Source organism: Tenrec ecaudatus, chromosome 10, assembly GCF_050624435.1.
Source record: "Tenrec ecaudatus isolate mTenEca1 chromosome 10, mTenEca1.hap1, whole genome shotgun sequence".
Taxonomy (NCBI): domain Eukaryota; kingdom Metazoa; phylum Chordata; class Mammalia; order Afrosoricida; family Tenrecidae; genus Tenrec; species Tenrec ecaudatus.
Window position 1 is genome coordinate 123,127,353 of NC_134539.1, and position 133,194 is coordinate 123,260,546.

At 41.3% G+C, this 133,194-nt stretch overlaps 1 protein-coding gene and 1 non-coding gene across 4 annotated transcripts; one reads left to right on the plus strand and one right to left on the minus strand.

Moving 5' to 3' along the window:
• Nucleotides 1-50,745: 50,745 nt before the first annotated feature.
• GDPD1 (glycerophosphodiester phosphodiesterase domain containing 1) lies at nt 50,746-109,123 on the minus strand. Of its 3 annotated transcripts, none has more exons than XM_075561512.1 (10): nt 108,877-109,123; nt 93,148-93,190; nt 81,243-81,378; nt 78,357-78,402; nt 73,176-73,294; nt 70,698-70,787; nt 59,426-59,559; nt 57,941-58,000; nt 56,124-56,175; nt 50,746-55,840 (listed from the first exon to the last, which is right to left on the minus strand). In XM_075561512.1, the coding sequence occupies exons 1-10, from the start codon at nt 108,992-108,994 to the stop codon at nt 55,715-55,717; spliced, it is 924 nt and encodes a 307-aa protein (XP_075417627.1). In that variant the 5' UTR covers nt 108,995-109,123; the 3' UTR covers nt 50,746-55,714. The 3 variants fall into 3 exon arrangements, with proteins under 3 accessions (XP_075417627.1, XP_075417628.1, XP_075417626.1); XM_075561511.1 differs by having other exon boundaries at nt 53,418-55,840; nt 108,853-109,121; XM_075561513.1 differs by lacking the exons at nt 93,148-93,190; nt 108,877-109,123 and adding an exon at nt 89,964-90,071.
• Nucleotides 109,124-120,970: 11,847 nt separating this feature from the next.
• LOC142460398 (U6 spliceosomal RNA) lies at nt 120,971-121,077 on the plus strand. The gene has a single exon (XR_012786610.1). It is a non-coding gene; the product is annotated as a U6 spliceosomal RNA (small nuclear RNA).
• Nucleotides 121,078-133,194: the final 12,117 nt, after the last annotated feature.

A 133,194-nucleotide genomic window follows, 5' to 3' on the forward strand; every position in this document is an offset into this window, starting at 1 on the left:
GCACCTAGACTTGGGAGTGCAAGTGAAAGTGGCTGAAATCTTCACCCCTAACTTCACTCAACTGACTTTAAAATTTTATTTGATCAACTAAATTGTATCCATTAACATATCTGGGTGGATGTGGATGCAGGCCCAATGTTAGTTCAAAGCAAATACATCATCAGTATCACAGTACAGGTATACGAGCCTTTGATTCGCAGCTTCCTGTGTGAAGTAGCACCATGTCATTGTTTATGACTGACAACTTTGGAGCATCTGAAACAAGAGGAAAGCCTGCTGAACAAACAAAAACCATGAACAAGGTTTAGATATCATCTAAAACGCAAAAATTCCTTTGGATTATCAAGAGCTTAATGTCTAGCCTTTATGTGCCTCTTGGGGAAATTTCCTTGTCTCCTTAGGCCTTGATTTCCACGATTCAAAACAAGGAGGATTGAATTAGGACCATATCTAAGATCCCTTCCAGCTGACAGTATAAATAGGGCCAGGAAGCGAAACTGGTTATAATGTAGCAGCAACCTTCTGCTGGGGACTATTTGGGCTGCCAGAGCACCTCTCCCTGGGAGTAGATGCTGCCTTGGTTTAACACCCTAGGATATTGGTATGTTATGTAACAGATCAGTGGCTACTGTTTCTGTCTAAATAAAAGATAGTGTTAGCTGAAAGGGACGGACCTGGAACATCGGTTCCAAGGGAGATCTGAGGACCCCTGCAGGCCTGCCGTGTCCGTGCAAGGGATGGGAAGAGCCAGCAAACAATAGACCCAGCCAGCCTCCCAACAGGAGATATGAAGCTTGTTTATGCCTTCGCCCCAGTCAAAAGAGTCTAGCACTGTGCGTAATTAAGCAGGAGGGTAGAAGTGAAATGAATCAAAGTTACTACCGAACTTCTACTGAAATCGGTCGCTGGAAAATTTGTACACAGTGGAAGGTCAGCAAAAAAGAGGAAGCTCATCAAGATGGATTGACACAGTGGCTGCAACAATGAGCTCACACATCACAATTATGGGTGTTTCGTTGTGTTGTACTCAGGGTCACTATGAGTCAGAACAACAACAGCAGCACCTGAACCTAAACACTTTTTAAAAAATTATTTAAAAACATTTTATTGGGGGCTCATACAACTCTTATCACAATCCATCCATCTATCCATTGTGTCAAGCACATTTGTACATTTGTTGTCATCGTCATTCTCAAACATTTGCTTTCTGCTTGAGCCCTTTGTTGTTTTTTTTTAATTTTAACAATTTATTAGGGGCTCATACAATTCTTATCACAGTTCATACATATACATACATCAATTGTATAGAGCACATCTGTACAGTCCCTGCCCTAATCATTTTTTTCTCCTCTTTTCTTTTTTTACATTTTATTAGGGACCCATACAACTCTTATCACCATCCATACATATACATACAACAATTGTATAAAGCACATCCATACATTCCCTGCCCCAATCATTCTCAAAGCATTTGCTCTCCACGAACCTAAACACTTTTAATCACCATTAAAAAAAAAAAAAAGCTCAAATTCAGTGTCAATGTTAGGCTTCTGGAGTCGTGAGACCTCAGTTCTTGGCTTTGCACAGTGAAAGGACTCACACTGAAGCCGGTTTTGTAATCCAAGTGGTTGTTATGAAGGACAGGACACGTTTCGGGTTTTATAGGCTCAAAGGGGTTCACTAAACCAGGTGAAAGAGCACCCATGCATGCAGATCTTGAGTGGATCCTGGAGGCCAGAAGCCCAAGAACCCTAGAAACTGAGAGCATGTGGGCCAAGAGGCTGTGGGCCCTGAGCACACCCAGAGTGGGCACATGTGTGCCCACACGGGGGGAGGGAGACCCTGCCCTCTACTTCCTTCAGATCAGGAGCAGGGTAAGAGAGTGTCCCAGCGAGTGCTCCCTGCCTTTATTCTAGCCCACCCCCTGGCTGGGGGAAGACATGATTGATGGTATAAGTTGACCCCATTGGCTGAATTAGGTCCACTGGAGTGATGTCATGAGCCTGGGCTTAGTTTGGTCCACCCAGGTATACCTCCCACCTGGCTGGGGGTTTGAGTATGAGCATGCTCAGTTTGGGGTTTTCACAGGTGTCTAATGGTTGCCTGATTTCTTTCCAGCCTCCTCTAGGGAGTCTTTGCAGGCATGGGAGGGACAACCCCCAGTGCCTAAGAAGCTAGCCACCTAACATCAAATTGATTCTGTCTTATAGTGACCTTCTCAGGCAGAGTAGAACTGCCCTGGTGCATGTCAGAGACTGTAATTGTAGGGACCTAAGACCCATCAGTAGACAATTGGACATCCCCTTACAGAAGGGTCGAGGTGAGGAGACGAGCCAGGCAGAGCGCAGTGTAGCAACAATGAAACATACCATTTTCCTCTAGTTCCTGAATGCTTGCCCTCACCCCCCCCACCCCACTATCATGATCCCAATTCTACCTTACAAATCCGGCTAGACCAAAAGATGCACACTGGTACAGATAGGAACTGAAAACACAGGGAATCCAGGGCAGATGATCCCTTGAGGACCAGTGCTGAGAGTGGCGACACCGGGAGGGTGGAGGGAGGGTGAGGTAGAAAGGGGGAATTGATTACAAGGATCTATATATAATCTCCTCCCTAGGGGACAGACAACAGAAAAGTGGGTGAAGGGAGATGCCGGACAATGTAAGATATGACAAAACAATAATTTATAAATTATCAAGGGTTCATGAGGGAGGGGGGAAGGGAGAGGGGAGGAAAAAATGAGCTGATCCCAAGGGCTCAAGTAGAAAGCACATGTTTTGAGAATGATGATGGCAACAAATGTACAAACGTGCTTGACACAATGTATGTATGGATGGATTGTAATTAGAGTTGTACGAGCCCAATAAAATGATTTCTAAAAAATCAAGAGCCTTGGAAACCCTTCGTAAGGCTGCTTTGTGTCTGAATCAGAAAAAAAATTAAAAGGCAGCACATCCAAGCATTGTATGGAGATGCTAAGATGTGAAAGAAAATTCCATCGGGACATATATTAACTGGAAAATTCCTTGTTTAACACTTGATAATCTTAGAGGCTGCTGTCTGTCTGTTGGAAGGGAAGGAGGTCTGTTTGCTGGCCTGAGTTACTAAGAAGTAACTACCAGTACCTGGCGGGTTATGTATCTGTTGTGAAATCCTGGTGATGGGAAACTCAAGGAGAAAAAAAAAATATATATATATATATATATATTTTTTTTTTTAGAGCTGTAACAGCAAGACTGTGTCTCGGGAATAACCAGGTGACACTCTTGGAAAACCTGAAAGAGTATAAGCCGACAACCCAGAGGAACTAGCATTCCAGACCTTGTCCCTGAATGTCAGGTGGGCGTAGCATTGGTACTTGATCTGCATGAGCAGTCACAACATGAGAAGAGGCAGGGATTTCTAGTGCAGACAAGGTCTTTAGTAAAGGAGAAAGGGGTCCTGGGACGGGTGTGTTCGGGAATGAGGAAGTACGTGGGGTGAGGCAGTGCTTTGGGTTGCTTTTCCAATGATTAAAATCCCCTTGTAGGATTTTCCTTTCAGAGTGGTATAAGCTTTTATGGCTAGGTTATAAGCCTGTACTGAATCTATATTAAATTTCAAGTTATTTTATGTAATCATGTCATGCAACCTTAGATAATCACAAGCTATCAGCAAGCAGACAATTTGTTTTGGTTTGTTTTTTCTTAAATTATACTTCATTTTTAATGACTGATCTGTGGTCATTTTTAAAAATCATTTAATTGGGTTTTTTTAAAATCATTTTATTGGGGGCTCGTACAACTCATCACAGTCCATACATACATCCGTTGTGTCGAGCACATTTGTACGTTTGTTGCCATCATCATTCTCAAAACATTTGCTTTCTACTTGAGCCCTTAGTATCGGCTCCTCATTTTCCCCCCTCCCTCTCCGCTACCCCCTCCCTCCAGAACTCTTGATAATTTATAAATTGTTATTATTTTGTCATATTTTACACTGTCCAACGTCTCCCTTCACCACTTTTCTGTTGCCCATCTCCCAGGGAGGATGTTATAGGTAGATCCTTAAATTGGGGACTCTTACAACTCTTGTTACAAACCACACATCAATTGTATCCCAACATATTCGGACATGTATTCCATCATTCTTTTCTAGACATTTACTTTTCCATTGAGCCCTTGGGATCAACTCCTTTTTTCCCTCTCCCTGCCCCCTGATCTGTGGTCATTTTGGATTTAAAATATAAATTGTGATTAAATATGATTGAACATTGAGAAGTCTAATATATACCTTCATGGGAGGATTCAATCCATCAGAAGTTTTCCCAAAAAAAATGTTTTAATAAAAAAAGTCACATCTTCCTGGGAGATGGACGGCAAAGAAGGGGGGGAAGGGAGACTCCGGATAGGGCAAGATATGACAAAATAACAATCTGTGGATTATCAAGGGCTCATGAGGGAGTGGGGAGTGGGGAGGGAGGGGAGAAAAAAAGAGGACCTGATGCAGAGGGCTTAAGTGGAGAGCAAATGCTTTGAGAGTGATTAGGGCAAATACAATTGATGTATGCATATGTGTGGATTGTGATAAGAGTTGTATGAGCCCCTAATAAAATGTTTTTTTTAAAAAAAGTCACATCTATCTCCCACCGGCAGCTGGTGGTACTGCTGACTTTGTGGTTACCACCATACCACCAGGGCTCTGGTTACCACCGAAACCAGACTCATTTCCACTGTGGTGATTCTGACTTGCAGTGACCCCGTAGAGCAGGGTAGAACTGTCAGGTTTCTGGAGTCGGTGAGACCTTAGTTCTTGGCTTCGCACAATGAAAGAATTCACGCTCCAGCCCGTTTGTAGTCCAAGTGGGTTTTTATGAAGGTCAGGACAAGTTTCCGGTTTTAGAGTCTCAAAGGGGTTCACAACTGGACTCGGACAACTACTGGAAAAGAGCACCCATGTGTGTGGATTTGGGGCTATGTTCCTGGGAGGCCAGAAGCCCAAGAACCCTATAGGCCAGAAGCACGTGGGCCCAGACCCTCTCCCTCCCCTGCTGCTGGGAGCCAAGTAAGAGAGAGTCCCAGGCAGGCTCCCTGCCTTTATTCTAGCCCACCCCTATGGTTGATGGTATTGGTTGACCCCATTGGCTGAGTTAGGCTCACCTGGGTGATGTCATGAGTCTGAGCCTAGTCTGGCCCACTCAGGTGTACCTCCCACTTGGCTCAGGTGCTTGCGTATGAGCATGCTCAGTTTGGGTCTTCACAGGTGTCTAATTTGCCTGATTTCTTTCCAACCTCCTCTGTGGGGGCCTTTGCAGGCATGGGAGGGACAACTCCCTGTCCCTAAGCTAGCTACCGAACAGAACTGCCCTGTGAGTTTCAGAGACTCGCTCGTTAGGAATAGAGTCCTGTCTTTTTCCAAGGAGCAGCTGGTGGTTTTGGACCACAGCCTCCTAGGGAGCAACCTACCACCACTCCACATTGTCTCTTTAATAACCACTAAGCACAGATTGACTCAGAGACCCTGTATGGTTTAAGCAGTTAAACACTGGGCTACTAATTGAAAGGTTGGAAGTTCAAACCTACCCACCAGCACCACTGAAGTAAGGCCTGGTGATCCGTTTCCGTAGATGACAGCCAAGAAATCCCTAAGGAACAATCGATCTCTGTAGCACACAAGTCACTGAGTTGAACTGAATAACCACAGGTTTGGTTTTGCCTTCGGGCTAGAAAGAAAAGAGGAGGAGATGAAAACAGATCTGCTCAGATTTAGCTGGAAGGTTTGTTTTGGCTTTTTGATTGTTTTGTTGTTGTTGTTTTTTACATTTTATTAGGGGCTCATACAACTCTTATCACAATCCATACATATATCAATTGTACATTCTTTGCCCTAATCATTTTCAAAGCATTTGCTCTCCACTTAAGCCCTTTGCATCAGGTCCTCTTTTTTCCCCCCTCCCTTCCCTCTCCCCACTCCCTCATGAGCCCTTGATAATTTATAGATTGTTATTTTGTCATATCTTGTCGTATCCGGATTGTTTGTTTTTGATGCCTTTTCCAGTAAACCTTTGAGAGTTCCCAGCATCACGCAGGTTATCAGCCCAGCTCTGAAGGTGGTGCAGTGCCCCTCCCAGATCCACCCCACCCAACGGTTTCATAGCCATTCTGTGCCAGCATCCTTGCTGTCCAAGCCCATGTTTCCACTGTTGCTATGTTGCATGTGAACAAGATCACTTTTATGTGCTCATCTTAACCATTCATCGCACTTGACATGATGACCTACAGCTCCTTCCCCTCTCCCCCACACCAGTCCACCAGCACCTCCTGTCAGCTCCACTGCAAACATCTAGCTTTGCTCTGACCCTTCCAGCTCCTCAGGCACACTTTCACCCCAGGTTCAGTTCCCCACCACTGAAACAAAATGAATCTTGCCGTAAACCAAATCACAGGGCGTTTTTGGTTTCCCAAAGCATGTAAAAGGAGGTGGGGCGGGGGCAAATGGGGCACTACTAGTGGTGATGGGCACAGTGGCTACCGCAAGGGACTCCGGCATAGGAACAATTGTAAGGATGGCACTGGACTGGCGATGTTTTGTGCTATTGGACGTAGGTCGCTATGGGTGGGTACCGACTCAGTGGCTGGCACCTAGCAGCAACAGCAGCAGTGAGTGCAACGATGAAGCTGATTGTGGCGATGAAGGCACCCCTCTTCTTGATGTGATTGAGCTATTGTGTGATATGTGAATGATATACCAATAAAACGGTTGAGGGGAAAGTTCCACTATCCGGGAATCTATTAAATGTGTGAACTGCATTTTAAGAGTTTGAAATATTATGAGAATTACCAACAGGTTACACAGACGCACAAAGTGAATAAATGCCGTTGGGAAAATGGTGCTCAACACATTACCACAAGCTTCCGATTTGTAAAAACAAACCCATAAGAAAGTTTGTGAAGCACAATCATGCTAAGGGAATACAGGAGCCATCGCTGTCCTGCTAACCGCCTTGGTCTCTGCCACCGGCATCCCTTGCCTAAAGTAACCATCAGCCCGAGGGATCTTCCTGCTGCCAATCCTTTCCCTCCAGGGCAGCTGGAAGGTCCTTCTGTGAAACAAACCCTTTGCCAGGACCCATCAAAGCTCTCCACTCAGGGGCAAACGTCTAGTCTTCCCCATCCCTCCTGCTCCTCTGCACACTCAGCTCGAGCCAACCTGGTCTTCTTTCTGCTTCTCACGACACCAGGCAACTGTCCCTGCGGGGGATATGATCATGCCTGACTGCTAACCGACATAATTCAGGTTCCGGTCCACCCAGAGGCACCTCGGGAGAAGGGTCGAGTGATCTGCCTCGGAAAACTCAGAGCACAGGCTACTGTGGCATACGTGGGGGTGCCCAGTGAGGCAGGCCCTGGCTGGCTGGCTTGCTCTCGCATCCAGTGCCCGGCACTCAGCACATATTTGTGTAGCAGTGGACTGAATGGTCCAGCCTGCTTGCTGCCTCACCCCTTTGCCTCTGCAGTCCCTTTGTCTCTCCTCTCCTCTTTGTGGCTGCTGTTGTGTCCCTTCCATTCTGACTCCTAGCGACCTTCGGGGGCAGGGTGGACCTGACCCATGGGATCGCCTAGGCTGTACGCTTTATGAAGAAGCCCTGCTAGTGGTTGCATGTGGAGCTGCTAGCCGTGGTCAGCAGTTCGGCCAGCTGCGCAGGAGAACGAGGAAGCAGTTGACTCCCATCAAGAGCTACAGTCTCAGAAACCCACGGGCAGTTCTCTCCTGCCCTCCCTAGAGGGTCACTATGAGTCGGCGTCAACCAGATGGCAGTGAGCTTGGGTTTCTGTTCGTGGAAACTTTATGAAAGCAGATTGACAGGCCTTTTCTTGAGTGCAGCAGGGGGTGGATTTGAACTGTGGACCTTTCAGTCAGCAGCCCAGCACTTAATCCCTGTGCCACCAGGCCTTCTCCCTCTTCTTTGCCTGACTTAGACCTAAGATCCGCTCAAATGCCCTTGCCTTAAAGGCAATTATTCCTTTTTCTCTTCTAGTACCTTCCCTAGCACTTTATTCACCGTTCCATTGCCTCACTGAGCAGCCCACTCAGTATTATCAATTATCCGTCCTCCCTGCCTGGAACCTTATCAGATCAGCTTTGGACCTTCCACTCCTGGCACATTGTGGGCCCTCCTGAGAGGCTGACATCAGAGAGGAGTCCGGTGGGGATTCGAGCAGGCATGGATGAGGTCTGTTCTCAGTCCAACAGAGAGCAAGCAGTCTGACTTTGAAGTGCGGCAGCGCTGAATTGGAAACTACTCGAATGAAAGCCCACATTCTGCCGCAGTGCAATGGAAGCTTCCTGCGGGCTAGCCACCACCAGCTCTCCCACGGCCATGCCACTGGGAGATACTGCAGCTCTGCCTTGGTGGGGACGGGGTGTTGCTCCCCTCGTCCCTCCCTCCCTCCCCATCACGCAAGTCAAGTCTCATGAGATTACATCACAGAGGACAGCCCTGTGCCATCTTCCCACTGCCTGATCACAGCAACATACTTTGTTTCTTTATGTACAATACAGTCTTTCTCTAATCCCTGGCCAAGTCACGAAAATGGCTGATTTTGTGTCTTTCAGAATGCTAATGGGGAAGGATTGTACGTTGGCTCTCCTGGACTTACTTCACCAGATGGCTGTTACCCTCGCTGAAGCACACATTGTGTACGGAACTTTCCCCAGTCTATCTCCGTCGATTTCATCCTCAAAGAAATCTGTAGGATACTTTTTTTTTTTTAATCTCCATTTTTAAGAGGAGCTGGGGCTATGGGATTTGAACCCTGATCTAACTGGTTTCAAAGTCCTTTCTCCTTCTTCTTCTTCTTCCATACCATCAGAGAACAAAAATACTTCCTTCCTGTTCCCCTCAAATATTGCAGTTACAAGAAAACTCCCCCAGACGCCAAGCCATTCCATAAAGCGAAAGCCCACAGGAGCTAGCAGTGCTGGCCGCAACAGAGTGAGGGCACGGCAACTCCCACTCGGGCACAGCGGCGGTGACAATTGCACTGTTGGTGCTTCCTGTTTGCTAGGAGCTGGAGTAAGCATTTTGCATGCATTGTTTAATTTAATCTTTTTTTGGAAGTCATTTTATTGGGGGCTCGTACAACTCCTATCACAATCCATCCATCCATCCATTGTGTCAAGCACATTTGTACATTTGTTGCCATCATCGTTCTCAAAACATGTGCTGTCTACTTGAGCCCTTGGTATCAGCTCCTCATTTCCCCCCTCCCTCCCGCCCCCATTTAATTTAATCTCTATGGCAACCCTAGGAGGAGTATACCACAGGTCTAGATCCCTTGACCGCACTTCCAAATTCCAAAATGTGAACATAAAAAGTAAGCATGCTTATTTGATAGCAAACCATCATTAACGTTGAGAGGCTGATGGATGGCACTTAGTGGTCCCAGCTCACCAGCCACTCTGTGAAGGCAGAGACATGGCAGTCTGTTTCCATGAAAACTGACAGCCTTGGAAACCCTGTGGGGCAGTTCTGTCTTGTCCTATGAGTTGGAATCAATTCAATGGCAATGGGTTTTAGTGTGTTCATCCGCTTCTTATATGAAAGAGCTTGAACTCCACTGAGGGTGGCATGTAATATAGGGTATATGTGTGAAAGATTCTGAAACCTCATCTCCCTGACCCAGTGGTTCAAATCTGACTTGGAAGAAGTACAGCCAGAGCACTCCTGAGAAGCAGGACAGGGAGACTTCCTCTCACACACGTCGGCGGTGTTGTTCAGAAGAACTACCCCTTGGAGAAGCACTCGTGCTTGGTAAAGTAGAGGATCGTGAAAAAGAAGCCTCACCCCGGGACACAGTGGGAACAACAAAAAAGAAAAGCCTGTGGAAATGGCACAGAAAAGCCTGTGGAAATGGCACAGGACCAGGCGCTGCTGGTACACAGCATCACTCTGAGTCCCAGCCAACTAAATAGCACAGAACAACAATAACAACACAGGGTTTCAAATAAGGGACAGTGGATTGTATCATTATCCCTATTTTACAGAAAAGGGAATAGGCTGAGAGAGGCTAAATAATTTCCCCTATGACACACACTAGTAAATGGTGGAGCTTAGATTAGAAATGTCTCAAGCCATATATATGACAGACTAAGCCCGAATTTTCTCTAAGGCAAAGAATATGAAATGACAATCCTTCGTGGAGGAGGATAAAGAAACAAAGGTATGAAAAGTAATATTGAACCTATGTAAATGTCAATTAAAATTAACATAAGATGCTATTTTTATCCTATCAGATTGACAAGTATCAAAAATTCCAACAGCACCAGGTTAGAAAATCTGTATAGAAATAGTCAATCATATGTTGATTCAGTCGGGTAAATGTTTATGGTAGTAATCACTATCAAAATCAGAAATGAGGGGGAGTGGGGAGGGAGGGGGAAAAAAAAGAGGACCTGATGCAAGGGGCTTAAGTGGAGAGCAAATGCCTTGAGAATGATTGGGGCAGGGAATGTATGGATGTGCTTTATACAATTGATGTATGTATATGTATGGATTGTGGTAAGAGTTGTATGAGTCCCTAATAAAATGTAAAAGAAGAAAAGAGAAAAAAATGATTAGGGCAAAGACTGTACAGATGTGCTTTATACAATTGATGTATGTATATGTATGAACTGTGAAAAGAATTGTATGAGCCCCAATAAATTGTTAAAATTTAAAAAATAATAATAAATAAAAAATCAGAAATGAATATAACCAAAAAATTCCACTTTTTAAGTATTTATTCTTTAGATATATCCACAAAGATGCACATAAAAAGATATCGCAGCATTTTTAGCATTAACTGAGACTGACTCCCTAAGAAATCATTGAGTCCCAGACATTTTATAACCCTCTAAAACCGCTAGCTTCAGAGTTGGTGGTTCCAACCCCCCAGTCGCTCTGTGGGAGAAAGGGGAGGCAGTCTGCTTTCACAGATATTTACAGCCTCTGAAACCCCAGGGAGAAGCTCTGCTCCACTCTAGAGTGTGCAGGCAAGTCTGAATGAACTCAAAAGAGTGGGTTAAGAAAGAAAGCTCAAAGGTGAACATTGCATTACCTATGGGCCATTAACCAGTTTGGGATCATACTTAGCTATTTTTTTTCAGAATTTCTTTTAAACATATGACTTTTAAAAACTCAATTTTTATCCTATAGTATGAACCAATGTTGTCATCCTGATGGCTTCTTCATTAATGGATTCAATAAAGGTCTAATTGAATACATTACCCTATACAAATGAATATTATACCATCACTCAATGAAGGTAAGAACAGAATAGTGCTTGGGCACTTAGTAGGTCTCAGTTCACTTCTTGCTGCATATTATTTATTATACCCAGACACACAAAGACCCTTCATAAAGCTTGTGTAATTATCCTATCATCTTTTACTTCTACCTTTTCAGGAAATTCATGAGGCCCTCTCATATTTGATCAGTGGCTTACAATAACAAATATATCATTACCTCCATGGATCTGCAGGCAGCTCAGGCAGAAGGCCGCAGGTTAGGTTGAGATATGCCCCTCCTATCTTCTCATTATTAGAGACCACTGAAATGGAGGAAATATACATTGTCACGTCCACATACAATCCTTGGCCAAATCACATCTCATGGCCAAGCCTAGAGTCAGTGGGGACGCGGAGTGTGCTCACTGTTGATTGAGAGTCTCCAAAGCCACCTGGCAGAGCGCCCATGTGAAGCCCTACCATAGGTTGTCTGTGGTTGTCAGGTGCTGCTGAGTGGGTTCTGACCCAAAGCAACCCTCTGGACACGGAGCGAAACACTCCCTCGTTCTGTGCCATCCTCATAATTGTTATATTTGAATCCATTATTGCAAATACTGTTCACACGGTGTCCATCTCTTTGAGGGTCTTCCGCTTCCTTCACTGGTCCCCTGCCGAGCACAATATCCTCGTCCATGGATCCGTCCATCCTGCCAACATGTCCGAAGTCTATGAGATGAAGTGCCACCATCCTCGCTGTAAGGAGCATTCGGGCTGTACTTCTTTCGAGACAGATGTGTTTGTTTCCTGGCGTCCAGGGTACTTTCAGTGTCTTCATTAACACTAGAATTCAAACGCATCAGTCCTTCGATGTCCAACTTTCACATGCGTATGAAGCAACTGGAAATTCCATAGCTCGGGTCAAGCCCACCTTAGACCTCAAAGTAACATGCTTGCTTTTCAACACTTTAAAGAGGTCCAGAGCAGCAGATTTGTTGTTTGACTGCTGCTTCCATGACCACAGCTTTTCTCCGTTTATCGTCATATTGCTTATTGGTCCCTTGTGAGGATTTTTGTCCTCTTTACATTGAGTTGCAATCCATACTGAAGGCTATAGAGTGAGACTTGCATCAGCAAGGCCTTCAAGTCCTCCTGGCTTTCAGCCGAGCAAAAATGCGTCACCTGCATATCGAATGAATAAGCCTTCCTCCTACCCCGATGCTCCGTTCTTCTCAGATTATTGCTCAGCATACAGATTGACTATGGTGGATGGATATGACACTGATGTGTGCCTTTCCTGGTTTCACACTATGCAGCATTCCCTTGCACTATTTGAACATCTGTCTCTTCGTCTATGTCCAGGTTCTACGTGAACACAATGAAGTGTTCTGGAATATTCATTCTTCTCAATGCTGTCCATCATTTGTTATGACCCAGACAGCTGAATGCCTCCACATAGTCAACAGAGCACAAGGAAATATCTTTCTGGCATTCTCTGCTTTGAGCCACGATCCATCGGATGTCAGCAAAGAAACCCCTTCTTCCACATTCTCTGCTGAATCTGACATGGATTTCTGGCAATTCACTGTCGATGCACTGCGGGAGCTATTGGTGAATGATCTCCAGCAAAACTTCGCTTGCATGTGCTATCAATGACATTGTTTGATAACTTCTGCATTCTGTGGAGTCACTTCTCTTGGGATTAACACAAAAAAGGATCTCTTCCAGTTAATTGCCAAGGTAGCTGTCTTCCAAATTTCTTGGCATTATGAGGCGTGGTGAGCAACAATCTAATGTATGTTAGTGCTCCATAAATATATGTTGAGTCAACTCATGAAGAGGGACCAACTCCGAGATCCAAAAGGAGAAAAGGATGGAACAGAACAATGATGGAGATGCTATGATTTGGTTCTAGATTAGAGCTACTTTTAAATGTGCCCACTGCTCCTCTGACAGCTTATTGTACTTTGGTGGCTAGTGTGTTGCCCGAAGCTGGAAGCTATGCAACTTCAAGGACCAGTTGGGTCACCCATAGAAGACAGATTGAAGTGGAGCTTCAGGACTAAAACAGATTAGGAAAAAGACCTAGTGAATTACTTCTTTAAAAAACATTTTTTAAAGGCCAGTTAAAACGTTCTTAGTAGCGATAGAACATTGTCTGTAGCGGCAGAAGATGAGCTTCTCATGTTGGAAGATCCTTGAAATATGAGCGAATGTGAAAAGTTAATTTTCAAAAAGTTTTTTTGAAAAATTAAATCAAAAGAGTAAAAATCAAAATCCATACTTTATTTCTCAATGTAAGACCCATCAAGTTATTATAAAGTTCAAGACACTTCTGAAAATAATGATACCAGTCATTTCGTCCATCCTTCACGGGTTGCAGATCCTACAGATTTGCAGATTTAACCATGTCAATGAAGCTTTTTTTTTCACATTGGTCACTAAAGAAAATTGGGTGCCCTTTAGGTGTTTGCTTGTTTTTTAATATTAAGTCTGAAGAGGCCAAATCAGGACTTTAAGGTGGATGCATAGTGATTTACCATGGTGACTCTCACAGAATTGCCCTTGTTGATGAGAGAATCGAGTAGGAGCATTGTCATACTGAGAAAGAACTCACTTTCCTAGGCCGACATTTTTCCTGCTAAAATGTTGGTTAATTCTCTTAAGCACTCACTCACATTCTTTGTCCTCTAAAAAGCTAAGAATCAAAATATCTTGAGATTCTATGAATACTGTCACTCTACCCTTTGCTCTTAACCAGTCTGCTTTTGTTTAGACTGGACCATATCTACCTCATGGTAGACTGTGGCAGATGGTTTGATTGTGCTTTGTCTTCAGAATCATACTGATAAAGTCATACTCATTTTCTATTGCAATAGTTGCAAGAAATGCTTCAGGATTTTGATCCCACTTGTTTAAAATTTCCACTGAAAGCTCTGCCCTTGTTTGTGGTTTTGGCAGCCAATGTGCTGAAAGTTTTCTCAACTTTAAGTTTTCAGTCAGAATTGTTTAAGCTGAAACAGTTCAGATGCTTAGTGTATTGACAATTGCTTCTGTTGTTAGTTGTTGGTCCTCTTCAATTAGAGCATAAACAAGATTCATTTTGTCCCTTGCAAATTGATGCAAATGGTCTGCTGACAAATCCACCGTATTTTCAAACACATTAGATGCATGCTAAAGCTAGACAATGCTTAAAACAGACTGGAGAAGAATTGATGCATTTTAACTATGCTGTTGATTATAGCATGGATTGCCAAAAGAACTGATAAATCTGTCTTGAAATAAAGTACAGTCAGAATAGTATTTAAAAGAGAGATCTTGACCCAGGAACTTTGGACATGTTATCAAGTGGAACCAGTCCCTGGAGAAGGATGTTGTACTTAGGAGAGTAAGTAAGAGACCAGCAAAACAGAAGACACTCACTGAGATGGATTGACTCAGAGGTTGCAAAAATAGACTCAAACAGTGCTAAATGATTGTGAGGCTGGCACACGGTTCTGGGAGTGTCGCCATAAGAACCTACTGACTATGGCTGCCCCTGCAAAGGACTGGGTGATTATGAGTAATGCATAAGAGGAAGCCTTACAATACCATTCACTATTGTGTGTGTATTACCTATTCAAAAATTAGTTTTTCTAAGAAAGAAAATACAAATTGAAACACAAGACTGAATATAGAGTGTAAACTCTGAAACCTTCCCATTACACTGTCTTTTGGTTAAAACAAATCAGAATAATTAGTTTTGTTCTGAAGTCACCCTGATACCTTCCCCTGATTACCTCTGATTTTCAGCTGTCTTGCTTTGGGGTTTAAATAAAGGAATTCTTCTACTAGTAAGGCTTTCTGTAGAGAATCCTGTACTTGAAACCTCTGACTTAGGACATGTTAGAGCTCCAAGGACCTGCACTTGTGACCCTTCGTTTGTTTTTGTTTTGCACATCTTATTTTTAGTCATATGCTGCAACATGTGATTTGCTGATGTTATTCGCAGATCTTAACTCACGGATGTTTAATTTTGTGATTCACTGTTCAAAACACTGCCAGACGTATGAAGATTCTGATCAGAAAAGACAATATAATGGAAACAAATGAGGTATTCGACTGAGGTCAGAACCAACTTGGAACAGAGTCAATGGAACAGAACCCCCGAGGCCATCCTATCCAGCTGCCGTTGAGTTGACTTTGACTAGAGGCAACTACACGTGCAGCCAAGTAGAACTGTACTCCACAGGGTTGTGTCATGGTTGTTTTGTGTGTGTGTGTGTGTGTGTGTGTGTGTGTTTAATTGTCAGGTCTACCTTGTAAGGCACTGCTGGGTGGATTTGAACCTACAATCTTTTGTTAGTAGTGGAGTTCCTTATCCATTTGTCGCACCCAGGGACTCCCACAACGTCAGAGGAAGTTCTCCCCAGGGAGTAACAACAGAGAGAATCAAAATGTGATGACAGCTGTTGAACATGTACACAAAAGACTGAAAAATCAGCAAAGGGGCAGCTGGAGATATTTTTTGTTGTTTTTTTGTTAGTTGCTATGCAGTCGGCTTCTACTCGCAGAAGGAAACACTGCCCGGTCCTTATGTTGGAGGTCACTGATGCAGCCACGGTGTCAACCCATCTTGGTGAAGGTCTCCCTCCTCTTTGTTGCCCTTCTTCTTTACCACACATGATGTTCTTTTCAGGGACTAGCCTCCCCGAACAGCATGCCCAAAGCACGTGAGACCAAGTCTCCCCATCTGGCGTTTAAGGAGCAGTCTGGCTGTACTTCTCCCAAGACAGATTGGTAGCTATTTTGGGCAGTCATTGGTACTTTCAGTAGTCTCCGCCAGCACCACAATGCAAATACATTGACTCTTCTTCAGCCTCCTCGTGTAGTGTCCTGTTTTCACATGCATGTGAGGTGATTGCAAATACCATGGCTTGCATCAGGCGCACCCTAGGCCTTAGCTGGAGTCCTGGTGGTGTAGTGATTGATCCCCATGGTCGGTGGTTCAAAACCACCAGCAGCTTCTAGGGCAGCAGTTCTCAACCTGTGGGTTGCGACCCCTTTGGGGGGGGTCGAACAACCTTTTCACAGGGGTCGCCTAAGACCATCGGAAAACACATATTTCCGATGGTCTTAGGAACCAAGACACCGCTCCTCTATCCTGCTCCAGGCAGTCCGCCCACATGCAGATACGCCCACATATGAGTACCTGGCATGGTGACATCATCATGTCAAGCCCACCACATACACCCCATACAAATATAGGTGTATGTGACAGGGTTGGAGCCTTTATGTACTCATGTGGACCAGTCACACATGTGTCGAGAGCAGCTACTCTGTTAAAATGCAGCTACTGTGTTGAAGCAGCAGTATTGGAGGTAAAAGGACACTTCATGAATTATAATTACATATTGTTACATTGTGGTTCATCACTATGCTTTCATTATGTTCAATTTGTAACCATAAAAATACATCCTGCCTATCAGATATTTACATGACAATTCATAACAGTAGCAAAATTATAGTTACAAAGTAGCAAAGAAAATAATGTTATGGATGAGGGTCACCACAACATGAGGACCTGTATGAAAGCATCACGGCCTGAGGAAGGTTGAGAACCACTGCTCTAGGGGAAAAGACTGGGCTTTCTATTCCTGTGAAGAGTTAACAGCCTCAGAGACTCACAGGCAGTAGCTATGAGTCAGCATTGGCTTGATGTCAGTGAAGTGTTTAACTCCAGGCAACAAACTCAAACCCACTGCCTCCTGGAAGAATCTAACTCACAGAGTGGAAAGGCCCCGTGGCCTCTCCCAGCCTGGAGAGCAGACGGCCACATCTCCTCGTTCAAGTGCCAACCTGTGGGTTAGTAGCCAACCTTTTAACCACTGCACCATCCGTGCTGCTATCACAGAGATTAGGACCTGCTTTTCAGGCCAGAGCAATTCTATATTGCTATTGTATCCTAGTCTCCGAGTGAATCCACTGTGTTGTCTATTGGCCCAAGAATAACCCCATTCATTACTAATTGTCCCAGTGGACAATGGAAATCCACATCTGGAGGTGGCGGTGGCACCTCACTCAGTGGGCATGACGTACATGGCTCCTGGCAACGCTATGTGCCCATCTAACGGCGTCACAGGTTGTTTTACAGTATTTCGGTTCCACCGATTTAACCCCGATGAAATGGACACGGACTTAATCAAATTTCCTCAAAGAAACCACAAATTGAAGATAATCGTGAGAACTAAAGCGCAGCAAACAAAGGAACAAAAACAAAGGTGGCGTTGACACTTCGACCTTTCATGTAAGCTATTTGGCAGTCGCATTACTGACTACTTGAAACATGGTTTGGATTTTCACACACACACACACACACACACACACACACACGCGCGCGTCAGAAAATCCTACAGCCCCCTGGTCTGAAACAGCTTCCTCTGAAGAGCAGAATTTGTCAGCTATCCTCCAGGATGGGAGGCAGAAGGTTCCCAGCCAGAGCCTGGGCTATTTCGGTCTGACTGGGTGGCTCTGGCCCAACACAGAGTGTGAATGGATCTAGCTATCATAACTTGATCCTCCAGTATCATCCAACTAATTTCCTATTGTAGCCTTGATTTCCAAGCGAATGCATGGCTCTAGTTTGGCTCTCCCTGTTGTTTCCTTTAGGAGCCCTGAGGCATTGTGGGATAGGGGTTGGACTGCTAGCTGCTAATAGGAAGGTCTGTGGTTCAAATTCGGCAGGCGCTCTGTGGGAGAAAGATGAGCCCGTTGGCTCTCATAACGCTGTACAGCCTCAGAAACCTGATATAGCTTAGCTATGATTCTGAGTCAATTCCTTGGCAGTGGGCTCTGGGTTTGTTTTCTTTACAGGTAGAGCATATGCCATCTAGTGTGAATGTCTGGCTATTACATAATGGTGTTGATTCCATGGGCTTGAATGGGGCTTCATCCCCATGATGCAGTTCTTTGTTCGGTTTTGAATTGATTACATTTTTCAAGTTGGGCCACCATCTGCACCCTCCTTTTCTGCTCTCCCCCTCTCCCCTGCTCCCTAAAGTTCCGGTCTGATCTTTTGCATGGTCAATTCGATCCCATATGGCTAGACCTTAAATGCGCACAGGGTTCAGGGCAGACATTCTTTACGAACTAAGCGCAACTGTGATTTATTATTATTGATAATTTCTTATTTATAAACTCTGGTTTATGGGAGAAAGGATGGCATAAAAGGCCTGAACAGAAGATTTTGAAGAATAATCTTACCTGGCAGGGGAGACCAAATCCCAGGGAGAACCTTCTCAGTGTTTCTCCAGCTGAGAGCCCATTCCTGCGTGTGACAGCCAAGCAACTCCCGGACTTGTCAAGGTGATGGTCAGACCTGGGCTACAGCAGTACTCCGTTTCCTCAGAGGACTTCATCTCAGCCATCACTGCTGGTGATCTCGCCAATTATTTCATCCTGAGGCGCAATACAGATATTTGTTTCTAGACCAAGGAGTTTCTACTTCTGAATCACTGTTTCTTAGAATGACAGGGAAAGCACTAATTCTTTAGCGCACCTAATATCATCCTAAATAAAGCCTCCTGAACGGCGAAGGCCATCCATCCGGCCCAGTGGAGCTGGTAAGTGCAGGCTCAGCAGCTGGAATATCCACCCGCTGTTTCCGAGAGAGCTGAGCCGTTCTGCACCTGTACAGATGGACAGCCTCAGGAACACCCGGGGATAGTTCAACTCTGGCCTCTCAGGGTCACTAGGATCGCAACCAACTCAATGGCAGTATCAAGGAGCGTGATGTCAGAGCAAATTATGTCAGCCTTGCTCAACAGCATTTTTCTTCTGTGACTTCAGGATCATTCACCACTTTGTAAGGTGATTGTTTTCTTGGCCTGCCAGACATGGAGGCCCGGCCTCCCAACAAAAGCTCAGCAGACAACATGGTAATGAAGGAAGATAAACTGGCAGGCCAAGCCAAATGTCCAAAGGCTCCAACAGCCTCTGCTGTGCCCACTGACCTGCTACAGTAGCAGCCTACTGCCGCCGCCAGGTCCTGGGCCACTCACAGGGGCTCTGCATTGCGTTTCCCGGGTGGTAAATCCTGGAGGGAGGGAGCAGAAAGCCTTCACTTTCTCCTGTGGATGGGCTGGTGGGTTTGAATTTAGCAGGTCCTGTGTTTGCCAGACTGCCGCCAGATCTCCTCTACATTAGCAGAGCTCCAAACAACTGGAACTGTCCCTCCTGCTGCATTCTCTCCCCTTCCATGGGGTTCTTTCGTCTGCGGATAAAGTAGAAGCAGACCCATTTCCTTTCGCCATCTCACAATATCCTCCAGCGATCCCAGCAGCTCGCCTGATCGGGCTTTTGAACATTCCACCTCTAGTGGTTTCTGGGGATGAGCCACAGCCTGTGCAGCAAAGGCACTGTGGGCCCACGAGCTGGAAAGACATTAGCCCAATGGGGATTACTGTTCCCCCTCTGGGAGGGACATTAGAACCCCACCCCCACCCCACCCCAGGCAGCTTGTGAAACCAACTAATGCCCCTGCCCCAACCTTAATCCCTGTGGTCCACTAGGTGGACCCTGGGCATACAGGTGTTTGCAAAGCGAGGCCACTGATGGAGACCACAGAATTGGAACCTTCTGCTCCAAGGGAGGATGGGAAGCTCTCTTCTGAGCTGTGGATCATCCCCACCCTTTTCATTTTACCACCAACCCGGAGACAATTTTGCAAAAAGCTGCAAATGTTAAAAAATGTGTTAATGATACAATAATATCATGCTTCACAGATTGCAAGACATTTACCATATATTCCTCTGCCCTCCCTTTTTTTCTCGTCTTAAAATAACCCAGTGAGGTAAGCAGGGCAGGTATTATTATCTAGGTTTTTGGGGTTTTTTCTCTTGTTCTTGTAAGGAAATGGATAGCCTGAGCTAAATGAGGACCCAGGCTTCTCCTTTTTAATTCTTTTTATTTTTAATCCCTTCACTTCTTTTAATTACTTCAGACATGTCTACAGTGACAACGAATAACCTTAGCAGTCATGGGCAGGGAGAAAGTATTACACAGGGGTTTAGAGCAAAGATTTAAAACACCAAAAACAAACAAAAAAATAAATAAAATGAAAAATCAGCTATAACACTTAGGTGTATGTCTGCACAACTGGAAGGATGTAATCGATGTCGCTGAACTGTACATGTAGAAATGATTTCATTGATGTATGCTCTGCTGCATATATTCTCATCAAGAACATCACAATTAAATACATTATTATTTTTAAAACCAGCTATAAGACGTGGTTTGGATTTTAGTTTCGCCTTTTCTTTGGGTTGTTTTCCTCATGTCGTGTTGAAGTACAGCACCAGCTGCAGGGAGTGTGATGAGGCTCAGCAAGGTAGGATGGCCGACATTCTCACTGCGTGAGCATGCCACGTGGGGCTGCCTGCTGGAACAGAAACCACCCCGAACAATGATCGAAGTGGACGGCTCTTCATTCTGTTAAGTTGTTAACCTCTGCCTCGCTGACCTGACACCGCTTCTTAAAGCAAAGGCCTGGGTTGGTCTGTGAAAATAGCATTTCTCTTTGCCTTCAAAGCAGAAATCAGAATTCTAGCAAATTTGTCACTTTTACGACTTCTGTGAGGATTTTGCCAAGAATAGCACCGATCCTTTTTAATTGATGGTCTTTAGTATTTGAGCAATTTCAGATTGATAGAGAAATTGAGCAGATAAGACAGAGTTCCACATGATCCTACACACAGTTTCTATTATTGATATGTAAATATGGTACATTTGTTACACTAATGAATGCGAATTGATACATTATAATTAACTAAAGCCCATACTTTGTTCAGATTCCGTGTGTGTGTGTGTGTGAGATGACAATATTTATTCATACATAGTGAGCCAAAACATTCTCAGGGTCAAATAATTATAAACACTGGAGGATTTCTATGTGATGCTCAAACTGAATTTCATAGGTAGATGGAGAGAAATAGACAAACATTTGTTGATTATCTACTTGCTTCTTTTTTTTTCTTTTTTGTTCTACTTGCTTCTTGACTGTTAGGGTGTAAGCAGTCACTCAGGGAGACCTAATTCTTTTTTTCCCCCAAACCATTTAATTAGGAGCTAATCCAGACATTATACCATTCCATAGTTCAATCGCACCAAGCACCATTGTACAACTGCTACCAAAATCAGTGTCAAAACGTTTTCTTTCTCTTGAATTCTTTTATGTCAATTCCTGCTTCCCCTACCCCATGTCCCCCCTTGAATCCCCAGGCTCCCTTAGTCTAGTTGTTTCTATAGATTGACCTATACTGGGTTTCATATACCGAAAACCAGAAAAACGCATAACAAAGTCAAGGAGGCTACCAACAAATGACAAAATGCAACAGAGACAAACCCTAATATGAAAGAAACACAGAGAGAAAATAATAGAAACCAGATCAAGCCCAAAGTATATCAGAAGCAATATCAAGGTGTTAATCTTTCAAGTCAGATTTATCATTTTAATCTCCTATAATTGTCTCTCCAATACTCTCTGTTTGATAACCAATGTATTAGTCTGGGTACTTTAGAGAAACAAATCCACAGAAAGTCATTTATAAGAGAGAGTTTTATATAAAGGGTAAGTGCACATCAAGAAAACATCCCAACCCAGTGCTGCCCAAGCCCACAAGTCCAACATTAACCCATATGTCCGACACCAATCCACAAAGTCCTCCTCCATCTCACAAAACACACACTATAACACTGACTGCAGGAGGAAAGCCAAAACAGTAAATGTGTAAGCATCTCAGTGCTGGCAGGGGTCTCCACACGGCTGCGCCAGCACCCAGGGCTGCATCGGGGTAGGTCCATGTGGCTTCTCCTCAGGGATGTCTTGCAGGAAGTCAGCCTTGGAAGCTGAAGCAGGGAACTGGCTAAGGCAGCTGCACCCTGGTGCGACCATCAGAAAGCAAGAGACCTGAGAACTAGAAAGTTGAGGCTCGCTGAGCCATTTATCCCTCCACCCTTCAATTAACCCCACTTGTGTTTAATGGCCAGGTTGGCACAATAAACTAACTATCTGAACCAGGTTATTCCCATCCCTCAATTATGGTTAGAGGGAAATCACCGGAGTCTTATTGCCTGTGTAAATCTCACAAATGTATTTTGGCTTCTACCGTCATCCAAAGCACACCAGAATCTCAGTTTAAATTCTGATACTATTCCTCCCTTTGGATTTGGATTGTTTAATTTACAATCTCTGGATCATGGATGTTGGTGTGCTTCTTCCATGTGGACTTAGGTGGCGTCTCACTTAGATGGCTGCTTGTTTGGGCACAAGCCTGTAATACCCTAGATTCTGTTCTATCTGATAGCCTGCCACCATCTAATCTCTTCACTACGCTTTGCTGCAGAACCCACACCTTCTGTGTTTCCATCATGGGAGCGAGTATTGAGCAGGGTCATGTGGTAAGAACTAATTATTCTTTGATTGGAGCTAGGATTAAGTGCAAGTCCAAAATTCATTCCTGAATCTAGGTGTTTGTTTGTTTGTTTGTTTGTTTGTTTTCAATATGCCTCTGGTTTACCTTAGAGACGTCCTTGCTAATTTATGGTAGAGAATCTTATCAACCATCTCCTTGAAGCCTAAGGACCTTCTGTTTAAAGTGCCACTGATGAGCCAGCCCATGGTACTAATTTTAAAACACTATTGAGAGAGGGAGATTGAACAAGTATAGGCTAAGTACATATTGCAATACATAGGTTATTTACATGTATAGAATAGATCCTAATATAACTGGATGCTATTTGTACAAACGAGAGTTGATAGTCAGGCAAAACTTACAGTAATATGCACTAACAATGTTAGACTCTGGTGTGCCAGAATAATATATATCTTAATACAGCAAACAGGGCACGGGATTGTAAGTAAATGTTCTTCTGTCTACCAACAGTTCCATCCTCTCAGCATAGCTGTCTCTGCTTCTTCACACACCGTGTAATTTCAGTCTTAAATTCTTAGGTTACAGGTGTGTTTGAGGTCTAGTTCATCTCATGGATTTCCTCATCAGATCCCTCCGCTATGGCCTTTGGGGTGCGTTGTGCTTCTTGAAGATCCAGGGTCAATGTCCCAGTGTTATAAGGCACGTGGTCTGGGTCCTCAGGGCATGTGCAGAAACTTGCACCGACGCTGCTTATTAGGAACATATTACCAGGCATCCCCACAACCCCCTTAGGGTCCTTCAAAGTATTGCTAGTCATTTCCCCCCACTAGGATGTTAGAGCTCCCCCTTTTTCTACCAACAGTCATGCTCTTGTCTTCTGCTCCATTTCCCTCTCCTGACTTGACTTTCCAAACATCAGCATCTTCATCACTCCCATTGGAATGTCAACCAGTCCAGAGGGAGGCTCAGCCTCCCCTCCCCCTCTCTCAAAAATCTGATCCCAGCTGAAGTTTTTACTAAGCTATATAACATTCTTCTACGCTACTTCTACTCCAGGATTCCATCCAGGATGCCACGTGACAGTGACATTTAATAGAGTCGTGTCTCCTTGGGCTACTCATCACTGTGCAGATTCTCAGAATGTCCACGTTGTGATTGATCACTTTGCAAGTTCTGAGGACGCCATAGTCCAGAACGCAGGCCTACCGCCAAGAGCAGGTAGGTCTTGTCCAGACTGCCACAATCAAGCAACTGTCGCAATAAAGCAAGTCACACGACATGTTTGGTTTCTCGCTGCAGGGAAAAGTTCTGTGTACACTATACTGTGGTTTATTGAGTGTTCAATAACATTAGGAAAACACTTGAAATATTTTGCGGATTACCGAAGTGTGACACAAAGACATGAAGCAAGCACGTGGGGAGGGAGAACGGCATCCCTGGACTTGCTGGGTGCAGGCTGGCCCCAGCCGTGCATTGTAAAACACGCAGCATGTGCAGAGGGCGGCAGACAAGCAGGCATGCTCTGTGCGATGCCCTCTCTCAGAATCCGTGCGTGTTCTCCTCACAGCAGATGGAAGGGCTGGCTGTGGGGGAGAACGTCGCAGATGCAAAGTAGCTTATTGCATCCTATGCACAGGGCCTTCCAGCAGCATGACGTATGACTGTTCATGTTGACCCGCAACGCCAGGCTGAAGCCCTGTTTGCTCGGAGTCCGCCCTGTGAGGTTGCCCAGCTCCCCCTTTGCAAACTGTGCCCTTGGGGAGGAAGTCACCCAGCAGTGGAGGGTTATGCCCCACCCACCCATCTGATGCTTTTGTTTGTACAGCGTCTGCTGCCTCCGCCCCGATCCATGAAGACAATTTTTTGGGGTAGTGGACATGGCCCTACGAGAGCCAGAGTGGAAGGATTAGGACGGTCTAGGGAGGCCTCTGGTGGTCAGAGGAAGGCATAGCACGGCAGTTACAGGCAGTCTTCAGTCCCGGTGCTCAACGGGGGGCAATTCCACACCGACAGCACCACCCGCCCTGCCTGACCCCCGTCCCCATCCCAGGAGACACTTGACAGTCTCTGGAGACATTTCTTTGGGGGGAATGTTACCGGCGTCTGTTAAGTAGAGGCCAGTGAAACTGCTAAACATGCTGCACTATACAGAAGCACCCCCCACCCCCGTGTCACTTGAGTCAACGATGCTGAGGCTGAGAAATTCTATAGTCAACTGATGAATGAAAGTGACAGCTAACCTCAGAAGAACACTGGTGCAAGGAGGTGAGGGGAAGTCCTCGTCTTGTGAAAAAAAAAGTAAGACACACTCCTAAATAAAATGTACAGCTGAGTAATTCATAGAGAAGACCGAAGAAATGGTGAAACAGATTCTGGAAGCATATGTTCTGTTTGGGCCAGCCTTGTGCACGTGGCTTTGAGTGATGAGAGCCCAGGACCAGTGTTTCAGGAAGTGGGTTATGTGCGAAAATTGTGCTTCAGATATTTTTTTAATTAATAACAATTATGTGTAGGTTTGGGCGGGGGGTAGGGTGGGGACGAGAATCTCCTCCAGACCTACTGAAACCAGACTTCACAAGTGGATCTCAGTATCTATATGTACATACTCTGGTTGTGATAATCAATACATGTAACTACTTCAGAGTATGCTGTTTTCACTGAATATTATATCTGACATATAGTTCATACTCCTGAAAGTTTGTTACCTTTAAATGTCTATATGATATGACATAATGCAGAAGAATCATACTGCACAGTGTTCTTCTGTTGAACAATTATATACTGTTTCCAAATATTCTGTTCTCTACGATTGCGGTATACTGTTGTTCTTTGGTTTAATATATTTCCTATGTCACAGTGGCTTTGTGGGAGGAGAATCAAGATCAATAGACCAAGACTGATTTCTATCAGGTGGAGGCCGGGCACCCACCTTTTAATCAATTCTGACACCAATCATCCCTCCCATGGCACTCTGCTTCTCGGCCACGCAGAACTCATAGACAATACTCGTGATTAGGGGACTTACTAGGTTATGATTCAGGTTCAGGAATGCTCAGGACGCAGTCCTTTGACCCGGACAGCCTTTTCTCAGCCATGCCTGCAGGTAGTCAGCTCCTCAGTCTGACTTCCGTCTTGTTTTGGCAAGTGTTACAAAGTCCTTTGGCTCTGCTGATGAGTGACCAGAGGCAGCCCACGCCACCAGCAAGCCTGAAGGTCTGGAAGCCACTCTGACTCTTGGTTCTGCTGCCCTCGGCTGCCATCATGTCTCCACTGCTGATTGTCACCATAATTTATTATTTTTGTTTCCTAGTTTCATTTTTCTGCCTCTTCCATCAAGAAGGATCCCAGAGTGGGGATACTGGATCTGAAGGACGTACTCCAATCGTGGCTGGTCTTTCTTGATGGTCCTGAGGTCCCCGTTTCCAACCCTGCAACAGCTTATTTTAAGCCTAGCAAGATGACAAAACTGATTGGTCCCCACATTCACCGACCACAACCTAGGATATTGTTACAGGTTGAACTGAGCCTCCCCCAGTCCCCAAAATGTGTTATCAGTCCTAACCTCTATGCCTGTTATTACAATCCTATTTGGGGATGAGTTTTCTATGGATGAGACAGATTTAGTGTAGGGTGCATTTTTTAATTAATCTCTTTTAAGAAAGACATAAAAAGAGATTAAGCAAGCAAGTTGAGAGAGCGAGCTGGGGGTGGACAGAGGTCAAGACACAAGGGGATCTCCTAGGAACAGAAAGGGCTGCACAGGGACCTTGCTCCAGAGCCAGCAGAGAAAGAACGCCTTCCCAGAGCTAGTGTTCTGAATTCAGACTTATAACTACCTCAACTGTGAAAAATTAATTTCTGTTCATGAAAGCCATCTATCTGTGTTATTTCTGTCCTAGCAGCTCTAGGCAGATGCCTCTCTAGGAAGCAGATTTCTGAGCCAACGGGTATGAACAGTATATGGCAACACAGAAGAACAGATGGCGATCAGAATTTATAAAGTAAACAACCTGGCGATAAAATTCCATCCGTCTATTACTACCTGTGGGACTTGGAGCAATTTAGTTCAGCAACCTGAGCCTGGGGCATCACAGTGACCAGTAAATGAAATGGTGGATGGCAGGGGCCTGGCACGAATCCTACCAAACAGCCATTGTGGTTCATCTTTTATTCTTTCTAAGACATTACTCATTGTCAACTTTCTGAAAGAATATACCAGTTTACAATGTTGCAGGCAAGGCAAAAGCTGGCCATTTTTACTGCACACCCAACAACAGTGGGGTTCCCCCCCCCAACAGTTTCATTGGCATATAATTCACGTATCATACAATGCAAAGGTTCAATCACACCAAGAAGAGCTTACCATCATCGCCACAATCCATATTTGGATATTTCCTTCATTCTTGTACTCATCATTATTAACTCCCCGTTTCCCCTGCCTCTCCAGCCACACCCCAAGAACAACTAATCCAGTTACTGTCTATAGATTTACCCATCTATAGGTAAACGGATTGCATGCACAGAAAAACATTTTAAGAAACAAACAAAAGATAACAAGAACAACAAAATAAAACAAAATTAAAAAGCAGAAATTATTAAAAACTAGAGCAGAGGGAGAGTGGAGGGTGAGTGGGTTGGAAAGGGGGAACTGATTACAAGGATCCACATGTGACCTCTTCCCTGGGAGAGGGACAGCAGAGAAGGGGGGAAGGGAGACTCCGGATAGGGCAAGATATGACAAAATAACAAGGTATAAATTACCAAGGGCACATGAGGGAGGGGGGAATGGAGAGGGAGGGGGAAAAAAAAAAGAGGACCTGATGCAAGGGGCTTAAGTGGAGAGCAAATGCCTTGAGAATGATTGGGGCAGGGAATGTATGGATGTGCTTTATACAATTGATGTATGTATATGTATGGATTGTGGTAAGAGTTGTATGAGTCCCTAATAAAATGTAAAAGAAGAAAAAAAAAACTAGAGCAGAATTAATGAATCATAGGGGAGATCAAATGATAGGGTGCTAAATTTTAGCCTAATTGCATCTGCAACCATCCATTTTCTGATGTGTTCTGCATGTGAGCAAGGCTGTTCACATCCCTGGTCCATGGTCAGGAGATTCACCCACGTCTAATCCACATGTATAGCCCTTCACTTTTTTTTTTTTAGCTGTAAGAGCTTTAAAATGGGTCAAAAGGGAGACCAAATGTAAAACACTACAGTAAAATTAATAGCCTCTATTTATCGTTTTCCATTTCATAGCCATGAGCACTTAATGGATAAAGGTTGGGGCCTGGATTGAATCTTTGTCACCTTGGGTTTGTTAACCCCCACTTCCTTTCCCTGTCTCCCCTCTCCCATGCCCTGCCCTCCCCAAACTGGCAGTCCCCTTGTTTTGCCCTCCAGATTGTTTATCCCGCCTACCTTTCTAGATAGACATGCAGAGACAATAATAAGCACAAAAACAAGGCAGAGCAAAACAAACCAATAAAATAAAACCCAAAAATAAAACAATAACAAGAAAGAAAAAGACATAAAAAGAAAAACCCATAAATAGTTCCAGGTATCTTTGTGGACCTTTAAGCATGTTTTCTGTTCGAGTCTGATAGGGCGTCATGCCCTGGCCCCAAAGTCCGTTTTTGGTATTCCCCAGGGACTTCATTACTTTGCTCCTCTTGCTGTTTTGTTGCACTCTCTCAGTGTTCCTCCCCCCAACCTCGCCACCCCACAACCCTGTTGTGGTGGAGTCACATTGGTCACAATTCCCACAAAACACTGTGCCTGCAGTGTTGTCCCTCGAAGCAATATGGGTCAGTGAGGGACGCCATGTCTCGTGGTGGGGCTGGCCCTATGGTCCTCTCTGTGGACTGGCTGTTCTGAGCAGGGATATTGTCCTCAAGGCTTGGTGGGCCAGGATGTGCTCCACTCTGTTTCTCCCCCTTCATTTGCTCCTGTGCTCTGACAAGACATGTCCCTCTTCCTGAGCTGTAGCTTCAGTGCCGTCCTCTGGAGTGCATTCTTCTTCAGGGGTGGGGGTTGGGGGGTGCTGTCCACATAGTTGGGGTTGGGGCTAGCCCCGCAGACCTCTCTATTGGTTCCCTGTTGCGTGCCAGTATGTTGCATTCATGTCTTGGCGCACCAGGTTGAAGCAAAGACATGATTTTACTGGCTTCCTAACAGTTCCCCTTGGGAGTGTATTTCAACTAAATTCACTGGCACCGAGTCAATGCTGACTCATAGCGACCCTCTGTGGCTTTCCGAGACTGTAACTGCTTGTGGGAGTAGAGAGCCCAGTCTTCTCCCACGGAGCTGCTGGTGATTTCCAACTGCTGACCACCTGATCCCAGCCCCATGTCTCTATCTCGAACACCTCTATCGAACCACATGAATTATTCTCCAAGGACCAAATCACAGGATCAACATAAAGGAACAGTTTGACGACTTAATTCAGCTAGTTAAAAAGCTCTTCAGAAATTGTACCAACTATCTAGTGTTTGAGTGCCTTTCTAAGGACACACGTGGGTCAGTCCAGAGCATGACGACCAGGGTTCCAGCTCATACACGCAGTGTTGACTCCCAGCAACAGGTGTGTACGCCCGTCCCGGCCATCACCAAGTGGCTGCAGACAAGTTCTCTCAGGAGGATGCATTTCTTCGTCTCTGCAGGACGCTTCAAAACAATTCCCATCGAGATAGTGACCTCCGACGGGAGCTGCTGAGTCAGTCAGATTCCAGACAGAGAAGTCGGCTCTGGAGTTTATGGTGACTTGTAATCCTAAAGGTTCACCTTGATATTCTTCCACAGACAAAGGATGATCATGGGGACTTGTTATGAAGAAATTTTAAGAAAATTCAACATTGCATTGGTGAGGAAAAGGCTAGGCAAGTTGATCTGAGGAATTTTTCCCCCCAATACGTCGATGCACTTGCTACTTTTGTTTTAAAAGAAATCATTTTATTGGGGGCTCGTACAACTCTTATCACAATCCATGCACACATCCATTGTGTCAAGCACACTTGTACATTTGTTGCCATCATCATTCTCAAAACATTTGCTTTCTACTTGAGCCCTTGGTATCAGCTCTCATTTTCCCCTCCCTCCCTGTACCCTCCTCCCTCATGAACTCTTGATAATTTATAATTATTATTATTTTGTCACTGTCTGACATCTCCCTTCACACACTTTTCTGTTGTCTGTCCCCCAGGGAGGGGCTTATATGTAGATCCTTGTGAACAGTTCCCCCATTCTACCCCACCATCTCTCCACCCTCCCGGTATTGCTATTCTCACCATTGATTTTGAGCGGTTCATCTGTCCTAGATTCCCTGTGTTTCTAGTTCCTATCTGTACCAGTGTACATCTTCTGGTCTAGCCAGATTGTAAGGTATAATTGGGATCACGATAGTGGGGGCCGGGCAGGAAGCATTTAGGAACTAGCAATGTTTCATCATTGCTATACTGCACCCTGACTGGCTTGTTTCCTCCCCAAAACCCTTCTGTAAGGGGATGTCCAGTTGCCTGCAGATAGGCTTTGGGTCCCCACTCTGCACTCCCTGTCCTTCACAATGATATGCTTTTTTGTTCTTTGGTGCCTGATACCTGGTGTGCTTCCTCCATGTGGGCTTTTTTGCTTCTCAGCTAGATGGCCACTTGTTTATCCTCAAGGCTTTAAGACCTCAGACGCTATAACTTTTGATAGCTGGGCACCATCAGTTTTCTTCACCATATTTGCTTATGTACCCGCTTTGTCTTCAACAATCATGTCGGGAAGGTGAGCATCATGTTTAACAGAACAAAGTATTCTTGCATAGAGGGAATACTTGAGTAGAGACCCAATGTCCATCTGCTACCTTAATACTAAACCTATAAATATATGCACATAGATTTATCCATCATCATATATAAGTATGTTTACATATGTACAGGGCTGTATTTAGACCTCTTTAAATGCCCTTTGCCTCCTAGTTCTTCCCTCTTTTTCCTTTTCCTTTCCTCCTGTCCCACTATCATGCTCAGCCTTCATTTGGGTTTCAGTAATTCGTCTCAGTCACATTACCCTTGATCAAACCCTACCAGGCCTCCTACACCCTCCTCACTTGATTTTGGATCACTTGTTGTTCCCTTGTCCCTGGGTTGGTCAACACCACTTCCTTTCCTCTGCCTCCACCTCTCCCATGTCCCCCCAGAACCATCAGTCCTGTTGTTTCTCCTACAGATTGTTTCTCCAGTCTATTTTATCTAGTTAAACCTGCAGAGATAATAATATGCACAAAAAAACAAGACAGAACAAAACAAAGCAACAAAAGAAGCAAAACATCAACAAAAATCAATGACAAAAAAAGAGAGAAAAGCCTGTAAATAGTTCAAGGACTGTTTGTTGACCTTTAGGGATGTTTTTCTGGTGGAATCTGATGGGGTGCCACATGCTGGCCCAAAAGTATTTTTGGTATTCCCTGGAGACTACCTTGCTCTGTTCTCCTTGCTGTTCTGTTGCACACGCTTAGTGTTTTGCCTCATTGTGGTGGGGTCAGATCAGGAGCAAGCACGTGCTCATTCTTGAAAGATAACAAGGGTTGTCCTAGGAGAGTTTTGTTGGGAAATATTACTGCAGCCCTCGGCTTGCCCCTTTCCTTTTGTTCCCCAAACTCAAAGATCATTTAACAGGATCTCTATTTGCATAAGCTGAGCATCCTCAAGCTGCTGTTTTGATGTGGTTTCAGTTGAAGAGCAGAGTCTTCAGGAAAGGGTTTGAGGTGGAAATCCCACCTTCAGGCATGTGCAGACCTGTCGTTGTGAGGTGCCATCCAGTTAGCTCCCCCGTCGCGATCCCGTGCTCGACGGAAGGAAGACACACTGCTCAGCCCTGTGTCATAGGTCTGAGAACCTTCCATGGACCTAGAAGAGGGAAATGTTGGGAAACAACAGCTTCCCAGTTTTAGATTTTACTTTGATAAATGTTTTTCTGATTTTATAAGAATACTTGTTAACTCACCAGTACTTACATGCACCAGTATTTAGGTCTTCATTTATTATCGGATTTATTCTCATTGGTTAATTTACATTTAGTTGTTCATTGTACCATATGCTTATAAATATTTGTGCATTTTAATTTTTCTTCAGTTACTTTTTAAGGCGTTTTGCTTTTTTTCTAGAGCCCCAGGGAGATAGTGGTCACAAGTTGGCCTGCGATCCACAAGGTCGGCAGTTTGAAACCACCAGCTGCTCTGTGGGAGAAAGACAGGGCTTTCTACCCCCACCAATAGTTACCAACTCAGAAACCCGCAGGGGCAGTTCTCTCCTGTCTTATAGGGGCGCTATGAGTCGGCAATGGACTCCATGGTAGTGAGGTGGCTTGAGGCCAGTTTTCTACAGACTTGTAAAGTTGATATAAAAGTGCATTAGCCTATCTTGTATTCTATTTATTTCACCCTTTCTCAAGATTATTCTTTGTTACTTGTAATTTTTATTGCTATATTCAAATTTAGGGTTTCTTTTCTTTGATTTTTAAAAAAATGTACTTCTTTAAAATCTGGTGCAGGTTCTAATTGTTTTTATCTAATCTTTATAAAATTGTTGAGTAAGTCATTTCTTATTTATTGTGATGTAGACTTTATAAAATATTAATTTATTCAATCTCTTAAGAATCGTATGAGGTAAGTAACTATTATCTAAACTATCTACACCTTACACAAAAAGAAACATGCCCAGAGAGACTCAGTAACTTGCTCATGTGGAATCTGAAACCAGTAGTCTGACTCCAGAAAGCGATTCTTGATTAAACGCAATGATGCAATCTAAAACTAGGTGTGGCACATAGTAAGCTTTATATAAGTAGTTCTACATATATATGGGTGTTTGTAGATGTATATAATGAAAATACCCTGAGATAATGATCTAGCCCAGGGCGCATTTCAGGGATATATATATATTTTTTGATGTTACATGCTCAGTCTTGGGTCTTGCTCCAGTCTTGATTATTGAACTTGTACTTAAAACCTGGCAGGGCAAGCCCAGACCCAGATGTACTCTTCCTTTGAAATACGGGCTTGGCTATTCTGACCTGCTCATCCCTCTATTTTTACCCCAACTTGTGAAAATTTTTCAATCACACAGAAAAGCTGGAAGAATTTGTACCATAAATACTTAAATAAACTTTAAAGTCACTTTTTTTTAAAGTCACTTTTTAAGTATTCCTTTTTTAAGGTGATCTTTTGAGAGTTTGGTAAAAATTGATGCCTACTAGAAGTTTGATAATTTCCATATCTTTACATTGATTAATAGTCTCCTTCAGAAACAGGATTTGTTTCCACACTTATTTTTAATGCTTCTTAGTAAAATGTGATTGTTTTGTCACCCAAATGTCTTGTTAATAATATTAATCAGTGGTATTTTGTGTGTGTGTGTGTGTGTGTGTGAGAGAGAGAGAGAGAGAGAGAGAGAGAGAGAGAGAGATGGCGAGACTTCATTTCACATCATTTGGACACGACATCAGGAGAGGGCAGTCCGTGGAACAGGACCTCAGGCGTGGCAAAGTAAAGGGGGCACAGAAAGGAGTAAGACCCTCAACAAGACAGGTCCACACAGCGGCTGCGTCAGTGGGCTCAAGGAAACAACAGCGGTGTGGGAGGTGCAGGCCTGGGGGGGGGGGGGTTCATTCTGTGGTTCACGGGGTGCTATGAGTCAGAGCAGCTCAACAGCACTGCACAGCAACATTTTTCTTTTGGTTGCTTCGGTGACAAGGTGCAGAGGAATCTCCTAAAACCGATTATTGTCAAGCAATATACAATCCAGCTGGAGGGATATGCTGGCCTCTGAGAGGAAGCATTAGTACTTTCCTTCATCACATCTATGGAGTGTCTGAGTCTCTATGTAGCACAGGCGGGCAATGCTCAGTTGCTAACTACAAGGCTGGTGACTCTGGTCCACCCCAGGCTCCTTGGAAGAAAGGATTGATGATCTGTTTCTGAAAATTCAGATGCACACGAGGGCACCAGGAGTCAAAACCAGCTCTTTGTAACTGTTGTCAGAAAGCACACATGGCATGCCAGGCTCTGAAGACACCTGGATGACTATTTCAACTCTGTTGTCCTTATGGAGCTGGCAGGCTCCTGGGAAAGGTAAGTGCATGGTCCAAGAGGACACATCGGGCGATACAGTGCCATGCGGAAGGCAGATAGGGTGCCACCAAGGAAGTAGTATTTGGCAACAAACCCAGATAAACAGAAGCTCACCACGGAGAGAAAAGGGGAACTGTATTCCGTGGAACATGGGAAGCTGGGCATTCCCAGGTAAAGGGCTGAGGGCGCTCAAATGGAGATGACTTGGGAAGTGTCAAATAGCACGAGTTGTCGTGAGAAGAGTGCATTTGTGTATGCAGTGGGAATTGGGGGTACCTGGAGGGTGAAGAATGAGAAGTTAGTCTGGAAAAGTAGGCAGAGGTATAATGTGTTCAGGAGCTTGAATTTTTTAAAAAAAATCATTTTACTGGGGCTCCTACAACATTTATCACAATCCATACACACATCCACTGTGTCAGCACATTTGTACATTTTGTTGCCCTCATCATTCTCAAAACATTTGCTTTCGACATCAGCTCATTTCCACCTCCCTCCCCCCTACCCCTCCCTCATGAACCCTTGATAATTTATAAATTATTATTTTGTCATGTCTTACACTGTCTGACGTCTCCCTTCACCCACTTTTCTGTTGTCTATCCCCCAGGAAGGGCGTTATTTGTAGATCCTTGTGATCGGTTCCCCCTTTCTACCCCACTTTCCCCTTCCCCTTCCGGTATCACTACTCTCATTATTGGTCCTGAGGGGTTTATCTGTCCTGGAGTCCCTGTGTTTCCGGTTCTTATCTATACCAGTGTACATCCTCTGGTCTAGCCAGATTTGTAAGGTAGAATTGGGACTATGATAGTGGGGGGAAGGAAGCATTAAAGAACCTAAGGAAAGCTGTATTTTTCACCTTTGCTACACTGCACACTGACTGGCTTGTTTCCTCCCCAAGACCCTTCTGTAAGGGGATGTCCAGTTGCTTACAGATGGGCTTTGGGTCTCCACTCTGCACTCCCCCCTTATTAACAATGATATGACTTTTTTTTTTGTTCTTTGATGCCTGATAACTGATCCCATTGACCCCTCGTGAACATACAGGCTGGTGTGCTTCTTCCATGTGAGCTTTGTTGCTTCTGAGCTAGATGGCCACTGGTTTATTTTCAAGGTTTTAAGACTCCAGATGCTATATCTTTTGATAGCCAGGCACCATCAGCTTTCTTCACATTTGTTTATTCACCCATTTGTCTTCAGAGATCATGTCAGGAAGGTGAGGATCATGGTATGCCAGTTTACTAGAACAAAGTATTCTTGCATTGAGGGAGTACTTGAGTGGAGGCCCAATGTCCATCTGCTACCTTAATACTAAACCTATAAATATATGCACATAAATCTATTTTCCCATCGTCATATAAAAATATATTTACATATGTGCATGACTGTATTTCAGCGATTCTCAACCTGTGGGTTGCGACCCCTTTGGGGGTCGAATGACCCTTTCACAGGGGTTGCCCTATTCATAACAGTAGCAAAATTACAGTAATGAAGTAGCAACAAAAATAATTTTGTGGTTGGGGGGTCACCACAACACGAAGAACTGTATGAAAGAGTCACAGCATTAGGAAGGTTGAGAACCACTGCTGTATTTGGACCTCTATAAATGTCTTCTGCCTCCTAGTCCTTTCCTCTATTTCCTTTTACTTTCCTCTTGTCCCACTATCATGTTCACTCTTCATTTGTTTCAGTAATTCCTCTTGATTACATTACCCTTGATCAAGCCCTACCAGGCTTCCTACACCTTCTGTTGATTTGGATCACTTGTCCCCTTGTCTCTGGGTTTTTTAACACCACTTCCTTACCCCACCACTCCCTCTCCCATGTCCCCCCAAAACTGTCAGTCCTGTTGTTTTCTCCTCCAGATTGTTTACAGGAGCTTGAATTTTATCATAAAAGTAACAGGGTGCATAAAGTAACGGTGTGCGAAGAGGTTCTGAGGCAACCCTTCTGGTTAGAATTAGTTTTAGTTGAAGACCTCTCTGCACAGGATGGCTTGGAAAGAGAAGACAGAGGCAGGGAGGCTGGGAAGCTGTGGTAGGGAGCAGTATGAACTTTGACTTGCAGGCAATGAGCGTGATGAGCCCAACCAAGTAATAAAGCAGCCCTGTCCGATGGTGACAGATGATGGGCAGACAGTCATAATGGTAGGCGTCAGGGAGGCGCGTGATCACCGTAGGCATAGGGGAAGATCGTCCATCTCTGGGAGTCAGACACAAGAGTCCCAGTCATCACTGTGAACAAGTTGTGTGGCACTTTGAGCCTCCATTCCCGGAGTCATAATAAGATAATGGGGCCAATAATATCTGGTGAGGCGTAAAGGAGAAAAGTCTACTCAAATGCCAAATGCATACTATTTTTTTTAACAATTTATTGGGGCTCATACAATTCTTTTCACAGTTCATACATATACATACATCAATTGTATAAAGCACATCTGTACAGTCTTTGCCCTAATCATTTTTTTCTCTTTTCTTCTTTTACATTTTATTAGGGACTCATACAACTCTTACCACAATCCATACATATACATACATCAATTGTATAAAGCACATCCATACATTCCCTGCCCCAATCATTCTCAAGGCATTTGCTCTCCACTTAAGCCCCTTGCATCAGGTCCTCTTTTTTTTTCCCCTCCCTCCCCAGTCCCCCCTCCCTCATATGCCCTTGGTAATTTATACATCGTTATTTTTGTCATATCTTGCCCTATCCGGAGTCTCCCTTCCCCCCTTCTCTGCTGTCCCTCTCCCAGGGAAGAGGTCACATGTGGATCCTTGTAAGCAGTTCCCCCTTTCCAACCCACTCACCCTCCACTCTCCCAGCATCGTCCCTCACACCCTTGGTCCTGAAGGTATCATCCACCCTGGATTCCCGCATACTATTTTTTAAAAGGTCAAACTAGTTGACATTTAGGTTTGTAGGAGCCCGGCGGTGTCGTTGGCATGTGATTCTCATGGTTGGTAGTTCAAAGTCTACAGCAGCTCTGCGGGAGAAAGACTGGGCTTTCTACTCCAGTCGACAGTTACAGTCTTGGCAACCCACAGGGCCTTGATGGCAATGAGTTTGGATCTTTTGTAAACAGATCATCAGGGTTTTCCTCAGCAGTACGTACGGGTGGTTTGAACTGCCAACCTTCTGGTAGCTGAGCACTGAATTGCTTATACCACCTAAAGCCAAAACCAAACTCACGGTGACCCTACAGGACAGAGTATAACTGCCCTTGTGGGTTTCCAAAGCTGTACGTTTTTACAGGTGCGAGAAGCCTCATCTTTCTCCTGTAGAGCAGCTGTGGTTTTGAATTGCTGACCTTGCAGTCAGCCCACAGTGAAACCCAGGATGCCACCACAGAGTAGCTTAATAAATGCTGTTTCTGACCAGGATACGTCCTACCGTGAGTAAGTTCAGAGTTGGGACTCGTACACTTTCATTTACCACTGCTTTTGTGCTCCTGTGCTTCTCAAAACCTTTCCCCCATTTCTGTTTTCACATCATGCCCTTGCCCTTGCATTGAGACCCAGCTTAAGACAGATTTCTTTGTGTTGTGTTTTCCTTGTCTTCTCCTTGTGTTTGACCTTTCAGACCAACAAGAGCCACCTGGGGGTGGAGGAACAACATCTTCCACTCTATCCGTTTCCCTTGATCACGTCTTTAAGATTTGCTTGGCTAATTCTTTCTGCCTGGCCGCAAGGTCAAAGCCACTTAGCTTAAGGAGATAATAGCTTGTTTATTTTCCTCTTCCAGTTTCTGAGAAAATAATACCAAAGGATCCAACAATCTTGGGAAAGTGAAAAACCTGAAGCAAACCCTCACTCTGCCCACATCTTAGCTTTGGGCCCAGAAGGCAACCAACTAGTATCTGGATCAACAAAATCTCAGGGCCTACCATTCAACTCCAAGATCGACATCATTGCCCCAAACCCATTTTGCAATCTAGTAAATTAATCATAGTGCCAGTTGTCATCAAAGAGGAGTAGCCCCGGAAGACTCAATATTGTGAAAATGTCAATACTACCTAAAGCAATATACAAATTCAATGCAATCCCCCATCTATATTCCAGCATCATTCTTCAAAGAAATGGAAAAACTGATTACCAACTTCATATGGAGAGGGAAGCAGCCCAGGATAGAAAAAGAACTCCTCAAGAACAACAACAACAAAGCAGGAGGAAAGGGAAAAAGAGGAGCTGGTACAAAGGGCTCAAGTAGAAAGAAAATGTTTTGGAAATGATGAAGGTAACATATGTACAAATGTGCTTGATACAATTTATGTATGGATTGTTATAAGAGCTGTAAGAACCCCTATAGAATGATTTATAAAGGAAAAAAGAACAAAGTATGTGGTCTTGCACTACCTAACCTCAAAAATTACTGCTCAGCTGCAGTTATCAAAACAGCCTGGCAGGTAAACAAGCGGCCATCTAGCACAGAAGCAACAAAGCCCACATGGAAGAAGCACACCAGCCTGTGTGATCACGAGGTGCCGAAGGGATCAGTTATCAGGCATCAAAGAAAAAAAAATCATTGTGTGCTCACCTCCATGATTCGATCACTGACAAGTGGGTGCCTAAGCAAATGTGGTGAAGAAAGATGATGGTGCCCAGCTATCAAAAATATAGCGTCTGGGGTCTTGAAGGTAAATAAGCAGACATCTAGTTCAGAAGCAACAAAGCCCACATGGAGGAAGCACACCAGCCCTCGTGCAGGGAATACACAGGCTATCAGAAATAACAAAGGAAATATACTCTGTGGGAGACAAAATATATGAGTGGGACATTTTAAAAATAAGACGCTTTTGTACAACGAAAGACTTCATTTAAAAAGAGACCTCAGAGAGGACATGATGCAAAGGGCTTAAGTGGAAAGCAAATGCTTTGAAAATGATGAGGGCAATGAATGGACAGATGTGCTTTACACAATTAATGTATGTATGTATTGTGATAAGAGTTGTATGAGCCCCTAATAAAATGTTACAAAAAATAAAAGGTCAATCCTAAAAAAAAAAATTTAATTAAATTAATAAAAATAAAGAGACCATAGACTGGGATAAGACTTTTAGTATGATATGACAGACCGAATTTTACAAGCTTACAATAAGAAAACAAACTGCCCTCTGAGAAGGTGGGCAAAGGACCTGTACAGACACGATTCCCAAGGGAAAACACTTGAATGGCTAATAAACACGTGAAGAAATGCTCCCGGCCATCAGCCATCCAGGAAATGCAAGCCCAAACAACCATGAGGTGCCTTTGTGCTTCTTCTTGAGGAGTTCTTTGTCTAGCCTGGGCTTCTTTCCTCTCCATATGGAGTTGGTAAAACAACCATGAGATACCACTAACACCCGTAACTGCAGACCTTTCCCTGCCAACATGGCTCACGTTTCCTTCACGCTGGGGTGCCACAGCTCTTGGCCTCTCAATCACTCCTTACTTTGAGAAACTGAAGCAACAACACTTGACATTTCTGCTCAACTTCAAAATTAGGGCCCCTAAGTATCTAGTGGTCGCTCCGTGGTCCCTGTGCTTATACCTCAAATGTCAGGATGAAGAGGGGAACCCTGGTGGCTTTGTGGTTCCTCATTGGGTGGCTAACCTCAAGGTCAGCAGTTTGAAGCCCCTAGCCTCCCTGGAAGAAAGATGGAGCTCTGTATTCCCATAAAGAGTTACATGACTTGGAAACCCACAGGGGCAGTTCTACCCTGTCCTATAGTTTGGTTTTTTGGAGGTTGGAGGAGTGGAATAGCAGATTAACTTTTTAAAATAAGGTTAACTTTTGTACCCAGAAGCTCATTATGAACATTTTTGTTCTTCTCTGCAGCATCCAAAGGAAAATAGAATTTATATATGCTCTACTTGTTGCAGCCTGGACAGCACTTGCTTTATACCTAACAAAAGCCCAACAAGAGTACATTGGAACTTTTATGCTAGGGTTTAAGATCTTTTCAAGATTGTTACCTAAATAGTCTCAGAAGATAACTATCGAGAACACTAAAAAATATTAATACCAAATGCAGTACTGGCTAAGAATTAAACGTTCCTTTCGCCGGGCATCAAAAAGGGAGAGAGCACCGAGATCAGGCAGATCGCCAGCTCCTCTCCCAGGTCAGACGTATCCTTTAGTACATACATCGTGCACAGCCATGAGAAGGTCTTGATTTAGATACACATTCTCCAACTGATGGATCATCAGCCTTGGGAAATCCTTGGAAACCCGAGTCGCTGTCTTCATGTCCACTTTGCAGGGCACTACTGTAATATGAAAGTAAATGAATATACAAATTTCTAATGCATTAGAATTTCCCCATGAGTCCCTAGAGAGTAGACTTCATATTTGTCATTCTTCAGTGCCTGGATCACAGAAGGCACTTAATTTTCATTACTATATTACAAATTAATATACATCAGACTAACAATTACATAGTATTCTATGCATTAATTATATAGTTAATTGTATACATTATATGCTTATAAACTATATCATTATCTCATATAATGAACTATACTACTAATAAAATCATTGCCATCAATTCCAGCTCATAGTGGCCCTATAGGAGAGAGTAGAACTCCCTCGTTCGGTTTCCAAGACGATAAATCTCTAAGGAATCAGACTGAGACTCCCACTTCTTGCTCCTGCAGATGCTGCTAGATTTGAACACTCAATCTTTCTGTTAGCAGCTGAGCATTTAACCATTGTACCAAGAGGGCTCCTAATAGTAATATAATTAAATAATATAACTAAGAGCTTAATAAAGCTTATTATAATTAATAATATGATATAGTTAATGTCAGTTATTGTATAGCAACTTTTGGTATAATTTGTAAATTAACAATATGGTAACAACTGAATATCAGATGCCAGGTTGGAAACTGTCCTTGGACCATTAAGCTCTTATTTCATGCCTTTCTCTCTAAAACATAACTTTCTTAAGAATAGGCCCAACCACATGGTTTTGCACAGTTTATATGTATTTATTAAACCAAAGACAATTGGATATGTACATTGAGAAAAGAAGTAAAATTCATTCCAAGACTGGTGGTCTTGATTCCTTTCATATTAAAAGGTGATTTAACTAACCATATCAATTGGATCTTGTGCTTAAAATTTCCCCAAGAATTGGCAAAGAGCCAGCCACGCCATTTCTCTCAAGTTTCCTGTAAATAAGGGCACACATTTTTGAGGCAGATTGCCAGAATTTAGTTAGAAGAAACAGTTTTTCTCAGCAAAAAAGTGATAAATTCTAATAGAGAGCAAAGTCACAGTAGCGTGCGTATCACTAACTCAAGGTTCCAAATAATTCAACTCACCAGCCTGTAAAACGGCAAAGATATCAGGTAGCGTGGTCAGATTAATACACTAAGACGAGAGCAGCCTTGAGAGAAAAGCAGCTCCTGTGTATTCTTCTGAAGAGTAAATGCACCCCCCCTCCAAACTCCTGGAGTGACACCACGGATAGATTTCCCAAGTTTTGGTTTTGTGGGGTTTTCCCCTCTAGCCAAAGCTCTAGCAGAACAATGCCTGGGAAAGCGGTACGAGTCCTTTTCCACCATGGCCATGGGCCTGCTCACTCTCCTCAAGGCAATTCCAGCGGGAAATCATTAGACATCCACTTGGTGATCTTGATTTTGACCTTTCTGAGTTCTTTTTGTTTCCTGATCTTTAAAAAATATCTGGACCTCTATAGAAGGGCTACAAGGAAGGGACGATTCAACCAGGGTGCAGTATAGCACCGATGAATCACACATCATTCCTCTAGTTCCTGAATGCTTCCTCGCCCCGACTACCATGACTCAGTTCTACCTTACAAATCCCACAAGACCGGAGTACACACATTGGCACAGGTAAGAGCTCTGGACACATTCAGACAGATAAACCCTCAGGAACAGTAGTGGGAGTAGTGATATGAGGGTAAGGAAGTGGTGGGGGCAGGAGGTGGAGAAAGAGGGAACCCATCACAAGGTTGGATATATAGCCCACCCCCACCAGGGTATGAATAACAGAAATGTGGATGAAGGAAGACACGGACAGTGTAAGACATGCAATAACAATAAAAATCATTGATCAAGGATTCACGAGGGTGGAAGGGTGGGGAAGGGAGTGGAAAAAGAGTTGATACCAAGGGCTCAAGTAGAAGGAAAATGTTTTGGAAATGTTGATGACAACATATGCACAAGTATGCTTAATACAATTGGATGGATTGTCATAGATTTTGAAGAGCCCCCTAATACAATGGTTAATAAATGAAAATCTGTAAAGGGCACCCGTTTTTCTTCCATTAATAATGTACAAAAGATTGCATTGATGTGGATCTTCAGTGGTTTCCAGAAAGCAAAGAAATCAGCTCACTGTCAAAGCGTTGCTCTCCGTGGATTTCTGGACTGTAACCCTCCATGGGAGGAGAAGCTCTCATCTCCCGTGGGGAGGGTGGGGTTTCCAACTGCTGACCTTTAGGCCTCTACACCACCATAGGCATTAGCTAAATGAAAGGAGTCTGCTTACTCAATCTTGATGGAACTGACGTTAAGAAATAAAGTTTTTATTTTTTCTTTTTTCCTTTAATTCCATTTCCATGAACTTTCTGAAACCCTGCTTGTGAGTTAAAAGTATTTTAATAATTTTATTGAAATCATTCATATACCATTCAATTCTAGAATATTTTATTTGTATGTAATCAAATGAGTCAATCTTTTCCTACATGTATTTTGTACTATATTCTTAAAAAGACTTTTGAAGTATAAAATAACATTAAATTCAACCTTTTTTTCCCATTTTCTTTTTTTTTAATTAAATACTTTTCAACCTTTTTTTTCTAAAGGAGTTCTGTGGTTTTACTTTTTTTTTTTGACACCTTGAACTTTGTTCCATTTGAAATTTGTTTCAGATTAAGGAGTATAGCAGGAAGCATCATTTTTATGTTCCAAGTGATTATCAGATGTCAGAATAACATACACACACACACACACACACATGCAAAAAACTACACAGTATATCTTTTTATGCAAAAAACTACACAGTATGTCTTTTTTCTATTTGGAAATAATATATTTATGATTAACTAAATTCACACTTTTTTAAGAACCTACAAGTTTTATTTATTTCTCAATAAATCATAAGCTTTTAGCATTAGAAAATCAGTTTATGAGTATTGTGGAAGATTAGAAAACAGAATTTTACAGCACCACACAAAAATTATCTTTGTGAATATCCTTTGAGTTATTTTTCTGTGGGTATTTATAAAGATATATGCACTTTTGTATCTGAGAGGAATTACTAAGAGGTGAACAATGGGTAAACATAATAGTGAGGTAGGAGGAAAAGAGGAAAGAAAAAATATATGTGTATTTTTTTATTTATTTTTATTTTATTTAATTTTAACAATTTATTAGGGGCTCATACAATTCTTATCACAGTTCATACATATACATACATCAGTTGTATAAAGCACATCTGTACAGTCTTTGCCCTAATCATTTTTTTCTCCTCTTTTCTTTTTTTACATTTTATTAGGGACCCATACAACTCTTATCACCATCCATACATATACATACATCAATTGTATAAAGCACATCCATACATTCCCTGCCCCAATCATTCTCAAAGCATTTGCTCTCCACTTAAGCCCCTTGCATCAGGTCTTTTTTTTTTCCCCTCCCTCCCCTTTCCCCCTTCCCTCATGTGTCCTTGGTAATTTATACCTCGTTATTTTGTCATATCTTGCCCTATCCGGAGTCTCCCTTCCCCCCTTCTCTGCTGTCCCTCTCCCAGGGAAGAGGTCACATGTGGATCCTTGTAATCAGTTCCCCCTTTCCAACCCACTCACCCTCCACTCTCCCAGCATCGCCCCTCACACCCTTGGTCCTGAAGGTATCATCCACCCTGGATTCCCTGTACCTCCAGCCCTCATATGCACCAGTGTACAGCCTCTGTCCTATCCAGCCCTGCAAGGTAGAATTCGGATCATGGTAGTTGGGGGGAGGAAGCATACAGGATCTGGGGGAAAGCTGTGTTCTTCATCGGTACTACCTCACACCCTAATTAACCCATCTCCTCTCCTAAACCCCTCTATGAGGGGATCTCCATTGGCCGACACTTGGGTCTTGGGTCTCCATGTACTATATTCTTAAAAAGACTTTTGAAGTATAAAATAACATTAAATTGAACCTTTTTTTCCCGTTTTCTTTTTTTTTAAATAAATAGTTTTCAACCTTTTTTTTCTAAAGGAGTTCTGTGGTTTTACTTTTTTTTTTTTGACACCTTGATCTTTGTTCCATTTGAAATTTGTTTCAGATTAAGGAGTATAGCAGGAAGCATCATTTTTATGTTCCAAGTGATTATCAGATGTCAAAATAACATACACACACACACATACACATGCAAAAAACTACACAGTATATCTTTTTATGCAAAAAACTACACAGTATATCTTTTTTCTATTTGGAAATAATATATTTATGATTAACTAAATTCACACTTTTTTAAGAACCTACAAGTTTTATTTATTTCTCAATAAATCATAAGCTTTTAGCATTAGAAAATCAGTTTATGAGTATTGTGGAAGATTAGAAAACAGAGAATTTTACAGCACCACACAAAAATTATCTTTGTGAATATCCTTTGAGTTATTTTTCTGTGGGTATTTATAAAGATATATGCACTTTTGTATCTGAGAGGAATTACTAAGAGGTGAACAATGGGTAAACATAATAGTGAGGTAGGAGGAAAAAAGAGGAAAGAAAAAAAATATATGTGTATTTTTATATATGTATATATATGCAAATGCAACAAGGAAACAGATGGACTTTGGGCCTCTACTTAAATCTTACCTCAGTTGAAGAACAGTTTGTTCTAATAATGTAGCATTGTATGAGACTCATCTTCCTGACACAATTGGTGAAGACAAAATGGATGCACAAGCAAATATGGTGAAAAAGCTGATGGTGCCTGGCTATTAAAAGATACAGCGTCTGGGGTCTTAAAGGCTTGTAGTTAGACAAGCAGTCATCTAGCAGGGAAGCAACAACACCCACATGGAAGAAGCACACCAGCCTGTGTGATTATAAGGTGCTGATGAAAAGAGGTATCAGAAGTTCAAAAACAAGCAACCAAAGCAATGTGAATGTAGTAGACCCAAATCCAAACTGAAGATAATTGGACAGTCCCTCTCAGAAAGGCCACACAGAAGAAATGATAAATCGTGGGTGAGGTATGGCATTGATGAACCTCATAACTATCCTTTAGTTCTTTAATACTTCCTCCCCTTACTATTATGTTTTTATTTACTTTACCTCATTAATCATGGTAGATTTGCATAAGCTCATTTGTGTATTTAATATCATTTGGCACATGAAAGTCAAGATAGGAACAGTAACAGGAGTAACGGGGCCTTAAGGGTACGGGAAGGGAGATGGGGAGGGACCGGAGAGCACTGATGACTGCGTAATCCCATTCATGCAGATCGAGCAACAGAATTGTATGTGAATGGATATACTGGACTGTGTGAGATATGGCAAACAAAAACAAACCGTTAAAGAAAACAAAGGGAATGAGGGTTCTTGAGTGGTATAGTGTGAGAGAAAGGGGATAAGGGGAGCTAGTATCAAGGAGTTCAAGAAGAAAGAAAATGTTTTGAAACTGTGGTCGCAATTGTACTACATTGCTTGATGCGACTGAACCATGGAATGTTATATCTGCAAGCACTCCCAATAAAATCATTAAAGATAAGTATCTAAAAATAGATATGTGTACTTTTACCAAAATGAGACCATGTACATGTTGCTTTGTAACCCACTCCAATATCATGATCTCAACTTAATCATATTAATAACCTTGTATTCTCTTTAATGCCTACATTCAAATTGCACCAACTATATTCAAAATGGCCTTTACTTTGATGAACCGGCATATCTAAATCAAGATTCAATCCAGATCCATAAACAGGTGTTAATCTAGCACAGTCCTTTCACAATATTTGATGATGTGCAAACATTTGGACATTAGAGCAGTAGGAGATCTTCCTCCCACCCCTGGGATTTTACTCTTAAAGAGTGAATTGTGAAGTTCCCACTTAGATTTGAATCGCCATCTGCCAGAAATATCACAGAAGATATTTCTGCCAACCGCGGCAGACTCTCAGATGGTACCCTAAACCAAATGCCTTTCACACCAGGAAATGAAATATGGACAATATAAATAGAATGTGCAAAAAGGACCAGAGAACAAGGAGGATGTGACCTCAAGAGAATGACCTGTAGTGGGAGGAAGGGAGTGATGCTCCAGAAGGAAGTAGGGAAGTAATGAGAGGACAGGATCTCTGTGGATAGGGGAATTGTTTCAGGAACTAGTGAAAACCAAAAAACTCAGTGCTATCGAGTTGCAACCCAGTTGCCCGAGAGCGAGCAGCCACAAGGAAACCTGAGAATGTTGGAACCTGCGCAAGCTGCCAGAGAAGGAAAGCACAAACATTTTCCAGGAGAAAAGAACTGGCTGCATCCTGTCAGTGGCAGAAAACTCGTGAGACCTGGAAAAAACAGAGCAACACAATTGCATTCCAGCTCTCAGAGGTTCCCTCAGAGGAAACAGCAGGCTTTCCAAGAGGAGTCCCTGAGCTTCGCCAACAACACACATTCACACAAGACAGTAATGTCCCTGAACTAGACTCTCCTACAGAGTGTGAGAGATGGTACAGTTGTTTTGCCAGAGAGCCGTTCGGATTCAGATCGTTGGTTCATGAGAACGTTTTCACATTTAAATCAGTTCAGTAAGGCTGTATTATGAAAATTCTTAACCCACTGGTGTAGCCCCCTTTTGTGTTCTCACTAGAGAGGGGCAGTCTCAATTGTTGCAATGTCATCCTGGATAAAAATGGAATCATTTGCTGATACTTCAAAATATCTTCCACACACAACAGACCATTGCGACAGTGGGGAAGCAAAACCAGAAGAATGGGGCATCATTTTTTTCTCTACCTATGGCTATAGACTTAGGGCTTACAAACATTTACCCTGAATTTGAGATGTCCTCAGGTGTTGAAGACTAGAAGATGTTACTGGGAAAGTGGCATAAAACAGACACTAAAAGCACCTTCATTAAATGCAGTACCATCATTCCCCCAGTTAGTCTCGGAAACCTGCAGGGGCAGATCAACCTGCCCCATGGAGGTTACATGAGTCAGAACTGACTTGATAGCAGTGAGTTTTAAGGTCAGGGTAACATTACTATTTTATCAGGCTTTGCCAGGTTAGTTATGCACAAAACACAGGGAACATAAGCAGCAGGCTCAGGTGGCTGTCCAGAGCTGGAAAGCATCGCTTTACGTGTGGTAGTAAGCTCTCCATCACTGCAGGCAGAGAGGAAATGCCCTTTATCGGGCACACAGTTTACCTGGATAAGGCTGGAACGCGTGATCAATGAAGTCTCTTCACACTGTAGAATCCTAAAAATCCAAATATTCCTCTTTTCCAATTTCTATGTTCAGGTGAAGTAAACATTTCTCTCCCCAAATTATAAAGGCCTTCTTAGCTCAAATGATTTGAGTGAAGTTATTTTAAAAACTAGTTTACTTAGTTATTTTTAAAAATAGCTTACTTAGAAAAGGACAGCTTTTTTTTTTCCCCCTGAGAGAAATGTTACTATTCCCAGTAGTTCCCATCTGGGGCAAGAGGTTTGTTTCTTCTGAGATGACAGCATTATAGCTTTATTCCCCCCCCCCAATCATTTTATTGGGAGCTCATACACCTCTTATCACAATTGATACATCCATCCATTGTGTCAAGCACATTTGTACATTTGTTGCCATCATCATTCTCCACACAGCAGTTCGGCTTTTGACAGACTACATTCCGTGCTGCCATTAGAGCTCAATAGGATCAAGTATATCCTGCTACATTTTGCAAAACTTCCCAAATGGTTTCTCATTACAAAATCACATGACGTTAAAATGATGACTGTAGACACATTCTCAAGAAAAAAGGAAATGAATCAGCTATTAAGAGGCTGTGAAATAATGCGTAAAGGGTTCTATGGTTCTGGAATGTCTTGCTTAATTACAGAGAAACAACAGCTTTGTCACTGGCAAACTTTAACATACAATCTCAAAGATCACAGAAGACAGAAAAGATGAAACCCCTTTTTTCTCTTTTAACTCGTCTTTCCAATATGATTAAAATGGTTAAAATGAAGAAGTGAAAAAATAGAAAAAAATCAAACCTTGTGTAATGAGTGGGAAAGGCTTAGCATTGATACACAGTATATTGAACTTTTAGATACTTTGTGAAGCCTTACTTGGAAGACAAAGGAAGGCAATCTGATTTCTTTTTATCACACTCCGTATTTAAGCAGGTATGTGGTACAAGTGTCTTGCACACGACTAACATATAGGTTGGTACTCCCATTAAAATTAGAGCCAAGAAAATTCAGTTTCAATTTTACTAGGAATCAGGGCTGAGCACAATGGCAATGAATGTACAAATGTGCTTTACAAAATTGATGGATGGATGGTGATGAGAGTTGTCTGAGCCCCTAATTAAAAAAAAAAAAGAAAGAAAGAAGTGCAGGGATAAGGATTATGAGAAAGAGCCAGCCTGTGAACAGCAGTGCTGCAGTAGGAAAGTTGTTTTGAACTTGGTCTCCAAAGACCTGGGTTGGACTGCTTACAACCGGGGCAATCTGGTGTGTGTTGAGCTTTAGTGCCCTCATCTATAAATCCGAGATTCTATCCCTTGCTTCCCAGGGCAATGAGAACAATTAAGTAAGAGGCTGGTTATGACCGTGCCTGGCATACAAAAGGTACTATATGAACACAATTTCCTTCCTCCATCCAAAACAGAGGCAGAGCCTGCTAGCTGTTTTTGTAGAGTTTAAAGCAGGCATACTGGTATTCTGTATCAGTGACTTGAATAGGAATTGTTCGTATTCCCTCCCTCTTTAAAGAATGGCTGCTGGGGGGAGCAGCTGTGATTGGTGTGCACATGGGGATGCCCGCCTCATCACGCAAATTTGGACCTGGCCACTGTCATGACCTTCTCCCAATACGTCCAACAGAAGGGTCAAAGTTGGATGTGTACCTGGGCTGCTGGGAGTTCCCCCACCAGGACACTCTAGGACAGAAGATTTGAGCTTTATGCCATCTTCCCATACTCACCCGACTGGGTACCCCTGTACACACTGCCCCTATTTCAGCCTAAGACTTCTTTGTGGATGAAAGGCAGGAGAAAAGCAGGTTGGGTAGACGGCAGTAAGCTGGACTGGATGTCTCACCTGCCTTTGTGTTTTTTTGCATGAAGATGGTGGGCTGAGGACTTCCTCAAGGGCAGTCCCCTGATGTTGACGCATTGCACCCATTTGTCTTCAGCGGTTGTATCAGGGAGTTGAACACACTTTTCCCCTTTGTGGAGACTGACCTAGCAGACGCCACTGCCATCCACACCACCCCAAGGGAACTTGAGAACTGATTGCCCTGGAAACCTCTACTCCCTGGGTTTTTATACCCTATAGTCTAACCTTATTGATGGCCACCTCGTTGCACTTGGAATAAAATGCACATTATTACCCTGATCTTTGCAAGATGCCCCATGTGATCTAACCCCTGTCTAGCTCTCTCTAGATCTTATGCTGCAGCCTAGCTTACTTTGCTCCAAACATACTGACTCCCTCAGTGCTCCTTTCCCACCTGTGCACCTGCAGTGTGCTCTGCTCAAACACTCTTCCCTCTGGTTCCAAGTGCAGGAGCAAATGTCACCTCCTCCACAGGCCCAGCCACTGGACCTGCAGCTTCTGCATCACAACATAATTTACCAGCTAAATGAGGTGCTTTTTATTTATTGTTCAGTGCCTCCCCCCATGCCAAGGCAGGAATGATGTCTGTTCCCACTGTACCCATGCCCAGTGCTTGGCACATGGGGTACATTACAAATATTTGTTAAATGACTCAGTGATTAGTTGGCGAGTGAATAAAAAGAAGCAGGGAAAAGCTGCAGTTTGGCTAGCTTCTCAGATGAGTCAGGGAGCCAGCTGGAAACACACACACTCGATTGGTGTGCATGGTTCCTAAGAAGTTACCTACTGCACTGTGGGGAAATTTATGGTTAGTAAAAGGTTAGTACAAGCAGAGTGCTCCTTCCCAGGAAGGCTGAATTGGAGAAGGGCTGTGAGCTCTTACTGGAAGCACTCAGCCGTGACTTACCGGAGGAACCTGAGGGAACGGATACCAGCCTTCCTCACTTCTCTATCTACTGCCAAAAACTCATTGCCGTTGAGTTAACGCCAACTCTCAATGACCCGATAGGACAGGGAAGAACTTCCCCTGAGGGCTTTCAAGAATGTAAATCTTTATGGGAGTAGAAAGCCTCAGCTTTCTCTCGAGTGGCTGCTAGTTTCAAACTGCTGACCTTGTAGTTAGCTACCCAATGCGTAACCACTATGCCACTAGGCCCAGTTGGGGAGGAGGCAAGGGCTGGGGATAGGCTATGCAGCTCTGAATGGAGCAGAGTGGGCTTCCAAAGCTCATGAAAAAATCTCCATCTTAATCCACTTTTCCACAAACGTTTCCAAGTTCCCTGGTATATGACAATTTTTTAAATTAAACTTAAAAAAATCATTACATTAGGCGCTCATACCATTCTTATCACAATCCAATCTTATCACAAACCAATTGTGTAAAGTACATTTGTACATTCATTGCCCTCATCATTCTCAAAACATTTGCTCTCCACTAAAGCCCCTGGCATCAGCTCATTTTTCCCCTCCCTCCCCACTCCCCTCTCACTCATGAACCCTTGTTAATTTATAAATTATTTTGTCATTATCTTGACCTGTCTGACGTCTCCCTTCACCCACTTTTCTGTTGTCTGTCCCCCAGGGAGAAGGTCACATGTAGATCCTTGTAATCGGTTCCCCCTTTCCATCCCACCCTCCCTATGCCCTCCCAGTATCGCCTCTCACACCACTGGTCCTGAGGGGTCATCCGCCCTGGATTCCCTGTGTTTCCAGTTCCCATCTGTACCAGTGTACATCCTCTAGTCTAACCAGACTTGCAAGGTAGGATTCGGATGATTGTGTGTATGTGTGTGTGTGTGTGTGTGTGTGTGCGCACGCGGCAGGGGAAGGGGGGAGGAAGCATTTAGGAACTAGAGTAAAGTTGTACTTTTCATCATTGCTACATCATACCCTGACTGGCTCGTCTCCTCCCGAAGACCCTTCTGTAAGGGGATGTCCAGTGGCCTACAAATGGGCTTTGGGTCTCCATTCCACACTGCCTCCCATCATTCACTATGGTAAGATTTTTTTGTTCTGATACCTCATGATCACACAGGCTGGTGTGCTTCTTCCATGTGGGCTTTGTTGCTTCTGAGCTAGATGGCCGCTTGTTTACCTTCAAGCCTTTAAGACCCCAGATGCTATATCTTTTGATAGCTGGCACCATCAGCTTTCTTCTCCACATTTGATTGTTCACCCTCTATGTCTTCAGCGGTTTTGTTGGGAAGGTGAGCATCACAGAATGCCAATTTAACAGAAGAAAAGTATTCTTGCACTGGAAAACACTCCTAAAGGCCAACAAACAATCCTAACTACAAGCTTCTCTTTCTTGTGTGTTGTTTTTTATCATTGGTTTGTTGTTTTCTTGTTGTATCTTGTTGCGTGGTTTTGCTCTGTCTTGTTTTTGTGCATGTTATTATCTCCGCAGGTCTGTCTAAATATGATAGGCTGGATGAACAATTGGAGGATAAAGCAACGGGACAGACAGTTCCGGGGTCACATGAGAGAGGGGGAGGTGGGGTGAACGGTAGTGGTGTTAATAAACCCAGGGACAAGGGAACAAGTGACCCAAATCGGTGGTGAGGAGGGTGTGGGAGGCCTGGCTGGGCATAATGAAGGGTAATGTAACCAAGAGGAATTGATGAAACCCTGGTGGGGACTGAGCATGATAGTGGGACAGGAGGAAAGTCAAAGGAAGTAGATGAAAGAGCTGGGAGGCAAAGGGCATTTATAGAGGTCTAGATAAAGACATGAACATATGCAAATATCTTTATGAGGATGGGGATATAGATCAATGTGCATAGATTAGTATTAAGGTAGCAGAAGGACACTGGGCCTCTACTCACGTCCTGCCTCAATGCAAGAACACCTTCTTCTATTAAGTTGGCATTCCATGATGCTCCTGAGATAAACTTCATTGCATCAAAGCACCACAGACAAGCCTAAAGGAACCATCTAGACTAGAGCTGGACCCCTTCACATCTTATTTATCAGTCTGAACTGTTCCTTTCTCAGAAACCACCCCAATTTTTTCAGATATCCTTGTTTTTAACTGTCATGACTTGCTGAATTACAGCAGCTGAATTCGATACAAGCTCAATGTCATTTCCTTCAAGAAACCATTCATCTTTCTGGGCTTGAGTAATGGAACAAGTAACACCTGTCCTCATGCAACCCCTCCGGGTGTATTTTTCACGCAAGAAATTACAGGCCCATCCTCCTGATGTGAGTGGGCACACACAGAGCTCCTCTTGTATCAGAACCCAGTGTAAGCGCCCTGATCCTGCTCTGTACATGACTACAGGCAGTGTGGGCTGGAGCCAGTTCCTATTTCCCCACCATTTGCCAACTCGAAGCGTCTTCCTTTTCTTTTCAAGGAGACTGAATTTCTATGCTGATGTGATTGAAGCCCCTCTGCAGGGTTCTTCTGGTGACCTTCACAATGATTGTGAAGAGAAAATGTCCGCATTCCAGAGAATATCTGGCTGTTGAGAATGGCCTTCATTCTTACAATAAATGCAGCAAAGAGGCCTCGCACCTAACATTTATGTAAGCATTTGGACTTGATTTCACTTTTACCTACATTCTCAAGTGTTCATCACAGCATGGTAAGTTAGCTGATCATATCCCATGCCCATTTTAAAAAATAATTTTATTTGAGGCTTGTACAACTCATCACAATCCATCCATCCATCCACTGTATGTTAAGCACATTTGTAGCCCTCATCATTCTCAAAACATTTGCTTTCTACTTGAACACTTGGTATCAGCTCATTTTCCCCTCCTTATGAACCCAAAATAATTTACAAATTATTTTGTCATGTCTTACACTGTCCAATGTGCCCCTTCATCCACTTTTCTGTTGTCCATACCCCCAGTGAAGTTATGTGTAGATCCCTGTAGTAAGTTCCCCCTTTCTACCCAACCTTCCCTCCACCCTCCAGTATTGCCACTCTCACCACTCGTCCTGAAGGGATCATCTGTCCTGGATTCCCTGTGTTTCCAGTTCCTTTCTGTACGAGTGCACATCCTTTGGTCTAGCCAGATGTGTAAGGTAGAATTGGGATCATGATACTGAGGGGGGGAGGGCAGAGAAAGCATTTAAGAACTAGAGGAAAGTTGTATGTTTCATCATTGCTATACTGAACCCTGACTGGCTTGTCTCCTCCCTGAGACCCTTCTGTAAGGGGATGTCCAGTTGCGTACAGATGGGCTTTGGGTCCCCAATCTGTACTCCCCCTCATTTACAATGATATGATTTTTTGTTCTTTGATGGCTGATAACCTGATCCCTTCAACACCTCGTGGTCACACAAGCTGGTGTGCTTCTTCCATGTCAGCTTTGTTGCTTCTGAGCTAGATGAACGCTTGTTTACCTTCAAGCCTTAAGACCTCAATGCAGTATCTTTTGATAGCTAGGCACCATCAGCTTTCTTCACATTTGTCTTCAGCGATCGTATAGGGAAGGTGCTCATGCCCATTTTTTAAGATGAAACTCAAATTCAGAAAATGTTACCATGTGACCTTACTAGCAACTGGCATGGTAGGATCTTCTTACCTTTCCCGCCCACTCTGGTTTTTCTCAGTGGTCTTCAATTGACTCTTCAATGCTGAAACATTTAAAAGTAAGTAGAGGAAGAGGTTCCCTATTTTTACATTAGGAAAACCTCAGGTATGTAGGTAGGTAGGTAAAAAAGTATTGCTATTCAGGTTCCAGTTAATACATGCATGGGTTTATTCCAAACACAACGTGTTTAAACATTTACCTTCTAAATAAATGTTGTGGCACAGTTTTCCATAAGCAACAGTTTCAGTCGCTGATGGAATTATCAATGGTTGATTCCCATCTCTACAAAAGTTAATAACAGTTTAAACAAGGTCAGAGAATACTAAATACAATACATTGGACAATTGAGTATTTTCTCTTATGAAAAAAAGATCACTATAGCCTACTCTTCAAATTGGTTTTTAATGTTTCTCTTATCATTGACTGTTGAACTGAGGACAAATTCGAAAAATCAGTGTGTTGGATGGCTAAGAGACACCGTATTAGCCAGTGATCCTGTCAATCGCTGAATCTGAGTTTCATCTAAAAACACTGGAGATGTGTAACATCAACTGACCTGCCAGATTGTTTTAACAAGCACACAAGAGCGCAAGCACTTGATTTCCTCTTTTGTTCTAGCCCCTCTGTGGTTGGCCACTTCCAGTACCTCCTTCTCCAATTCTCAGACTTAAACTTACCCACCTAATCTCTAACTCCTCCCATGACCACCCCACCCCTTATCACCTCTGTTCTCTTCTAAGTGGAAAACACCGGACTCTTTTTTTAAACAAGGTTACTTAGCTGTTTTTCTAACACTTGAGTTTCCCATTCTGCCTAGAGCCTGAGAAAAAAGCAACCTATCCTGCCCCTCCTTTCAGTTTTGGTTTACCACCTAAACATCTATAAAGTATACTTGGAATTACAGCTGCAAAAACACAATCAAGAACCCTCATCTTGCTCTTGGAAAACTTTATTTCCATTTAAACAAATAAGAAAATGTTATCTATGTCATCAAGGGACAGAAGGAAACTGTGATCATCTTCACAGCTATTTAGCTGTCAAACTCCAAGCAAGAGATATAATCTAGATGAAAGATACTTATTATTCTAGATTATATTTAACTCTCAAATTGAAATTATAGAAATTATTTTAAAATATTAACAAACCAGATTTTTATCAAATCACATCAGAAAGGCTAAGGGAGTGATGTCTGGAGCCGTGGAAAATCCCCTTTCCACCAAATACTCGGAAAAAGAAACGTAGACGTAAAGATCAGGAACAGCTGGCTTACACCAGTCACATTAGAAATAGTGATGCACACTTTTATCCATTCAATATGATTACTAAGATCAGTTATTTAAAATCTAGATGTGGGTCCAAAACAGTTAGCCATTGCCAACATTGGAAATCTGACATTCCTTTTGAGGAACAAAAATGTAACTATTTAGAGCTTGTCTTAATTTACATTTGATTAAACCCATTTCTGTTACCAAAATATATTGAAACATGGTAGCATTGCTACACATCTGAAAAAGATTTCACAAAGAATACTCCTAAATAACATTGACAACCAAGAAATCTAATCTTGGTCTACACTCTACAGATTTATTTGACCAAGTTATTTCTCTGAGCCTGTCTTCTATTAACAATGTACAACACACCAGAGAACTACACCACCAGCTTCCCAACTCCACCTGCACTCGGTTTGTTTTCTTCTGTTTCTTTAAGTAAGACGTATTTAGAGAAGAAACAGTTCAGAATAGTCGTAAAGTCCTTCAATATTTTGTTTTCCAAAATAGTTGCCCTTATTCCAATAAAGGTTAATGTCAAATTTACCCACTAGTCTTTGATTTCAGAATTACTTATAATAGAATACTGCATCATGTGTTGAAATCTTGATTCATAATCTATTTACAGCTCATAACCAGTTAACTGTCTAAAGAAACTTTTTACAAATGTAAAACAGGCAACATTGTTTAAAATAAATATACCATACATAGTTTCTATGTTCTCAGACATCCTTAAAAATGAGGTAATAAAATTTAGCCGATTAAGCCTTTTCCCATCCTGGAAATGGCTTAGGAAAATGATGGTGAAATATTTTTTTCTTAGATCTTCTCATGTTTTCTTCTAATGCTTTTCTGGACCCCTTTTTTCTATGCTGCTGAGCAATTAATCAAAAAATCCTTAAGTTTTGTTGGATAGTCTGTCATCACTCCAGTTGCTCCCAGATCAAAAGCTCTTTTGTATTCTTGCTCTTCGTTTAATACCCAAATATACACCTGAAAATTAGAAGCACGAGAAGTATGAAAAAAATATTAAGAGAGAAAATTCACTTTTTATAATAGCATTTATTCATTATACTCTCTGCACTCTTTGGAAATAACCTCTTAAACTTGCACTTATTATTAACTGTGAGGCGGAGCTCAGTTTGTGAGTCAGAAAGGCAGCATAACTGGAGCCAGGGACCAAGTTAAGTCAATCAAAAGTCCCTGCCCTTCACACTTGTGCTGCACTGGTGCACTGTGCTGCTGCCAAAGAGCATCCCTCATTCTAGAACGTTACCTGAATGCCTCGGGCAGTAAGGTGGTCAAACAGAGCTTTTCGCATTAGTAATCTAGAACAGAAAAGCAAAACATACATTAGTGCTAACTGCCTTTTTTAGAGTATAGTAATTCCTGGTCGAATTTAAATCCTAGAATTAGCACTACAAGCAATGGCCTTGTGCAGAAATGGCTGCCATGGATAATATTCACATCAGGACCTCTTTTCACTACTTGTTGTTGACAGTCCACCTGAATGTCCTTTCTACTCGTGGATGCCACCAGATCATCAAGATTCCCATTCTTTTTGTAGCAGCATAATGGAGAATTGGCCGCACTTTCTTTGCTGGATCCATAATGAGAATGAGACAGAGGTGGGAAGTGTTACTAATTCCCCAGGTTAAAATGGGCACCAAACTCTGGCCAAGTTCTATAACATCACAGTGCAGCTACATAATAAATTAGATATTGTATTTTGTGAGCTATCTTGGAAACTTAATGTCCACTATTCATAGTTTCTTTTTTTCCCATTTTTTTCTTTTTTTCATAGTTTCTTATATATAAAAAGTGAGCAGTTTTTCAGTTTCATATAACTAACCAATAACCTTTTATTTTAAATTAAATTATTATTTAAAAAAATAATTTTGGGGGCTCTACAGCTCTTATAACAATCCATACATGAATTGTATCAAGAATATTTGTAGATGGTGAACTTTTAGATTACAAATCATTTGAGAAAGATGAGAACTAAATGTTCTGGAAATTTGTACATATTATTTCTATTCTATTCAAACCTATTAAAAAGTAAAATCCACTCCAAATTGTGTCCTTGAAAATTCGGAACTAAATTGGCAATGACAAGAAAGAATAAACCTTATGGTATAGAGAAAAGATTTACATACTGAAACTTTCTGAAAGAAGAGGTAATAAGTAATAAAGGACTGTGAATTAAGACTATTACATTTAAATATTGAAGATTACATTTTAAAGCAAAATACAGCATAATTAAAGTTTTTACCTAAAAATAAATTCAGCATGTCATAGAAATGAAAGCATTTTTCTTTAAATCAATATCCATCCTTACAGATGGGTTCTCCATCTTGTTAGAGATTCTTCTGAGAAATGTGTCTTTAAATAACATGTGCTTTTTACATATACTGTACTTCAAACCACCCTCCACCCCACCCCATGCTCTTGACTTAGGCTGGTGGAAACAGCAAAGAGAAGAAAATGGGTTCTTAGCTCAGATCTGCCGCAAATAAGCTAGATAACCCCAAGCAAATCAGTTTTCTCTTGAAGTTGGATGAGATCATCTCTTAAGATTACTCTCAAGCTTTTGTGATTAGTGATTACACTAATTTGGATGCACACAATTCCATTTACAGTGGATGTCCTCAACAGGTCCTTGTCAAAATTACATGTGGAACACTTGTACTAATTTAGTATAAAACCCAAAGATACCCCACTGTCTTCCGGCCCATTCTGACTCAGATTGACTCTACAACACAGGGTAGAACTGCTTCACAGGGTTTCCAAGGCTATAAATCTTTTTTTTATCTTTTTCTTTAAGGCTATAAATCTTTACAGAAGCCAACTGCCTTATCTTTCTACCAAGGAGTGGCTTCTAGATTCAAACCATGGAACCTTTTAGTTAACACAGCCAACTGCTTAACAACTGCAACACCAAGGCTCCTTAAACTATAAGGGGCTTCCAAAAGTTCTTAGGAAATTGCAATTGAAAGAGAATGGATTTTTCCTACAAATTTTCTGAAACTCTTATTTGTATGTAAAAAATACACCAAAGCAATACATTTTCTACCAAGAAACAAAAATTCTTACATATCAGAAAGCCAGATGAGAAACTTCTGACATCTTGACATGGTATGTGGTTCTTTTAATCTGAGGCAAAATAAAATTAAAAATATTTGTGAAAGGGCAGAAATAAAGTATGATCCAGTTGAGTTCTTTGTTTCCATGGCTCTTTAGCTTATTTTCTGCTACCACTATTCAAAGGTCAAAGGAATCAGTTACCTTTGCAAAGATTCTTGGTGAGCTGACCTCATGTTTTTTTTCTATCTTCTTTTCTGATAAAACCTCTTTTACTGTTATCATTTAGTATATAGTAGTTTTAAGCTCACAGCCAAGCATTACTATACTTTAAAAGGCATTTGGGATAAAAGTGGAACTTATGTAAACATGGCTCTTCCCCTTTCTCCAGGGACCTTTTTCCTTGTCTGCAAGCGGACCGTGAACGTTTAGCTCGACCTGAGCTCCTTCCGTTCTTGGATGCCTACTGCTCACAAGCACTGGAGTTTGTGCCCCTAGGAAATCTGTTCCCCTCTCCTTTAATGGCCTCAAGGAAAAACGGTTCTACTATGCAGACGGATCCACTTCTAAGTTTGTCAACACATACTGATTTCAATTCTCCCCAGATCTTCATTTCTTACTTCTTTTTTAATATGCAGGCAGCCCCTGAATTATAAAAAAGTTCTGTGTCCAGGTCTGTCTTAAAATCAACTCTGTGTGTCTGTTGGATGTACATATTTAAATATAGACACAGTTTATATAAATGATCTCTGCCCTTTTCTTTCTCTTATCTGCTGAGAGTTGTTGTTGCTGTTACAGTGATGTCAATTGTTGTTAATCTTCCTAACTAATTCTAAAGGTACATTTGGAGTTTAATGGAATTTCATCTAGATGTAGTTGCCAGTGAATCAGAAAGAAAAAAAAAGAGGTTGACGCAAATTGCTATTTGATGTCTAAATAAATGATTATTATTATCTTTTAATTAAAATACCATTTTTTCTTGAAAATAATTGATTTGAAAATATGACAGTTCAGAACATGAAATCATTTTTTAAATCATTTTATCAGGGACTCATAACTCTTAATAATCCATACATCAATTTTATTATGCATATTTATACTTATGTTGCCATCAATCTTTTCTAGACATTTACTTTCTCTTGAGCCCTTAGTATCAGCTCCTCATCCCCCCGTGACCCCTTGATAAATTATAAATTATTATTTTCATATCTTAATAAAGAACTACTAAGTATCTACAATTAAGCTAAATTATTTTTCCATTACTTCAGAATATACAAACATGAAGATTCATGGATGGATGTATATTAAGTACTTTTAATTCTTTAATATTCATTTTAGAAAATGTATAGTATCAAAAACATTATTAATAGAGGCCACCCAACAGACAATAAAAATAAGTATAGAAACCTTTTCTTTATCACTGCTACTGATACTAATAAACCTTTAGCTTTCTTCTCCTATAAAGGATAACTGATCAAACACAGGGACACCACTTACTTCAGTATGATGGAAGGCATCGGGATTTCAAAGAACTGTTCTCGAATGGGCACAAAAGGCAAGAGGCCAGTGAAAAACAGCCCAAGAATGAGTAGAACACGTTGTAGACTGAAGAGTATAGGGATGTCCGAATTCTGCAAAACACAAGCAATAGTATGTCACTTTATAACTGCTCAAAGAGGATCACTTCAGAATTCTCAAATTTTCTCAAATTTATAGCTTAGCATGACAACATCAGGATTTAGTAACTATTACATCTCCTTCAAATACAGCAAATGAAGGCTTTGACAGTACAACTTTTAATCGTGATAAAGAAAAAATTAATTCCACACATACTCGATTATAAACTGACCCAAATATCAGCCAAGGGCACCTAATTGTCCCACAAAAACTGTGTTAAAAATGTGCTGAAAAGCTCGGCTTACATACGAGTATATACGGTACCTAGAAATTGAATTGTGGCCTAAAGAGCGTGGGCATTTTAAAAAGCATTTCATGTGTATTCGGAAACATGCTTGCCTCAATCCATGTATGAGAATAGCACAAATCTTTGCCCACATTAAATATTAACATTAAAGAATGCATTCTGTGGATGCATTTGGCTTTTGCTACAGTGCATCTTTCCACTGGTAATAGCTATTATCACTAGTGACTAAACATACCAAAATTGAATGGGGTAAGGCAGAGATAACAACAGTATGAAATATTCAGTAGCTTATTCTTTTTAAAAGTATAGTAAAGTTAAATTTTTCCATAAAAATATCTTTTAAAATAATGCAAAAAAATAGAATTCATTTAATAATGCATGAAAAATGATTTGTATTTAGTTGGATGGTTGCTTTTTATCACACACATTTTTTGAAAATCATTTTATTGGGGGCTTGTACAATTCTTATCACAATCCATACATACATCCATTGTGTCAAGACATGTGTACATTTGTTGCCATCATCATTCTCAAAACATGTGCTTTCTACTGAACCCTTAATATCAGCTCCTCATTTCCCCCCCTCCCTCTCACACACATTTTTATAATGGTGGACAAATACAGAATTTGTCCCTTTGTGGTTGACTTATTTCACTCAGTATTATATCCTCCAGGTTCATCCACATTATGAGTTTTTTGAATATGACTTGTTATTCTTAAAATTTACATATATTCTACTGTGTTCATGTGCCATATAATGCAATCTCAATCTAGATTCCATTAGCATTTCTTAAAGAGATAGAAAACAAGCAATCAAAAAAAAGTATCAACTGTATATGGAAAGGAGAGTGACAATAGATAAGCAAGCATCACCAAAGAATAAAGTAGTAGGCCTCAGTTCCCAATCTCAAAACCTACTACACAGTCATAGCAGTCAAAACAGCCTGCTACTATTCAACGACAGACACACTGGCCAGTGGAATCAGATTTGAGAAACCAAAAGTAAATCCATCCACCTATGGACAGCTGATCTTCAACAAAGGGCTAAAATCCATTAAATGAAGACAAGCTAGTTCTCTTTGACAAAAAATGCTGACACTCTGGTTAACTGTTTCAGAAAAATTAAGCAAGATCCATATTTCATACTATATTAAAAAAAAAACTAAAAACGGATCAAAGACCTAAATGTAGAACCTAAAGCTATAAAGATTGCCAAAGAAAAAATGGAGTAAATTTCCCCCTGAAGAACTAAATCATTGAGTCCTGGTCAAGATGGCGCCAAGTGCAATTCGCAATCTCAGAGCTGGAAACGATCTAAATTTCCATTGGTGGACGAGTAGATCAGTGAACTCTGGCACGTACACACAATGGAGTACTATGCATCACTAAAAAGCACTGATGAGCACTTGAAGCATGTCTTTTCATGGGAAGAGTTGGGGGAAATTATGTTAAGCAAAGTCAGCCAATCACAAAAGGAGAAATACAGCATGAGTCCCCTGAGAACCTAGAATGGGCATGGAGACTCTACCATGAAGCACCAAATCATGAGGACAGCATGGTCACATGGAAGGATGCATGAAAACAGAGAGCTAGAGGGCTGGCCCCAACCAGAGCCAAACTGACACCCTCCCTGGAAGGGGGTGTGGTGGAAAACAGGTTGGGGAGAAGGGCCAGCTTGCAACACCAGCATGGAGGCAGGCCAGGAGGGAGAAAGAGAAAGAGAGTCAGACTGGGCCCCACGCTGGGAGTTAATGAGACACAGAGGGGAATGGGCAAATGACAACAACACGTATGACACCGTCCCCTTACTGGAGCAGAGTGAGACAGAGGACATTTCTGGGGTCACATGGATGGAAGTAGTGTGGTCTGAACCCTCCAAAACAGAGTGAATCAAGAAGGGAGCATACCTGGATAAACAATCTGGAGGAGAAAACAATCAGGTTGACTGTTCCAGGGGGACAAGAGAGAGGAGAGTGGGGGAAGGAAGTGGTGTTAACAAACCCAGGGACAAGGGAACAAATGATCCAAATTGGTGGTTAGGAGGGTGTAGGAAGCCTGGCAGGGCGTAATCAAAGGTAATATAACCAAGAAATACTGAAGCCCAAATGAAGGAAGACTGAGCATGATAGGAGGAAAAGAGGAAAGTCTAAGGAAATAGAGGAAAGAGCAAGGAGGCAAATGGCATTTATAGAGGCCTAAGTAAAGGCAAGTATATATGTAAATATATTTATATATGAGGATGGGGAAATAGATCTATGTGCATATATTTGTAGGTTTAGTATTAAGGTAGCAGATGGCCTCCACTTAAGTACTCCCTCAATGCAAGAATATATTCTCCTATTAAATTGTAATTCTATGGTGCTCACCTTCCCAACACAATCGCTAAAGACAAATGGGTGCATAAGCAAATGTGGCAAAGAAAGCTGATGGTGCCCAGCTATCAAAAGATATAGCATCTGGAGTCTTAAAGGCTTGAAGGTAAACAAGCGGCCATCTACCTCAGAAGCAACAAAGCCTACAGGGAAGAAGCATACCAGCCTGTGCAATCACGAGGTGTCAAAGGGATCAGGTATTAGACATCATCAGAACAAAAAAATCCTATCATTGTGAATGAGAGGGGAAGTGCAGAGTGGAGACCCAAAGCCCATGTGTAGGCCACTGGACATTCCCTTACAGAAGGGTCTTGGGGAGGAGACGAGACAGTTGGTGCAATGTAGCAGCAATGCAAAATACAACTTTCCTCTAGTTCCTAAATGCTTCCTCCTCCCCCGCTATCATGATCCCAATTCTACCTTACAAATCTGACTAGACCAGAGGATGTACACTGGTACAGATAGGAACTGGAAACACAGAGAATCCAGGGTGGATGATCCCTTCAGGACCAGTGGTGTGAGTGGTGATACTGGGAGGGTGGGCTGGAATGGGGGGACCGATTACAAGGATCTACATGTGACCTCCTCCCTGGGGGGACGGACAACAGAAAAGTGGGTGAAGAGAGATGTCAGACAGAGCAAGATATGACAAAATAATAATTTATAAATTATCAAGGGTTTATGAGGGAGGAGGGGAGGGGAAAAATGAGCTGATGCCAGGGACTTAGGTGGACAGCAAATGCTTTGAGAATGATGAGGGAAAAAAAATGTACAAATGTGTACATAATTGGTATATGTATGGATTGTGATAAGGGTTGTATGAGCCCCTAAGAAAACGATTAAAAAAAAAGATATAGTGTCTGAGGTCTTAAAGGCTTGAAGATAAACCAGTGGCCATCTAGCACAGAGGAACCAAGTCCACACGGAAGAAGCACACCAGTTTGTTTGATCATGAGATATTGAAGGGATCAGGTTTCAGGATCACAGAAGGAAAATTCATATCACTGTGTGCTCGCCTTCCCTATACAATCGCTGAGGAAAAATGGGGGCATAAGCAAGTGAAGAAAGCTAATGGTGCCTGGCTATCAAAAGATATAGCGTCTGGGTCTTAAAAGCTTGAAGGTAAACAAGCGGCCATCTAACACAGAAGCATCAAAGCCCACCAGCCTGTGTGATCACAAGGTGTAGAAGGGATCAGGTATCAAGCATCAAGGAACAAAAATTACATCATTGTGAATGAGGAGGAGTGCAGAGCAGGGACCTGAGTTAGCTTTTGTGCCAACCTGGCTGATGTGGGGTTAATTGAAGGGAGTAGGGATAAATGGCTCGGTGAGCCTTGGCTTTCTAGTTCTCAGGTCTCTTGCTTTCTGATGGTCGCACCAGGGTGCAGTTGCCTTAGCAGTTCCCTGCTTTAGCTGTCAAGGCTCACTTCCTGCAAGACATCCCCCAGAAGCCACATGGACCTACCCTGATACAGCCTTGGGTGCTGGAGCAGCAGTGTAGAGACCCCTGCCAGTGCATTCACTGATTCGGCTTTCCTCCTGCAGTCAGCATCATAGTGTGTGTTTTATGAGATGGAGGAGGACTTTGTGGAGTGGTGATGGACACATGGGTTAATGTTGGACTTGTGGGCTTAGGCAACACTGGGTTGGGATGTTTTCTTGATGCGCACGTAACCTTTATATAAAACTCTCTCTTATATATGAGTTTCTGAGGATTTGCTTCTCTACAGTACCCAGACTAACACAGGACCCAAAGGTCCTTTGTGGGCAACCGGATATCCCCCTACAGAAGGGTCACAGGGAGGAGATGAGCTGGTCAGGGTGCAGTGTAGCAACGATGAAACATACAACTTTCCTCTAGTTCTTAAATGCTTCCTCCCCCAACTATCATGATCCCAATTCTACCTTACAAATCCGGCTGGACCGGAGGATGTACGCTGGTAAATATAGGACTGGAAACACAGGGAATACAGGACCGATGAACCCCCCCAGGAACAGTGTGAGAGTGGCGATACCAGGAGGGTCAGGCGAAGGTGGGGTAGAAAGGGGGAACCGATTACAAGGACCTACATATAACCTCCTTTCTGGTGGTCGGACAACAGAAAAGTGGTGAAGGGAGAAGTTGGGCAGTGTAAGATAAGACAAAATAATAATGACTTGTAAATTATCAAGGGTTCATGAGGGAGGGGACAATGGGGAGGGAGGCGAAAAAATGAGCTGATGCCAGGGTCTCAAGTGGAAAGTAGATGTTTTGTGAATGACGTTGGCAACAAATATGCAAATGTGCTTTACACAATGGATGTATGTATTGATTGTGATAAGCATTGTATGAGCCCCCCAATAAAATGATTTAAAAAAACAAACAAAAACTAAATCATTGCCATTGAGTAAATTATGACTCATAACAACCCTAAAGGGGTAAACTTAACTCATCTACTGCTACCCAGTCAAATCTGACTCATAACAAGTGTCCCTGTGACTTTTCAAGACAACAACACTTAAGGTGAGAAAAAAGCTTCATCTTTCTTCTGCAGAGCTGGCTAGCAGTTTCGAGCTTGCTAACTGCAAGGCCAGCAGCCTAGTGAATAACCACTACACCGTCAGGGCTCCCAGAGGTAAACTTAGGGGCTATGAATTATGGTATAAATAGACTATCAAGCCAAAAAAAATTATATGCATCAAACACTTCTCTCTCTTCTTTTTAAAAATCATTTTACTGGGGATTCTTAGAGCTCTCTTCACATTCCATACATCTCATCAATTGTATCAAGCATATTTGTATATATGTTGCCCTCATTTTCTAAACATTTATTTTCTATTTTGAGCCCTTGGTATAAACTCCTCCCCCAAAGACTTCTCTTTAAAGAGTCAAAAGAGAACCTATAATTGGGAAAAGTATATATGCTAATAACCTATCTGAAAAGAGACTAATTTCTAAATTTATAGAAAACTTCAACATTTCAACAACAACAAAAAGAAAGAAAACAACCAAACTAAAAAATAGAAGACACGAAGACACTTGCCAAAAACGTTCAGGTGGCCAACAAACACACAATCTTCAGCCATTAGAGAGATGCAAACTGAAACTACAATGAGAACCATCACATACCAGCATAACAGCAAAGTTCAGTAAGACAGAAAGCAACAATGCTATCAGGTGTGGAGAGAATGGAACTCATACACTGCTGGTAGAAATATGAAATGGCTTAACCATTGTAGAAAGCAGACTGCTACCTCCTGAAAGGAAATGGAAAGACCATTTCATCCAGAAATCCCGCCACTGAATATACATCCTACAGAAATATACTGGGATGTGAGCAAACACATGTGGATCCACGTTCACTGCACAATTAGTCACACTAGCACCCATGAACGGAGGAATGTATAAATAAAGTATAATACACACACATAATAAAACACTAGGCAACACTGAAGTACCAGAAATTTATTTTCAATATTTAGCTTTAAATCACAAATTTTAAAATTAAACAAGTTAGATGATTTATTTTGTGCTTTGTGGTCACATGCCACTTTGTAAAGTCTTCTAGTCATTTACATACAGGTGTTTTAGTTTTAACACAGTCCATGAAAAACCCTGAATTATTTAAAATCACATACTAACAAAAGTTATAGAAAAAGAGAATTAAGGTTTGACTATTCAAAACGTATGCAACTTTGGAACCAGGGCACTAAAAACAATAATCAGTACTTTTGGAAAGCCATTCAAGGCTGGGGTGTGGGAGCAGAAGGAATGCTTAAAAACTGGCTGGTTGTTAACAATTGATGAGATCGAGGCATCGGTTTTGGGGCTTTCTTTTTTAAATAGTTCAGTGAATTGATATCCAGCCAACTTTAAAAACCACTGCACTGGCATGGATAAATAAAAAGTCACTAAATATGTCTTCCATGCCTATTGTATATCTTCTTCATTTGTTTTTGTTTTTTTAATTTCTAACATCTAAAAATTAAAAGGAAACATGCTCAGTATAATTAAAAGATTAAAGAATACATTTAAGGCTTGAGTTAGAATACTGAAAGACACTGTGGACAAAATACTGAAGGATGCACCAAAAGAACATGGAAAGAACAGAGTCACTGTCCCCAAAAGAACCTGTTGACACATTCAACCAATTCAATAAGTAGCATATGAGCAAGAACCAATGGTGCTGAAGGACAAGCCCAGGCTGAACCAAAAGCAGTCGCCAAAAACAAGGGTCCAGGAATTGACAGAATACCAGCTGAAAGGTTTCAACAAACTGGAAGTACTCACTCAGCTATGCCAGGAAATTTAGAAGACATCTACTTGGCCAGCTGACTGAAAAAATCCATATTTGTACTCATTCCAATGAAAGGTGACCCAACAAAATGCTCAAATAAGGGAACAGGATCATTCATTTCACATGCAGCTACAATTGTGCTGAAGATCATCCAAGAGTATTTGCAGCAGGCCACTGAGAGGGCGATATCAAGTAGTAGACTGAATTCAGTAGAGGATATAGAAAAGGGGCTACCACTGCTGATGTCAGATGATCTTGGCTGAAAGCAGAGACTACCAGAAAGATCTTTATTTGTGTTTCATTGACTATGCAAAGTCTTTCGACTGCGTAGATCATAACCAACTGTAAAGTACTGAGAAGAATGGGAATGTCCAGAACATCTGATTGTGCCATGTGGAACCTGCACATGGATAGAGAAGCAGCTGTGCAAACAGAGCAAGGGAAAACGGCATGGTTTAAAATCAGGAGAGCTGTGTATCAATGTTGTTATCTGATCACTTTACTTATTCCATCAATGCTGAGCAAATAATCAGAGAAGCTGAATTATATGAAGAAGAATGTGGCATCAGGATAGGAAGGATTATTAAAAACCTTTAGTATGAAAATGACAAAATTTTGGTTGCTTAAAGAGTATTCACTCTGTGAATTCCCAAACACAATTGGTGAAGACAAAATGGATGCATAAGCAAATGTGGTAAAGAAAGCTGATGGTGCCCAGCAATCAAAAGATATAGCATCTGGGGTCTTAAAGGTTTGAAGATAAACAAGTGGCCATCTAACTGAGAAGCAACAAAGCCCACATAAAAGAAGTACACCAGCCTGTGCGATCATGGAGGTGTTAATGGGATCAGGTATCAGGCAACAAAAACCCAAAACAAAACAAAATCATATTGATGTGAATGAGGGGGAGGGCAGAGTGGAGACCCAAAGCACACCAGTAATCAATTGGACATCCCCTGTCAGAAGGGTCAAAAGGAAGAGACAAGCCAGGCAGGGTGCAGAATAGCATTGATGAAACACACAACTTTCCCTCTAGTTTTTAATGCTTCTTCCCCCACCTCCCCATCCCCACCCCCACTATCATAACCGCAATTCTACCTTACAAATCTGGCTAGACCAGAATATGTACACTGGTACAGATCAGAAAGAGCTCGCAACAAAGGGAATCCAGAACAGATAAACTCAGGACCAATAAAGGGAGTAAAGAAATTAGGAGGGGAAGGGAGTCTTGGGCTGGGGGAGGGGGGAGTAATGGGGAACTGCTCACAATGATGGACATATGGCCCCTGCCAGAGGGACAGACAACAGATAAGTGGGTGAAGGGAGACAGCGATTGGTATAAGACATGAAAAAAATTAATAACTTATCAAGGGTTCATGGGGGAGGGAGGAAAAATATGAGGAGCTGATACCAAGGGTTCCAAGTAGAAAGAAAATGTTTTGAAAAGGATAATAGCAACATATGTACAGATGTGCTTGACACAGTGAATATATGTATGGATTGTGATAAGAGCTGTAAGAATCCCCAATAAAATTAAAAAAAAGAGAACTTGAAGCACTTGCTGATGAAGATCAAAGACTGCAGCCCTTAGATTAGATTACAACTCAATGTTAAGAAAATGAAAATTATTACAATGGAACCAGTAGGTAGCATCATGATAAAGTGAGAAGACATTGAAGTTGTCAAGTATTTCACCTTGCTTGGATCTACTATGAATGCTCATGGAAGCAGCAGTCAAGGAATCAAACGACATATTGCACTAGGCAAATCTGCTACACATGGCCTCTTTCCGAAAATGCTGGAAAGTAAGGATGCTACTTACTTTTGAGCACTAAGGTTTGCCTGACCCATGCTTCATATGTATGTGAAAGTTGGATATTGAATAATGAAGATCAGGGAAAAAACAATTAATTTGAACTATGATGTTGGCAAAGAATATTTAAAATTCCACAGACTGATAAAAGAACAAACAGCTCTTGGGAGGAAGAGAGCCAGAATGCAACCTAGTGGTAAGGCTGGTGAGACTGCATCTCTAGTACCCTGGACATGTTATCAGGAGAGAACAGTCCCTGGAGAGCAGCATCATGCTTGAGAAGTGGAGAGACAGTGAAAAAGAGGAAGGTTGTCAATGAGATGAATTGACAATGGGCTCAAGCATAAGAACAAATGTGAGGATGGCGCAAGCCCAGGCAGTGCTTTGTTCTGTTGTACAGAGTCGCTCTGAATCGGACCTGATGGGGCTGCCCCCAACAAGAACATGTTCGGCTCTGCACAGTCTACTGTATGTAATAAAACTTACTTTAATGAGGACCTTAATGGTTCTTTAAACTGAAATGGTGCTGACCTTACAACTGTTTTGCCTTCTTTGCTAGGAAAGGCCTTACTAAAAAATGTTCTGTGTTTGAGAACCGCTATTTCTTCTGCATTATCATTTGTACTCTAAGGAGTCATCAATGCTTTAGATTTTTAACATTCTGAATTTCAAGTTCGCTAGCTGATCATATAGCTAAATTTATTTTATGGAGGTTCAGTAAACCATTTCAAAATAGATGAAGGTTTTTGGTCGTTTTTTTTCTTCCTTTTTTTTGTTTGTTTGTTTGCTTTCCTTGGTTGTTTTTTAATGCTCCTGATTTTCTTGTTGAAGATATACACAGCAAAACATGTATCAATTCAATCATTTAGTGACACTGATAACATTCTTCAAGTTGTGTAAACATTCTCCTCTCTGTTTCTGAGTTGCTCCTTCTCCATTAACATATATTCACTAAGCTTCTTATCTAATCTCTGAATTGCTGTTGCCAGTTTGACCCTATAGAGAGAGTTCTTCTCAGAAGAGCATCATACTCATGGCAGACATTTTTTACTAGTTAAGCTAAACTATGGAGCCTTTGTGGTTGTAGTGGGCTTCGAATCTCAAAGCAGTTTGAAACCACCAGCAGCTCCAGAAGAGAAAGAATGCTTTCTACTTCCATAAAGATTCATAGTCTTGGAAACCTACAGAGATAGTTTTACTTTGTCCTATAGGTCATTATGACTCTAAATGATCTAGATCGGTGGTTCTCAACCTTCCTAATGCTGCGACCCTTTAATACAGTGCCTCGTGTTGTGGTGACCCCCCAACCATAAAATTATTTTCATTGTTACTTCATAACTGTAATTTTGCTACTGTTATGAATCATCATGTAATTATCTGATATGCAAGATGTATTTCCATGGTTATAAACTTAATATAATTAAAGCATAGTGATTCATCAAAAAACAATATGTAATTATATATTGTGAAATGTTTGTTTCTAATTAGAAATAAATGAAATTTTGCCTTGAAGCATGGTGTAGCATGGGTAACAGTCTTCATGCTGGGTACTTGTATGTGGATGTGTCTGCATGTGGGTGGACCTTCCTGAAGGCGGATAGAGAAGCAGTGTCTTGGTTCCTAAGACCATTGGAAATATGTGTTTTCCGATGGTCTTAGGCGACCCCTATGAAATGGTCATTCGAACCCCCAAAGGGGTTGTGACCCACAGGTTGAGAACTGCTGATCTAGATGGCAGTGAGTGAGTAAAGCTAAACTACTTGTTTTACAGAAGGCGTCAGCAAACACTGTTTGGTTTAAGTATCAAGATGGTCTCAGGGCAATACTTTCAGGGGTTCATCCAACTTCTACAGTTAAGAATGTGAAATTCTGTTCTGCATTTTCCCCAAATTAATATTTTATGTACATATTTTCTTGAACTAGAAAGTTTTCAGTGAGAGGACAGCCTTGTTTTTATATCCTACTGACTGTCATGATTTTGGCTTACTTTGATTAGGTATATTTGGGGAACAAGGTAAAAAGATTCTTGTGTTAAAGAGTTGAGGGACTAAACACACATTTGCACAAGAAATTCTGATTACCTAACAAGAAATAAATACTAAAAGATAGAAATATTTTGTTTTATAATGTACATAACAAACTCCTGGTAAACAGTTTATAAATATTCATAATTCTGTGAATGAACCCAATTACAGTAAATGTAAATTACAAAGTTAAACTCTTCATTTCTATTAGTATCTTTCTGGCTAGTTAATTCCACCTAGTACCATCTGTCTTTGCATCAAGGCTGTAAAATAGATTTTTAAAATTATTATAATAATCTACCCTGTACAGAGAAGAAATGATAACAAAGAAATTATTGTGTGTGTTTTGAAGCTTACCTCTTTGTAGCACTTCTTTACAATTTCATAACTGGCATTACCCCACACTGTTATATGTTCCCGTTTATACTGCTTTACCAATTCTGAAACCTACAAATGGAAATTTAAAATGTCAAATGTTTGTTTGTTAATCCACTTACATTTCACTTTAAAAATGAATCACAAGTGACCATCCACCGGTGGACAGTATAAAATTTTAGAAAAACCTGTATGCAAATTTAATTACTTTTATAAAATACAAGAAATTATTTACATTTTACCATTATACAATTTATCAAGGAGCATATATGCAACTATTTTGGAATTCTACATAAACTATAAATGAAACAAACAAGAAGTTAATTGAAACCCAAGGACAAGGGAACAATAAGAGATCTAAAATCTATAGCAAGGAGAGCCTGACTGGGTGTGTTCCAGTGTAATGAAGCCAAGAGAAAGTACTGAGAGTCAAAGTGGGACAGGAGGAAAGTTAAAAAAAATAGAGAAAAAAACCAGGAAGCAAAAGATATTTATAGAAGCATAAATGTAGGCATGCACATATGTAAATACAAAATATACATTGATAGAGATATAGGTCTATGTACATATATTCATATGTTAAGCATTAAGGTAGCAGATGGGCATTGGGTCTCTACTCAAATACTCCCTCAATGCACGAAGATTTGTTCTAACAACCTAGCATTCTGTGATGCTCACCTTCCCAATGCGATCACTGACGTCAAAATGGGTGTATAAGCAAAAGTGATGAAGTAAGCTGATGGTGCTCAGCTGTTAAAAGATATAGTGCTTGGGTCTTAAAGGCTTGAAGCTAAACAAGCAGCCACCTAGCAGGGAAGTAACAAAGCCCACATGGAAGAAGCACACCAGCCTGTGTGATCACAGGATGACCATGGGATAAAGTATTAGGCATCAGAAGACCTAAAACAAACGAACATATAGATGCAAATGATACGGGTCATAGGAGACCCAAAGCCCATTTGTAGATAATTGGACATTTCCTCACAGAAGGGTCAGAAGGAAAGAACGAGACAGCCAGGGTGCAGCACAGCACAGATGGAACACACAACAGTCCTCTAGCTCTTTAATGCTTCCTCCTCCCCACTATCATTGACCCCAGTTCCATACAGATAAGAGTTCTCAACACATGGAATCCAGGACAGATAAACCCCTCAGGCACAGCAACGGGAGTAGCAAGGCCATGAGGGGAAGTGTCAAGGGGGGTGGGGTGGGGTGCAACGACGCACAATTCCCCCTCCCTCCCTAGGGAGACGAACAATAACATGGAGAAAGGGAGACAGCAGGCGGTATAAGATATGATAATATTAATAATTTATCAGGGATCCATGAGAATGAGAGGAAAGGAGGGAGGGAAAAAAGGAGCTGATACTAAGGGCTCAAGTAGAAAGAAAATATTTTGAAATTGATGAAGGTAACATTTGTACAAATGTGCTTGATACAACTGATGTTTCGATTGTTATAAGACCTGTAAGGGTCTGAAGATAAACAAGTGGTCATCTAGCCGAGAAGTAGCAAAGCCCACATGGAAGAAGCACACCAGCCTGTGTGACCACGAGGTGTTGATGGGATCAGGTATCAGGCATCAAAGATCCAGAACAAAAAATCATATCAATGTGAATGAGGGGGAGTGAGGAGCGGGGACCCAAAGCCCATCTGTAGACAATTGGACATCCCCTTACAGAAGGGTCACAAGGAAGAGATGAGCCAGTCAGGGTGCAGTACAGCACCAATGAAACATAAAACTTTCCTCTACTTCTTTAATGCTCCTTTTGTTCCGCTATCATGACCCCAATTCTACCTTACAAATCCAGCTAGACCAGAGGATGTACACTGGTACAAATAAGAGCTCAAGACACAGGGAATCCAGGACAGATAAACCACGCAGGACCAATAATTAGAGTAGTGATACCAGGAGGATAAAGGGTAGGTAGGCAGCGGGGAGGGAAGGGGAAACTGATCACAATGATCTATATATAACACCCTCCCAGGGGGATGGACAACAGAAAAGTGAGTGAAGGGAGACATTGGTCAGTGTAAGACAAGAAAAAAATAATTTCTAAATTATCAAGGGTTCATGAAGGAGGGAGTGGGCAGGGGGAGAAATGAACTGTACACCAAGGGCTCAAGTAGAAAGGAAATGTTTTGAGAATGATGATGGCAACATATGTACAAATGTGCTTGACACAGTGGATGTATCTAACAATTGTGATGAGCTGTAATAAAATTATTTATAAAACACAAAAATCAAGAAGTTAATTGAATTAATGCCAGTATGACTGGTTCACCAGCGTTAACTTTTCTCCACAACTGAGACCTGACAACTTTCTGAAAAGACGGTCTTCTTCCAGGATATCATTTATAACAAGGAGGGAGTTCGCCAGTATCACATTTCCTCCAACACGGTCAATCTGTGCAGTCACTTATTGCAGCCCTGTTTGTGAAGACTGAAGCCTTAAATACCTTCTTAATCAGCATATTGTTGTTGACTTTGATGTCGATGTTAATAGGAGTGTTGGGGAAGGCCTCAAAAACTTCCTTCAGTAATGGAATTCGGTTATCTTTTCCTTCACAGTGGCATTCTAAGAAAGCAAAAATTTTAAATTTTAAATGTAGTGTTAAGATAGAAAATTTTTGATGATTAAAAATGGTATAGGTCATTTAGACTTGTCTAAATCTCTAAGTTGTAAGACATTTTCAAAATGGGGAAAAAATAGAGAAAAGAAAAATAATCCCACATCTCACAATTTGGTCATAACCATGTGACCTCTATTATTTTTCTTTCATGAATTTAATGTAGATATAATATAGTACCACATATACTAGTGTATAAGCCTAATTTTCAGCACATTTTAATGCATTTTTGGTGGTAAAATTTGGTGCCTTGGCTGTTATTCGGGTTGGCTTATACTCGAGTATATATGGTACATATAGCAAAATGGAACTGCACCCGTGGTTCCGAGGAAGAAAGATGTGGCTTTCTCCTCCCATAAAAACTTACAGCCCCAGAATGCCAGAGAGGCAGTTCTACTCTGTCCTATGGGGTCACTATGAGTCAGAATTGACTCAATGGCAGTTGGATATCTGGTTTATAATACAATGTATCTACACATTTTAACCTGATCTTTTCATGTACATAAAAAAATATTTTCCTGGCGATACACTGGCTCCTGTCATTTATAAACTAAAAAGTCTAAATATATGGGAAGTTCATGTTGATTAGAACTGTGCTCCATAGTGTTTTCAATGGCTGATTTTTCAGAATTAGATGTATCAGTAGGTCTTTCTTCCAAGGCACTTCTGGGTAGGCATTAAGTTCCAACCTTCCATGCAACGTTTAATGCAGCCAAGTGCATTAATGTTTGAACTACTAGGGAAGTGTCAAATACTCACATGGGTCTCTTTAAATTGAAATTAATTAAAATGAAATAAAACTTAAAATTCAATTCCTTAATTGTACACATGTGGCTATAGGGTATTGCATTGGATGGTCCAGATGCAGAACATTCCCATTACTACAGAAAATTATTTTGGACAATACAGCTCTAATGAAGGGGAAATTTTTGTTAGCATCTAAGTGTGAATAAAAAATTAATATAGCAGTCAAAGAGTCTTAGATGTATGCAAGGATCAACCAAGAAAAAGGTAAAATAGAACAGACACAGCTAAGGAATAGTGAAACGACACATTATGCAATAACTAACTTTACTGCCTTTAGCAGTGGGGGAACAAGGAAATTAAAATGTGTGCTGGGTGGTGGGGGGAGTACGCTAAGGAGATGTGAAGATATCTAAATTAGATGACTGAACTCCCTGGCGTACAGAAAAGGAGTTGGGAGGGTGGGGAAAGCTTGTGTCCTGTATTGTTCTGGGCAGAGAATAACCAGCTGAGAAATAGGGAGTACAAAATGGTAAATATTAAAAGATAGGAGGTGAAAAATCAAGGAGCATGTGATAGAAATCACTGGATGATGGAATGTTGAAATGGCTCCCAGTACACACTAGAACTTTAAAACTGATGGTTACCTCTAGGTTATTCAAATTATATTTTCCATGAGAAAAAGGCTACTTCCCAGTAAAATCAATGATAAGTGTTTAGGTCATGTATTTTTGTTTCATTTTTAATGTACCCTGTAGCCCACCAAACGGTCTTTTCAGAGAGAGCACTTACTTCTCTATTAGAGTTGGGAACCACAAGCAAAGCAAGAGGTCTGAATTTGGTATTCTTCCAAAACGTGATGCTCTCTCTCAGAATTAAAATAAATTAAAATAAAAGTAGGAAGAATTCTGAGCAGGGGAAAACAGCAAAAACAACCCAAAAGACTGAACAATGTCCTCACTTGAGTGGAGTTTTTACAGTATATGTATCAGTCTGTCTCAAATACAGTAAACTATATTGGAGACACATTTATGAGCTAAAAGCAATATGAGTTTATTACATGTTGCAGTTGTCTAAAACTTGAAAAGTGCAAGGCCTTGCTATTAATGTAGCCTTCGGGAACTCTTCAGATGGAGAAGTAGTGTGGTACTGCTAAGGAGGAAGTCTGGTTTCAAGTCCGAGCTCTGTCCGAGCTCTAGTACCACCTTGATCAAGTGATTTACATCTGTAGGCCTCCCTCAGTTACCTGATCTACAACAGGAAGAGACAGGAATCCATGGTCTCAAAGGTCTCTTCCCATTTTAAAGTTTTATGATGTTAGGAGGAAGATATAAAACTAGCAACAAACTGCTTTCGTTGTTCAGTACCACTGAGTCCACTCCCACTCATTGTGACCCCAGCAGAATTAAACATTCCCCATCTTCATAAATGCTTGAGTCCATCTTTGCAGGAGCCACTGTGTCAATCATCTTGTTGAGGGCTTTCCTCTTTTTTGTTGTCCCTCCACTTTAGCAAGCATGATGTCACTCTCCAGGGACTGGTCTCTCCTGACAACATGTCTAAAGTACATATGATAAAGTCCACCAGCCTTGTCTCTAAGGAGCATTCTGGCTGTACTTCTTCCAAGACAGATATGTGCATTCTTTTGTTAGTCCATGGTACTTTCAAAACAAATCAGCACATAATTCAAACACATAGATCCTTCTTCAGTCTTTCTTATTCAATGTCCAACTTTCATATGTACATGAGGCGATGGAAAACACTATGGCTTGGATCAGGCGCCTCTTAATCTTCCTTCCAATACTTGTGCAACAAATTTGTGCAACAAATTTGATCTCTTGACTGTTTCCATGAGTATTGATTATGAATCCAAACAAGACAAAATCCTTTATCCATTTATCATGATGCTACCTTATTTGGTTCACTTGTAAGGATTTTAGTTTTCTTTACATTGAGTTGCAATCTATACTGAAGGCTGCAATTCTTGATTTTCATCAGCAAGAGCTTCAAGTCCTCCTTACTCTTTCAGCAAGCAAGGTGTGTTATCTGCATATCGCAGGTTATTAATAAGCCTTCCTCCAATTAGGATGTCTCATTCTTCTTCATATAATCCAGCTTCTCTGATGATTTGCTTAGTATACAGATTAAATAATTATGGTGAGAAGATACAAACCTGATTCACACCTTTCCTGATTTGATTTTATTTGTTTTTGAGGTTTAAGGCTATTTAATGAACCAAAGAATCAAAACTCCCATCAAACTTGAATAACCAGAAAAATATGGTACACTTCACGAATTTGCATGTGATCCTTATGCATTCCTATCATTCCAATTTTAGTCTATGTGCTGCTGAAGCAAGCACCTCTCCTGGTTTTAAGCCATGTTATACACCCCCCCTCCCCCCGTTGTTCCCACAATTGCTTCTCGATCGAAGTACAAGCTCTGCATGAGCACAATGAAGTGTTCTGGAACTTCCATTCTTCTCAAGGCTGCCCACAGTTTGCTGGGAGCCACACAGTTGAATGTCTTGGCATAGTTAAATAAAACACAAGTAAACATATTTCTGGTATTCTCTGCTTTCAGCCAAGATCCATCTGACACCAGCAATGATATCCCTTATTCCATGGTCTCTCCTGAATCCAGGATGAATCTCTGGCAGTTTCCTGTTAATGTACTGCTGCTGCAACCATTGTTGGATGATGCTTAACATGATTTTACTTGCTTGTGATACTGAACTGTTCTATAATTTGAGCATTCTGTTGGGTCACCTTTCACTGGAATGGGTACACATATGGATTTCTTCCAGTCAGGTACCCAAGAAGCTGACTCCAAATTTCTTGACATAGACAAGTGAGTACTTCCGGTGATTCATCAGTTTGTTGAAACATTTCCATTGGTATTTTATCAATTCCTGGAGGCTTTTTCTGGCTACTGCTTTCAGTATAGGTTAGACTTCTTCCTTCAGTGCCATTGTTTCGTGCTCATCTGCTACCTTCTGAAATGGTGAAATGTTCATGAGTTCCTTTGGGGACAGTGACTCTGTGCATTCTTTCCATCTTCTTTTGATGTTTCCTGCATCAACATTCTCAAGACAAAGCAAAATACTATAATGAAATGTGCACAGCCCTAGAGTTAGAAAAGCAAAAAACACACTCAAGAGTGTCTTAAACTGAAAGAATTTAATAAAAAGTCAAGCACTGAGTTCCAATATTGAAAGAGTCTCTGGGCAAAGCAACAAATTAAAACATGTTTTCCTCAAAGGACATTTTAATCTTCACAGGCTTTGGTTCTACTGCACAAAGAAAAATAAAGTGAAGTGAAGATTTCCACAATTTATACAAATCTCAAGATTTTTTAACAATGGGTTTTACATTGGGACCAAAAGGTCAGCATGACGCCACCAGCAGTTCTGTTAGAGAAAAATCAAACTTTCTGCTCCCATAAAGATTTATAGCTCCAGAAACCTTTCAGAGTTGTAATATTCTGTTCGATAGAGTCCTATGAGTCAGAATCAAATTGGTGGCAGTGGGTTTGCTTGTTTTTTTCTCTTGGATTTATAATCCTGTTTATTACAATAATTAAAACAATGTTTCCTCAAACCAACACAGCTTAATGATACTTATCTAAAAGGTATAATAAAACACCTTAAACAGCATTTAGAGACAGCTATTTTAAACAATTTTCTGATCTTTATTTGGCTTTCTAAAGCTTCAATTATTTGCAAGCCACAATAAAGCCTATGTTGTGTATACTTTTGAATTATTCAGAATATTAGCTGATTTGTGATCATGACACAAATATATCTACATACTTGCTCAGCACCTGCTCTCAAGATGATGTATTTTCTAATCTAATCTGTAATAACTGGAGTTCAGGTTAGCCACATTATCTTTGTGAGAAATATTCCCAGAAAAGAAAAACATTGTTATGCTGGTTATTAAAAAGTGAAGATGCAAAAAAAAGTGAAGATAACTACAAAATGGATTGTTTACTTGACTTATAGACTTAGCCATTTAAAATACAGAGCAGTGAATGTCGTAAAATCAAATATTATAAAATCATTGGAAAGGGGTCATTTTAGTTTTTTCCATTTCTCTTATTTTTATGAGGGAATTATATACATTGTAGTTGTCTTAGAGCTGAGAAAACAAGCACTGAGTACAGTACTTTGGACCAGAACTTACTATATGAGAAACACATGTATATCTGCTTCATTCCATAAATAAATCCCATGTAAACTATTGCACTAAAAATGAAAACCTTTACCTCTTTGAAATGTGACATCCAATTTGCCAAGGTAAGGTGGGAGTTCCTTAAAAAGATATGATTAAAAGAAAGTTAGCTCTTAAAAAATAAAAATACTTTACCCCAGCCATTACTGAATTATCTTTGACATTAATGAAAACCAGAAATTATAGCATCTCAAGTCTCAACCTATGGCAGTTCAATGTTGTCATAAAAGCAGCTTTTTCATAGGCAGACAGACCTTTGCCAACGAGAGTGAGATTAAATGATGAAATTTTAGTTTCTTGAGTGGTTTTTGGGAGAGTTACATGATTTCATGTCAACTTGAAGATATATAAAAGTATAGGGGTGGTGTTCAACCTATCAGTCTGGTCACAGCTTGATGGTGCCTCCTTGTGAGTGTGACTTTCTCATAAGGAGGGTCCTGGGACAACCCCCCACCTCCCTTCTCTCTCTGCCTTCACCTTCCTGATGGCTGACCCTGATTGCTGCCAGAGCTCTGCCACTGCCACTGGATTCACAAGACCCTGCACCCACCAACCAATGATCTTCCTGCATTCTGCATCAGTGCTTGTGACTGCGTGAGTCTGAAGAGGGCCTCATGGACTAGCACTGGACTTACAGACTTGAGCTGGACTGTGCTGGTATGTTGTCTTGATAGACAACTACTCCTCGATAAAAATCTCTTTCTCACACATAACAAAAATTAAATAAAAGTGCTTTACTAGCTTACATTTAGAAAATAAAGATTTGCTTCCTCAAAACATAAAAGAAAAAACACTACATGTTTACATACAACACCCTTTAGAGAAACCTCTTCTACCCACCCTCTATTGCCCTTGAGTTGACTCCAACTCAGAGTGACCCATAGGACAGAGCAGAACTGCCCCATAGGATTTCCAAGGCTATATATCTTTATAAATAGTAGACTGCCACAACTTTCTCCTATGGAGTGGCTGATGGGTCCAAACTACCAATCTTTCAGTTAGTAACTAAACTACAGCACTATGAGGACTCCTTACAACCTTCTGACTAGTAAATTATTCCCCATAATGACCTTCCTTTTATTGCCTACGAAAAAGAAACTCTGTTCTTTAAATATTTTAATAGGCAAATATACAGAATCAACCATTTAAAGAAAAATGTACTATCACAGAGAAATATCCTTAAACTTACTAGTACTCAAAAAAATCATAATAAAATTTCATCTAGCAAATTAGTAAAATTTTGATATTATAATGTCCAGTAATGGCAAAGGTACAGCACAATTGGAATTATTCTGACATCTTTTAAACTCTTAAAAAAACAAACTGACAATAAGAATTCACTGCCATTAAGGTGATGCCGACCCCTAGCGACCCTATAGGATAGGTCCGAACTGCCCCCTGTGGATTTCTGAGACTGTAATTCTTTACAGGAGTAGAAATCCCATCTTTCTCCTGAAGAGCAGCTGGTGTTTCAAACTGCTGATCTTTCAGAAAAGATCACAGCCCAAAGCATAACCACTACGCCATTAGAGCTCAAGCTAACAATAGCAAATTGCAGTATATATTGTTGTTAGGTGTTTTTATAGTATTACAATAGATACTAAGACACTATATTCGCAACTTTTTACTCAATAATTTCCCTTCTGTGAGTTTAATAAGGAATTAATTTTAAATACTGTACAGAGAAAATTTATCTTTGGGTAAATACCTTTAATAAATAAAGTATTTTATAAATGTATTTATAATTATATTTTAAGATTAACTGTATACAAGGTTTTTTTTTCAATCGCCATTAAGTCAATTCTGATTCATTGCAATCCTGTAGGAATAACAGAATTGCACCTTTGGGTTTCCAAGGCTGTAAATCTTCATAGCACCGGTTCTCAACCTGTGGGTAGTGACCCCTTTGGGAGTTGAACGACTCTTTCACAGGGGTCGCCCGATTCATAACAGTAGCAATATGACAGGAATGAAGTAGCAACAAAAATAATTTTATGGTTGGGGGGTTCACCACAACATGAGGAACTGCATTAGAAAGGTTGAGAGCCACTGCCTTATAGGAACAGAAAGCCTCACCTTTCTCCTGCAGAGCAGCTGCAGTTAGCAACCCAATGCTGCTAATCCACTGCACCACCAGGGCTCCTTAAGCAGTACGCTGCTAACTACAAGGTCAGATGTTCAAAGCTACCACCTGCTCGTTAGGAAAAAGATGAGGCTTTCTACTCTAAACTTAGAGGAAACTTAGAGGTGCAACTCTATCCTCTCCGTTGGGTTACTATGAGTCAAAATGATTTGATGGCAATGAGTTTGGTTTTTTACATAAGCTGCAAGGTCAGCAGTTTGTAACTACCAGCCAGAGGGTCCGTAGAAGAAAGACAGGGCTTTTTACTCTTGTAAAGAGTTAAGTTTTTGGAAATTCATAGGATCGGTATGATTTGGTATCAACTCGGTGGCAATGAGTTTGGTTTTAGTATATTAAAGTAAATAATAGAAAAAAATTTACACGTAAAGATGCTCAGTATAGTACATGATAGTGAAAATCCACAATCCCCAAATGTTCAACAAAAGAATGGTTAAAAACAACAATATATCTACTCAATGAGATAATTTATAGTGATTTTCAATGTTTATGAAAAATACCCTTCAGACTATAATATTAATGTGTTTAAAAAACAATATGCATAATACACAGTGAGATTACAACTCAAACAAACACAAAGTGTATTCTATTAAAACAATGTTTTCTCTGTGTTTAAATTAAGTATTACTTTTCCTTATTTTTTCAGTATTTACTATAATTAGCATATAACACATTACAATCAGATTTTTTAAAGGGTCCGTTCTTATACTTGGACTCATACGAATTTATATCATTATTCTGAACCAAATAAACTGTCACCTATTTCAAACAAGTACTTACACAGTACTTGATGTCAGAGATGTTTACATTGACTCCAGTTGATCTCTTTAGATTTTCATCATGTGATACTACAACTTGTTCATCTTTTGTGATATGGCAGTCCAATTCCAGCATATCAGTTCCAATTGTAACTGCACTGAGAAGATAAAAAGTAGAATAATGATAAGCATACTAATAATTCTGAAATATAAGTAAGCACTTAGGTTACATTGTTGTTGTGTGTTATCAGGTTAATTCAAACTCATAAGACTTTTTGTGTCAGAGTACAACTATCCCATTGAGTTTCCTAAACTGTGGTCTTTAAGGAGATACTGCGTTAGTCTGGGTACATTAGAGAAACAAATCCACAAAAAACTCCTATGTATGAGAGAGTTTTATATAAAAGGTAAGTGTACACATGAAAACATCCCAACCCAGTGCTGTCCAGGCCCACAAGTCGAGTATTAGCCCATATGCCTGACACCAATCCACAAAGTCCTCCTCCATTTCACAAAACACACACTATGACACCGCCTGCAGGAGGAAAGCCGAATCAGTGAACGTGTAAGCATCTCAGTGCTGGCAGGGGTCTCCATGCGGCTGCTCCAGCACCCAGGGTTGCATCGGGATAGGTCCATGTGGCTTCTCCTCAAGGTTGGTTTGCAGGAAGTGAGCCTTGCCAGCTGAAGCAGGGAACTGGCTAAGGCAGCTGCACCCAGGTCCAACCATCAGAAAGCAAGAGACCTAGGAACTAGAAAGGTGAGGCTCACCGAGCCATTTATCCCTCCGCCCTCCAATTAACCCCACATGTGGTTTATCAGCCAAGTTGGCACAATAAACTTTAACTATCTCAGATACGTTCCCACATCTTTTTTCCTCAGAGCCCCTAGGTAGGTCATGAGTTGTAGTTTGCCTGTAATTTGTCCCAAATGGGACAAATGTATCTTCTGTTTTGTGTTAACTTAAAATTGATATAAAAAGAATACTACACCTCTATTACATATATATTTTGTAATTACTAGTAAAAGTTTCTTAATGGTTTCTCAAATGTGTGGTGACACATTTGGTTGAAAAAGAAAGTGGTTTGAGGGAAATGCACAAAACCAATGATGGGAGCCTGGCCATTCCAGAGCTAAAGATTATAAAATTACAAAGCTGGAAAAATTGCCTTTGGAGTAAATAACTTCCCCATTTTCTAACACTTTACCTACTTCTGATAGTCTAATCCAGACATCCTCAACTACGGCCCACAGGCTACATGTGGTCCCACCGAGAACATTTATCCGGCCCACTGGGTGTTTTTGCCCCATTTGTTTTTTTACTTCAAAATAAGATATGTACAGTGTGCATAGGAATTTGTTCATAGTTTTTTAAAAAAACTATAGTCAGGCCCTCCAACAGGTCTGAGGGACAGTGAACTGGCCCCCTGTTTAAAAAGTTTGAGGACCCCTGGTCTAATCCCATCAGCCACCCCACCCTCTAAATCCTGATGGCCATCTGCTATCTAAAGTCTCATATTCTGATACCTCACAGAGGTCCATCTGTGTGTATTTTCATACCCCACCGGTCAGTATCCTAATCTCTACCAGTTAGAGGAAAACAAAGAAAAAGCATGGGTCCTCAATATAAAATGTAAAATTTTCTTCTAAGGATATTTATCTTTAACAAAGAACATTTTTGCCAATTTTGTGTTTATTGAAGTCATAATTGAGTAAAAATAAAGTCTAAAATAAAATATTCAAACAAAAAGTTTAATTGGTAGAATTTTTCTGTATTTTTATATTGTCTCAATTATTGTTAATTGAGACTATTTTTAGAATGTTTAAGAATTACATGAAAGGGAGGAAGGGGGAAAAATGAGGACCTGATGCCAGGGGCTTAAGTGGAGAGCAAATGTTTTGAGAATGATGAGGGCAATGAATGTACAAATGTGCTTTACACAATTGATGTATGCATGGACTGTGATAAGAGTTATATGAGCCCCTAATAAAATGATTTAAAAAAAAGAATTACATGAAAAATGTTGTCCACTTATTGTATATTTCTCTTGGTAACAATGAAATTTTTAAAAATGTCCAGCATCTGTAAATGAATCAATGAGCAAGATATAAATTACCCTACTAAAATTATCTGTAATTTGCTATGTAAATAACTAGAACTGAATAATTTTGTATCACTTTGGCCTTCAAAATTTCTATAATATGCAGGTACTGCAATTAAAACAGCAGGTATTTTATAGCTGAGTTTCTGACACACAAATTGTAGACACAAGAAAAAATTTAGGGAAGCCAAGGTTTCTACATTTCCAGAAATAACAAAACAAAAAAAAGTCATACTCTAAAGAGAGTATAGACAATTACACATAAATAGACCCTAACAATTTACAATGGACCCTTTGCTGAAGAATTTGAGTCTCATTAAATTCTCATAACAGTGAGGTTGAATTATTTTTTTCTATTCCACAGATAAGAAAGTTCGGATTGTATAAGTATACCTCAGAGATACTGCAGGTTCGTTTCCAAACCATTGCAAATAAGGTTGATTATCCCAATAAAACAAGCCATTTAAACTTTTTTGTTTCCCCAAGCATATAAAAGTGATGTTTACAGTGTGGCAAATTAAGTGTGCAACAGCATTATGAAAAAGTTTGAGTCATTGTGAGAATTACCAAATAAGACACACAGTAAACACTTGCTGTTGAACACTGGTGCATGCCAACAGACTTACTCACTGCAGGGTTGCTACAAACCTTCAATATAGTAAAAATGTGTATCTGTGAGGTACACTAAAGCAGTATGCAATAAAACAAGAAGTGCCTATATGAACCACATTTTTTTAAATTATGAAAACCAGGTCACTGATTAATTACTTTGACTGTCTGCCAACTTACCCTTCCAGCTATTGTTAATATAATTTGTTTCTTTCTCTTAACTACGCATGTTAATACCACAGGGACTTAATTGTCCTATGGGTATTTACAAAAGCAGCGTGTTTTAATAACCTAGTTCTATTAGCCCTTAAGAACCAGATTTTAAGTACTCAAGGCCTTAGCACTCTGTGTGTGTGTGTGTGTGTGTGTGTGTGCGCGCGCGTGCGTGTTTTAGGATTCCTAATTGTAGCTCCATGCTTACTATGGAGAGGGTTCATCTCTCTTCTGTTACTATCTTGCTTTGTTCTTGAGTGCCCATTCTACATCTCACTCAATAAGCCACTTGTGAAGTCCTACTAGTAACAGACCCTGGGTCAGGTACCCAAAATTGAGACATGAAAAGTTTCCTGATTCTGTGGCGTAAAAGAGCCACATTCATGATCTAAAGGAGATGATGTTTGTGAAAGCATTTTATAAACCACATCAAACCACTTTTTATTTCATTATGAGATACAGCTCTCCTTATCAGTCTTAATTATTCTTTAGCCACACTCTAACATGATGAAGTCATTTTCCATTTATTTCTTTTTAAAATAGTTTTATATTAGTACTTCATCCACACGTCATACAATTCAATAGTTCAATCATAACAAGAAGAATGGTACAATTATCACCATATTTCCATTTATTTCTAAGGTCCTTTTGTTTTCCTGTACATACCTTGGCCATATAGCAATCACATTTCCCTTTGGTAAATATTTAAGTCCCAAAATATCTGTCGTTTCAACTTTCTTCACATGTACAATTTAGTGACACAGTGCATGAAGCTTCTATCTTAAATTCAAATATTTCATTTTTTAAAATGGCTTTTTTTTCCTTCTATCAAATGTTTCCTGGTATGGAATGAATTGCATCTCCAAAAATATCTATTAAAGTCTTGGTCCTTGAGGGAAAACTCAAGAGAAGAGCGTAACTGACCAGTGATGGGAGCGAGACCATGAAGTCCCCAAAGAATCTCGATTGTCGACTTCTGATTAGGGGGCAGCACTTGGCAACCCATGTGAACTGGTTGGGGATTACTCACAAGGGGCCACACTGATAGTCTAAAGGTGTAACACTAGACTGCTCCGTCCCTGACTGCAGGAATAGCAATGGTGACTTTTAGGATGCTCGCCTTTCAGAAGGAATGCTGAAGATTAAAAAGGGTGTACGTGTTGTTAGGTATGCAGGACCCGGGATATGTAGGCCTGAAAGAAAGAGAGACTGGACTGATGCTTTATAACATGTCCTTCTCTTTATTTAACAGAGAGATATTCATCTGCTCTGTGTCAGGATCCCTGCTAGACTTGTGGCTATCTTATATAATTCATTCATTCATTTATGCATTTATCTATACAAGACAGGCAGGTTAAGCAATCTAGGAGAAGCAGCAACTGGATCAATGGTTCCTGGGGGCAGTGGAGGGGAGACAGGGAGAAGTAAGCAGTGAACCAATAATGATGGGTACAAGCGAATAGTAAGTGTTCTAAAATTGATGGTGAGGAGAATGTATCTTTTCTGGTCATGTTTGATTAATCAAATTGTATCTGAGAGGAATTACTGAGAGGTGAACGATGGGGAAACATAATAGTGGGGTAAGAGGGAGAAAAAAAGAAGAAAGCATATATATGTAACATGTGTATTTGTTTATATACGTATATATATGCAAAATGCAACAAAGAAGCAGATGGACTTTGGGCCTCTTACCTCAGTACAAGAATGGTTTGTTCTAATAATATGGCATTCTATGATACTCACCTTCCTGACACGATTGCTGAAGACAAAATAGGTACATTAAGTAAATGTGGTGAAGAAAGCTGATAGTAGCCAGCTACTATGTTATGGCATCTGTGGTCTTAAGGGAAGCAACAAAGCCCACATGGAAGAAGCACACCAGCCAGTGTGATCATGAGGTGTCCACGGGATGGGAAGAGGTATCAGAAGTTTAAAACCAAGCAACCAAATTGATGTGAAGGGGCCTGGATGTAGTGAAGACCCAAAACCCACCTATGAGATAATTGGATAGTCTCTCTCAGAAGGGCCACATGGAAGGGTTGATAAATCCAGGGTGCAGTACAGTACTGGTGAACCAAATAACTATCCTCTAGTTCTTTAACATTTCCTTCACTTACTATTATGATTTTTATTTGTTTTACACCTCATTAATCATGTTAGATTTGCATATGTTCATTTTATATGTATCGTTTGGTACATTAAAGTCAAGATAGATAACCCTTCAGAAATAGTAACAGGAGTAATGGTTACGTGAGAGTAGAAAATGGTGGGGAAATGGGGAGCTGATAGCATTTATGACCCTATAACCCCACTCAATGGGATTGAACAGAATTATATGTGAATGGATATATCGGATTGTGTAAGATATAGGAGGGAAAAAAAACTATTATAGAAAAAAACAAGAAGGATTCCTGGGAGAATGGTGGGGGAGGGAGGGGACAAAGGAGAGTTGATATCAAGGAGTTCAAGAAGAAATTGTTTTGAAATTGCTTGTGGTAGCACTGCTCAATGTGATTGAACTATGGAATGTCATATCTGTAAGAGCTCCCAAGAAAATGATTTTTTAAAATAATAAAAATAAGGCTTTAGACATGTAGTTGAGATCTTGGCTAGAAACAGAGGGTTTCCTTTATTACGTGCATGGAGTTGCAGGGTATAAAACCCCTTTGCAGTGAATGATTTGGCCTATGGTCTTGGTTCTGAGAGTAGAACCACAGCTGAGGCATGTGAGTGAGGTTGACTCAACTAAGAGGAATGGCCTGGAAGTTGATCTTAACTAAGCCTCGGGGGTTGTGATGAAGACTGACTGCCTGCCCACGAGGCATGTCACGTGAGCTTTGGCATATAAAAATGGTCAGCTAAGGGATCTTGTGCTTTCCTCAGCTATGATGTTTGGTGGGATTACTTAGCATAAATTTTCAGCCCAACTAATTAGGGCAACCTGGCCAAGGAGGCTGGCAGAGGTAGGTCCACATATTAAGACCTTCACCCGCAGCACAAATTGGGAAGCCTGTGAAAGATTCATCTTTTCCATGCAATTTTTTCTAGTTCAGGAGATGTGCAAATGAACCCCCACTTGTTCTGGTATCTTTCTGCTGCTTGCTAAAAGCAGCAAAAACTACTCTCATGTGTTAACATTGGAGACCATCTGATGTATTTAGACTTTGATCAAAAGGACCCATAGCACCCGGTAGGTCCCAAATGTAATCACATCTGAATTATAAAAAGTACAGGGGAAAAAGTACAGAACAGACATAGAGATGAACATGGCAAAGACAAACACAAGGAAATGCCAGAGAATTTTCCCTAGAGCCATGCCCTGAATTTGGGCTTCTGGTTTCCCAAACTGTGTAAAAATCAATCTCTGCTTTTTAAAGCCACCCACTTGTGGGATCATTTTTATGACAGCAGCATTAGGTGACTAAAACAATAGTGTCTCAATTTCCAAATAACCATGCTTCCCAATTTCTTAGCCACTACTCCCCACACACATTATTTACATACTCTCTAGTCTTTCACTTCTCCATTGCAAAATACATGCTTTGTGATATCTAAATATTTATAAAAGATCAAGTTTTAGCTTGTGATATTTTTACGTATCTTTCCCTCAACTACTCATTCTACAAAAGTTAAACCATACTTAAGCATAGTATCTGTCTTCTATAGTGGATTTGTGGTTCAGTGACTTACTTAATATGGTTTTCCTATAGCGTCAACCTTTGTATTTCCTCCTCTCTTGAGTGGTCTGCGAAGAGAAGATGGAGGTAGATGCTGATAGGATTATATGATTCAGTTAGGAGTGAAAGATTTAGAGCTCTTAGCATGGGGATTGGCTGATTTTGTCATGTCCTGGGTGTAATCAGAATAAGGAAATGGTGGGGGGTTCTCACCATTACTAGGAAAAATGAACCAAGTTGGCCAAAATCACCTTTTGTGGATCCCTTGATCCTGATGTTGAACGCTCTTGAACCTGGAGACAGAACTACTGCACCAAAGGAACGGTAGCAGCATCAAGAACATGAGACATAGTGTTGGATTTCCTGGTCCAGAGAGCAAGTAAAGCTGAGTGCAAGGCGCTTACTTACAAAATGGGCTGCCTCCAGCCACTTAACTGGAGGAGCTAAGTTTGTGTACCTACAGAGCTAGTGCCTCCAGGCTCAAGTTTATGGTGGGTTGGCTGCCCTTTGGGCAGTTATTGGCAGTACTAAAGGAGCTTTGTAACATTTCCCTGAGCAGGGCACAGGCTAAGGTCCCACCACTCCGCTGAGAGGCCAGTACCAGAGGTGTGCTAGCTGGCATGGCTGAGAAGAGGTGTTCCTGACCAAAAGAATGGTATACTGAGCATTTCTAATACTAAATTGTAACCTGTTAACTTCTTCATTAAACCCCTTAACTCTGAGTTTGGTCTCTGAGTTCTGTGTGGCCATTGCAATGAATTCATGAACCCAGCAGAGGCGTAGATAAAGAATCGGCTTCACAATGCTCTGTCTGATAACAAAGCTATTCACACCCCTCAACTATGGTCAGAGGGGATTCACCCAGCAAATGGACTCTGGGCTCCCACTGTGCCTTCTGCACATCACAATTTAAGCTCTGATACTTTTCCTCCTTCAGATTTTTATTATTTACAATCCTTGGATTTGAGACAGCACACAGGCTGGTACGCTTCTTCCATGTAGACTTAGTTGATGTTTCACTAATCTTGAATTTGATTCTCATTTCCCTTTGTGAAGTCAGAGGAGGTCAGACACAGTCACCACACTATTCTTACAGTATAATATTTGTATTTGTACTTTTATATCTGTACCTTAAAAACTATATATTTAAACATTTTTTATTATTCATGAAGCAGATATTTAAAAGCAAGCGACAACAATAAACTTCTGCATAATTTGACTAGTATCAAATTCTAGCAATGAAAAAGATAGAAATATTTACTCTTATTCTTAGCAAATTAAATCAGGAATAAAGAAGAATGCCATTTCATTTCTTTTCCCCTACATCTTGACACTACTCTCATTTCTGCTGATAAAGGAAATCATACTTTATAGGTAGACCCTGATTTGCAGCATGTTTGAGTCACCATGAAATGTACTTGAGACTGTCTATTTTTCATTCATCTTACCATTAGAAATTTGTTCTACATGAAATGTTGCTGAACATATTTACTAATATTATTCTCTGATGTAATATTTGCAACCCCAATGACAAAAAAAGATCAGATTTACAAAACTACTACTAATAAAAGACATTAATAATGAAATGAGGTATTCCATTTACAGAACAGTTGTCAGAATAGAGTCCTATTCCAAGTCAGGGATTACCTATATATTCTTCTAAGGTCTTTAAAATAAAATGTAAGGCAATGATCTCATCATATGAAAAGCAAATTTAAAAATAAGTAAAAAGAGAGCTCACAGAACAATAAGTTATGACTAAAAAATCAAACAAAAACAAAACCCACCACATTACTAACAAAAAAAAACGTTTAAGAGGTTAAAATGAAAACATTATTGATTTTCCTTTTAAATAATTTTGGTCAACTAACAAGCAAGCTTATAAATAAATATATCTAATAAACATTTGCAATAACATGAGTTTTCATCTGAAGTATCAAAAAACTTGCACACATACAAAAATACAAAATTTTTTAAGTTATTGACAGCTACCATACGGTAGCTAAAGAAGACTGGCACTCTCCAGTAGTTGCTGTTTGAATACAACAGGTTCAGAACTGATGATGATAGGGAAGAGTCCCTGGATAGTGCAAATGGTTAAGTGCTTGCCTACTAACTGAAAGGTTAGCAGTTTGAACCCACCTAGTAGCACCTCTGAATTCAGGCCAGGGCATTTGCTTCCAAGAGAACACAGCCTTCAAACCCTACTGAGCAATTCTATTCTGCACATGTTGGGTTACCATGAGTTAGAATCAGCTTGATGGCAACTATCAATATAATAACAAAAATGAAAAATACAATGTTGTATTTAGCAAGTAAAATTTATATAAATTAACTATTATTCTTTGAAAAGAAACGTATTTCAAGGAAAAAATTTGTGATCTATTCAAATGTACCATCTACAGACCTACAGAAAAGGACAGTTGGTAAAAATTTAACAAAAAATATGGAGAAAAGCCTACAAAATAACACATAGTTGATCTGCACTGATTCCATACTGCAAATTTGCTTACTGCCGAGATGTTAAATGTATACAACCCCAAAATATGCAGCACCACTGTAGTAATTTATAGACATATGAGGGGGTACCCCCAAAACTGGAAAAAACCGCCCCCAAAAGCTATGTAAATTTTTTTTTACAAAACCACGTTATCACCTTCAAAGTACTCTCCATTACACGTAATACATTTGTCAAATCTGTGATTCCATTTTTGGAAATATTTTTCAAACTTTTGTTTGCATGGCTGACAGCACCTCCCATGTTTTTTTCCTTTACCTCTTCCACATTGATAAACCGCTGTCCTCTCAGGTCCCTCTTCATTCACAAAACAAAAAGAAGTCACAAGGAGAGAGGTCAGGTGAGTAAGGTGTGTGGAGCAAGAGAGGAACTTTGTTTGTTTTGCCAAAATCCGGCACACTGAAATGTCTGCCTGAACCGGAGCATTGTCGTGGTAGCAAGTTCTCCGTCTGCCACAAATCAGGCCTGTTTTTTATTGCACATGATGTTTTCAGAACCTTTAAATAGAAAGCTTGAACAACAGTCTAACCTGGTGGTACAGCTTCAAACACACGACAAGTCAACATTTTCTTCTGTCCGTGAAGTTGATGGAAGTCTAGCGCGCGGACTGTCATCAATTGACATTTCACCTTTTTTGAAACAATAAAACCACCCTTAATACTTGAATCTTTCCCAGAGCACTGTTCTTGTAAGTTATGTTCAACATTACAAGTTTCTGTGGCATTTTTTGTGAGCAGGAAACAAAATTTCACAGCTGCGCGCTGTTCTCTTAAATTGGCCATCCAAAAAAATGAGGTTTGAGGGAAACTTTTTATGAAAAATTCACTATGACTAGAGAGAACCTTCCCAGAAGATGCCACTGAGTGCACTAGAATCAAGTTGCTTGATGCTGGCAGAGTGAGAAAAATGCACACGACAAAAGCTCTGTCCAGAGGGGCTTTTTCCATTTGGGGGGAAGTAGTAGACCTGCAGAAAATGTGAATTTTTTGAAAAGCAGATTCCCAGCTATGGTTGAACAAAGAGATGCTATGCCTTCTTATTTTAGCTTCACGTTGCAGTGTCCTTTTCATGGTCTACTTAGTGTGGTTTGTATTTGTACTTTTTTGTTGTTAATCTTGCTATTCCAAATGTCCCCAAAGCACAGTACTGAAGAGCTGTCTACTGTCCCTAAGTGCAAGAAGGTCATCATGCGCCTTACAGAGAAATTAAGTATGTTAGGTAAATTTTTTATCATGAGCAAATCCACAAGGTTAATGTTAATGAATCAACTATATTAAATAAAGTATCTCTAAACAGAGACACACATACAATTCTGTATTGATTGGCTGGTGAACCTAACCCTATATTTCCACTAGGAGTCCTAGTCAATATTCATTAACTTTGTGTTTACTGAGAATTTCTAGAACATTAACAGACTCTTGAACCCTGTGAGAGAGAATTGTGCTCCATGGGGCTTCCAGTGGGTGATTTTTCAGAAGTCGATTTACCAGGTCATTCTTCTAACGCATCTGTGGGTGAAGCCAAACTTCCCACCTTTCGGTTATCAGTTGAGCATTTTAATGGTTTGTACCACACAGGGACTCCATTATAAATTGGGGAACTACCCAATTAAAAATTTAAAAATTTATGGTTAAAAAATTGTATTGTACTTTAAGCACACCCCAAAATTCTAAAATCATTTAAAGTTATGAGGAGTTTTTTCCCTTGTCATAATTTCCCTTCTAGCCCAGCCAACAGGTAACTGACATTGTGTGTGTGTGTGTGTGTGTGTGTGTGTGTGTGTGTCTGAGTGGAAACTGTATGTGTGTGGTTTATCTCCACATTTAGCTATAGATACCTAAACATATAAAAGCTCAGTATAGAAAAGAATTAAAAGCAACTTAAATTAAAGCATTCTATTACAGTCTGTGACAAAAAGAAAGATTTTTAAATTTTTAAACCTGTAAGAGACATTTGCAATCACTGTCAAAAGGCATCCTATGAAAGCACTGGTAAAGGATGAAAAATACAAACAGGATAGGGCTTAAGACAGAATGAGAATATGGAGTAGAGCCTTTGGATTTCTTAGCCTCAATTATTTGTATATAACAATGAGTTAAAAACTAAATAAGGAATTATTTTTCTTACTAACGTGGATAAGTAGTATTGTTCATTGGGTTGAAATTTTCATATTCCCTATTTTATTTCTCAAGGATAAGAAATCAACATTCTCACCATTACCACATACCAATCATAATCACTACTCTGAGACACAAAAGACACAAAAAAACAGTCTCTCCTACTGTTGCTCTCTGAGTGTTCTAAAAAATTTCTAAATGAAATAGCAATAATTTATACATAAAGCACTTTCACTTTACCTTCTTTTTAAAAATAAGAACAATGTTCTTGAGGCCATAAAGGAAAACGACCAGTTTTCAAGGCTGTATAAAAAGTACAGGGTGGAACACATATTCTTGTTCATAAACAACAGCTAATGTAACAGTTGTTTCAATTTCTCCTTTTTCCTCTTCTCTCCAAGACTAATTAGCATTATAAACAGTATGTTCCTTGTTTAAAATGCCTTCTTTCAACATTGGAACTATAGTATCTTTTGACAATCTAAAACTCTGGTCTAGGTTTGTTTGTGTGTTTTTTCCAAGTATATAGGAGGCAAGCACTTTTTATAACACTTCACACTATCTTAAAAAAAAGTTATTTTAATAAAATGGAAACAAGTATCTAGCATGGATGTTTCATGTATACTATTCTTACTTTGCAAATCATTATCTTAAAAATAAATGATTTTTAAGTACCTTTTTACATACTTACTGCTGAAAGGCTGTCATTGTGTTCTCCAAATTTTCTCCAGCACCTGTAAAAATATTAAACTTCCTTTACTTAGCTATTCTGAACATTTTATTTTAGTAAGAAATTTAGTAAGATACACCTACTGGACCTGATACCCTGGTGCTTATTATATATTACATAGTTTGGTAGTTACATAATCTGGTGTGAACTTGAGACTATTAGGAGTGGAGGGGTGGAGTTTAGGCTGTCAATTGGTTTGCAGCTTGATGACCTCATTTGGAAGCACAATGGAGATAAGTAGCTCACTGGAGGGCAGACATACCCCCCTGTGAGACATTCCTGTTGACAAGCCACATGGAGCTATACTGATGGAACCAGAGCCCTAAAGCTGGAAGAACCACAGAGACTCATGCCAGCACTGAGATGCTTCCACTGCCACTGGATCCACAAGACTTTCCATCCACTGGCCTGTGATTCTCCTGCATTTGGCATTATTGCCTGGCTGCATGAGTCTGAAGAAGAATTTATAGACTGGTATCGGACATATGGGCTATTATCAAACTTATAGACTTGATCTGACTGGGCTGGGATGTTTTCTTAATATACAATTACTCTGTAATATAAAGGTTTCTATTACACACATATGAGTGTCTCTGAATTTGTTTCTCTAGTTAACTTGGACTGACACAGATACACATTAAAATAAAAGTGTTTTAAAGAGTGTGATGGTATTTTGATTTTTTTCCCCTTTTCTTTTTAATCAACAACAGGAAGAATCAAAGATCAAAAAATAGCCACAGATTGGAGAGGGGGTGGTTAGAAGACTTAAATATGATTTTTTAAATCTACACTACCTGATTATCATAAAGACTTGGTATATTCATGCACACACACACACACACACACACACACACTTCCTCAAAGAATTAAAACCATCTCTCCTCTGCATTCCCACAGTATCTTGTGCATACCTCTACTAGTTTACTATGGTTACAGTGCTGGTGAAGAATACTTAAAGTACCATGGGCTGCCAAAAGAACAAACAAATCTTTCTGACAGAAAGCACAGCCAGAATGTTCCTTAGAAGAAGCAAGAATGACAAAACTTTGGGGATGTTATCAAGGATATCATGGTTGGTAAAGTGGAGGGCCAGCAAAAGCAAGGAAGACCCTTCAGCTGGATTGATGCAATGGCTGAAAGGATGGGCTCAAGCATAACAACCGAGGAGGGTGCTTTGTTGCTGTACAACCCTCATAGGGTGATTATGAGTGGAACCAACTCGATGCCACCCAACCACAAACAACTACAGCATTATTACATTAGAGCACAAATTATGTACTTGCTTCCTTCATCCCATACATTCCTTAAAAGTAGCCATTGTTTGTCACTTCTGCCTACAGGCAGGGGAGTGAAATGGTTAAAAGTAGGACTCTGGACTCAGGAGGCCTGGTCTCAAATCTACCTGATGTCTGTGTGACCTTGGACAAGTTATCTCTCTGTGGCTGAGCTTCTTTATCTAGATGAATGAGGATAATGACAGCAGCTATCACGTAGGCAGGGGTTATGCAAATGGATTAACTCATAAAGTGCCATGCTTCATCACCTAAGTAATTGCTAACTGTTGAACACTTCTTAATTCAGGGAGTATTTTACAATGAATGGTGCATCATAGTTTAATTGGCTATATTTTCTCTTTCTTGATAGTACACAGAAAGTTGTGTCTCCTCACACATGATATTAGATTCAATGAAATATTACAATGAGCAATGAACATTACGGATTATTATTACTGCTGCCATTCCTATAGTACTAGGTAAAGAGTAAGTAATTTGTGAACATCCACTGACCACAGTAATAATACTGTAATAAAAATTAAAATAATACAGATCCAGATGTGATAATACTGAATGATAAAATTACCTAATACTATAGACTAGAGGAAAGCATCGGTAGCTGACTCACCACAAGGGAGACCTGGCTAGATTGATGGCCAGTGTACATCATGTGCAGTCACTACCCACCTGTTAGTGGAGGTTTGCATGATGCTAGGGTGCTATATAGGTTTCAGTGGAGTTTACAGACTAAAAAGTCTAGGCAGAATGGCCTGACACTCTATTTATGAGAATCAGCCAATGAAAACCATGTAGATCGCAAAGCAACTAATCACGGGGCTGGTGCAGGACTGAGCGGTGTTTCACTCAGTTGCGTACTGGGCCACATTATCTTCCACCACTGCTGTTCTGCGTGGTGAAGGAAAACACTACTCTGGTCCTTAGCAACGGAGGACAATGGAAGGAATGCTCCTCACCTTCTCCCTACTGGGCCAGAAATGATCTAAGAGAAAGAGTTTGTGATTTAACTCTCTGCGGTCCTTTTAATTTGGAATAGCTCATCTTCAGAAGGAACAAATTTACTGCTCAGCTTGCCAGGGCAGGCCTTGCCAATGTAAGGAAAGGCCTCCAGTTTCAGAGTTAAGAACATCTAGGAATAGCATTATAGTCTAAATTTAGCACCACTGGTGTTAAAGCTGATGTTCTGACTATCCCATGCCCGCGTCTTACTTGTACATTGGTTTCCAACTTGGGAAAAGTCTGTAAACAATGTTGTTTTCTAGCCTTCTCAAGTTCCAATGTTAAGGACTCTATCTTATCCATCTCTTATCACTCCATGAAAGTGATCAGAGCACCCAATAAAATTATTTATTTTTAAAAGGGGGAGGGGAGAGGAGCTGATACCAAGGGCTCAAAAGAACCTAATTGTCTAAAAAAGAATGACGGCAACATATGTACAAATATGCCTGATACAACTGATATACGGATTGTAGTAAGAATTGTAAGAGCCTTCAATAAAATGATCCAAATTAAAAAAGAGAAAAGAAAAAGTTATCAGTTAGAAAGTTTGAAATGATAGTTTATCTGAAGTATGATTCACAATAATCTTAGGATTGATTTGGTCAAGAGTCAACAACTGTTTGCAGCTGGATGGTAGGTTCTTAGAAGTGTACTACTTCCACAATATGTTTGAAATGCACATAATAAGAAATTTGAAAGATAGTTTTTGTTTGATCTTTTACACTAATAGAAAGAAATGAGAGAGAAAATAGAAATTCACTAATATGTATATTCAGTCTGCCTAACATATCTTTTGTCTGTATTATATATTTTAACTGTAATGCATTTAAACCGAATGGCTTAAACATATACACATCATTACTCAAAATCTGTCATCTGTTTTATAAGATAAGTGTAGAGCCACCACTAAATAGAATAAAAATGAAAAAGGTGGTCAAGTTATTTACAACTAATATGAGCCAGATAGTATGATGAGCATTTCGTATATTATTTCATTATCAAAAGTCTCATTATCGCATTATGAGGTACTATTATCCCAAGATCAAATTTAGCTTACGTAGGTCACAAAACCAATATGGAGAACTGGGACTCAAGCACAAGCAGTATGACTTGAGAGTCCACTTCAGTTTTTGACCAGTAAATACACTATAGTTCTGCTACGGTATCATCTACCTGTCACCTTTATTTTAGCCTTACAGATAAGGCTTACATTGGGCCCTTACTTCATATCTATCTCCTATTGTTCATATCAAGCTTAAAAATAAATTTCACAAGGATAATAACTGCAAATTACTTGTTAGATTCATATGGCGAACAGCTAGAGAGTAGTTAAGGGACTAATTAAGAATTATGTCATTCCTCCCAAAGGAATTATTTGGTGGTAGCTCTTCTCTCATGGGATGGTCTGAATTCTCTTGCTCTCTAATTATAAGATCATTCATAAAACCAGGTTTTTTTCTTATTCCTACCGCCTTTCTATAAGCAGCTTAAATAATGTCTGACTTATGGAAATAGCCATCCCACATTCACACAAAAGTCTCATTTTTAATTAGTATTGTGTTAGTCTGCGTAAACTAGGGAAACCATCTACAGAAACTCATCTGTATAAAGGGTAAGTGTACATTAAGAAAGCATCCCAACTGAGTGCTGTCCAAGCCCATAAGTCCAACATTAGCCTCTATGGCCAACACCAATCCACAAAGTCCTCCTCAATCTCACAAAGCACACGCAATGGCGCCGAAAGCAGAAGGAAACCCGAATCAGTGAGCATGTAAGCATCTCAGCATTGGCAGGGGTCGCCACACGGCTGCTCCAGCACCCAGGGCTACATCAGGGTAGGTCCATGTGGCTTCTCCTCAGGGATGTCTTGCAGGAAGTGAGCTTCCTCAGGTGCAGCAGGGAACTGGCTAAGGCAGCTGCACCCTGGTCTGACCATCAGAAAGCAAGAGACCCAAGAACCAGAAAGGCAAGGCTCACCGAGCCATTTATCTCTCTGCCCTTCAATTAACCCCACATGTGTTTATCAGCCAGGTTGGCACAGGAAACCTAACTATCTCAAGTATGAAATATGGAGGAGAGGAAGGTCCTAGTGTAGAATTTCCATACTATCCTAGTATAATTCTCTTATAATTTCTCTGCATATCTCTATCTCACCAGTTTTCATTTTTCACTTCACAAGTCTCTGAATATATCAGTTCATTTTATTTATTCCTTCATTATATATTCTCCCAGTTTTCATTTTATAATAACTTTTTCTTCTTTTCATAGTGTTTTGTAATGACTTTGTTATTGATTAGTTTCTGGTAGAGTAGGAAATGTAAGGAAAACATCCTCTTTTATACCTTTAACTAGATTAAATGTTGTAAATGAAAGAAATATGTCTAATTTTCTTTTTAATGTTCTAATGTTTTATATTCCAAAAGATGTTCAACAAACACTGTATATTTGTTTTATAGATATGCTCCAACCACCATTATCATTAATATCACAGGGGCAGTTCTAGCCTGTGGTACAGGATCATGCACGATGAGTCAACATCAACTCAATGGCAGTGAATTTGATTTTGGTTTTGGAGGAATGACTTGGCCAACTGAAAAAAGTCCTCACTGTTAACAAATGAGAGAGTCCTTGATTATAGGAATAAGGAAACAAAAAGAGAGTTGATACCCTTACATGGGGCATGTTTCAAAATATAGTAGTAGAATGTTACCTCAGAGACACATTTGAGTCTCAATTTCCTACTTGAACAACTAATTAAAAGTTTAAGGCTCAGAAGCAGCCAAACACATTCCAAGAACAATCTTTTCCTTCAATCTTATCAAATCAACCAAAAGATGCTATTTGTGACAGTACTCTGCTTTGACGCTAAAGGTGAAAGACTAGTAGGGAACATGGTGATTTGACCAGTTGTGCTTTTGTTTTGTTTTTTCCTGATTCTTAAAAAATCATTTTATTGGTGACTCATACAACTCTTATCACAATCCACACATACATCCATTTTGTGTCAAGCACATTTGTACCAAAAAATCATATGATTGTGTACTCACCTTCCTGATACGATTGCTGAAGACAAGTGGGTGCATAAGCAAATATAGTGAAGAAAGCTGATGGTGCCCAGCTATCAAAAGATAGAGCATCTGGGGTCTTAAAGGCCTGAAGGTAAATAAGCGGCCATCTAGCTCAGAAGCAACAAAGTCCACATGGAAGAAGCACACCAGCCTGTGCGATCACGAGGTGTTGAAGGGATCAGGTATTAGGCTTTTGTTTTTTTAATCTTTGGCCACAGAATATAAATAAACAGGCCTCTTTTTACAAAGCTCAATTCAATTGGCCTATCCAAATAAATTAGAAAGGATGATCAAAATAATTTTTTCCTCTGTTACCCTTATTTCTCTAGCTAACTCAGTAGGTATCTGGGAGAAATGCATATTCAATTATTCCAAATGCAGAAAAAACATGTACTTCAAAACATTAACAGAAATCATCTCCAGGTGGCAATATTTTACCTATTGCCACGGAGGTTCTTCCAACTCACAGCAACCCCAAAGGTCAGGGCTATTTATCTCTACAAAAACCAACTGCCCCCATCTTTCTCTTGAGGAGCAGGCTGGTGAGATTGAACTGCTGACCAACTGGCTGGTAACTGAGGACTTTAATCACTCACTGTGCAAGCAAGATTTCTACTAATATTTTATAAACTTATTTTTGTTTTTTCATTTCTGTATTTTCCAAATGTTCTATAATGGACACAAGTTACTAATGTAAACGGAAATATATTAAACAAAATTAATACTTTTATACAATAATTAAGATGGGCTTAGAAACCATTTCTTGCTTTCCATTAAACCCAAAAGATTTAGTCCTATTGGTATTTTATCAATGCAATGTAAGTGTTCTTTGGTCAAATAAATCTGGGAAACATATGGAAGGCACCTAACATGCAGTGGATCAGTAAGAGTAAACAAGCTATTATTATTATTATTATTATACATTGGGATCTGTGCCTTAGGCTAAAGCCACAAGAATTCATAAAACCAGTTCTCTGCTTTGAGGAATGTATAGCTCAGTAAAGCAAGCAGATGAATTAACAAATCTTATAATCCAATAAAATGTATGCTTTAACGCATCTGTAAGAACAAAGCCTACAGCATTTAGTTTTGAAATACTTAAGTATTTTCTATTTTTAAGGACAATTAATCTTAGTAAAAGGCAAAATTATTACATTTTTTGAAACATTAATATAAAATGATCGAATTCTTTCTCAACCAGCTTAAAAGTTTTATTGCTAAATATAACTAAGGAAGGATCCTTTATATCATACTTGTACTTCTAAGCAACTTTATAGTCTCCTAAACACCTGATCCTCCTAACAGCTCAGATAGGTAAAAGCCCAGCAAACAGTCCCCATTTATAGATAAGGAAACTAAGGCTTACTCCAAGGCTAATGACTACTAGCAGATCTCAAATTTGACTCAGGTCACATAAGTCTTTCTAATGCTTCTGTAGCAGACATAATACATATAGTGGACATTTAGTTTAAGTTACACTGAACATTGAACCAGGTGTATACACTTCATCCACAAATCACTGTAATGTTTCAATCTTAGAATGGTCTTATATCTGGTTTACATAGAATCTCCACTACTTCAGGCAAGAGGGAAAGGTCAAATGGCAATAATTTGCGCACAGAAACAAGTGTGGTTGCAGTTATCAGCATGCAAGGCAAAATGAAAAGCAAGAGTTGACTCTGGCCTGGTCATTCATGTCTCTTATTTTCCAGATACAAGTATCTTCTTCTTGTTGTTGTTGTTTTTAAAATATCTCCTTCGTAACTCTGGACTCAATTGTATTATCTGAAGAGAGAGGTTCAATGGGTCCAGTGGGAAAATTCTCCCCCTTCTTGAAGGAGTCCGATTCAATTCCTAGTCAGGACATCTCATGTGCGGTCACCACGACCCTGTCAGAGAAGGTGTGCATGCTGTTATGAGGCTGAACAGGTTTCAGAGGCACTCTCAAACCAAGACACACTAGAAAGAAATCTATTTGTGAAATTCAGCCCATGAAAAATATTAATCACAAGGATCCAATCTGCTATTGACTGTGAAGATGGCATAAGGCTGGACAATCTTTAGTTGTTGGGTAGCCAAGAATGGGGTGGGAATAGAGAGGGACTTGATAGCAGCTAACAACATTTGGTGAGCATTTTGAACAGAAGTTACTATGGTGCTGACTTTTCCATGGAAGGTCTGGGGCAGGCACCATGTTGGGCGCAAAAGTAGCAAGAAGAAAAGAAGCCCCTGAAACCACCTACGAAAGAGACCACAGAAATGGATGAGGAGGAGAAAGCTTTCAAGCAGAAACAGAAAAGTAGAAGAAATTGGAACAGATAAAAGCAAAGGCTGCAGGGAAGGGTGTCCTGGCCACAGGGAGAATTAAAAAATCTGGCAAAAAGTAAGCTGACTGAGGCAAAGATGACCCTGATTCCATTGCTATTTAAACATCTGGACTCCCTGTTACCTGTTGCCACCTATAGTTAGAATGAAGTCTTGTCTTGGAGCCTGCTGTCCACTCAAGAATAAACTTTATAAAAAGAGGAAGAAGAAGAAGAATTCAGGTAATGTTTCATCTCTTTAGCTCTTCTCACTCAGGCATCCCTATCTTAGCTGTGAGGTTGGAGTGAGCCAGGCCCAGAAACCTGGCAGAGCTGCTCTCCGTCTCGGTTATGCCCTGAATTCTGGACTACCTGGACTTAAAGCAGCTCGGTTTTTTTTCTGTTTTGTTTTTCCCCCTCAAAAAAAGGTACTGCAGTGTTTTTATACAGAGCAAGAGATTTTAAGTCAACGGATATTTGTCAAAGTTCTTTTGAAAGGTTTAGTCACATCACTGAATACAGAAATAATGATGCCACTTGTACAAATAATGAGTGAAATTTTTATATCAACAGTTAAATTAAAACCATTATTATCTAGGGAGAGAAAGTATTTTAAATGTATTTCTAACAGTAAATGAAAATTGGAACCTAGCTTATCCTGTCTTTGACATTGTTGTATTAACCTAGAACTCCTATTTTATTCTCTGTGGTTGTTGAGAATATACACAGTAGTGCATTTATCAATTCAACAATTTCGACAGTTAACAGTTCAGTGGCACTGATTACACTCTTTAAGCTGTGCAACTATTTTCACCATCCCTTTTCAAATTGTTCCTCACCCACTAACATAAACTCGCTGCTCCTTAAATCTGTTACTCTTTTGAACTGCTATTGTCAGTCTGATCCTCTATCACCAGTTCTTTTAAAAGTACAGTGCTCAAAGTCAACTTTCCTAACTAAACAGCTAATTAGTATTTAATTAACTACATCTGTGGACACAGACAATGTAGACGCTCAATGTCATCCAACAAAACAAGGTCAAGGAGTGACTACGGAACAGACCATTAATTTCTCATATACAACTTTAGATTGAAACTGAAGAAAATAAAAATAAGTCTACAAGAGCCAAAATACAACCTTGCATTTAGTGACCCACAGAATTTTGTGACCATCTCAAGAACAGACTTGAAACATTGAACACAAATCACTACAGACTAGAAGAACTGTTGGATGATGACATCAACATCATCATCTGGGAAGAAAGCAAAGGATCATTAAAAATACAGGAAAGGAAGAAAAGACTAATGTGGATGTCAGAAGAGACACTGAAACTTGCTTTTGGACAGAGTAGCTAGAGTGAATGAAAGAAATTTATAAGTAAAAGAGAGAAAAGTGATTCTATAGGGCAGCTTAAGAAAACAAAGTATTATAATGACATGTGTAAAGGCCTGGAATTGTAAAATCAAAAGGGATGAATACAAACAGCATATCTCAAGCTAAAAGAACTGAATAAAAAATTCAAGTCTCTAGTTGGAGTATTGAAAGATTCTGAATCCTGATGGTACAGTGGGATATGCATTAGGCTGCTAACTGCAAAGTCCGCAGTTTGAAACCACCAGCTACTCCACAGGAAAAAGATGAGGCTTTATTCTCCTGTGAAATACTCGTCTTAGAAACCCACAGGGGTAGTTCTGCTCTGACCTGTAGCTTACTATGAGTAGATATTGACTTGAAAGCAATGCATATAGGCCAAACATAGAATGATGTGGAAGCATCAAGGAAGTTGGAAGGAATACAAAGGTTCACTGGTACCAAAAAGAACTCGTTGGCATTCAACCATTTTCAAGAGGTAGCATACCATCAAGAATGTATAGTACAAAAGGAGGACGTCCAAGCTGGACTAACATTATTGGTGAAAAAAAATCTCCTGGAATTGACCGAATCAATAATTTAAATATTTCCACAAAATGATGCAGCACTGAAAGCATTCATTCACTAGTCAATGCAAGAAATTTGGAAGACTAATTCCTGGCCAACTGCCTAGAATTGTACCCAATCCAAAGAAAGGCGACCCAACACAATACAGAAATTATTTAACAATATAATTAATATCACATGCAAGTAAAGTTTTCCTGAAGATAATTAAAAACAGTTTCAGCAACTGCCAAAAATTAAACCTGGATTTGTTAGGTAGCTAGATTCAGGGACAGAGGGGTTGCCCCTCCCATGCCTGCAAAGGCCCCCATAAAGGAGGCTGGACAGCACTCAGGCGAGCATTAGACCCACCTATGAAGAACCCCAAACTGAGCTTGCTCAAACTCAAGCACCCAGCCAGGTGGGAGCTACACCTGGGTGGTCCAAACTAGGTCCATGCCTCTCCAGCCAGAGGCTTGAAATAGCCTGCCTGTGGGAAGACCATCCGCTATCTTGCTCCTGGTCAGCAGCAGGTCAGAGGGTCTGGGCCTACTCAGGGCCACAGCCTTTCCCTTGTCCTCACTCCTGCCACAGCCTCTCTGGCCCCCTGGCTCTCTGGCCCCCATTGTGCATGTAGGGGTGCTCTTTTCCATGAGGTTGTTTGTGCTCAGGTGTGAACTCTAGCGTGGTTTGGCATGCTTCCCAAGGATAGTGGGTACACTTTGCGACTGTAAAACCTGAAACTTGATTGTACTTCATAAAAGCCCACTTGAATTACAAAATGGGCTTCAGCATGAGTTCTTTCATTGTGCAAAGCCAAGAACTGAGGTATTGCCCACTCCAGAAACCTTACAGATTCAGAACAGGATATGAATAAGGGCTATTACTGCTGATGGCAGATGGATCTTGACTGAATGCAAAGAATACCAGAAAGATGTTTACTTGTGTTTTATTAACTATGTAAGGCCTTCAACTATGTGAGCCATAACGACAAACTATCAATAACATAGCAAAGAATTCCAGAACTTTTAACTGTTCATGCAGAACCTGTACACAGGCCAAAGGACAGTCATTCAAACTCAACAAGAGAGCACTGAATGGTTTAAAAGCAGGAAAGGTGTTTGTCAGGGTTGTTTCCTTTCACCATACATATTCCATGTATACCCCAGAAGCTGGACTATCTGAAGAAGATTGCAGCATCAACGCTGGAGGAAGGGTCATTCACAATCTTTGATATGAGGATGATACACTCTTGTTTGCTAAAGCAAGAAAGACTTGAGACACGTGCTGATGAAGATCAAAGCCTTCAGTCTCCAATATGGATTGCAACTCAAAGAAAACAAAAATCCTCACAACTGGACTAACAGACATTATGATGAATGGAGAAACTACTGAAGTTATCAATGATTTCATTTTACTTATCTCCAAAAAACTCAAAACAGCATATTGCATTGGGCAAGTCTGCGGCAAAAGACCCCCTTAAAGTAAAAATGTCGACTTGAGAATAAGATGTAAAGATGTCTCCTGGAGAATTAAAATGTGCCTGACCCAAGGTATGATATTTTCTTTTTTTAAGGTATGATATTTTCATTCACCTCATATGCATGTGAAAGCTAGACATTAAATAAGGAAGACAGAAGAATCGATATATTGGAATTATGGTAGTGAAGAATATTAAAGATATCATGTACTACCAGAAGAACAAACAAATCTGTATAACAGGAAATAGGGTCAGAATGCTCCTTAAATGTATAGAATGTTATACGAGCTGTAAGAGACCCCAATAAAATGATTGTTTTTTTTAAGTGAGGATGGAGCTAATTCCCAGAGATACCTGCAGGGCAAACCTCAGCTCCAGGTGTGGCATCCTCTCCCTAGATGACAGCTCTGAAGATACAGTTTTGGGAGAGCAGCTGGTCTGACCTGCCCACGTAGAGGCAAACCAAGAGGGGAGTGCAACAGACCAGGGAGTGAGCCATGAAGTCTCCAAGAATCCCGATTGCAGACTTCTGACTGGAGGGCAGCACTTGCACCCCATCTCAACTGGTTGGGGGTTATTCACAAGGGGGCCACACTGATCATCTACAGGGGTAAAGGGAATGGTGGCCTGCGGAAGGGGGGGGGGAGCTCCATCCCTTACTGTAGGAATAGCAATGAGGACTTTCAGGATGCTCAACTTTCAGACAGGAATGCTGAAGGCTAAAAGGGTATATGTGTTGTTAGGTATGCAAGACCCAGGATATGTCATCTTGAAAGAAATGGAGACTGGACTGATGATTTATAACCTGTCCTTCTCTATTTAAAAAAGAGATATTCATCTGCTCTATGTTAGACTTGTGACTGTATGTTCTTTTTTTTTTTTTTTTGGTGTTTATTTAAGATTGTCAGGCTAGACAATCTTGGAAAGCCAGTGACTATACCAACGGTTCCTGGGGGCATTGGAGGGGAGGCATGGGGAGGTGAGCAGTGAGCCAATAATGTTGGGTACAAAGGAATAGTAAGTGTTCTAAAATTGATGAGGAGGAGGGTGTAGCTTTTCTGGTCATGTTTGATTAATCGAACTGTATCTGAGAGGAATTACTGAGAGGTAAACAATGGGGAAACATAATAGTGGGATAGGAGGGGAAAATATATAAATATATGTGTATTTGTTTATACACATATATAATGTGTGTGTGTGTATATATATATGTATGTATGCAAATGCAACAAGGAAGCAGATGGACTTTGGGCCTCTACTTAAGTCTTACCTCAGTACAAGAACAGTTAGTTCTAATAATGTGGCACTGTAGGATTCTTACCTTCCTGACCAGTCACTGGAAAAGGACAGGAAGCTTGGTAAGGTATTAAAATAAAAAAACTAAGTGGAGAGCAAATGCCTTGAGAATGATTGGGGCAGGGAATGTATGGATGTGCTTTATACAATTGATGTATGTATATGCATGGATGGTGATAAGAGTTGTATGGGTCCCTAATAAAATGTAAAAAAAGAAAAGAGGAGAAAAAAATGATTAGGGCAAAGACTGTACAGATGTGCTTTATACAATTGAAGTATGTATATGTATGAACTGTGAAAAGAATTGTATGAGCCCCTAATAAATTGTTAAAATTTTTAAAAAAAGAGAATAGAATTTATCTTTTAAAAGTCCATGGGAAAAAAATTTTAAAAAATAAAATAAAAAAACTAACAAAACTCATTGCCATAGTGCTGTTTCCAACTCATAGTAACCCTATCGGGCAGAGTTGAACTGCCTCTTTTGAGTTTCAAACTGCAACTCCTTATGGGAGTAGAAAGTCTCGAACTTTTCCCCAGAGTCGCTGGTAGTTGAGAACCGCTGATCTTACTGTCAGCAGCCCAATGCATAACCACTAAGCCACAAAGGTTCCTTCCGATTGGATCACTGAGAGAGAAATATATCCTTAAGGAGATGGCTTGACACAGTCACTGCAACAACCAACTCAAATATAACAGGACTGAAAATTATTTCATCTGGCTGTACATGGATCATTATGAATCTAAATGGACTTATGGCACATTTAGAGCACATTTTAAACTTATTTAGGCTTCACTGTTTTTTCACTTATGTAGTACTACAAATTTTTTAATATAAACATATTTATTCTAATACAAAATTTAGATGATCCATAATGATGGCTGAAATTATTTTAAAGAGGAACTAGCTTTATTTGGTAAGCACTCGTTTCTGTTTTAAATTTGTAATACAACTGCAGTATGAACTATCTATCCTCAGACTAATATTACTACCATTGAAAGCTGTTTCCAAGACAACTGAGACACAAAACGCTGGCCTCTAGTTCTAATGGATGGAGACAAATTAGTAGTCTTGTCATCCAACAGCTTAATCGTGTATCTATTAAAACAGATATTAACTTTATAAGTAACAGTGCATTTTATGGCTGGTGACCCTTTAAAATCTTTGCTTTTTAAGAGTAAAAGGCTAAGATAACTGAAGTTACTCTTTGCGTTTGTGTTTAATTGATAAACCTTTGCCAAAACCACTGGAATGAGTGGATTCTGACTCATGGGAACCTGTAGTCTCCTGAGTTTAAGAGGAGAACTGCTCATTAGGGTTTTCTTAGTTGTAATCTTTAAACAACTAAGCTTTCTTCTATGGCTAGGCTTTCTTCCCAGTTAATGAGTGGATTCAGAACTACCAACCTTTAGGGTAAGAGGGTGGATTCAGATCTACCAACCTTTAGGGTAAGAGGGTGGATACTAATCACCAATTTTAAGTTAACAGCTCAACACAAACCAGCTTGTGTCACCACAAGTCATAAAGTTATATGAAAGTATGCTCATCTATTTCTGTGACATTTTAAATTTTAGTACTTGCTAATTCCTTTCACGATACTTATTCAATGTGCATGCTGAACAAATACTTTGAGAAACTATACTACATAAAGGAAGATGCTGATCAGGAGAGGAAGGAGACTCATTAACAAACTAATATTCAGATGATGCAACTTTGCTTGCTCAAAGTACAGAAGACTTGATGAAGATCAAAACCTACAGGGCTCAGTATGGATTACACCTCAACATAAAGGAAACGAAAACCCTCACAATATGCAGCATCATGAGGGATGTTGTCATGGATTTCAGGATCCACAGATTTGCTTCGATCCACAATCGATGCCCATGAAAACACTAAGACGTCAAAAAATATCTATCAGAACGTATTGCACTGGGCACATCAGCTGCAGAAGACCTCTTTAAGGTATTAAGACGTAAAGATGTCACCTTGAGGACTCAAACCACAGTATTTTCAATGACCTCATATGGATGCAAAAGCTCGACCATATATAAAGAACAACTGGTGCGTTGGCATTATGGTGTTGGCAATTACTGTGCCTACCATGAGCTGCCAGAACAAACAAACCTGTCTTGGAGGAAGCACAGCTAAAACGCTCGTTAGAAAGAGGATGGCGACACTTTGCCTCTGTACTTCGGACTATCACGGGAGACCAGCCCTGCAGAAGGGCCATCATGCTGAGGAAGAGGGTCATCCAAAGAGGAAGATGCTCCCACACTGGGACGACGCGGTGGCTGCAACGGTGGGCCCCAAACACAGCAACAATTGCGAGGACGGCACGGGGCTGGGCAGGGTTTCCTTCTGTTGCGCACATGAGCCGCACCCACTCGGCGGCACCTGCACAGCGACAACTTAGCCAGTTCTTAGGAAAAAAGGTATCGGTGTTCCATCAAGGTTGAGACTGCAAATTCCAAGCAAGTCCCACTCTAGTTTAGCATTCCTCTCTGAAGACTGACTGAAGGAAGCCTATTTCACACCATACATGAAGGACATGCATATTGGGAAAGATTTGGCCCGTGACCTGGGAAATCAGTGAGCACCCGGATCCTTTCAGCAAGACCTTTGCCAAAAGAAACGTATCTCTTTTCTTTACACAATTCAGTCCCGGCATAAATTTAACCGTTTGCAAATCTACTTATCACGGCTGGGGAGACGGGTGGGCTCAATGAAACAGGAGCAAGATTTGCAGCCTGCGGGTGGAGGGGCGCGCCGGTTCTCCCCCCAGTCCTGCCCACGGTGACCTTGGGCTCCGTCCCTGGCGCTCGGCCTCGGTTTCCCGCTCTTCCCATTAGCATGCTCACAGCGTGGCAGTGGGACCGGCGGCCAGGACCGCAGATCCCGGGGCTGCGGCGCGGCTCGCGCTTCCCGCGGCGGCTCAGCCCGCGAAAGCCGGCAGGTGCCCGAGCTCCGCGCCCCCTCATCCAAGGGCTCCCTTGGAGCCGCCGCTCCCGGTTCCCCGGGGCGGGGGACCCCCACCCGCCCGGCGCACCCCTCGAGTGCCTGGCCACCATCCAGCCGTCCGCCGGGAAACGCTCCGCCCACCCCTCACTCGCATCCAGGTCTTTCTTCCCTCAGGGGACCCCGACAGCGCCGCCGCCGCACTCGAGACGACCCCCACCGCCGCCTTCCTCAGGAGCGCCCCCTTCACCTTCGGCGGAGCCCAGGGCGCACACAGCCCGCCGCCCGCAACGCCTGTGGCGGACCTCCGGGGGCCCCGCAGCGCTCGTCTGGGCCCGCCGGGCAGCCTGCCCCCACTCACCTCCGCGGTGAGAGATGTGCTTACTCAGGAATCGCTGCTTCTTTCTCTGGTGGAGCAGCGTCGGGTATTTGAGCAGCAAGAACGAGGTGACCAGGTATCCTCCCAGGGTGGAGAGAAGGTAAAACGCCACCGCGGACGACATCGTAGCCGCCGTGTGGGAAGCCCCCACCTCTGGGCCCGCGGAACTCCGCTGTGGCGGTCGCAACGGCGGCGGCTGAGGCGGCTGAGGCGGCGGCGGCGGCGGCGGCGGCGGCTTCAAGTCGCTCGCCCCCAGCCGGTGCCCGCGGCGCAGCGCACTCGTGCGCGCCGGCCCAGCACGCAGGCGCAGTCGGACGCCCGCGCCCGCGCAACAAAGGGGCGCTGCACGCAGGCGCGCTCCGACTCCTGCGGTGGAGCCCTCGGCCGTGCGGCGCGCAGGCTGCGTTTGCACCTCGCTCTGTGGTCGCACCTGCAGCTAAAGCACAAGCTGAGCTGAGAGCTTGGAAACCTGCCAGGGCCCAGCCCTCGGGAGCGTCTGACATAATGGCCAAATCCACGTCAAGAAGGAAAGGTTCCAGGCTGACTTAACCCCTACCCTAGAAAATGCAAAGGATTGTTAGGGATGGAGGTGTAGAAACAAGCAATAAAGGTCGTCATTTGTTTGACCGAGAGAAAATGTCCCATTGTGTCACACAGGCCATTAAAGGTTCATCAGTCAAATGATCGAGTGAGAAAATGCAGTTCCCATTGCTTGTACCGAGGGCGTCTCAAGAAATATGTTGAATAAAACAGTTTAAAATAAGGAACTATAAACAAGGTTATAGGCTATCACTTAACTGTTCTAGGAGACTGAGGACTAAATTCCAGAAGACTCTGTGTTTCTTCTTCATCTCACATGTCCCAAACTACGAACACATTAAGAGATACAATTACCTGCCAAGGAATTAAGCCAGAATTGAGGGAGAATTGGGGACAAGAATTACTTTTATTGCTACCACACTACGATTTAAATTCAACCAGAAATTACTAAACTCTAAAAAAGCCAGTTAGATATAAAAAACATTTGTCGATGTGTTTTACTTTTCTGTTCTAGATTACTGATGGAAAAACTCTGTTTGACCACCTGTGGTACTTACATCCTCTGATGTCAATTGAAGGATTCAGAGTGAAGGGATGGATCAGGATATAGCCAATGAGGCCTCGGTGTGGGCATGGCCTTCTCCTGAGGATTCTGGGAACTCCAGGATTTCCTCCTTGGAGGCTGGAGACACACTTTCTCACTCTGCTCACTCCCTGAGAGACGCTCTACTGACAAGGCACATGGCACTAAGCTGACTGACCCCGTGCTCTGGGAACTGGAGCAGCCACATGGAGACCCCTCCCAGCCCTGAGATGCTTAGAACGCCACTGGATCCACAAGACTTCCCACCCACTGGCCTGTGGTCTTCCTACATTCAGCGTCATTGCATGTGTTTTGTGAGTCTGCAAAGGACTTTATAGATTGGTATCAGGCTTATGGACTTGATCTGGACTGGACTGGGATATTTTCTCAATATTCAATTGCTCTTGTATATAAAGCTCTTTCTTATACACATATGAATGTCCACGAATTTGTTTCTCTAGTCTACCTGGACTAACACACCACCTTACCGCCCGAGGCATTCAGGTAATTTTGTAGAATGAGGGATGCTCTTTGGCAGCAGCATAGCTCACCAGTGCAGCTCAAGTGTGAAGGGCAGGGACTTTTGATTAACTTAACTTGGTCCTTGGCTCCAATTAAGCTCCCTTGCTTACTCACAAACTAAATTCTGCCTCATAGTTAATAATAAGTACAAGTTTAAAAGGTTATTTCCAAGGGTGCTGAGAATCTAGCGGATAAAGGCTATTATAAAAAATAATTTTCTCTCAACATATTTCTCATACTTCTCATGCTTCAATTTTCAGGTGTATATTTGTGTACTAAATGGAGAACAAGAATACCAAAGAACATTTGATCTGGGAGCAACTGGAGTGATGACAGACTATTCAACAAAACTTAGGATTTTTTTGCTTAATTTCTCAGCAGCAGAGTAAAAAGAGATCCACAAAGTCAGTTTTCTCTCATTTTCCTAAGCCATTTCCAGTATGGGAAAAAGTTTCATTGGTTAAGTTTTATTACCTCATATGTAAGGCTGAATGAGAATGTAGACATATTGCACATTTATTTTAAACAATCTTATTTTACATTTATAAATTGCTTAGAAAGATACCTGGTTGTTGATACCTAAACAGCATGTGGAAAGCAAAGGAAACTGACACAAAATAATTATTGGTGGCAGATCAATTCATCATAGTCACAGTCTGGGCTACAGAACTGTGAAAGGGACTAGGGTTGAGATACACACTACTGCAATTTAGAAAAATTGACAAGATTAGCTCAGGGATAAGGTGGTCTGGGTATGACTCATGACAATGTACCTTAAGACCCAATTTCCATCAAGGGAAAAGTCTTGAGGGTGAGACCACACCCCTGCCCAGGTAACCAGGGAAGTAACTGCAAATACAATCGACTGGAGGGCAACTCTTTTACATTGCCAATCAACAGTGCCACCACTGGTCTGGGAGTTTATGGTATGTAGTGGCTTTTGTGTTTCTGTGATGCTAGAAACTATGTCACTGGTATTTTCAGATACCAGCAGAGGCACCCAAAGTGAACAGATTTCAGCAAAGCTTACAGACTCAGAGCAGACCGTGAAGAAGGAACAGGCTGTCCATTGCAGAGGAATTAACCACTGAAAGCCTTATGAGTAGCACTGAAACATTGCCACATGCTGGCAGCTTCATGAATAGCAGCAGAACATTATCAGAGAGTGTGCAGAAGGATGAGCCCCTCAGATCTGAAGGCATCCAAAATATGGCCAAGGGGGAGCTGCCTTCTCAAAGTAGAGGCAACCATAATGACATGGATGGAGTAAAAGAGCTAAGCAGAAAACGCCAAAGGACACTTCAAGAAGACCAAGTAAAATACTGTAATGAAATGTGCAAAGACCTAGAGTTAGAAAACCAAAAGGGAAGAACACACTCAGTATATCTTAAACTGAAAGAACTCAAGAAAAAACTCAAGGGGGGAAAAAATTCAAGAACTAGCATATGATCAAGAACCAATGGTACTGAGGAAGAAGTCCCATTTCACTGAAGGCATTAACCAAAAACAATGCTCCAGAAATTGGTGTAATGTCAATCGAAATGTTTCAATGAATTAATGAAGCACAGGGAGTACTTACTCATCTATGCCAAGAAATTTGGAAAACAGCTATCTGGCCAACTGATTGGAAGGGATACATATTTGTGAAAAAATGACCCAACAAAATCCTCAAATCATTGAACAATAGTAATACCACATGCAAGTAAAATTTTGCTGAAAATCATCCAACAACAGTTGCAGCAGTACATTGACAGGGAGCTGCCAAGAGGTTCAGGAAAGATTCCAAAGAGAACATGGGACAAGGAATGTCATTGCTGTTGTCAGATGGATCTTAGCTGAAAGCAAAGAGTGCCAGAAAGATGTCTATCTGTGTTTCATTGACTATGCAAACTCATTTGACTGGGTAGATCATAACAAACTGTAGAGTCTTGAGAACGGTGAGAATTCCAGAACATTTGATTTGTGCTCATGTGGAACCTATACACAGATGGAGAGGCAGCTGTGCAACTAGAACAAGGGAATACTGCCTGGTTTAAAATCAGGAGATGTGTGCATCGGGGTTGTGTCTTCTCGTTATACTTACTCTATCTATGCTAAACAAATAATCAGAGAAGTTGGATTATATGAAGAAGAATCAGGCATCAGGATTGAAGGGAAGTTTATTAACAATATACAGAGGACACAACATTGCTAGCTGAAAGTGAGGAGGAAATGGAGCACTTGCTGATGAAGATCAAGGATTTAGACTTCAGTAGGGATTATAGCTCAATGTAAAGAAGAGACAAAGCCTCACAACTGGCCCAGTAGCAAACACCCTGATAAATGGAGAAAAGATTGAAATTGTCAAGGACTTTATCTTGCTTGGAGCAACAATTAATGCTCATGGAAGGAGCAGTCAATAGGTCAAATAGCACATTGCATTGGGTAAATCTGTTGCACAAGACCTCTTTAAAGTGTTTAACGGCAATAATGTCACTTTGACGACTAAAGTGTGCATGACCCAAGCCATGGTATTTCCAATGGCCTCATATGCATGTGAAAGTTGAACACGGAATAAGGAAGAACAAAGAACCCATGCATCTGAATTATGGTACTGGTGACGAAAACGGAAAGTCCTTCGGACTGCCAAAAGACAAACAGATCTGTTTTGGGAAGAAGTACACGAAGAACACTCCTTAGAGGCAAGGATGATAAGACTTCACCTCACAATCTTCGGACATGTTGTCATAAGTCACCGATGCCTGGAAAGGACATCCTACTTGGTAAAGTAGAGGGACAGAAAAAAAAGACCCTCAACAAGATGAATTTACATAGCAACTTCAACAATGAGCTAAAACATAAGAACAATTGTGAGAATGGCATAGGGTAGGGTGGAGTGTTGTTCTGTTGTTTGTAGGGTGTCTGTGAGTCTGAGCAGACTTGAAAGCACCTAACAGCAACAACCGGCAACAATAAGAAGGACTCACTTGAGACTGAGTTTATGTAGAGACTCAAAATATACTTAGGACTCTTACTGTAAACCAGAACCTCCTGCAAACCTAGTCCTCGGAATTCAAATGTTTATATGGATATAGATCAACTGTTCGATAAAGCAAAATTATTAAAGGCCATTACAACTCTTCTGAGTTGTATATTTTTAGGTACATCTTACTTAAAGGAACTAATGGAGAGCAAATGTTTTGAGAATGATGAGGGCAATGAATGTACAAATGTGCTTTACACAATTGATGTATGTATGGATTGTGATAAGAGTTGTATGAGCCCCTAATAAAACGATTTAAAAAATGAAAAGGAACTTAAACAAAAAGAGTGAAACTGGAACTTAGAAATCAGTGGTGTATGATGATGAGCAAGGGGTAATGCCTGCTGGGGCTGATCAAGTTCAATGTTTCCAAGAGAAATTGCTGAGAACTGAATGGAGAGTGAGCATGATAGTGGGACAGGAAGAAGGTGAAAGAAAATGAAAGAAAAAAGTAGGAGACAAAAGCTATTTGTATCTATAGGCATGTATTTATGTGAATATATTAACTTATAACAAAAGGAATAGAGGCCCATGTACATATATTTATATATTAAGTATTAAGATAGCAGATGGACTTTGGGCCTCTATTCAAGGCCTCTCTAAACACAAGAAAACTTTGCACTGATAACCTGGCACTCTTTGATACTCACCTTTCCCAACATGGTCTCTGAAGACAAAATGGATGCCTAAGCAAATGTGGTGAAGAAAGTGGATGGTGCCTAGCTATCAAAAGATATAGCATCTGTGGTCTTAAAGGCCTGGTGTTAAACAAGCAGCTATCTAGCAGGACACCAGCTTGTGTGATCATGAGGTATTGACGGGATCAGGTATCAAGTATCAAAAGATTCAAAACAAACAATTATATCAATGTGAAAAGGGGGCTGGAGTTGAGACTCAAATTCTATCTGTAGGCAGCTGGACATCCTCCCCACAGAAGAGTTACAACGAAGGGATGATTTAACCAGAGTGCTGTATAGTGCCGATGAAACACACATCATTCCTCTAGTTCCTGAATGCTTCCTCTTCCCCACTACCATGACTCAGATTACCTTACAAATCTGGCTAGACCGAAGTACACACATTGGTACTGATAAGAGCTTTACAGAACAAATATTACACCAATGTAATGGGGCGGATGCAGAGTGGAGACCTAAAGCCCATCTGTAGACAATTGGACATCAAATAACAGAAGGGTCACAAGGAAGAGACGAGCCATTTGGGGAGCAGTCTAGCACCAATGAACATACAAATATCCTCTAGTTCTTTAATGCTTCCTCCTCCCACTACCATGACCTCAATTCTACCTTACAAAATTGACTAAACCAGAACATGTACACTGCTACAGATAAGAGCCTGCAATACAGGGATTCTAAAACAGATTAACCCCTCAGGACTAATAATGAGAATAGAGAGACCAGAAGGGGAAGAGGAGATCGGGGGAGGACAGGGGGATCAATTGCAATGATCGATATGTAATCCCCTCCCAGGGGGATGAACAACACAAAAATGGGTGAAGACAGGGGCCAATGTAAGGTATGAAAATTATAATTTATCAAGGGTTCATGAGGGAGGGAGGTAAGGGAGAGGAGGGAGAGGGGGGAAATGAGGAGCCGATGTCAAGGGCCCAAGTAGAAAGAAAATGCTTTGAAAATGAGGATGGCAACATATGTACTTGAGGCAATGAACATATGTATGGATTGTGGTAAGAGCTAGAAAGCCCCAATAAAAGTATTTAACAACAGCAACAAAAAAGGAGCTTTTGACGCATGGAATTCAGGACAGATAAAACCCTCAGGAACAGTAGCGGTGTAGTGATATCATGAGGGTAGAAGGATGGTGGAGGCAGGGCATGGGGAGGGAGGGGAGGGTGAGAAAGGGGGATCCCCCTGGGGGATGAATAACAGAAATGTGGATAAAGGGAGACAACGGACAGTGTTAAGACATGAATTAACAACAATAATATATAATTGATCAAGGATCCACAAGGGTGGGAGAGTAGGTGAGGGAGGGGATAAAAGAGGAGCTGATACCATGGGCTCAAGTAGAAAGAAACTGTTTTGGAAATGTTGATGGCAACCTATAAGTGTGCTTAATACAATTGAATGATGAATTGTTATAAGATTTGTAAGAGCCCCTCAATTAAATGATTAATAAAAAATATATCAGTGTGAGTTAGTCAGTTTATTGTGCTAACCTGGCCGATAAACACATGTGGGGTTAATTGAAGGGTGGAGGCATAAATGGCTAGGTGAGCCTCGCCTTTTAGTTCTCGGGTCTCTTGCTTTGTGATGGTTGCACCTGGGTGCAGCTGCCTTAGCAGTTCCCTGCTTCAGCTTGCAAGGCTAACTTCCTACAAGATATCCCCAAGGAGAAGCCACATGGACTTACCCCGATGCAGCCCTGGGTGCTGGAGCAGCCGTGTGGACACCCCTGCCAGTGCTGAGATGCTTACATGTTCACTGACTCGGCTTTCCTCCTGCAGGCGGCATCGTTATGTCTGCTTTGTGAGATGGAGGAGGACTTTGTGGATTGGTGTTGGACATATGGGATAATGGGTTAATGTTGGACTTGTGGGCTTGGACAGCACTGGGTTGGTATGTTTTCTTGATGCACACTTAACCTATATATAAAACTCTCTTATAAATGAGTTTCTGTGGATTTGTTTCTCTAAAGTAACCAGACTAATACACAGTGGTATAGTTATCTGGCAAGTATACACTGTTAGTAGTAGGAAGACAAGTTCAATTAAATAAAAATATATTCCTTGATTGGAAATTAAACTGCACACTGAAGGCTAAGAATCGACTTCTTTCTTTTTAATCAATTTGTTAGGGGCTCATACAACTCTTATCACAGTTCATACATACATCAATTATGTAAAGCACATTTGTACATTCATTGCCCTCATCACTCTCAAAACATTTACCTTCCACTTAAGCCCCTGGCATCAGCTCCTCATTTTTCCCCTCCCTCCCCACTCCCTCATGAACCCTAGATAATTTATAAATTATTATTTTATCATATCTTGCATTGTCCAACGTCACCCTTTACCCACTTTTCTGTTGACCATCCCCCAGGGAGGAGGTTATTTGTAGATCCTTGTAATTGGTTTTCCCTTTCCATCCCACTGTCCATCCACCCTCCCAGTATCGCCACTCTCCCCACTGGTCCTGAAGTGATCATCCACCCTGGATTCCCTGTGTTTCCAGTTCCTATTTGTATCAGCACATCCTCTGGTCTAGCCAGATTTGAAAGATAAAATTGGGATCCTGATAGTGGGGGGTGAAAAGTGGGGGAAAGCATTTAGGAACTAGAGGAAAGTTGCATGTTTCCCATTGCTGCACTGCACCCTGACTGTTTTGTCTCTTCCCTGTGACCATTCTGTAAGGGGATGTCCAATCACCTACAGGTGGGCATTGGGTCTCCACTCCACACTGGCCCCCCCATTCACCATGATAAGATTGTTTTGTTCTGATGATGCCTGATACCTGATCCCTTCGTGATTGCACAGGCTGGTATGCTTCTTCCATGTGGGCTTTGTTGCTTCTGAGCTAGATGACCGCTTGTTTACCCTCAAGCCTTTAAGACCCCAGATACTATATCTTTTGATAGCTGGGCACCACCAGCTTTCTTCGCCTCATTTGCTTATGCACCCACTTTGTCTTCAGTGATTGTGTCGGGAAGGTGAGCATCATGGAATGCCAGTTTCACAGAACAAAGTATTCTTGCATTGAGGGAGTACTTGAGTGGAGGACCAATGTCCATCTGTTACTTTAATACTAAAACTATATATATATACACATCTATACATATATTTCCACATCCTCATATATAAATATATTTACATAGCGCATGACTTTATTTAGACCACTATAAATGCCCTTTACCTCCTAGCTCTTTCCTCTATTTTCTTTTTACTTTCCTCTTGTCTCACTATCATGTTCAACTTTCATTAGGGTTTCAGTAATTCCTCTTGGCCAGGCCTCCTACACCCTCCTCACCACCAATTTGGATCATTTGTTGTTCCCTTCTCCCTGAGTTTGTTAACACCACTACCTTTACCCCCACCTCGCCCTCTCCCATGTCCCCCTGGAACTGTTGGTCTTGTTGTTTTTTCCTCTAGATTGTTCATGCAGCCTAAGATTAGATTTCTCGATTGTTGTTTTTTAGGAGAAAGGAGCTCAGGTGGCACTGTCTGGCAAGCACTGAACTGTTAACCACAATGTTGGTGGTTCAAACCTACCAACAGCTCCAAGAGATAAACATGAGGCTGTTTGGTCCCAAAAGATTTACAAAGCCTTAGAAATTCTATATAAGGTCTCTATGAGTCAGAATTCACTCAATTAGAGTTGGTTGGGTTTGGAGGTTTTAATGTATATATTCCATAAGAAATAATTTTCAGGTGTATAGCAATGTTTTAACTTTATTTGTAAACATTAGAAATGGGCTTATCAATTGTAAATTAAGATAAGATCTAACTAGTCATATTTGTATGTTCTTCTGAAGCAGGGATGAGAAATGTCCAGTTCCTGGGCCGTAAAAGGCCCACAAAATCATTAATACCAACTAACATCACAGACCTCATCTAAGAGAAGCCATTTCAGCCATTACTTCAGGGGTGAGGATATTAAATTTTTGGCTAATTATAGCAGGCTATTTTTTAAGTTGATCATTTTGTATGGCCCTTGAGAGATGTTATAAATACCCAAATGTCCCATGGCAGAAAAAAATGTTCCCCATCCCTTTCTAAGGGGATGTAAGATTTCCAATTTTGGCAATGACTCACCGGACCCATATCTAGGTTTTAAATAACATCATGACTCTTAATAACATATTGAAGAAAGTGTGATGAAAGTATGCATCATTGTTTCTAATACATTTGGCATAAACCAACTGTTGCTGCTCTTAATGTCTACGTTGCTTCTTCTGCACATTTGCTGGAGACAGAATCCCCCACACCTTTAGGCATGACGGTCTTTGCTTTTCTGCTGTGAATCCATTTACACATGTTTTTAATCTTTTTAAATAAATTTTATAATTTCAGACTGTAGATTTTAAATACAGTCTAGAAAAATGATTGGCAACACCCACTTTGGTGCCTCATGTGGTAAACTTGCTTCTGCATTTATTTGACCTGCTGATTCCAAAAATTGTACCAGTTTCCCCTCTCAGCTCCACTTTTTGAGGTACAGAACATACGATATATGTCACATGTCATTCAGCTTGTCCATAAAAAAACAGGGTATTTTCATGTAACCTTTGAATTAATACCTTTTAAGCATGAAGGAAACATATTAAAAATTAAAAGAAAAGTATACTACATGAAAATCTACTTATGTCATAAAAAACACACAGATTTCTGATACAAACTCTCCAATCATTCGACATACAAGAAGTGTCTTTTTTAAGATGTGCGAGACTAGGTTCTACCAGGATAATCTTGCATCTGATTCCAGCAATTGTCTGCCCTCATGTGTGCATCGTATTGTCCTTGATATCTGGCTTCCATTGCTTTTATGTCTTGGTGAACTCTTTCACCTTACTAGTCTCTGAAAGGCTTTCTGAGTCACGATGCAGATAATGGGCTTTACCCCTCATGTTATAGCCAAGCCTTTGAAAATGAACAAGTGTATCCTCTGCTAATTGTGTGTAGTGTCTGTCTTCTGGTTTCCAAGAAAGTTTTTCATGAGAACAAAGAAGGACCAAGGACATGACTCTATCTCATTCACTGTTGTTACGAAATGTGGGTCGTTATAAGTTGTCTGATCTGTGGACTCTCAAAAAATTCTCCCTTGAAGAAGGGTGAGTGTGATGGTGGGAAAGGAGGAAGGTAAAAGGAAACAGGGGAAAGCTATGGATAGGTGTGCACTTATGTAAATATATTCACTCATAAAAATAGAAGTGTTGGCATAGCTACATATATTTATATGACAATCCATTGAGGAAGTTGATGGACTTTTGACCTCTGCTCAAGGCCTCCATCAATGCAAGAACACTTTGTTCTAACAACCTGACATTCTGTGATGCTCACCTACCAGCATGATCGCTGAAGACAAAATGGGTGCACAAGCAAATGTGGTGAAGAAAGCAGGTGGTACCTGCCTATCAAAAGATATAGCATCTGGAGTCTTAATGGCCTGAAGGTAAGCAAGCAACCATCTAGCAGAAAAGCAACAAAAACCACATGGAAGGAGCACACCACCCTGTTTGATCATGAGATTTCGATGGGATCAGGTAACATGCATCAGAAGACACAAAACAAACCAAAAAAATTGAGAACAGGAGTCAGAGCAGACTCAAAACCCATCTGTCAACAATAACATCCCCTCACATAAGGGTCACAAGGAAGGGATGAGTCAACAAGGGTGTAGTATAGCATGGATGAAGCACACAATATTTCTCTGGTTCCTTAAGGCTTCTTCACCCCCTACTATTATGACCCCAATTCTGCCTTCCACTGTGGGCTAGACTGGAGCATGCACACAGGTAGAGATAAGAGCTCAAGACACACGGACTCCAGGTCAGATGAACCCTTCAGGAACAGAAATGGGAGTAGTGAGATGGGTGGGTAGGGGAAAGTGGGGAGAGGAAGGGGGGAAGAAACTTCAGGGGAAGGGAGACAGTCGTTGGTAAGATATGGAATTAATAATAATTTATAATTTATCAAGGGGTCACAAGGATTAGAGGTGGGCGAGGGAGGGTAAGAAGAGGAGCTGATCCCAAGGGCTCAAATAGAATGTAAAAGTTTAGGCTATAATGATGGCAAGATACGTACAAATGTGCTTAATACAATTGATGTATGGATTGGTATAAGAGCTGTAAGAGGCCCCAATAAAACTATCTTAAAAAAAAAAGACAGAAAGACAATTCCTGCCTTCAGTTATCCATGGTAAATCCAAGTAAGTTATGCACTATGTATTCGAAACATGAACCATCTGTTTTCAAAGCCTTTACAAATTATTTCATCAGGTCTAGATTTATATATAGTGGTGGTAGTAAGATTCTATCTCGTGATACCAAAGGTTCATTGATTACATTTTGTCCTCGAACCACCATGTATTCCCTGGGAAGCCAATTTTTTTCTTACCCAATTTTCATGTTTGGCTCTACTATCCCAAAGGCATAAAAACCAAGGACACGTATGTAGCCACTATGTTGACCAAGAAGAAAATTAACTATCTTTAAGACTAGCAAAACGCCCAATGATGTTCTCGGTAATTTTCCCCCAAGACTAAAGAGATGCTCTTGTACTCTCCCTTTCTCCTGATGGAGTACCCAATTGCAACAGAACTATACTTGCCATTATTTAAATGAACACACTTTAAACTACATTTTGAACTGTCGAAGAAAAGATAATATTCACTTGGGTAATATTCTGAAAGATCAAATTTCTTCAGAAGATTTCCGTTGTCATTGCAGAATACTAAGTTGTTGTGTTTGCTTCAGCAGCACATATAATAAAATTGGAGCAATACAGAGAACATTAGCATGGCCCCTTTGCAAGGATGACATGCAAATTCGTGAAGCGTTCCATATTTTTAGGCTTTTCCATTTTTGTCAGTGGCTTTCTTTTTGTTGTTGTTATTTGTTTTTGTTCTTTTTAGTTGTTATTGTTTTGTTGGTTTTGACTTCCTCTGTTGTTTTGTTTGTCTTTTCCTGTTTGTTTGTTTTTTTGTGTGTGCTTATTAATGTCTCTGCATGTCTATCAAAATAAGATAGGTGGGATAAATAATTTGGAGATGAAAAGAATGGGACCAATGGTTCCGGGGGATATGGCATAAGGGGAGGTGGGAGAAAGGAAGGGGCTGTGGGGAACCAACCAAGGGACAAGGAAACAAGTGAACTAAAATCAGTGGAGAGAAGGGCCTAGGATGCCTAGTTGGGCTTAATCAAGGGCCATGTAGCAGTGAGGAATTATCAAACCCAAATGAAGGCCAAACATGATGGTCAGACAAGAGGAAAGTTAAAGGAAATAGAGCAAAGAATCAGGAGGCAAAAGACATTTATAGAGTTCTAAATACAGGCATGTACATATGTAAATATATATATACACATATATAAAATGAGAGGGGAATAGAACTATGTACTCAAATCTATATGTTAAGAATTAAGGCTGCAGATGGGCCTTTGGCCTCAACTCGAGTACTCTCTCAACACAAGAACACTTTGTTCTAACAACCTGGCGTTCTGTGATGCTCACCTTTCCAACAAGATCGCTGAAGACAAAAATGGGTGCATAAGCAAATGTGGTGAAGAAAGCAGATGGTACTTGGCTATCCAAAGATATAGCATCTGGGGTCTTAAAGGCTTGAAGTTAAATAAGCCACCATGTAGCTGAGAAGCAACAAAGCCCACATGGAAGAAGTACACCAGCCTGTGGGATCATGAGGTGTCAATGGAATCAGGTGTCAGGCATCTAAGACCCAGAACAAAATCATATATCAAATGTGAATGGAGGGGGGGGCGGGTTAGCCATGGAGTGGAGACCCAATGCCCAACTGTAGACAATTGACATCCCCTCACAGAGGGGTAACAGGGAAGAGATGAGCCTGTCAGGGTGCAGTATAGCATCAATGAACCACACAACTTTCCTCTAGTTCTTTGGTGCTTCCTTCCCCCCCACTATCATGACCTCAATTCTACCTTAAAAATCAGATTAAACCGGAACATGCAAACTGCTACAGATAATAGCCTGAAGTACAAGGAATCCAGGATAGATAAACCCCTCAGGACTAATGATAAGAGTAGAGATATCAGGAGGATTAGGGGAACGTAGGGGGAGTAAAGGGGAATTGATCACAGGATCAATCTATAACCCCCTCCCAGGGGGACGAACAACAGAAAAATGCAACAGAAGATGATGTAAGATATGAAAATAATAATTTATAACTTATCAAGGGTTCTTGAAGGAGGGCAGGCGGGGGTGGGAGGTGGAAAAAATGGGGAGCTGATATCAGGGGTTCAAGTGGGAAGATAATGCTTTGAAATGATGATGGCATCATATGTGCAAATGTGTTTGACACACTGGATGAATGTATGGATTGTGTAAGAGATGTAAGAGCCCCCAGTAAAAGAATTTAATAAGAATAATAAAAGAATACTAAGTTGTTGTCTTTGGTAAAGAATGACAGCAAGTTCTTTCTCTTTTTCAATAAAAGTAATTTGGGGGGTATGGGAGGGAGGGAAAAGAGAGGAGCTGATACCAAGGGCTCAAGCAGAAAGAAAATGTTTTGAAAATGATGATGCCAACATATGTGCAAATGTGCTTGATACAATTGATGTATGGATTGCTATAAGAGCTGTATGATCCCCCAATAAAATGATTTATTAATAAAATAATAAAAGTAAAATGTCATTTTTATTCCAGGCTTTTTCATTTTTATTGTATGTATGTATGTGTGTTTAATCTAGAGGCAAGCAAATCAGAGGACTCCTCGAAAAGATTTAAGTCCCTGATCAGATCACTTAATTCATTCTGATCAAAATGTTCAGTATGTGAAGTTGTTCAGAAATTGTAAGATCTCTTGGGGGAGAGATATCCCTCAGTCCTTGGCTCCATGTGAGAAAGAATTCAAGCCAAAGCCTGGTTTGTGACCCAAGTGGGTTTACAGAGAATATAAACAGTTTCAGGTTCTACGGTGAATTGAACACAAGCCAGACAGAGTCCACAGCATTGGCCTCTCCGAACATTGTGTAGCAGCCGCTGGGAAAGAGCACAGTAGAGTAAAACATCTGGCCTTTTCAGGGGCCCCGTTGGGAGGCATGGTCAGCAATACTGGTTGACCCCATTGGCTGAATCAAATTCACCTGGCTTAGATGGGCCAATCCAGGTGTAACGCCCACCTAGGTGTACCATCCCTTCCTCGCCAGAAGCTCGAACCTCTGAGCATGAATAATGCTCAGTCCCTATGCTAGCTACCTAACATTTCTCCCCTGAAGAGATATGGACCTAAATCTTTGGGGTACTTGGTGATGACATCTCTAGCTACTTCCTACTGGCAAAAGGGGAGAAGTGGGGCTTTGGGTCCATACCCTTCCTACTCTGCTGGGAGGGGTTGTCCATTCAGGGCTAGGATGGATAAGGTTGAGGTGGTCCAGGAGATGGTGGTCCTGGAGCTGGCACACTTGGTTCAGAGGTCTTGGTAACCTGAGAACTTCTGGAAAAACAAACAAATGGACAAACAGATGAACAGTTTAAGTGAGACAAGGGTAATATTGTGAGGTGGCAGTGCCCTTGAAGTTAGGTTAGTGTCACAGGAAATAAATAAAAATCTTAGGATTATCAGGCATGAGTGTTTGTTCACTGTAAACATAGGAATGGGGGTAAAAGCATTCACAATTTCCCCTAGGAGGGTACAGGGGTTTGGCACTACTGTGCGCAGTGGAATCACTGCTTCATGTACTATCCTGAGGTCCTAGATCAGCCGATAAGACTCATCTTTCTTTTTAACTGGTAATATGGGGGTGTTACAGGGGGAGTTATCAGGGACCAAAAGTCCATGTTGGAGTGACTTACTAATAAGGGGTTGTAATCCTTTGATGGCTGCAGGTTTCAAAGGATATACTGTCGCTGATGGGGAAACTGGGTAGGATCTTTTAGGGAAATCTTTACAAGGATAGCATACTTAGCTTTGCCGGGGACTCTCACATCCCAAACTTCAGGGGTTATGGCTCGTTTCCACGGTTCCTGTGGGGAAATCTGTGGCTTCTCCACTGTGAGGATCATTTGGAAAGCTGTAGAGGGACGAGGATGAGGCCTGATGACTATGCAGGTGTGTAGCTTGGACAGTCTATCTCGGCCTAGGAGAGGAGCTGGACATTCAGGGATTACTAGGAAGCTATGAGAAAAATAAGTTATCCCATAGGCACCTGAGAGGTTCAGTAAAATGTTTAACTACCGGTTTTCCTGACACTCCCAGGATGGAGCAGATGTGGGGTGCCAGGAGTCCAGGGGAGGAGGTAAGACAGAATAGGTGGCCCTAGTATCTCAAAAGAAATTTACTAACCAACCTTCCACGTTGATGCTCACAGTGGCAGACCAGTAACAACTATTTCCTGCCGCTGGGCCGTCCGGTCCGGGCACCTTCAATCCTCCTCCATTAGCAGCTGCATATTGTCCTGTGGACACCCCTCCTCCAGGTTTTTGGCCTTAGGACAGAGGCCAGCCCAGTGGCCGGTCTGCTTGCAATGGAAACATGACATGTGAGGAGGCCTATTCCGGTTAGGGCAGTTTCTAGCCCAAATGACCCAGTCACTGGCAAATGTAGCACTTAGTACCTGGTTCAACGGTCTGAGAAACCTGGGAGGCATTCGAAGGGTGTCAGTTATTAAGTGCAGTCTATACCTGGGCATGCCGAATGTCCTTCCTTCTCTCCTTCTCCTGGGCCTGAACCTCCCCTTCCTGCTCCCTATTGTAAAAGGCCGTATTAGCACAAGCAGCCGACCCTCCAGGGTAGCTCCTTCAGGTTTCTGCACTCGCTTTTGGAGCTTCTTGCGAATGTCAGGTGCAGCCTGTGTGCGAAACTTGTCCCTGATTAAGACTTGCCCTCAGAGGATTCTATGCATATAGCAGTATGATTCTTCAGGGCCTCCTTTAGTCACTCTAAAAATGCTTACAGGAGACTCTGTAGGTCTCTGGTGAATCGCTGTCACCTTGGCATAGTTAATGGCCTTTTGCCTACCTGCCTTTAGTCCATTTGTGATACGCACCAGGAAATGTTCCCGTGCCCACTTGTCCTGAGGCTCACTATGATTCTAAGCAGGGTCAGGTAAAGGCACAGCTGTTTCCCCTACAGGGTACTTTTCATTCATCACATGTAACTCCTCTGCAAATTTCCTAGCACCTTTGCGCACTCATTCTTTCTCAGTCTGTCACAATCTGTCCCAGTATGACCATTACGTCCTTCCAGGTTAAATCAGAGGCTCGGGTGAGGTGCTGGAAGTGTTTTGTGTACTGTTCAGGTTTGTTAGAGTAACTGCCCAGGTTATTTTTAATTTGCTTGAGTTCAATTAGAGTAAAAGACTTGTAAATTGCGTGGGGACCAAATTCCCCTGCTGCCTCTACTATGGGTAGAATGTTCAGGACTGTTTCAGGGATGGGGGAATAGTTGCCCCTAAATCCAGGGTCCCTTAGGGGGTCCTGGGTGCACTGGGAACGAACGTCTCGACTGCTCCTCAAAAGGAAAAATGCTCTAACATATGGGATCTCCGCCCACTTTCCCATCCTTCCACAAAAACGTTCTAGCTGAATCAGGGTTGGAAGGGAAAGTGTACCATTCTCCGGCCACGATTCTTCTTTTTCTAAAAGATATTGTGGCCAAACAGAGTTGCAACACAAAATCAGCTTCTCTGTCCAGCCTCTCTGGATCAAATCTATCCCAACTAGACAGGATGCATCTGAGGGGGCAATTCCTGGGTATGAGCTGGTAAATTCCATCTTGAAAACACAAAACAAGGAGGCTATTGAGAGCTTAATGCCTGAAGGTCAATAACCGCAACGTCAGTGCACACCTCTGGGGTGTCATGAATCTGAGACCTCTGGCAGGTGCCCCCTCCCGAGGGTAAAGGTCAAAGACCAGTCACTGCAACTGATGCTTTCTAGACCACAAGCTAGGAGGGCCACTGCTTGGTGTGGCCCCATGGCCTTCAAAGACGCCTGCCAGCAGGAGCAGACTCTCAAATCTCTGAAGGGAAGGGGCGTCTATCTGGCAGCTCAGGGAACCTTTAGGGAAATTGAAATTTCTGGCTGGAACATCATGGCAGTGGAGCTGTATTAAGAGCTGTTCCCAAAAGTGCCAGAGGCAGCAACACTGAAAGGCGAAAGTTAAGTTACTTAGGCTAAGCTTCCGAACGCCTTTGACCTAGGCCTGGCCAACGGAAAACCACCCAGTAGCAAGGAACAAACCACACTGGGAGAACACTACAGCAGCCTGTTTGAAAAACCAGGAGAGAGCTACAGGGACTGGAGGGGAAAGGGAAATATTCGACTCCAGGGACTGGGCAGGGCTAACTCCCGGGCCTAAGCAGCCAGCTACCTAGGCACTGCCCCTCCATGTGTTTGGAGCGGTGGGTGCCATCTTGGCCAGGGTCACATGTTCTGTTGCCCCACAGCCAAAATGTGGACACCCAGTGGCACCATGCTGCCAGGGAACAGAGTCACGTAGTTGGGAAAATGGCAGCCACAGCTGTGGCCTAGTCAAAGTCAATAGGGGACCAGCCACCAGAGCCAGAGTCCTGCAGAAACCAACAGGGTTTACATGGGCACACCCATCCATCTAGCTGGCCGGAGCACAGAACATACCACTGAGACTTGAAAAGGCTTTGGGAATCGAAATTCTCCCACCCTGCAGGCAACAGCGTCCCAGCCCCCTCCCAGAAATCCTGCCTGGGGAAGGCATGCCAGCTCCCGGGAAGGCAGGCACAGAAAGGCAAACGTAAATGCCGTGTACCAGTAAGAATAGGCGAAAAAACGGACACAAAAGGATGGGGCTGCGGTAATACATTCTGAGTATCCTCATGAGTTGGTTTGGTGAGCCATCACCTCCACAGTGTTTTGTGGGAGGAGTTCAGCCTGGCTTCCTTTCCAGCTACATGCCACTGTCTCCTGAAGGTGGTGAAGACTAGGATGTGAGGGCCCGCTCCAGGAAATATCTGGAACCGGCTTACCGTATCTATCCGAGTCACGGCACCAAATTATGTTCGATCTCTCAGGGAGAGATATCCCTCAGTCCTCGGCTCCATGCGAGAAAGAATTCACGCCAAAGCCTGGTTTGTGACCCAAGTGGGTTAATAGAGAATAGGAGTAGTTTCAGGTTCTACAGTGAATGGAACTCAAGCCAGACAGAGTCCGCGGCACAGTTACAGGACTGTGACCTGGCTGCCCTGGACCACATCCCAGCTGTGCCACATTGTGTAGCAGCCACTGGGAAAGAGCGCAGCAGAGCGAAACCTCTGCCCTTTTTAGGGACCTCGTTGGGAAGGCGTGGTCGACAATACTAGCTGACCCCATTGGCTGAATCAAGTTCACCTGGCTTAGATGGGCCAATCCAGGTGTAACGCCCATCTAGATGTACCACCCCTTCTTGGCCAGAAGCTCGAACCTCTGAGCATGTGTAATGGACGCCCCAGTCCCTATGCTAGCTACCTAACAAAATCACTGTTATTTCTCCCCAATTTCTTTACCTTGTGCATTATTACACATGAAAGACTCATCCCTCTGAGAGCCGTGCTAGTTCACGGGAAGGTGGAATGGGTACAAGAGCTGAGTGTAGAACAGTGTGCATTATAGGAAAGAAAGTAGACAAGCAGTTGGGAAACAAAGGTCATACACAAAAAAATTGTGGACAATTTAAATACATCAATTTTCCACTTAAATAAGAACACTTGTGACATCTCAATTCTGTGGAGACAATCTTTTAAAGAGTAGATGAAATTTTGATAAATTTGACTATGTCTAAGAAACTACAGCTAATGTGCTCTGTTCATTGTGACTTTCTGAATAAGTACCCCAAATAACCCATTAGGAACAGACCTAGAATTCAATACAACAAGAAAAAAATTGTTGTTGTTGGCCTGTGTAATAAGTATCTTTTACCTAAATTATAGTTCTCACTTGGACTTTACCAGTTAAATAGCTGTAAATAATGATCCCTCTCTCCCATCTGCTCCTAGATGACATAAATAACGTGCCCCCTTTTCTTTTGTCTAACCATAAATAAACATTTCCCAGAAGAAGACAAAGGTCCTTGATTATCAGAGTTGTAATTCCACATGTACTTCATAGGTATTTATAAAACTTAACGTGGTGGTGAATTGATAACATGAGAACTACACCTAAGACTGCTCTAACACAACATAAAAAAAGAAAATATAAAAACGTTTTTATAGTAAGGAGTTTTCCTTTTGACAGTTGAACAAATGGTATTGGCAGACACTCTATTAAGTCAGTCATTTTCATACTACAGGTATAATTTCAAAGAATAATCTTTGATCATCATTGTTCAAATTATTCTATTTCTCACCAAGCTCTGTGTGTGTGTGTGTGTGTGTGTGTGTGATTTAGAGTGGTTCATAGTGGAGATTTCACATGTATTTTGTGTCAACCAGTGAAAAGGGACAGTATCCAGAATGGTAAAGATGGTTAGAAAGTCTTGTTTTAAAAGTATGACTTTCTCAAGTAGAAAGCAAATGTTTTGAAAATGATGATGGCAACAAACATACAAATGTGCTTGACACAATGGATGGATGGATGGATTGTGATAAGAGTTGTACAAGCCCCCAATAAAATAATTTTAAGTATGACTTTATAGTCTCTGTAATTTTAATTTACTCAATTATAAGTTAACAAGTCTTTTTAATTCCCCTGCAATGACTGAATGGGAGCATGCAAATAATAGAAGACTAACTTGGGGATTGGTCCGTTTTGCCATTCTACTGAGTATGAAAGTGAGGCGCCTTAAAGGCAGGAATAGAGAATTCCCAGGACTCACAGGAGGAACATGGAGAATCAGCAGCAGATACCGTGAGGGAGGAGCTGTGGTGGCAGGAGGGACTGTCAGACAGAGTGAGGGGCTTTCCAACCCACAGGAGGAGTAAAGCAGGCAGGAGGCTGGCTTGGCTTGCAGAGTTGGGTGCTCTTTGGACAATTGGCAGCTCTAAAAGAGCTTTGTAACATTTGCCCAAGGGGCCACATGATTAAGAGGCTAAGGACCAGAGAGAGATATGCCAGTCAGCAAGACTAAGAAGAGGGGTTACTGAAAGAACAGTACCTTTAATATTGTTTAACACTGTTTTGATGTAACCTGTTCACGTCCCTGATAAAACCTCATCGTGGTAAATATTCTCTGTGAGTTCTGTGTGCCCGTTGCCACAGATTATCAAATGTATAGAGGAGTATAGAGGAGTAGGCTGTGATGGGAGAGTTGGTTGGTATCAGAATAGGGTAAAGAAGGTTGGGAAGTGAACATACGAGGGGGTACCAAAAAAACAAACAAATAAGCGAAATTGTTTTCAAAGCTATGCATTTAAATCTTTTTACAAAACAACCTTATCACCTCAAACTATTCTCCATTACACTTAATAAAATTGTCAAATCTGCAATTACATTCTTGGAAATATTTTTCAAACTCATCTGGATGGCTGACAGTACCTCCCTCATTTTTTTCTTCACCTGTTCTACATAATCAAATCACCATCCTTTCATGTCCTTCATTCACAGAAACAAAAAGAAGTTGCACTGAGTGAGGTCATTTGAGTCGTGTGTGGCGGGCAAGAGAGGCATGCAGCTTCTTGTCCAAAATTGACTCTCTGAGATGGCTGTGTGAGCAACTGCATTGTTGTGGTAGCAAAACCCATCCCTCATCTGCCACAAACCAGGCCTTTTTTGTCCCATACTGTTACACAATCTTTTCAAAACCTCTAAGTTGACAACATCCAGAATGAGGTTTGTTATCAATCAGCATTTTATTTTTTTTTATTTTATCTTTTTTGAAATGAGAAAAATACTCATACACTTGAATTTTCCCCATAGCACTGTCCTTATAAGCTGTGTTCAACATCACAACAATTTCTGTGGCATTAGCATGCACCACACACACACACCACCCCAACCAGGAAACCAAACTTCACAGCCACACACTGTTCTCTTAAATCGGCCATCACAAAAAACAAGGTGCAAGCAAAACTGCTTTTATGAAAAAATTCACTATGACCAAAGAGAACCTTCTCAGGTGATGCCACTGGGTGCACTAACTCAGAGCAAATTGTTTGATGCTTAGCAGTGAGAAAACTGCCCAGTGGAGCTTTTTTGTTTTTTGGGGGGTACCCTCTCATATGACTAATTGTTGCTTCATAGGAATCATCCTTGGGAAAATGTGGAGTTTGGGGCTCTCCTTCCCCTTCGTGTAGTCAGAAGAGGTCAGACATGACCCCCACCCCCCACGCCCCAGTTCCCTCACACACATGTCCTCAGCCACACAGACCATCCTCATAGCTAGAGGATTTATCAGGGAGTAATAGGTTGCAATACAGTTTCAAGAATTCTCAAGATAAAGTTCTTCACCCATGACAGCCTCTTGTAGCCATGCCTGCAGACTAGCTCTTCTCTGGCCTTTGACCCATCCTTGCCTGGCCTTTGCCCTAATCAGTGAAGTGTTACAAAGTTCTCCAAGCTCTGCTAATAGATGCCCAGAGTCACTCCACTCTGCGAGCAAGTATACCTGAAGTCATTCACGTTTCTCACTGGACCATCTCCTGGTTCTACTGCCGTCTTTCTCTGCCACTGCTTCGGTCTCAGATGTTGTAACTCTCTCCCGGGTTGACGAGGCTCTCAGCGCAGCATGCATTCATTGCCCATCTTCTCTTCTGGCGGTCATGAAATCCTCCTTCTGCCTTTGGGATGGCTCGTTATAAAACCAGCAGGCTGAGAAATCTGACAAACCCCCTCACCAGTGCTTCATTTACCTGATTTGCATGGTCCCACCACCACAAGAGTGCCATTAAACTTGTTTAGATTATTAGCAAATTAGCCAATCTCCAAAGTGGGCCACAAGCACCACATTTGCATAGTCTCACTCTGGAGCAGTTAATTATTTAATATGGCCCTTCCAGCCATTGTGTTGGAAAAACATTCCTATGCACAACTTTCCTGGCTTTTATCTCATCAAAATAATTTTATATTTCCTTAAAATTTCTTTCTTAAAAGCCCAATGTTAAAAAAAAGCCCCATGTAATCATCCTGTATCCTTAAAAAAAATGTATCAAGATTACCCCTTAATATGGGAAACACAAAGATTTCTCCCAAGTTGTCTCCCCAAAATATATGCCAAACCTAGCTGCGTGCTACAAAGGGTGAATGACTGTACACATGGACATTAACAGAAGTAGGTCAGGGGTTATTCTCCCTAAGGGTTATCAGCCATCCAGAGCAAGCAGACACCACTGTTCATTCCACAAGTAGGGTCCACTCCCTTCTGATAAGGACAGTAGTAGATTGTTTCCCTGAAGGAGCGCCCCGGGAGGTCAAGCCCACTCAAGGGTGACCATGGTTAGGCCGCCATCATGAATCTAGGATCCGCCCTTCTTGTCACGTGTATACCCTTAGTCCTCCCCTTCCTACTGTGGGTCCACCCCTAGCTCACCCCCTTCCTGTTACGCTTATGCCTATTGTACAGCTCCTTCCTGTGACTTGTGGTTACCTGTAATCACACCCCCTAAAAAGATATGTCTTCGTTAGCAATAGACGTCTCTCTGTGGTTCTCTCCTACCCTGTACCAGCAAGAGGAGCTGAGGTGAGCATGCTACCATGAAATGTATCTAACTTCTTTATTTTATTCTCTCCTAGTATTCTCTACGACTTTATTATAATTTTTACATATCTTAACCATACAATTGTGGTTACAGAACCCGCGATTAGTTGTGGGGCTGGCCTTTCCCCCACACCTTAGAAAATAAAAAGGAAAACAAAATCACCTTCTGAGCTGCGCCCTCTGCTTTGAATTTAACTGGCCCAGCAGATCTCCTGGAAAGCCACTGTTTTTATTGGACTATTAACAAAAGGCACCTCAAAGAGATTAAGATAAGGGTTTTAATGAGATAATTTGTCTACAGTCATCTAGTGATCTCAGAGACATGGTTAAACATATTTTGTCTGGAAAAAAAAAAACCCAACGCTCCACATTTATGAACTGGAACCTTAGTGTTAATCTGAAAATTAAGGCCTGGGGTTGAGTTCCAGAACTGAGTTACTAACTGCCATAATCTCAGGATTCCACCAAACCCTACCTGAGCAGTGAACCTGGCCTTTTTATGACTGAGTCGTACTCCACATTTCTCTTCCAATCTTTCCAGGACATGCCAATGTGATCCCTTTGAGAGCTGTTGGTAGTGATAGCTGGGCACCATCTAGTTCTTCTGATCTCAGAATGTGAGACCGCTGTTTGCACAGTACATTATTCCAAGCACGATAAACAGAGAATAAGATTGAAGTTGTCAGGGATTTCCTCTTGCTTGGATCCACAATCAGTGCTCATGAAAGCAGCAGTCAGAGGAGGAGAGAGTAGAGCACAGCCTGGCCCAACAGGCCGTGATGATGATGTTCCTGAGTAGAGCAGCCAGTCCACAGAGAGAACAACATGGCTGGCCCCACTATGAGAAATGATGCCAATCAGTGACTAAGGGCGATACAGGGGACAGCACCGGAGACACAGTGTGGGAATTGCACCTGACCTGATCCCACCACACCAAGGCAAATCACTGGGGGAGTGCAGCGAAACAGCAAGGGAATGGAGCGGCAAGGTCCCCAGGGAATGCTGAAAGTGGACTTTGGGGCCAGGGCGTGGTGCCCCAACAGACTGGACTGGAAAACACTCCTAAGGGCCAGCAAACGATCCCTGAACTAACTACAAGCTTTTCTCTTGTGAATTGTTTTGTTCTGTTCTTTGTCAGTGGTTTGTTTTTGTTGTTTTGTTGTCTGGTTGTATACTGTTGCTTTGTTTTCCTCAGTCTTGTTTTCGTGCATGTTAGTGTCTCCACAGGTCTGTCTGAATAGGACAGGCTGGATGAACTATCTGGAGGAAAAACAATGGGACCGACAGTTCCGGGGGGACTTGGGGTGGGGGGGGTAAGGGGGGTAAGGAAGTGGTGTTAACAAACCCAGGGA

Bases quoted from the DNA above. Each gene is read 5' to 3' on its own strand.
- GDPD1 (XM_075561511.1), bottom strand. From the start codon at position 108,994: ATGTCGTCCGCGGTGGCGTTTTACCTTCTCTCCACCCTGGGAGGATAC. The intron at 59,560-70,697 runs GTAAGCTTCAAA...TGTGTTTTGCAG, and splicing joins TAAAGAAGTGCTACAAAGAG to AATTCGGACATCCCTATACT. The intron at 55,841-56,123 runs GTAACGTTCTAG...TCTAATTTTCAG, and splicing joins TTACTGCCCGAGGCATTCAG to GTGTATATTTGGGTATTAAA.